Raw genomic sequence first — 108344 nt, 5'->3', positions numbered from 1 at the left:
ACATATACTTTAATTTTTGTGCCTTATTTAAAAGAGTAAACAAAGCGTGTTCCTTTTCAATTGCGCATGTGTGGAGAAAATATGTCGACCACTTTTTTTTGTCCCCAAAAGGGACAATTACTTGTGTTAACTATCATTGTGAAAGTTATTTTATGAGGGATGTTCTTGCAAAAAAGTGTCAGAAAAGGAGGAATTCAAAACCTGAAAATGATAGCACATAGAAACCAAGTAAGATACAACAAAGTAGTACTCACGATTTAAAATATAAGAATGTAAGCAAACCGAAAAAGAGTCCAAAAAATAATACTGTCAATAAATTATAGACTGTAAATATGGCAACCTGCATACCAAATATTGATTCTCCTATTCTTTCTGAAAGATCGAACATACCAGAATATACGACGCAACAAATGCCAACCCCAAACTTCACCTCGCAAACATGCTATTATCCTTATGACCCCAAATCTATTCCAAATATTCAACCAGTTATGCATTTTACAATGAATATGGGACACGACATAAACATTAAAATTGACAGTTTTGGACAAAAGGTGAAAAAAATGTTGACAAAACTTACAATTGTTGATTGTTTTAGTAAAAAAATTGAAAAAAAATAAAAAGATATATGCAAAAATTTTCAAACAGTGTAGAAAAAATTACAGATCAAGTAGAAGTAGAAAAAAAGTTTGATACATTCGCGTGACGCGCAGTTTATAATCGTTTGTGTATAATCATTTGTGTTGTACTGGTGTACTGTCGTAAATTCATGGGAGGTGTCCGTTGTTATTGTGTGGTTTACGTGTTGTAATGTACTATTATATTATTTATTTATGTATTTCTCTGTCCTGGGTGTTTTTGGGTTTATTTGTACTGTATTCCGGTCACGTGATGTTGTCATTTTAGTGGTAATTTTAACATTTCCATATAAGCGGGAGGTTTGGCTAGCCATAAACCAGGTTCAACCCACCATTTTTTCTTAAAATGTCCTGTACCAAGTCAGGAATATGGCAGTTGTTATCACATAGTTCGTTTCTATGTATGTTGTCTTTTGTTTTTGTTTCAGTTCAGTGTTTCTGTTGTTCCTTTGTTTTCCTCTTATAGTTGATTTGTTTCCCTCGGTTTAAGTTTGTAACCTGGATTTGTTTTTGCTTAATGGATTTATGACTACTGAACAGCGGTATACTACTGTTGCCTTTATTTTTGACTTTATAAACACAGTTTGAAGTGAATAGAAATGATTTATGTGACACGAAATCTGAAATTACTTCTATTAGATCCAAAAACACCGAAGTGACCGAAAACATGCAAAAAGTGCAGAAGAATCTCGATGAACTACACGAAAAACACCTAGATCTCCAGATTCGGTCTTTGCGAGAGAACCTAGTGTTCCCGGGAATTCCTATGACAAATACAAATAAATGAAGAAAGCGATACAACGGAAGGAATTTTGAAAATAATGTTGACAGAACAAATGAAAAGAAAATGACAACAGTGATAGATATCCACAGAGCTCACCGATTCAGACAGCTTGCGGAGAGAAAAATCGAGACGGAACAACATTTGAAACCAACCAATTGTATGCAGATTCAAACAGAACAATTTCCTAAAGAAATCAATAATAAAAGAAAGTCATTGTGGCCTTATTATAAGAAAGCTCGAAATCAAAACAAAAATTCTTTTTTCAAACGAGACAGACTTTTTATCCATGAAAACAGAAATTAAGCCTCTAACATTAGAAATAGCCGAAAATGCTACCCGACGGAAACTTCAATCCCAAGGAGCACGTCCAAACACAAGACGAAAACAAAACATTCGAGATTATCTAACTAACGATGAAACCTCAAACAACAGAAGATAGGTAACCCATGGAGGGTCAACAAGCTCAGTGAACAGTGAAAATATAAACTATTCGAATGACTTTCTCGGATCAACTTGTTACACAGTAAACAAGAACTTAGATATTAAAATATTATCTTTAAATGTATGTGGTGTCAAGCAACGATTATTCTATACTGAGTTTCAAAGATTTATGAATACATTTGGTATTGTTTGTTTAAAAGAAACAAAACTTGATGATATAGACATTATTGATTGTGAAAACTTTATTTTTAAGTATAATGATAGAAAGAAAATTTCAAACTACAAATCTGGTGGTATTGCTCTAGGTTACAAACACTATTTAGAACGTTACAATACTGTAATAAAAACAGAATGCCCATTTTTTTCTGGTTTTTTGTTAAAATTTTGTTTTTGATTTTCAACAAAATATTATATTTGATATAACTTATATACCCCCTTAAAATACAACTTATGCATCAGATGACGGCTTTTCGGAAATTGAATTTGAGTTTCAAAATGTTAGTAAGAATAATGACTTCATCTGTTTACTTGGCGATTTCAATAGTCGAACTGCAATACTCAAAGAGTTCCATGAATCGAAGATACCGATGATGACATGTCCGATATAATATAAATGTATTTTCAGATATATGTATTCTTGATGATATGAACATATCAAGGTTCAGAAAAAATATTGACACTATTGTAAATAAGTATGGAAGAAAACTTATTCATTTTGGAGAAATAATAATATGTTTATCTTAAATAGTAGATTTTGGAAAGATAGTATTGGTAGAAAATGACTTGTAAAAACAAAAGTGTAGTTGATTATATGATATGCACTTGTAATGTTATTAAGAATATACTCGATTTTGAAGTACACGATTTTTATAGACTTTTTGGAGATGTTCACTCATCTATTTCACTAACTTTGAGCTGTACAAGAAGCATTTATATCTAAAGACAAATAATTTTACACCATAAATTGGTGAATGGAAGTGTTAAAAAACATTAGAATTTAGAGATAATTTAGATGGAAAAATGATTGAAAAATTATTTTTTAAGATACAGTCTTTACATGATGCAAAAGTAAACGCACGGAAACCAGAAGTAGATGAGGTAGTTTTTGAATTTTGTAATATTTTTTTGAAATCGGCAGAAACTACTTTCGGTCTCACATGTAATAGAGCGCATAAAAGACATTAAAAGAAGCAAAAAGACTATGTAGATATATGGATAAAATATATTTAAAGAGAGACTAAGGGTGAGTGAACTTTCTGATAGGAAAACTATGGATAATGCTATTGTGCGGTTTAATACAGATTTTCGAAACAAACTGAAAAACATGAGAACAAAAAGTCAAAAAGAATTTTGGAAATTTTTCACGGTAATAGGCAAGGAGATATTTCAAAAATTCCTTTGCTAACTTTGGTTGACTTTTTAAAGATATAAATACAAACGAAGATCATTCAAATGATATTGTAATTACAGACGAAATAAATTCAGAAGAAGTAAATGAGATGATTAACAAGGAAACAACAGCAGATGAAATCAGAAAAGCGGTAGAAAAATCGAAAAATAATAAGTCTCTAGGTGATGATCTTATTATTAATGAATACATTTCATCTTCATTGGATTCTATAATTGACATTTATGTTTATTTATTCAGTTTTATTTGTGATGCAAACAAGCGTCGTGGCTTTTTTGGAAATGATTTAACTATTTGAAAAAAAGAGAGTAACATGGAACCAAAATATAATAGACCCATAACAAGAATCTGTCTTGTATTGGAAAGATATTCACATCTATTTTGAATGATAGATTAAGTACATTGTTCGATCAATATAAGATTCTACATGAGAATCAAGCTGGATTCAGATCCGGATATTCTGATAACGACCATGTATTTATTTTGATGTATGCTGACGATACAATTTTGATGTCAGAATCAAGTGAAGATTTACAATTGATGCTAAACGAATTTTTTTTTTATTATTGTTAACAATGGAAATTGAAAATAAATGTGCAGAACACAAAAGTTAAGAAATTTAAAAGGTCAACTGTCAAAGAATTTGAAATTTGATATTATTATCATGAAATCGAGATAGTAAATAAATATAGATATCTTGGAATTATATTCTGAAAAAGTGGCTCTTTTCTAAGGGGTCATTAGCTGTCAAATTCATCTTCACCGATTTGACTCAAATTATTATATTTGATTTATAACATACTGAAACGTATATAAAAAGTATGAAAAGTCTAAAATAATCAATTAACAATGCATGGACTCGCTAATATGTATCAACATTTTGTTTGTAATTTTGTTTAGGCGTCATCTAATCAACCATCGAGATGACCTCCGAAGACTGCCGACGGTCGTATAACCCAATATAAACATAAATATAAACATAAACTGATTGCGACCACGTGCAATTGCATTATTCTAGGTCTGTTTGATTTCATATCGTAGGTTAAAAAATATGTTTATCATCGTTTTTACCTGTGTTAGAGTGATTAGTTTGTGGATCGAATCAGTCAACCAAATGATTCGTCCTTGTTTCACTTTTAAAGTTGACATTCGTTTTCTTTTAATAGTTGAATACATGCGTAACCCATCTACAGTAAAGGGGTTAAATCAAAAGTCACATGAATACGGATTCGAAGTGGTCAAATTATTCACTTGCAAGTACTTGCAAGTGAATAATTTTATCGGCGATGTTATTTAACTTATTTTGTCGAAATTGAACTAAATTGGCTTCTAAAAGTCGATTAGTATTTCACTATATCACTTTCATTAATAATTGAACAACAAAAAAATCATGTTTTATTTTTTTGTGTATTTCGTAGCTAATGCCCCTTTAAAGACAAGAAAGTATTTACATGAAAAAGATACAAAAACAATGTATTAGTTGTTACAAAAATGTAGAAAAAAACAATTTATCTATTGAATGTCAATAAGATATGTTCGACAAAACTATTTTACGAATATCTTGTATGGGTGTGAAATGTGGGGTTTTGAAAACTTGGAGTAACTCGAAAGAGTTGATTTGCGATTTTGCAAACGTATACTACATTTGAAACAATCTACCCCAAATTGTTTGGGTATACGGAGCTGAGTAGATACCCCATTTCAATTCATGTAAGAGCTGGTGAAGTTTTGGTGTCGCGTTTTACATGGAAAAGAATGTAAACTCTCCTCTCTTTTATAAAAGTTATTATCTATGTATTCAAATAATTATGGTTTTGAGAGTAAATGGTTTATAAAAAAACATTAGACAATTGTGGAATGTCCAATATTTAAAATCAACAGTGTTCTTTTTCTGCTTTGTGGATTTTTAAATGTGTAGAACAAAAACTGAAAGACCAATTTATACAGGAATGGAATGAAAATATTAATTCTACCTCTAAAGGTATATGCTTTAGAATATTTAAAACAAATTTCAAATTTGAAGAATATATACCTATTTTACCATTGAATTGTATGTATATGTTTGTAAATTTAGATATGGTAGTCACCGTTTACCAGTTGAGACAAGGAGATATTATTATCTGTCAAGCGATGATAGATTGTGTCGTCTCTGTGGCTCGGCTGAAATCGGTGATGAGTATCATTATATTTTGTCTTGTAAATCTTTCGACAATGAAAGAAAAAAATATTTACCGGAATTTTGTTCGAAAAATGCAAACACCTTAAAACTATGTAAACTGTTTCCTCAAGTGATCTTACAGTTTTAGAAAAAATTATGTCGATACGTAAAAGTTTTAATGTGAAAGTTTCTCCTCCTGGTTAATGTATATCATTTTTTTCACACATGTATAGACTTATTGTCATTAGTTTATGAGAATAAAATCATTTATTTCTTTCTATTGTGACACATACATTTATGTCATGAAAATAGTTTTTAATGAAATTAGCTTCTAGATGGGTCCCCTTTATGTTTAGAACATGTTGTTCTTTGACCATTCATCTTCAAAACAGAGTCTTAGATTTCCAATACCATCAATCGAACAAATTTTATACCCAATTAGATTTAGTGATTTCTTATGAATTAATGTTGCAGACTTCATTGAAGATTTATGAGAGAATACAATACAATAGGAAAAATCCGAGATACAGTTTTGGAGGTCATACAGTGTTGCACGAGAATCTATCAAAAATCTTGGGATTTGATCATTCAAATATGTACATCACAATCTAGCAACTTATAACATGATAATCAATTATGTAATAACTAAATTATAACCATTTGAAAGATTATTCTTTCTTCTTTCCATTGATTCATTTATAAATTTTAGAGCTTTATTGAAGTAGTTTCATCAGTTTAAAGTTGTCTGATTGGGGGTGAAAATCTTTGTATTAAGCTACATAGAATGACGTTTTCGATCTCAAAAACATTAATAGATATGTGTAAAATTAAATGCGTATCCAGGACAAGAACATGCTTATGTAATATGAACACTTACCATACTTTGTACTAGACAGACACTCTGAGCCAGATGTTTTACGTGTTAGTTAACAAGTAACAGTCCGCAGAAAGACATGTCTCTCTACCCGGCAAATTATTCTAACTACGAGCCGACCAGTCTTTGCTCTTACTCCTTAATGTCACGTGCTTAGTGGAGAAGCAGCAAATAACAATTTTAAAGTCTTTGGTTTGACCCGGCCGGTTTTTGAACCCACGACCTCCCGCACTCGAAGCAAACACGCTACTACGTGACTACAGACACGGTTTGACATTACAAGCGCGAGACGTTTGCGCTTCAATTTTAAGACACTCACGCTTTTTCTACGCTTTGTATAATGTTTACAACTCATTAAGATTTATAAGGTGAAAGCGCAAATGTCATGTCAGTTTAATACAGATGTACCAAATTCAAAGCGCAAAATGTCCTTTCATGTTACAGGTAAAAAACGTTCTGTGCCCGACATAACAGGGGGAAAAGTAATTAAAGCGATATTTGAAGACTCCTTAAAGCAATGAAATATTTCCTGTCGGCTCAACTGTGAGACAAAAATATTCCAAATGCATGTATAAACGGTTGCATATTGTAGAACTGGGTATGACAAATTTTTATATTGAGCTTCACAATTCTTACCTATAAAATGACCCTACGAAGCAAACAAAAACTAAGTAAAATAAAAAACGTAAAGCAAACGCCTTTTTTGAGTTTTACTCTGGTTTACTGCTTCTGGTGTCTATAACGTTACTGTAACAGAGAAAACCATATTTTCTGTGGATTATTTGATCCAATAATTCGAAATTTATATTTTTTTTACTTATAGTAAATTTACTGGATAAAAATAAACCGCAAAATGCGCTTTATAAAATTATATTATCATACGGACCAATCTGTGTGGTTATAAGCCGATCGTCGATGTTAGACTCTTCGGATGAAGCATTACTGTCTTTTTTCTAGGTTGTTTTTCACTCTAAAAGGCTCAAATTGATGAGATTAAGAGTCTTAAGTTTTGGTGAAATCGTGAAAAACTGCTGTCCACATCGTCTATCATGTAAATGTGAAAACAAAATCATTTTCATCGTCTATAGGAAACCTGAATAACGTCATCAAGGTCACGTGATCATTATCTAATTTAAATCATTGATTATGACATTCGTTGGTGCCTACCGGAAAATGTCGATTGATCAGGTTTGACCGCCAAAATTCAGATTCACATTTATCATAATTTATTCCCAGAAAATAAATCAATAAAAATCGTGTCTTCTTTAAAGTGTGACCAATGCATGTAAAATCTTCTAATTTTTTTAATTTCAACGTCATAATGACGATTTTAAAAAGTATCAGAAAAACGTTTCATTGAGACCAACGCAGTTAAACGCGTAAAATAGTACGCTTCTTTATACGTCATGATAACGTTACGTCACACTTTCTGGTACACGAAGCAATGTTTTTTATCACTAATTTATCTATTTACAGGAAAAGAAAAGAAGACTCCAACTCAAGGCAAGATCTACTGCTGTTGCACTTGACAAAGGATGCATCGATACATTTTCTCCAATATACAGACTAGTCAGTATTATTTGTGATGTAGCTCTTTTCCGTCTTTTCAAACCAGTAAGATCGGAACCTTTACACGAGGAAAAGAGGAAATTCCTTCCTGTTCACTTTACCAATAGAGGGATTGATGCAATCAACATCTGCAACGTTCTACATCACAAGGAGGTAATATCTAAAATTCCTATTTACTTTCAAAATCAGTCTGTTCCTATTGTATCCTACAGTTACACCAAAACCATTGCACCTAAAGTATTTAACTATAAACAAGCATTGCAGGACCTTGACTTAGAACAATACCTCAAAAACCCACCGACATGTGACTGTTCCCACTCGCCTTATAATTACAGCCCCTCTGGTCATGTTATAACTGGGGATCTAAACATAATTCAACATGAAAATCTCCGAAAGGTGATTTCTCATGGTCCTAAGTTTAGAGAACCCCAACACATCAATTGGAACCATAACTTCAAAATAATTATGGATTCCATTGAGGACTACGCCAGAGCATGGGCTAAACGAGAAGAAGTTGAACTGGACACTTTGTCAGAATGGGTCAAAACTATCAGGTCTCTGATAAAACGTCGCATTCATAAGTTGAAAAACTGTGTGAATGATCGACCTAAGTCCGTTTTCAGAGACAAAGAGGCCGTGAAATGTCTATCATCTCTTCATGATAAGTATGTTGTTGTTCCTGCGGACAAAGCTTCAAATAATATTGTCTTTATATGTAAATCGTATTACTACGAATGTCTTGTAAAAGAATTAGGAATAAATGAGCACTCAGGTAATCCCACATACAAAGACATATCATTTGACAAGGATGAGATTTTAGCAAATCATAAGTCCTTCATGGCTTCAATGAACATTACATTGAACACCAAATCGGAGGACTTACCTTTTTTGTATTGGATACCTAAGCTCCACAAAATTCCTTACAAACAACGGTACATTGCCGGCTCATCTGCATGTTCCACTAAAGAATTGTCCATTAGATTGACTAAAATTCTGTCCGCAGTGAAAGAGGGTCTTCAGAAATACTGTGAAACTGTTTACTCGCGTAGTGGTATTAACCATATGTGGATTCTTAAAAATTCTAAAGAACTTCTAGATAATTTTAAATCTCGGTCTTTTTCTGAGATTAGTTCTATCAAAACTTTTGATTTTTCAACCCTGTATACCACCATTCCCCATGTGAAATTGAAAAATCGCTTGAAAGAAATAATCCACAATGCCTTTCATCATAAAAATGGTAGCATACGCTATAAATTTATTACTTTGGGATATCATAAGGCATATTTTGTTAATAGTGAACAAAAGGGTAAAACATGCTACACAGAAGAACAAGTGATCAGTATGCTGGAGTTTCTTATCGACAACATATTTGTTGAATTTGGAGGTAGACTTTTTCAACAAATTGTCGGCATTCCTATGGGAACGAACTGTGCGCCTCTCCTTGCCGACCTCTTCTTATTTTCATATGAATCGGAGTTCCTTCAGACACTTGTCAAAAACAAGAAGATCAAAGAAGCCAGATTATTTAATTTCACTTTTAGATATATTGATGATGTTCTTTCCATTAACAATCCGAACTTTTCTGATTGGGTTCCATTAATATATCCCCCAGAACTAGAAATTAAAGAAACAACAGACACGGCTTCCTCCGCCTCATTTTTAGACTTATATCTCGAATTTGACATACACAGTCATCTCAGTACCAGAATCTATGACAAACGAGACGATTTTAATTTTAAAATTATAAATTTCCCCCACCTTAGTAGCAATATACCAACTTCACCTGCATATGGGATATACATTTCCCAACTTATTCGATATTCAAGAGCTTGCAGCTCTTACTCAGACTTTGTAAAACGTCACCAGTGTCTGAGCAGAAAGTTGATGAACCAGGGGTATGTCAAAGAACGTCTCGTCCTTTTTCTAAAAAAGTTCATCGGAAGGTACCAAGACCTTGTTGATAAATATTCCGTATCAACTTCACAAACAATACATGATGGTCTTGAAGTATAGATTCTGCATACTGACGTTGTTTATCATCTTAACAACGTGTAATATTGTTCTTTCATTTGTCTTTGTTCTATTATTAATATTACTTTTACTGTTTGGTTTGTTTTCTGTGATATCCATTTGACGTGGCTAGGTACTTATACATCCCGTCAATGTGTTTGTATTATCTTTAATTTTTACTGGTGTGTTTTGTATATGCGACTTTTTGTGTTTCTGTGGTTCTTATAACGTGACTCTGTACTTTAAAAGATCCCGTCATTATGTTATTGTTCTATTATATGTCATTATGTTATTGTTCTATTATAAATTTGAAAATACTTTGAACGACAAACGACAAATTTATTTTACTCGCGTAGTGGTATTTACCATATGTGGATTCTTAAGGGTTCTGAAGAACTTCTGGACAATTATAAATCTCGGTCTATTTCTGAAATTAATTCTAACATAACTTTTGATTTTTTAACCCTGTATACCAACATTCCCCATGTGAAATTATAAAATTGTTTTGAATAGACATTGAATGACAAACTTTTTTCTTATGTGACGTTTACATTTTCTGACGTCAGACACGCGAAGCAATGAATGTGGGTCTTAATTTGATAGATGCTTTTGTGCTTTTTTTGTAAATAATTGTTTGTTTTGATATTGTAACACAGTGATGACTGCTGTACCCATATTTTGACTATTTTATTTATAATGTCTGTTTTGTTCACGCATCGTTGTAAATATAACGAAATTTGATAAGACTGTCGTACAAGTGAGAGGTTTAGCGCTATAAAACCAGGTTCAATCCACCATTTTCTACATTTGAAAATGCCTGTACCAAGTCAGGAATATGACAGTTGTTGTCCATTCGTTTGATGTGTTTTGTCATTTGATTTTGCCATGTGATTAGGGACTTTCCGATTGAATTTTCCTCGGAGTTCAGTATTTTTGTGATTTTACTTTTTTTTTGTATGTGGATATCAAAGAACTACAAGAGATTATCATCTTTTAAAGTCAGTTTTATTTGGTTTGCTTTATGTTGGATTTATTATATTAATTTGACTGTAAATGTTAAATAGTTCAAATTAAAACCAAATTGTGCAAGGATGTCAACTCACTTCAAATTTATTTTCATGGTCTAAATGAGGGTGCACAATTTTCAAACAGTCGTAGAAATTCACCAGTTTAAGGCATATTCGTTAATTTATGATTATATAAAAGTAAGGAGAATTGGTATGATTGCCAGTAAGACAACTATCAACCAAAGGTCAAATGAAGTGGATGTAAGTAGTTATAGACAACCGTACGGCCTTCAACAATGAGAAAAACCCATACCGTATAGTCATTTATAAAAGGCCTGATATACACTTTTACATTTAACAAGAGTTTGTGGGGGAAAATTCCCCCATATCGTGGACTGTATTACCTTAAGCTTTATCTGTAATTTTTGTTGTTTAATTTATCAGTGTGAATATTTTCCCAGGCAATGTTTCATTATTTATATCTGCTGGTGGATACGCTTGCCCACTCTTTTCTCTTCTTAATGTATCTGTAAGACGATCGTGATATTTCTTATTTTTGTGTGTCAATGGTATATGCAATCATTGTGTAGTGCATGGGGATTTTCCTCCTGCCTATGAACTAATTTTGGTTATCATTTCTGTGGGAATATTCCCCAGTCTACTGATTTCTTTTTGGTTATTATCTTTGTAGATATACTTCCCCAGTCTATTGATTTATTATTGGTTATCATCTTTGTGGGGAAATTTTCCCATTCAACTGATGCCTTTTTGGTTATAAACTGTGTAGGGAAATTTCCCCAGCATTCTGATTTATATTTGGTTATCGTTTTTGTAGGGAAATTTCTCCAGTCTATTAATTTTTGTTTGGTTATCAACTCTGTGGGAAAATTTCCCCAGTCTATTGATTTCTTTTTAATTCACTTTTTTGTGGCGAAATTTCCCCATTCTATATATTTGTTTTTTGGCTAAAATTATCGTGGGGAAAATTTATCTATTAAATTCTTTTTGGTTAACATTTTGTGGGAAATTTTCCCCAATCTATTAAATCTTTTTGGTTAACATTTTGTGGGGATATTTCCCCAGTCGATTAACTTCTTTTTGGTTATCAACTGTGTGAGGAAATTTTCCCAATATTTTTTAACAAATTTCATAATTCGTATGTTTGTTGTACAACAATGGTTAACACATATGTGGGGATTTAGTGTGGGGTGTTAGTTGATGCAATCATTTAATAAATTTGTTATAATATTGACATGAAAATGTGTGTTTCAATCTTTTGGTGAAACAAATGGAAAACGTTGAAAAAAGAAAATAAATTAGGAATTCTCTTTTTCTGATAGAATGTGTTTTGTACTTTCTAAATAATTTTATTCGTTTTTGTTTTTACTCACGAATTTATTTGTTTTATTATTGGTCATCTTTATTTTTGCAATAATACGTTTTTGAGAACTAAACGTATGAGTTGTACAATTATTAGTCGACTATTCTAGATGTATTCATTAATGTGTTTAGTTTGCAATTTATTAACCTACCCTTTTCTCTAACATAGAATGAAGTTCTAATAGTTTGTTACATCAGGTAACTGATTTAAGAAGCAGGTGCAATTTTAGATAAATGAAGAAGTCAATGTATTGATGTTCACAATATTTAAATTGGATATTTATAATTAATTTTTTTTATTCCAATTTTAAAATGAAAAATACAATACGTATATTGTCACAATTGATTTTTTTTTGTTCAAAATATAGTTTTATATATATTTATGAAGTACAATTTCCTGAACCTTTAACCGACAAAACATTTAAACCTGGGACATCCATTAAAACAATCGGTCGTCTGTGATTCATCGGACATATAGGATGACATATTCTATTTTAACATGGACTATCTTTTAAAATAGAGAAATTGTGTATATAACGAGTGGTAGTATTCTGTTCAGTTTTACTGCAATATTAAGGTAAGGCCATACGGACCAATTTGATGGCTTAGTTTTGACAGAAATCTAGTGTTATCATATTGGTTGCTTCATTTCTTGCCATATTTGGTTTTTATCGAGTCGAGGTTATTTTCAAATATTATAATGAAGAATAATATGACTGTAAATATATGCCTTGGAAAAGTTATAGACAGGCAATACGAATAGCCGTGATCATTAAAATAAAGAGATGTTGTATGATTGCCAGTATTCATTTTGGTTATTGTACTTACTTCCAACACTCTAAGTTTGGACGTTTGTTTAATATATCTGACTGCTTAATATTTTACATGGTTTTATTAATAGCATACATGGCATTCTAATGAATTTAGGAAAAGGGGAGAAGATGCAATCAAAATACATAAGTTGAAGAAAGATAGACAACAATATGCCTAAAAGAAATAAGGCGAAAAAGCTCCAGATAGGGGAGCAGTTCTTGTTTGCTGGTGGCACCTGTCATGTCGCTCTTTTCAGGTAAAACCCACTAATGAGTTTGGGGTATGGGTTATGTCATCAATGAAGAAAAGAAGAGGGGTTGTGCGATAAACGTGTCAATCAAAAACGTCGATGTTGAACAATACTTTAAGCAAATTCTGTAAATAAATTTATTCATTGCAATATGTGTATCGAAATATATTGCATTCAACATCCAGCAGTCTGTGATCTAGTTATATTAAAGTTAAAAAAAAATATAATTGTTTTGTTTTTTTATTTTTTCCGGGCTTAATTAGCGTTTAAAAAATAATATCTAATATCATCCCTAAATTTATAAGCTTTACACTTCCTTATAACACACTAAAATGTTTTAATTGTTTTCTTATATGTATTGTGATTTTGTACACACATTTTCTATGACAATTGTATAAGGACATGTTTTCTTCTGTATTTTATAGGGTTGTCATGTGAAATCTATTTTGAAATGTAAGAGGAAAATTTGAAAGACTTGATACCTGATTTTTTAATATAAAAGTAAAGTTCTTTAATGTGATAAGATTTGGGTCAACGACAGCATCATGCCGCTTAACCCCTCCCCCGCTTTTCCCTCGACAAAAAAAGATTAAAAAGAAACTGAATTCCTTTGTGAACAAAATAATAAGAAACAAATTCACTGTGAACGATCTCAAAGTACTTAATTTGCTGAAGTAAAACAACATTTTAGAGTTGTATAAGGAAGTGCACAGCTCACATCATAACATCTATTGCTGAGCTGCAAGGTATATTTCAACACGAACAGCTTCATAAACAATGCGCAAGGTCACATTGATTTTAATGTAAAAAAATAATAAAATTCTTTCTGTAGAGTTTCTAATTGAAATGAATTAAATTGATAATTTGCTCACAAATTTATTTGTAGAAAACGGGTACTTTTAAAATTATCTCGATAAATTGTAGATGGTACTAATCACCAATGTTACCACACATATCTAAGTTGAAAAAATCTTGAAAAATGGAATAAATTTAAGAAAGACGTGCATATCTTGACAATATGTCGTAAGAGTAAAATACATATTAAAAGCCTGCTTGATCCAGCTACCAAAAGGAAAATAAAAAACGACACATGATTTGGAAATCAAAATGTGTTCGATACTTTAAGTCCTTTTGCGGACCTCTAGATGTCTTTGAAGAAGACTGTGTTTCTGCAAAAGTAAAATATTAACAAAAATACCGAACTACAAGGAAACTTCAAAACGGAAAGTCCCTTATCAAATGGCGAAATCAAAAGCTCAAACACATCAAACGAATGAAAACAACTGTCATATTCCTAAAATGATACAGGCATTTCCTTATGTAGAAAAAGGTGGATTAAACCTGGTTTTATAGCTAGCTAAACCTCTCACTTGTATGACAGTCGCATAAAATTCCATTATATTGACAAACAACCCCTCATTTTAGACCCAAAATTTTAAAAGGTCATTGTTTTTATTTTCAAAATTTCTTTTTATCGTCGTTACAAGTCTTTTGCAACATTTTTAGCTCCCCGCATACAAATCAGTATGTGCTACTTCTGCCTTTTCTTCCAACACCGGTGACACATACTTTTGTACAGACATTTGTGATATACAATCTAAAGTTTAGTTAATCTTATAAGAAAGGTCGCACGGATATACATTTAATAATAATTTAATTAAATACTAATTAACCGATATAATCGAGGAACAAGGTTTTTGTTGGTTTATTCTTCGTTTGAACAGTTACACAAAAGTCTTCGACATTGAACTTAATTTCTAAAGACTTATGATAATTGATCGCTCATTAGGCTTTTGTTTTTAATTTCGTCTATAACTACACGTGTCTTTGAAGGAAACTGTATTATTCAATAAAGAGTACTAGGAAAATCGTCTTACAGATTTTACCATAGGTTAGAGATACGACTTTACATCCATTACAACTACCAAGTAATATAAGCACTATTAGAAAAAGAATGTTAAATGAGAACGAAAACAAAAACCACAAAAACTGTTCAATAAGAATTAATATTGATAACTCAAAGTACATATTACATAATTTGTTGAGTTGACATAGAAACATTTACAAAATATTACGTTCACCAGCATAGGAGTGTGCTTCAATGTAACATGCAAACTCGTGTTATCAAAATGCAATACGGAAAAAATTATGAATAAGAGTTTAATCGCGACACTTATACACTTCCTACGTAAATCAATACCTACGTGATCACCTCATTGACTCAAGTAATTGAAAGATGTTGTTAGTACGGTAGTATTATCATACTGTGCATATTGATTTGAAGTGGATGAGTTCCTGTTAGGAAGGTCATTAAAATCATGTTGTATACAATACTGGTACATCATTAAAAACAAGATAGTTGCTTTCAGTTTAATTTGACTACTGAAACAAGTATAGTTAAAACTTAAGTGAGTATCTTTATTCTAAGCTAATGCTACAAAACATGCACATGATTGTCGATGATATACAGACCCCGAAAAACATATATGATCAGTTAAGTATTCACTGCGTTGAAAAATACTGAAATGAATTGGAATATGTACGTTCAGAGAGTAGTTGTTCCCATTTATACAGTATTTAAAATCAATTTGCATGTGCATCAATATGCAGCGTGTCTTACAACAACCTTAATCTATAACATCTTGAGTTATTTTACATGACAAATTTCAAAACAAGGGTAGACCAAAATACGAATTTTGATTCAAGGTGATTAATGAATCAATTTTAAAGAACATTTTTCCTTCGTAAATATCAAGTCCAATCCGACAAAAGAAATATAATTATGGTGGTGGTTGCTATCATTGGTTGCGACGAACTTACGTTATTTGACTATATGTAATTAAAATGTACTTTATATTTTCATTGCGCCATTTCAACTCAAACATCTCTTCTATTATTTAAAAGAAGGCAATTGCTTCAAAAATAAATTTAGTCATTCCAAAAATTGTTAAATTGTTTTATATTGGGTAATTAGATAGTTCGTTAGCTGTTGTCACTATATCAAACATAACTATTAATATTCATGCTATTATATTAGATTTGCACACGAGTTGTTTAGGCTCGATTGATTCATAGTTAGCACAATGGTTTTTGTGCTTGCAAAATGTTTGATACGAATTTCTGGAAAATCAGTGTGTCGTTGGCTTGGTGTAATATTTTACATTGCTCAAAATCTAATTTCATTCATAATTCAGTACAAAGTATTTGACAGTTTCATACTTATACTGTCATACCGTTCGTTTTTGTAATATCTTCAATATACAAAACACAAACAGAAGCCCGTTATCCTTTTGGAGCCATATGCTATCTTGGTTCTATATATGCTCTTTATGGTTTTGCCGTTTTGTTCTCATTGAATAGTTAAATTCCATCTCAAAGAACTATACGTTAATACTTTCAATTGATAATCACTCGGCCTAAAGCGAACTGCAAGTGAACAGAACATGTGACTAAGATTTAAACCCCTTCAGACAAAGTTCTATTGGAATGTTTTACTGTTCCATTCCAGTAAGACTAAACTTGTTACACAACTTCCAATAAGGTGCTTGCCTTACTTTGGCCATCACAAAATGTTGGTTCTGAGCGCTCCTGTTTGGGGAAAATCATGAAATCCACATAAGACGAAGTAAGTTCCTTTTGGTTTAGTTTACCTCCTGTCTTATTTCATTCATCATTCAGTTTAGATATTTAATCTTTTGATTATTTGAAACATCGATTTGCAGTAACATTGACGGACACCCACATCTCGTTGTTATCTCTACTATTAATTACGATCATGAGAACGTTCTGATAATCTATAAGAGCTATAAAGGACGCCATTTTCAAAATAACCGATGTTTTAGTATTGACCCCGGTCAGTTACATACAATTTAAAACATTAAAAGCTTATAAAAATGTTAATTTTACAAAACCTGGTTGAAAGTTGAAATTCTTTGATTTTGTCTATTCTGTTAAGTCTCGTTTCGTAACACTGCTCCTAATATATTTATCCAATTTTGGCTGACCCCGACTTTTGTCTGGTACCTCTTGTACCATTTCTGATGAGTATTTATCTTAAAAAACTCATCGCGCAACAAACTTTCCATTTATTTAAATTTAGACCAAACTAATTGTAGCTTTTAGTAAACATGTGTAGCATATATTTATCTTTAATCAATTGACGGTTGATTGAATTCTATCTAATTTATTTCTTTTTCAGAACTATTCTGCACTTTTAAGTGCAAAACAAGCAAAAACAAAAACATGATGTCCATCCTAAGTACTTTCAGTCTATTGTGTAATGCGATGTTTTCGTTTTCATTTTCGATATCTATTGGACAAGGTTAGTATGTACTCTCTATTACCTGCAATAAACAATGCTATATTTTTTTAACTGCTTTTTATCAGCTTCACCTTTCAGTTGTAATTACAAATAATGCATGGCGTTTCACAGGTCCGTTTACAAGCATATAAAAACTAATGGTGCATCACTTTTATGTTTTGCGTTTAAAAGAGAGGCGGAAGATACCAAAGGGATATTCAAACTCTTAAGTCGAAGACAAACTGACAACGCCATGGCAAAACACAAAATTACACCTTGTTTATAAAAAATTTGCATCTAACTTTTACCACTGAGCCAGCTAATAAAAAAAAACAAGTGACAAGACTTACTATGATTGACATCTTGAAAAATATCTAGGACAGGTTAATAACTTATTCAGCTGTTTCAAAAATATGTTGAAGTAATTTCGAAATATTGGCTATCCGGGATAGTTCATATTGACCGGATTTTAGTTTCTAGTAATGTCTGTTGTTGACATGTGAGCATATTTAAGTGTTTTAACACCATGCTAGTTATTCTTAGAAAGCTGCGATGTTCATGTATATTGACGTTGATTCATTTATGCACCCAATTTCTAGGTATAATATAAGATTTGCTTTGCTTTCTTGCTGTAATGACTCGAAGTTCATGTCACTGTATATGTTCGAAAAACTATATTGATGAACTATTGTCATACTATAAGATTAATTTTTATTTAAGATTGAATTTGGCATTAAAGTCAGTTTGCAAATGTTATATTACTTTCATATTAGGTGGAGCAAAACAGTTTTGACAAAAATTGGAAAAGAAGGAAAAAAAAGTTTGTCCAATAAAAGGCCACACTATAAACACGAAGAAATATCAAACTCCGGTGATAATTGTTCAAACAAGCATTTCAATGCAGTCAATAAATACCCGAACTTTGAAATAAGTATTATGTAACAGTGTTATACTATAAAACAAGTAATTATTTCCTTTAAAAAAAACTGTGTTTATACCATTTTTAAGTTTATGAAGTTCGAATGTCGGGTTCATACATGTATTACCGCAAAACTGAAAATAGGTGTAAAAAATCCGATGTTTGTGCAACGTTTCTTTGTTATCTGTAATGTGGAAGAAATATAACCTCTGAAATATAGGAAAATAAACTGTCTTAGATATGGATTATTGAAGGAATTTATTATAATGCCGATTTCAAATAAGATTCTGGTAGATAGTTGTCTCATTGACAATCATACCTCATCTCCTTATTTTTATATTCAGATATACGATCACTTTACGATCAGAAGTTCCTTATATTAAATTTGAAAATCCTTATTTTCAGTTGAAACTCTGTGTGGTGATATTAGAGATTGTAAAGTATCATGTTCTGCGCAACATTTAAAGTACTGTTCTGATCCAACAAGATACCTACAAGGCGTATGTAAGAACACAACTGGTGGGTGCATATGTCAACCAGGTCGAGTAGGATCAGTGTGCCAAATAGGTAAGTATAATTAATACAATTAATACATACATAGGTGAAACAAGTAACAGAATAAAAGAAGTACAGACTTTCAAATGGAAGTGAAAGGGCAAAAATCAGGCAACCAAATTATTTGTTCAAAACTTACTAAACCGATAAGGTTACACTTAAAACTTTTTGAAATTGGGATAATCAATTACGAATTAGTCAAACAACATTTTCCGGTTAGTTATAGCAAAAAACTATCAATTAATAATAGTTTGACGTACGTCAATAAAAATCAAGATAGCGAATCGCATGAACTTCAAACGAAGAGAGACAGGTTATGTCGACAGGGTTAGAAAATTTTTTGGGAAAATATTCGCAATTTTCTAAACTTATTTCCCGGATAACAAATCCCTTTGTTCAAAACTATAAATCAGAGGTAACAGATTTCATAAATCTATTAACAATAAACAAATTCATGATAATATTATGTATTCAAAAACATGTGGGCATACTATGAACTAGAAACTGAACGAGATCGACTGCGTCTTTTTCTATAAATACATCATCTGTAATGCAAAACCACATCCAGTAAAAATGTATTATTGGGAATAGGACACATTGATGAAAAATTATGAAAATAAATAAACACACGTGAATGTACACATGGATATATAGATTCTTACATTGGTACTACTGGATTATCGGATTTATCCAATCGAGATAGTTAAATCATCGAATTTTAAAGGCTTGGACTTTAAAATAAATAATTTAACTATCAAGATTGGATAAATCCGATACTCCACGAGTAACTATGTAAGAATCTGTTTCTCTAATGATTATCAAATAAATTTTCATTTTTGATAAACGAAAATCCCCTTTGAGTGCCTTCCACATTCCACAAAGTTGTCAATTTCATTAACACCTGTTAGCATATTTTGATTTATTCGGTGAGCTGATAAAGGTTATGACCCATAAACTCATTCAATCATCTTTTGAGATTATCGGCAACCACACGTTGATTAAATGTTTTTAAACAATGGGTCCGGAAAGGGTTAAATTGCCAAAGAATTAGAGAAAAGGTAATATATGCACGTGTATTAGATAACAGGAATGATAAATATATGTAACTCATCAAAGATAGAATGATAATTATAAGTTAGTAGGCCATACATGCGTTTCCTCTACAGAGGACTCATCGATTCCGCTTGAATTAAACTTGTTTAAAAGCCAAATCAGTTACAAACTTGACGAGCAAAAACCAGAAGTGCTAAATCTGGTTAAGTTCATCTATGCTTTGAGGAAGAAAAAAACTTAGTATTCGAATGATTATACATTTTGTGAAATTAATGGTATATTCTCGTCAAAGACTCCAGGTTTGTTATTAAGCACGACAGACGCGCTATTAGTATAAATACAACTCGACAGTAGTGCTAGCATGTTCACGTGTCTGTCCCCCGGCAGGAACTTCTTAGTGATTGTTGTTAGATATCATATCAGTTTAAATGGTTTGGTCATTTAGTAAACTTGGCAGTTCTTGAATTGTCCCTGCTATTTTTATTCAGTACGTCTTTAGATTCGCATGACATGCTGTATATTGTTTAAACCGGATGAAGATATGTTGATGTCGTTTGCTTTGAATATTTTTGGCATGATGATTTAACTACGTATGCCTTTCATTTCCTTCGTAATATTCCATACACAGAAAACTTGTCAGCCAAAATCTTATGGGAATAAATCAAGCCAATGAATACATAGTTAGACACTGTTTGAACGAATAACGAATAAAATCTAACTCTTTTCACACATTTTAAAATAATACGTGGAATATGTGACTGGTTTGCTTTCGTGATATTAGGATCTTAAGCCACAAACAGTGCAAGATGGCACTATGCTATTACACATACCCGTTGATAAGATTTCAATAGCTGACAGGCTTGTCTTAATTTCTGAGTAAGAGAGGATAGGAAATATTGTCCTAAAAACATGTTTATAGTCAAAAGCATCAACGCGATTGTAAAACCAATGACATAGCAAGGTATATTTGTTTAATGATATATACTCATACTCTACGTAAGCTTTATATACTAATCGTATATATGTACAGTGACACTTAAAACAAAATAATTTTTATAGAGTGTGACCGTGGATATTATGGACATGCATGTGGGAAGATGTGTGACTGTGACAACACTCGCTGTAATAGAGCTACTGGATGCCCAACACCAGGTAAAAAGTAGTTGCCTTTTCAAAATTAAACTTGTAGTACTTATGATGTATTGTGACCTTTCAATCTATAAAACGTCTTAATAACGAACATTACATGATAAAAGTAAAAAAAAACTCATCACGAATAACCAAGAGTTCACAAGGCTAAGAATTCAGTACATGAGACGAGCGTTTCGTCTACACAAAACTCACCAGTGGCGCTTAAAACAGTTGGGAGCTACATCAATTAGGAAGTTGAAGAGTGTTTAAAACCAAAAAGTTCAAAATTTTGTTGCAAATAAATACGGATACTCTTGTTAATATTATAAGGTTTGTAATGTTGGATATACAACTTATATGTATATCTCCCAAAACAGGTTTGGACTTGTATGAAGGAGATGCAAGCCTAAATTCAAAATAATCAAAACAATAAAAAAAATACCAGAATCATCATGCTAGTATCGAAGTACTGGCTACTGGGCTTGGGATACTATCGAAGACTAACAGTTCACCAGCATAGGCATTGACCTAATGGTATTATCTCAAAGGAAATTCCTGAAGAAATCTAAGCCCCTCCTAGTTTTTTTAGCTGGGAGATATATAGTCCATATGTAGGTAGTGCTGAAATTGTAAATTATTATAACCTTAAACTTTTATTAATGTTGTTGTATTCTTGGACTATTGACTCATCCCTGCACTTTCCGATAACGTCTTTGAATTATCCTTCAACCTCGCCGACAAACGCTGATTTATGCATCAAATGTGTATCAAATATTTATAGAAAATTCATGATATGAACATGGATAAAAGAAAAGAAAAAAATATATGTTATTCGGGATCTTCACAAGGGATATAAGTTTATATTCCCTGTCAATATTTCTATTCCTTTGAACTTTAAATACCATTCTGTTCATCACTTTTGTTCACAGGAGATATTGACTCATATTCGATGTCCAGGTAACCAATAAATTTCATAATTAGCCGGTGTATTTCACTCCAATATAGTACATATCTAAAAGGAAACAACGGAATATCAAATATAAACACCTTCGGAAAAAAAGTCCCGAATGTCATAAATGAAGATTGAAATAGGAAATTCTGATATCAAGGTCTATCAGGGGTAATGATAGGTAGACAGGTTGGGTTACATTACATAAGTGCATGTTTAATCGATCTTTTCCAGTTACTTTCTGTTAAAAGTTTGAATTAATTTCGATTCTCACGGAATAAAGCTTCACATTTTTTTTGGCGTACTAGGACAATAATAACTGACTCATCGCCATTAAAAAAACAGAAATAAACCTCGTTTATTCTTTTCTCATGAAATAAATGAATACACAAGTAGTTTAAACTATCAAAGGGTTCTTACGATCAGAGATAAAAAGTCTTTTCCCCCAAAAAAAGGTTGAAAAGATATCAAAACTAAAGGTAGATAAAAAAATTTACTACTGTTGAATTTATATTCCTAATTTTAGGTTACCTTACAACAAAATTTATTCCACCACCACCAGTCTCGACAAACAAATGGACAACTTACAAACGGGAACCAACTACAAGTTTCACAAAAAATTCGACAACTTCAAATATTAATAAACAGCCACCTACTACAACCAACAGAGGATCAATGGTCGAAACGTCAACAAAGAACTTAACACTTAATGATGGAATCCATGAAACAGATAAATCCCAAGTTCAAATTTCCACGCAAATGATAATAATCATAATAGTATCTACTGTAGTTGGCATCATGGTAGCCATCAGCATATGTTTGATGGTTAAAAAGTACAAATCAAACAAATCGTAAGTAAAGTTACTGGCATAGGTACATTTTGTTTTATGTGCTCATGATTTTTTAAAACAAAATCATCATTCTAAATATGCATGGAATAATTGCCACTGGACATTAAGCGAGCAACAATCAATCAATCAATCAATGTATTAAAACATATTTACTACAGGAGAAAACCAGCAAACACACAGGACTTTGTTGATACTGATAAATAGAAATGTGAGGAATACGTCGATGAAACAGCAATCCTACAACAAAAGAAACCAAAAGATATGTAAAGGTTTAAACACGGTATGTACACAAAGAAAACATAGTTTCTACATAGCTAAACCTTCCACGACAGTTGTTCATAGTTCCTTTATAGTGAAAAAGTTGGTGAGAACTAAAACAGAAATATCTGGTTAATGGCACGATAATTGGGGTCCATCAGCCAAAAACTGTGTAAACATACACCACAGACATACAACACAACTGACAAAAAAATTCAAACAAACATACAAATAAATCTTACAAAAACTCCAACAAAAAAGTTATTGTAACAACAAATAAACAACAACAAAACAATAGTGAAATTGATGGTACATACTGTAAAAATCTCTTGCGTCCGAATCACATCTCTGGACACACCTGCACCTATTTGTGAAGTAGACACTGAATATTTACCTATTAGGTCTCGATGCTATTTGATGAACTTTTTGTGAAAAAGGACGAAACGTTCTTTGGTTAATTAATTTTTTGCTCAGACACCGATGACGTTTTAGAAGATTCCAGAAGTGAAACATTTACGTCCAGTTAAAAGGAAAGCCACTGATTTCTATTTTGTTTGATTATACTGATATAGCAAAGTAAAAAATATATAAAGAACGTGAATGAAACCATTCTGAACATTCATTGTTCATGAAACTACGTTATAAATATCACAAAACGTGTTGACTAGTTACTTTGTCCTTATAGACAGTTATTTAGCTTAATCCAGTATTTACATTTATTCAACTTCCTTGATATTTAAATTTGATTAAGTAATTTATGAATGACTTAACTATTGGTTTTATATTGCTAAACACTAACAAGTGATCGTTGGCAAAACATTTCTAAATTTTCCAAAATTAATAATTCTAGCAAAACATTATACATAAATAATATATTCTGAATACTGTAACGGGAGTTAATTGTACCAAACATGTTGTGTTATTCAATATTCCATGGCATGTTAATTTATTACTACATGTATATGTACTGTTAATCTAATGTTATGGTACATATTTGTTTTTTCGCAGTATAACAAAACACATAGAAAGGGCACAAGACAACAGTAAGTAAAAAGGCAATACTCTTAGTTAAGTTCTTAAAGGTTAGGATGTAATCATAAATTCATTGTTATAAACACACCAGCAGCTCTCTTCTTTGGTGTGGTATATCGATGATTTTGTTTTGCATTATACGTTTTGTAAGATATAGTTATTCATGCATTTTAATGCAAACGCTGATTCTTATTCTATTTGTATTTTTTTTTATTTAACTTTTGTTATTTGTTTGACTTTCTTTGAAATATTTTTTCTATTTCGTAACTATGCTGAAATATTTGTTTTAATTATTGAGTTGCTGCCTGATTGAAGTATATCACACATTTAATTTTATTCATGAGTAGAGGTTATTTTTTTTAGAAACCATATGCAGTAATACGTTACTTCATGCTCCGCTGAAAAGATGATGTTCTTTCTCCGAATAATTGAATTTGAAAGTTGATGACTATGATGATCACTCATATTCTATTGCAACTAAAATGCAGTTTTAGTTAGGTTTTATCTTCTCTTGGTCCTTCTTACTTTTCTCAAATGTTCCATTCGTTAATTTTCATTTATTTGTATATCAGTTATTTTTATGACAGAATGGAGTTACAAGAAACAAAAAATTCGTACGAATAAATTAATACAAAAGGTTGTAGTCATATATTTCCTGGATCATGCTCCAATGTGGTAATAGTCAGATAATTAGTGGTCAAGTCTAACACAAAGATTTTGAAAACAAAGCAACCAACACAAACACATCCGTAAAACTAGATTCGAATCAGGTATGCCATGACCGCGTGATAAGTCATGTATGTCCTATCGACGTTTGCAAAGGAAACACCACCTTATCATCAGTATTTATAATTTGTAAGACAGTAATGAAAAAACTTTTAAAATATTTTTGTAAGCAAATTTCCCAAAATATGAAACGGCTGAATTTTTGATAACTGTACTGTCATGAGTTTGTTGTTAACTGTTATTATGCAAATTATTCTGTCAGTGCAATGAAGAGCAAACATGGAGATTTCCACTTCCGACTAATGAAATGATCATATATGATAAAATTTAAAAAATCATTAGGATCAACTTGTTGAGACGTGAATTTCCGAAATAAATACGTATTAAAATGTATATTTCTACAGATTAACGTTTACATATTTACTTTGGAGTATAAGGTCTTTGTAGAATAAAACGACTTCACCTAAAAGAAAAATATGCAAAAATACATTTCAGGTACAGCTCAGTTGTTTTCAGACGGAACTAGAACTAGAAGTGGAAATGACTATGAAGGTATTGATACACGATTTGGTAAGTATTCGTACACAATTTTATCCAAACCATTACTAGATGGAAATGTGCTACATCTGTTATTCTCAAAAGAATATACCAAAGTTTGGTCACTCAAGAACTAATCATATAAATGTAGAAATTTGATTATTCATATGAATTAAATCTGTTCTTAAAACTTTTCCAAGCATGTGATGAGTTCTTTTTTAACAACTTGGTGTGACGAATTATTTTTTGTGAATGAAGGTTTATTCATCTGATAAGTTGCTTGTGATTGAATTTCTGCTCATGAAATAATTTCACAGGGATATAAATTTGTTAAAAAACTGCGATTTCAGAATATTAGAATTAACATAATAAAGGTCCTAATAAAAAATTATCTAGGCACTTGCTTCTTATTTGTGCAAAATCTTCATATCCATGGAGAAAATACAGATTCCTTCATTCATTCATCAATCTATTCATTCATTTATAAACCATTGGTTATTAAAAAAAATACTGGTACAAGTAATGTTACTTAACCTTTAGGTCCTTTTGGTTGATCAGCTCTTGTACAAATTTCTTTTTTTCAAATATTTTTGCCTCCAGCATCACTGAAGAGACATTTATTGTCGAAATGCGCATCTTATACCGTTAATTTTATGTTATTTTAAAACACTAAAACACTATTTTTATGCAAAATTCTTTGGAAATTACAGAATTAGTAACAGTAAGTACGAAGTACTCTAATACTGACAACTATAATTTATCGTCTAAATAAATTATAGGAAAACATGTTTGAGGTAAAATATACGACTAAATTTATCAACGACACATGTTCTGTGTAGAAAATAGACAGCTTTAGGAATTTAGGAATTATGTCCTCTATAAGCTATATATCAGCCTTTATAAATCAGGAACGAAAAAACCATGAATACCTATTATTCAGTAAAATAGTTTTTTTGTATACTCGACCTCACAATGTAATATTATTATGTGTGGATTTTAAATCATTGATGTTGAACAATGGTCAGTTCATTTCATTAAAACGTTCACAATATCGTTCCAAAGTGGACTTCAACAAGAAACGATAAAAAAAATTATTTTTCTCTATTCTAACAATACTCATTATAAGCATAGAACATACTCATCGTAAGCACCCTAAAATTAAATTTGTATGGATACTGTATATAAGTAAAACCAACAGTAGATGTTATGATTGTTTTTTTTTTTATATCAATCTGGATAACAGAATACATAAATTCTAATACTAATAAGATGATTTTGAATATAAACACTGTCAAATAAACAATAAGAAATACGGCAAAATCCATTTTTGATAACTTCCAATAATATACAACGTATCCTATATATAGTTCAAAATGTTTTGATTATATGAAATATAAAATCGATACAAAACAATCGAATTCGGGTATTCTTTTAGCATTTATGAAATGTCTTTATACATCAAAAGTCATCTGTTTTTTTTATATAAGTGAATGGATAAAGACGTCAGTGGTCATTTTGATATTGGCAAATTAAAATATCTACTCTATCAAAAAGTTAAGACTTGATTAAACTAGATGTGTTCGAAGAAATGCAATCACGATTAATATGAATATATACTGAGGGAATTTAAATTATTCTCGGATCATCTTTTATTCTAAGAAACTTACAAAAACAAAGACTGCCAACCTACGAAAGTCAATGAATCGCATTTTCATTGCTTTATCAGTATAATGAATACAAAAAAATCACATATTCTCTTAAAATGGTCCATATTTTTCTATTGCAATACTATAAATTCACTTGAATTTAATCTACTCAAGTCAGAATTGATCCGGTCTTTAATTCTAAATTTTGCTTGCTTCAATTTAGATTTGAAGCTGTCAACATTCTCCTGGATATTCTTTCGATATCCACATGTTTAGAATGGTCATTGTTATAATTTACTTGATTTGTATGATATATTCTAACCCATTTTTAAATTGAAGAAATTGTTATTGTACATTCAACTCTTACAGACAAATCTTTGGCTGTACTATTTAAACGATTAAGATAAATAGCAAGGAAAACCTCTTTATTGTTGATACCATCTTATGACGTGAATTAGCTTTTCTTGCATCAAAATATAATAGCTGTTATAAAAATAAGTATCATTTTCCTTTGGTAAATTTAAAAATCATTAAGAAACTAAGGTTCCAACTCTCTCAGACAAAGTTGACAAAGTTGAGGGTTGGCGCCTTCAAACATGTTTAACCCCGCCACATTCTATATGTGCCTGTCTCAAGTCAGGAACCTGTAACTGAGTGGTTGTCGTATTTTTTAGCTGTTCCTCATATTTGTTTTTATTGTTTTTCATAGTTTGTTCATCTGTTGTGCAGTTACACCACTTTCCCATGTTAGGAGAGTTTGCGCCTTTAAACATGTTTGACTCTGCCAATTTCTTTATGTGGCTGGTTTTTTTTTCATTGTTGAAAGCCGTACGGTTGCCTATAATTGCTTATATCCACTTCATTTGAACTTTAGTGGATAGTTGTCTCATTGGCAATCCTACCACATCTCCTTATATTTATATTAAGATGGATTTGGCTTTTTATTATCTAGGTCCCTTTGGTCATACAGTTCTTCACATGGTGATATAGTTATACTTTCTTCGCTTTTAAATGTTTTTGGTATGACCGTTCCTGATGGAGGTAAATCCAGAAATTTTAAAGTACTAAATTCATTTCATATTGTAGATAACACAGAAAACCTGCAAGTTAACAGCACCGATGAACAGGTTGTGGACGGTTATTTATACGTAGATATTAACCTGGAAAATAACAGACCAAATGCTGAACCTAACAATCAGCCTATTACTATCGATAACTACACGGAAATTAGGGACGCAGATCTTAATCAATCAATAGAAGGTAATATGAATAGAACATTTTACGAGCGTGTAGTATAAAAACGACAACGTGTACTTATAATGCCTTTCTTTACGATAAAAAGCAATCAGGAAGACCTACTCAGTAATCATTATCACATACCACATTATTTGTAGCCACAGAACGACAAATTATAGAAAGATTTCCATTACCTTACCTGCACATATAAATCATTGATATTAAAATTTAACTTGTGTTTTAACGTTTCTGCAGATCCACCGTATAAATAGCTTTGGCCTTATGAGGAATAATTATGACCTACTTTTATAATTTCTACTTTTTTAGCAAACCTTCTACAAAATTAAATATTTTTATATGATGCATTTGATAACAGTTGTTTTTTTTTTTTGCTTATGGTGTTTGATAAAGTTGCTCAATAACAAATGGGTTGGTGAGACAATTGTTAACTGTATTAGTAGCATAGCAAACACATGCGTAATAATGCATAACTACGAAACATAACCCTTTTTTGAAAAGGAGAAAGAATTATCAGGCCTCTTTTTTGCCCCTTAGTTTTGAAAATAATACAAAATAATAATATTTCCATTATTTAATTGGTTGAGAGCTTCAAACTCCTTGTTTGTTATACAAAACTGCAAGACCTGACAAAAGCCTTAAAACATTTAGATATGACTAAAAAGTTTTACGAACATTAAATTTGATGTAAGATGTCTTGTATAATTATGGTAATGTAGATAAAACATATTGACTCAACGATTCATGTTTTAGAACAAGTATATAAGCCTCAATATTACAATAGACAATTATAGATTATACAAGCATAACTAAAATCACCATTGTAACCTATTATATTATTTTATAAACCAAGTATACTCAGTTTATTCACAATTTCATAATTTAAAATTATCAAGTATAAATCATCATTCGATAATACATCGTCAATTCCACTCATAATTGAAATTAAGTAGTAACGGCGATATCATTTCTTATCATCCTCTTTTCTAACAACAATCCTAATAAGGAATAACATATTTGTCTTACACATGTTAAAATGAACTATCTATAGTGATGGTTATTTATAGTTCTCTAGTTATAAACTATTTTCCTCAGGCATAGTCTTCTAGTCTAAAACTATTTTCCTTAAGCCTAGTCTCCCTTTGAAATAAAAAGTTAACGGATTATTTTAACGTTGACGCTTTTAATGAACTTTATTAACCAATGGTTCAATCCATCTATAGTATACCTTAAACAATAATTATTGCTATCACCAATCAAAACAAAACGTATGCGTACACCGTTTGGTTTTTTATTATATATTACAATATAATTGTGTAACATGCTCTTCAACCAAATTGATAATATCGCCCCCTATTTTCTTTTGTTTCTTTTGTTTTGTGTGTGTGTAAAAAAAGGGGGGGGGGGGGTAGGGGGTTGTTGATCAGCTCTTTAACATTTGTATTAGTTTTAGTTTTAAAACGTTTTCGCCTCGAACATCACTGAAGAGACATTTGATGTCGACATTGGCATCTGTGGTGCAGTAAAGCTCCTATATGTGACTTCTATAGAATTGATATAAAAATCCAAAAACGTAAGAAAATATCAAATGATTTAGACTAAACTGTAAATCTGTTTCTACACATTGCAATTTTTTATACATTTAAATGTCATCCGTTATTGACACAATTTAACAGATTTTAGGTATGCTATTTTCATCACCAAGAAACGTGAAATGTATAAAAGATTTTGCTTAACTTTCTTAGTTTAAATGTCATAACTTGCAAACTGTAGAAAAATCCACCTGATGTATATTCAAATATATATATGACCTGCCACGTCCGTTCCGGGTTTTTGTAGGATATTTTTTTTCTACTTTTTATTGATCTGATGAGTTAAGCCTTTTTTAACAGATTTTTATAGTTTGTTCTTTTGTTGTGCGGTTACACCACTGTCCCAGGTTAAGGGGAGGGTTGAGCGTTCACAAACATGTTTAACCCCGCCACATTCTTCATGTACCTGTTTCAAATCAGGAGCCTGTAGTTCAGTAGTTGTCGTTGGTTCATGCCTGTCATATTTGCTTTTCGTAGATTGTTTTGTTATAAATTATGCCGTTAGTTTTTTTCAACTGAATTGTTTCATATTTTTAATGTCGGGGACTTTTATAGCCGACTATACGGTATGGGTTTTTCTCATTGTGGAAGGCTGTGCGGTTGCCTATAATTGCTTACAACTTCTTCATTTGAACTTTGATGGACAGTTGTCGCATTGGCAATCATACCACATCTCCTTATTTTTATATATGAATATTGAGCAACTATACAAAAGCACATTAAGTGCTTTGATTATGAGAGCATTTTTTGATACGATATTGTATAACATTACTTTTTACTTTCATCAATATTTCTGTAGTCCTTTATTGAGTAAACCAACTTTTCACTGTTTACTGTTAACTACGTAGTATTCGCTGAACTTCAAGCTGTCCACTAATTGACAAAAGTGAGAGATTTAAACGCCGTGTTCAAATAATTATTTATTCGAGGAACTAGTTAAGGTGGCTATCCAACGTAAGGAATGGTGTTTGTGATTGGGTTTGATTGCATTGAGGAGTTTATGAAGGAAACATGTGCTTCTAAGAAGTCTTGTGTGATTTAGTCAAAACTTGTCTATTAATGGCTATGAAAAGCTTGGTTTAATGGTAAAATTTAGGCGAAATGAGTTTAAAGACGTACAGACTTCGTAAATTAATTCAGAATAGACAAATCATGGTAACAGACTAAACACAGAGGGAATCACATTAATTCCAAAAGGAGAAAGACTTGGTGCGTCGACAGGATAAGAGTTTCCTAATATGCATGGATCACCTGCCATGCGAATCCATCCTCATTCAAAATGTCAAAATCGAGAATAGGACACCATCGGTAAAGTACTGGACAATACTGGTATCTAAGATCTAAAACCATGAAATCACGTTGTAAAGCATCGGACAACTAATTCGTGATTGTGACCTAATAACTGTTATTTCTGTTTTGTAGACACCCTGTTAACATGATTTACATGTCGATTGTTCCATGTTGCTAGTTTCCGTCCCATTGACGTCTAAGCCGACATTTTCTTTAATTTATATATTTTTTACATATGAAAAATGAATTAAAAATAGAATATCATGTATATTTATAACAAGTCCGATTGCTCTATTGTAGAAAACGAAGAAGTTGAAGGCTCCTTAGAACAGATCGTGAATAGTTATTCATACATCGATATTAACCTGGAAAAGGAACCACACAATGTCCAAATAAATGATCAGGTCTTGACTATTGATAATTATATGGAAATTAGAGATGAAGATCTAAATCAAGCAGAGGAAGTCAGCTTGACGCAATCTTATATGTCACCTAATGACATCACTGAAATACCAGCATTGTTCAAACCTGACAATGCATATACAGTCGTGTCTGATCTTCGACAGATTACGATTGATTTATCTGATGTTCCAACAATAATGAACAAAAAGGAAGAAGTATACAATATTCTTAACCGGACACCAAAACCGGCCAGGCATTTTGATACTAACTATGACCATGTAACCCCAAACGACGAATTATACAATGACTTGAATTTTACTTTAAAGTAAGATGATATTATAACATTATTGTAATTGCATGCTACCCTTGAAATATGAAGCAGTAGACACAATCAGATGTGTCATCATCTCAACCGTATTAAAAAATTGGAAAATGAAGACTTGTATTTTTACTGGATAGGACTAAAAACATTTACATACACCATGAAACAACTATTGATATTGTTTTTGATCATGGGCAGGCAGTTGAATATTTTTTCGTCTCCAGATAATATTAATCTCAATGAGCGGTATATCAAGGAAAATAAGTGCATTGAAATTTTTAAAAAAGATGAATATCTTTTCCGAAAGTTGACAATTCCCATGTAGTAGGCAATAAAACCATGTACACGTAAACTCCTTTCAAAGAGAGCTCAAAGTGCAAGAAAGCAAGAGCAAAATTCCTTTGACCTGCTAATATGCTAACGTCCTGCTGAATTAAAGTTTAATATTGGTGGCTATATGCAGAATAGATTTCGTATAGCAATAATATTAACAATGCAAAAAGACATCATTATATCTAATACCAGAAAATTTTGTTGCCATCGGAAATATATGTACAGCATTTCAATACACCAAACATTAACAACATATAAACGAAAAGTAAAATTAATGTACTTTAAAAGATTCCAGACCTTTTCAGTTAGCAAAATAGTAAACATTAATGAGTGTAAGGGAGTCTAGCTATAAGGCAAAACGAAAGATCTCTAACTTGTTCTCTCGATAATCAATATGGACTAATTTTCTGTGAACAATTCCGTATTTTAAATCTTACCAAAAGATCATGCTTCAACAGTATATGTCAATAACTGGGATATGACTTGGAAAATGGGTTCACTAGGTTATCCTCATCATTTTTGAAGATTTTTTAGTATTCAGCATACAATATTTATTGTGACGTCACTGCCTAACGGCGACAACAAATAAACTGAGAAAGATCAACCATACACGAGTTTATGAATAAAAGTACAAAGAAAAGAAAACAAATCACGAAAGGAAACTAGCTAATGACCCCATTTTACACCAGCCTACTCATACTGATGAGGGATATTCATTGAATTTTGTATTTATTCTTTCATATGATATTTTTAACCCTAGTGCTGGTGTTATTATACACTTTTAAGCCGCATATTTTATTGATACTGTGTGCAGTATTTTTTCTTACTAGTAGAGGACATATATATGAGACAATGCTGCATGGATATTAATTTCATTTTGTTCATGCTGATTTTAATCAATGGCTATCCATGAATTAAACGATATTTTTTCAAAACCTCTGTACTAGAATAGTTAATCGAGAGCACTCGCGACTTAACTGATCAATTGTAACACGTGATGATTTATAGGTTAGTATGTCAATACAAACCTGTAACAGTGTGGTAATAAGCTATGTGTTACTGTCGATCAGTTTAGTTGATCAATGAATGTCGATTGAGAACATAACTTTACGACAAAAGAGATGATTTCAGCTTCCTAATTTTTAAAACGAGAGCTCTAAGTGGTAAAGTTAATATCATTCCTTCGAAAATTTAACGAACACCATCACGAGTTGGTAGACCATTATGAATTATTTGTGACACAAATGACGACGAATATATTCCAATTGTCGTAACTACAATCCGTCCTCTTTTCCTCGAATGTGACATACCGAATTAGACTTATTCCTGGGTTTGTAAATACATGATCATCACGTGTCACGTGTGATGCAGGATCTGTTTACCCTGTCGACGCACCCCAGTTTTAAGTATTGTTCATGTTGCTCAGTATTTCGTTTTTGATGTTGTGTTTTATATACTTTTTCTGTCTTTTGGTCGTTTTGTGTTTTTCCAGGCATTGTCAATTCGTTTTTAAATTATGAGTTTGATTATCCCTTTGGTACCTTTCGCCTCTCTTTTAATGCTTACAAAGAAGCCCTTGAACCCAGCGTCCCTATAGGTGAATTCAAGGTCATCCATTCGAAAGTTTTACGGATCCCATCAGGATTTGGTCTAACGTTATAGAATATATTGCCAATTGTCGTAGCCACACTCAACCCTGTACTCTTTTTCTCTCTCATGGCATCCCCGTAAGCGACACATCACCGATTATTATTTGTCAAAAAACGATGTGTATCTAAAGCTGGATTTGCTTACCCACCAGGAGCATCCGAGATCCCCCAGTTTTTGATGGTGCTCATGTTGCTCAGTCTAGTATTCTATGTAGATTATTGTTGGTCTATTCGTCGTTTTAAGTTCGGCGTACGATTTTGTATTTTCCCTTTGGTTTCTTTTTTTTTAATTATAAATTATAGGCAATAAACAATAAACAATATCGTTTCGCACAAATACATTTTACATTAAATGGTTATTGCATGAAATACAAACAATAACACTGATAATTGTACGATATAAAAGAGTGACTTTGCTAGAATTCCAAATAACTTTTGCAAGTTCCTTATCTGGATTGTGGTCATCTAACGAAAGATTTTTAATTTTTCTCTCCTAAAACAGGTCTTCAAAGGTAAAACGAGATGCATTTCGGATAACTATGTATTCAATATCTACTGTCCACGGCAATGGCAAATAGTTCAAAATTTACTGTAAGAGTGTTAACCCCGGCATAAAGAATATGGGATGTTTTTGCAACATCTCGTTAAACATGTTAAAAGTATGTTGTTATATCAAATATGATGACTTAAACACATACAATTGATAGTTATCTGATTAACTTTCACTAAATCAATAATTTAGTCAAAACTCTTGAATTAAATAAAATCGAAGATGAAAAGATATGTCTGCTGTTAAAGGAGTCATTTAATTTTTCATATTATCAACAACTATAAAAAAAAAATATTCTCTGTACACTGTCAGTATCAAATCAAAACAAATATTCAGTTTGTGTAATGCCGCAAAGGTTGCAGTCCATAATCGTCGTTTCGAAATAATGATTTTACACATGTTTAGCAATTGCATATTGAAAGTACTCCTGTCCAGAAAATGTAAATAGAAAGGTAAATTTCAATTTCGTGATGATGAATTTCCACAGCCTAAATCTAAGTTACTTTTGAAATGAGCATTTACCTGCTCATTTCATCACACAAAATCCATTGTAAATTTTACATGCAATTCAAGTCAATGGTCCGACAAAAATTGGCGTTCTCTCATTTGTATTCTAGACAGATTTCATCAAATAGTTATATTATTTATTAGAACCTGTATATTGAAAATTTCAGGTAAAATTCAAATGATGTTGTATATTTGAATCTCGTATTTGTTTTAAACTCATGCAAACATATTCAGCGAATTGAAATATAATCATATGGTAAAACACAAAATTATTCCAAAATTTTGATGGGGCACCCTTGTACATCTTCTAGTGTAAAAAAGTCGTCTTCTTCACTTCTGTTGTCGTCAGATTCACTTTCTGGTAATGGATCAGCTTTAGCCGTAAAGTCAATATCAGCATATGGCGTGCGATTATTTGAACTATGAATGGAGAACAACTTAGGACCATTCTTTTTCTGTTTGTGTTCGAAGTCAACCTCGATGTTAACCAAACCTGCAGAATTCTGAAATAGTATTTTCGTTATATTATCATATACATGTATGATGCAAAAAAAATGATACTTGGAAGTCTTTACAAGGTTCTCCCGAGGCCAAAAGTTTGTGAAACTAAGTTCCCGAAACATGGAACAAAATGAAACACAAAAGTGCCAGACCAAACAGCAAAAAAGTTACTCTTAGGAAGTTTCAGCCTTAATTTTGATAAAATAATCCAATTATAAACCGACCATTTACAGTGAAATGTATCATTTATAATTCAAACGGTCTTATAGTCGGGTGGTTCACACAGGGACTTAAGATAATACACTGTATTTGTATGTGTTTAAGACCACTCATATAATGAAAAAAATGAAAATAACACTTAGGTTTGCTGTTGTTTTCAGTACCTGGGTAAACATGAAAAACATATTTTAATCAGGTAACACAATTTTGGTATATGTGCTATTTCGTTTTGCTCATTCTAATTTCCGAACGTTTGTAGTTTGTTTTCATAGTTAGATTGTGTTGTTGTTATGTTTACTTACTACAAACGCTGATTATTTTTATTTATCAAAGATAGCATGAGTATCAATGATGAGTTTTACATGTACTTGATAAAACGCTATGTTACAAAGTGTGATCCTTTTTAGCAAACGACATCAATTCAGTATGTTGATTTCAAGTACCATTTCATTAATTAAGTCTTACTCGAGTTAGATAAAAGTAACTCATTTCTAACTCATTTCGTGTTGGTTTTGAGACTATCAGATGTCAAACACAGTGTGGATTAATTACCAATCTCATAAAAAAAAGTGCGAGTACAAACCTAAAGAAGGTTTCATTTTGCAAGGTGGTTTGAAAGAAGAACAAGAACGTTCAAATAAAGCAAGGTTTGAAGCAACAGAAATAGCTCACATTTTGGTCATTTTAGACATTCATATTAAAATATCTCGAATTTTGTGATAAAAACCTGATACTGCTGAACATTTTTCTGGGCGCCTGGTTGAGTTTCTTGCACCATGTTTAGATCTTTAAGTTTGATGTTGTTTTCAGTACCTGGATAAACATGGTTTAATCAAGTAACAAAATTGTTGTATATTCGTTTTGCTCATTCTAATTTCCGACTTTTGTAGTTTGTTTTAATACTAAGATCGTGTTATTGTTAAGTTAACATACTGAAAACCCTGTTGATTTTATCAAAAGATAACAGGAATATCAATGATGAGTTTTACATGTACTTAATAAAACAATAATTAAGAGGAGATCATTATTATAATATATATATATAATACTTAAATTCAATAGGTTAATGCATTAACTTATTAAAAAAAAAGTGAAAATGTCGTCATCGAGAATGGCTGAAATAAAAGTGTTTTATTTTATTAAAATGTAATGTTTAAATGCTTATTTAGTTTTTTTTATAATTGTTTTTATAAATGTGATTTTGATAACTTTTCATATCTCAAAATCGTAATGTTAAACGTTTATTTTAAAAACATTATGATTCGCATTAAATCACTATTACCTGATTATTTGATAGATTAAGACAACTCTGATTAATCACGTATAAGTAATATCCGTACATCGCGTCTTAAGTACGTATAATATGTTGTTTTATGTCCATTCTATGGTTTACTGCAACATTTGTGGTTTTCTCTGATTAGAAATCAGTATCTTAATTATTACTATATAGTAATTGCAAATAAAACGTCCTTCAATTATGAAACATTTTCACTCCCGTCCAATTATATAAAATTGGCGGTGTGCTGATAAAACTTTATAACATTAATAAAAGATTTCCATTTTGTACACTATATTGTACTCTTAAGTTAAAGAGATCCGACAAACGATTAAATAAACAGAATAAGGTAATATAATACCAGACCTTTGTTTCGGCAGAAATACACACAGATTGATATCCCTGCGGTTACAATAATGATGGCAACAATCGTTACGATCACGTGGTTCTTCTCAGGGGACCCAGCTATTGTTTAAAAAAGAGAAAATATTATGGCTATAAGTAATAAGTAAATCGAATTCGAAATTAGGAACATGATATATGAAACAGCTAAAACCAAAAACCAGAAAGTTGAAATATATAACGTAACGAAAAGTGAATACACTAATGCAGTATCAGAACAACAATATCAAAATAGTACTGAAACTTCATCAACTAATTTTCATCAACTATATTATTTTTGGTCGTTTATAAATTCCTTCAAAATGTTTCCGAGGATGTGTCCCGGAAAAAGTTTTAAGGTTATTATTTTAACAACTTTGTGTATTTAGCAACTTAATTAACGTAAATTGGAACTTAATTGATAAATTGTAATTCATTTGTTCATTATGGAGAGCTAATGCACTAAGTAATTAAACTATATATTCACATGTTTCTGCAATATTATCATTGCATAAATCTGGTGATCTATAAGTCTTTGAAATAAGATTGAAATGTACATGTTCTGAATATACCTTTTCTTGTCATATTGATGAAACGTTTGACAGGGGATTGATATATATATATATATATATATACAGATTCTACATAACATCCCGTTGATTAAATTTACCATATTTATACACTCGAGATAATCAAATTTTCAAACTTTGAAATGCGGAGTTTACCGAGCGTTTTAAACATTTTAAAATTTAACTATCGAAAGTAGCAAAACGGGTTAAGCGGTCGAATTTTTTTAGTCTAATTATTAAATGGAAAATGCTGATTGTAATGTTCCGACAGGATATTGGAGGGAAATTACATGGACGTTAAATGTAATCAACGTGAAGTGTATAAACATTTTAAAAACTTTTCAGAATTAGTATAAAGACACACAGAATGAGACGTGTTTTCAGAATCAAACTAGTACAATATTTTTCATGTTTTATACCCATTTTGAGATCAAATAGAAAACAAAAACAATATGTAAAATTCTGACTACAATTCAATAATTAAGGGAACAGATATTGCCATCTCGAATACAAGTGAATCATGTATTGTGGTAGTTAGATCTTACCAATGGTAGGGTGTTTTACATATAAATGCTTTCCTTGTTTTGTGAAATACGGTATTGATTGTATATCTGGTCTTTGCTAACTTTAATTACATTTGTTTACGACGAGAGGCGATTTAACGCTTGACATAATGTCAAGAAAGATGTCAATTATTTAAGGCAGTATGTTGACCTCTATATGTTGTAATGTTCTGTGGCTGCTGTCACATTGTATAATGACTCCGATCTGCTTGTTTCCATATGTATAGAATGTTAGAAATATATAGATAATATGTACCTTGATCTGCTACCATGGTTTCTAATGTTGTAAAATATCTTATTTCTGTAAAGCAAATGCATCGGGGCTATCATATAAATTTGTTACTATTGATATAGGATTTGAGTATAATTTATTTAAAACTGAAAAAACAATAAATGTTGTGTTGTATGTAATTGGACTGTAACAAGTCATAATTCTCATGAAATAACCTCGAGAAAGTTAAAAAAAAAAAGTCATTCGTTATATTTTACATAACACATAAAGCAAAAACGGTGAGAAAGACAAAAAAAAATGTCTTATTTTTAATTTATGACACTAACCAACAAAATATAATTGTGTCTTTTAAACACAGATTAAAGGTTCAGCTGTTATGCAATAAAGTACAATCCAGTTGCTTGTTACATAAAAAATGATAAACAAATACAATTCATATACAAAAACACATGTACGTCTTGCTTACTTTACATCGAAACAAACACGTTTTATACAAATACTTGTTTATTACTATTTGAATAAATATATTGAAAAAGTAAATGAAAAAGAAAATACAGGGGTAAAATAATCATAATAAGCACATTAATCGAAAATACAAAAAGATAAGCAAACTAATAACACAGAACACAATTAAAAGAAACCAAAAGGAGAAAATGAACAAGCCGGAGGCTCATAGAGGCATGAATCCCCCGCTTTGCAAATGTATCCTAAAATTGTCTTAGAGATACTACAAGTAACTTTGTTTATCATAAATCTATAAAAGCGTCAATGTACTTGGATTACAGTTTCATAAGTGACTTTTTTTTTGAAATTCGTTAAAACACAATCAAAACATTCCTCTATATAGCTATCAACTATGATTTTCATTTGTTCGAAATGTTTTTGGAACTTTCTTATAATGAATTTAGAAACGATCAAAACTTGTATTCTTTGCCTTTAGTTTATTAACAGTTATATTTTGCTTGATATATTACAAGGAAATCTAAATTGGCCAAGCATTGTCAGAAAAAAATGATAATGGCATTATCCACATGGTTACACAGGCGCTACGGACACCAATACTACCATGTTGTCACTCAATCTTATATGGGAATTGATCATTTCGGATCTTCCGACGGTTCACAACACTTCGTTTCGTTGTTTAAAAGGTCAAACCAATAAAAATTGGCCAATCAGAAATGAAAAAATGACCTCTGGTTTCCATGTGCTACGTACGATTAGAATCTTATGATGGACCTTCCATTTATTATTCCTACAAATTTTGATTTTAATTGGCTTTGTGGTTACAGATCAGAAGAGAGAAAGGAAACCATTATGGCCTTCACAAATTTTACCTGAAGACTTTCCAACAAGATTCAACCGGACACTTTTCCGAATTTTCTTCCCGATATAAAATGCAGTACATGTGTATATGGCATTTTGATTTGTTTCCTTTGGAATGAATTCATAGGCAGATACATTTTCCTGGCTTTCACAAAGTACGTTGCCATTAGTTGACCACACAATGCTGTTGACAGTCCGATGTTTAGAAATGCATTTCAAAGTCAAAGAGATTCCAATAAAACCAAAAACAGTATTTGATTCAGTAACATTCAATATCTTTATTTCATCATTGGACGCTTTTATGATAGAAGAGAATAATTATTATATTGGAAAATGGATAACATGATTGCAAGAAAATGTAAAATCGTGCAACGTACTTTTGGTTATTACTATACTCCATACACAATACAATATATACCATCTCGTATTGTTGATTAAAGCATAGTGGCTACTTTGGGGGGACATCTGCATGGAAAAGGAAATTAGCGATTTATGTGTCATATTTTCGAAGGAAAGTGCTGGATTGGATAATTATCACGGAATACCAAAAAATTCATTGGTATGACAGTTATTTCCATTTCGTTCTATCAGGCCTTTTAAAATATTTATACCCCATATCGAGCATGATTTTTTTTTACTTCCAGAGCACCATTGATCATCCCGGTTTTTTGGTTTGGTTCGTCTTGCTAGTGGTTGTGTTGTGTAGACTGAGTTTTGTCTTTTCGTCTCTTTTTGTTTGTTTTTGCAATGGCGTTGTCGGTTCTCTTCAGCTTATGATTTTTTTGGTTTGGTTTGTCTTGCTAGTGGTTGTGTTTTGTAGACTGAGTTTTGTCTTTTCGTCTCTTTTCGTTTGTTTTTGCAATGACGTTCTCGGTTCTCTGCAGCTTATGAATTTTGAATGTCATTTGTTATCTTCCGCCTCCTTTTCAATTAGGTCGAAAGGTATCTATATACATCCCACAACCAGAAATGACGTCTTTTTCTGCAAGGGCAACAGTAATCAAGTTATATTCAGGAATATATCTCCTTCATGCAGAGCTCTGATTCCTTGCTCGATTTCGGCTATACTTTAAGACCTTTTGGTTGATCAGCTCTTCTGCGTTTGTATTAGATTTTGGCCTCGAGCATCACTGAAGACACATTAATTGTCGAAATGCGCATCTGGTACCGTGTATATTATAGTAAATGTATCCAACTTTTACAAATAAAAAATGTTCAGCAATAAAATTAAGATAATACTTACTTGATAGACGCATTGATATCTCAAAATCATGTAGATTTTCGGCATTATTTAAAATGCATTTATATATCTTTTCGTCAGCCTTTGTGACTCGTTGTAATTCAAGACTGTATTCTCCACTGGTATAATTACCAACAACTTTGATATTTTCATTACCTGGCCTTACAGTTTTGCCAACTGCAAGTATTTCTGACAAGTAATTTTTACTAATCGTCATCCAAGTGATACTTCCTGAAACACTTTTGAATGGACATTCAAGAACAGCTGTGGAGTTTTCTTTCATATAATAAATTATATCTGTTTTGTTAGAATTTCCATCTGAAACAGTACAATATAAACAAAAATAAATGTCAATTGCATAAATTATACAAGAACGGTTTGTTAACCCTTTTACTTATAACAAAACATTTCAGTTTAAACAATTAACGATAAAAAAACAAAACTGGAAAATATAGAATCTAGATTTAAAAACAGCTCACGGGTCATCTTTTAAGACTGTACAGAAACTTCATTTCTTAGATGTGTATTCTGACACTGATTTAAGAAACTTGTTTTACAAAATATGACAAGATATTATAATGTCTTACCTATTGGCATTAGTAGAAGTAAAAGTATTCCAAAGGTAAAACGACGACCTGCAGATAAAAAGAAATCTTTCATCTTTCGACAGTACACTTTATCCATACATATGAAGGGTTACACGTGTCTCATGTGGGGGAACAGCGATTCGTTCGTCAGCTACAGACGAAATATCTGTGTTAATTGAATGATGAATAATTGCATTACATTTTTCATATCGGATATCAGTGTAAAATTCCATTTCATTTTTCTCTCGTGATACTTATAACCTATAAATCCGATCTGCAGTACAGTTTAAGGATTACTATTGTAATGAATATCAAAAGACTTCATATTTATTCAAAATTCACACTGTCAACTGATAATTAAAGTTTTGAAAGGAGTAAGCGACATTTTTTCTTCCAGTTCAATTCGGTTAATCCGTATGTCATGAACTCAGTGTTTCTGGCCTCAAATCGATTTTATTTCCAATCAAGAACGTTTAAGGGCATTGTTGTTCGAAATTTTTGTTTTATTTTACACCCATTTATTATGATGAATTTTTCGTACCATTACTTACCATGTTCTTACATGACAAACATAAAGTACTAACATTATTATGTCTATTTGTGATGATTGGCTTTAACATAGACCCGAATGGACGACGAGAGGACCTTGGGGAATCATTTTCTTTTCCAAACCGTTCCTCAAATAATCTGATAATCAAACAAGTTGAGAATAACATGCTAACCTTTACATTCTAGCTTCAGGACATAGTTGGAGACGAGAAACATAAATAAAAAACAGTTTCCTGGTTCAGTAGTATGGAAACATACTTTTGGGATGCATTGAAAATATATGATAAAAACTTCATTTTAACAAGTCGTTCTCTATATTAGCTCTTGTATTAACTCGTACCGGTCGATTGATTGATAATTTACAATACAGGAATGTCTAAATAAGTGATATACAGTCTAGCTATGCAACAAATATATGCTAATGTAATATAGAAATAAGGACATGTGACATTATTGCCAATGAGATAACTATTCACCAGGGACCAAATGATGTGCATTTGAGCATATATAGGTCACTAATCAATGAGCAAAACTCATACCGTATAGTAAGATTTAACACAAGCATACTGAAATATGCTGCAATAAATAATTGAAAAATGATTAAAATTTGCTTATCTTATCGCAATGCTTTTAATCTATGGCTTACCTCTGTTCAGTAAAAACATACTCTGCTGTTTTGAATGCCGAATATTCCTATATGAAATTGTATATAATAAACAGGCAAAAAATAAAAATATATTTTTTTTAAGCTGAATATCTTCAATTAGGAACAGCCATCTATTTTATAACATTTATGTCAAATAGGGATTTAACGTATAGGATATTGTATTGCCGTACTTGAAATAAAAGGAAATTTGATTGAAGTACTATTGAAACATTAGAAAATTCTCATGAACATTGTCTCTAGACTTTAAACCTGTATGTTACAAATGTACTTATTGGTATTTAAGTCTGTGAGAACATGATATATGTATTAGTTGTAATTGAAATTGACAAAGCCTTCAATAGCTACTGGTATCCTAAGTTCGGTACTTTGTGTTTTTGTTTTTGCTTGGTTTTTGTGCCTCGTGCCAATCCGATGAGTCTAGTGATTTTCAAATGATGTTTACAGATTGTAATAATGTTATAATGTGTCGCTGTTACACCACTGTTTCAGGTTAGAGGAGGGTTGAGATCTCACAAGCATGTTTCATCCCGCCATATTCTTTAAGTGCTTCTCTCAAATTAGGGCGTGCTATTCTGTAGTTGTCGTTGATTGTTGTCTGAGTTCTCGTTTAAAATGTTGCACAATTTGTCATTTCATGGGCTTTCATAACTGGCTATACAATATGGGTTTATCCATTGTTAAAGGCTATACGATGGACTATAGATTTGTACACGTTTCCTGCGGAAATAATTGATAATGCTATTTTCATGTATTGCCTTTGTGTATTTTGAGGCTTAAGATAACCAGTAAAGTATTTGAATAATACTATTTTACTTTAAAAATTGGATAAATACAACAGGCATACAAATTTATTAAAGAACCTTTACATACATTTAAACATATAATACATTGGTCATATTCGAGGTAACAGCAGATTACTGATGTTAGAATCTATAAAAATCTATTCAGAATATAAAAATCAATACAAATAAAGAAGTAGGAGAACTCCATTAACTCCAAAAAGTGCGAGACTGAGCCAACGAATACTTTATTGATTTTATTCCAGTTATAGAGATTAATTGTGGACGCATAATAACGCATGCCAAATTTAAAATATAGTAGTTTGCATCTAGTTTTTTTTACGGTAATATTATTCATAAACCTAACGAGTTTACGAATTGTTCTTCAAATATGCTAACTAGCTTATAGATTTATTAATTATAAAATGTGAATTAACTGTTGTTGTTTTTTAATTGCTTCGTAATGTATTTTTTGTTAACCATCATTTGCTAATTCATAGATTAAAACAATACCATAATGTTCTTCTAGTTTTCTTGCATTTCAATTTTAAACATTTTGTTCGGGCATTTCGCAAGATCGTATCTTCCTGAATGGTTTATGAAGTATGAAATCTTCTTTGATGCACAGCAACCGATTTTAGGATGATTGAAGGTTGAAAATGTTGAGATTCTTCATTTTCATCGATCGTTCGTATCTACGGTATGATTTTGATTATCGTGTTTTTGTCTTGTGCTTATATTTAAAATACCTTTAATTAAAAGTTGTGCACTTTTTCTCTGTTGATTGTTTTTGCGCATGTTTGTGTGCCTCTTGTTCATCCACTGAGCTATCTTTGTATGATATCTAAAAATGCTTTTTTGGCCTCGTCCCAAGTTAAAGACCGTCAGCAGTTGTTTCATGGTTATATCTTAATGTTTTACAGAATTTGTGTAAATTGCAGATTTTTGATAGTTTCTGATTGATTCGTTCACATTTGTCATAACAAGAAGCTTGAAAAGAGGGACGAAAGATACCAGAGGGACAGTCAAACTCATAGATCGAAAACAAACTGACAACGCCATGGCCAAAAATAAAAAGACAAACAGACAAATAATAGTACAGATGAAGTGACGGGACGACATATTGCATAAACAACTGTTTATCATTGATGGCTGTATGTTGCCCTTTTGATGACCTTCGGTTATAGTTGTGGTCCTTAAGTGTTTCCAAATTAAAGAACATTAAAGTATGATGCTAATTTCCAACTTTTCTGATAATCTTTACATGGTTAAATCTATTTTAGGGGAAAATAGAAGTGATTAGAATGTACAAATTTACATATGCAGGGTAAATATCTTTCTATAAACCAAAAAGTATATGTACTGTTGTTTTGTGCTTTGGACTTTCAACTGTGATTGAAACTATTTCTGTAGTCGAACTATAGAATTATATATTTTTTTATAAAATGTAACAAGTTCCTCAATCAACATCAGAGGTCAATATTATGTAACCTTCCAACAAACAAGCTAATATAGCTCAGAATTGCGATTTTATTGCTTCGCGTATTTAAAATACACATAAAGACTTAAAGAATTTTAATACTTTTGTAAATATTAAGAATCGAAATACAAAAAGAGAATATTGTTATGCTGAACAAACTATATAAAACATATGTCAGTTTTTGTGGGAAAAGTTAAAAGGAAGATTCACACTACATTGTTTTTTTTTTTATTAATACGATATAATGGTATCTTTACAACTATGGCATAATTGATATTCAACATTTTTTAAATGTACTACTTTAAAAAAAAAAACTGTCATAAATGAGTCATTTATAAAAGTAGACGAAAACTAAGCAAGTGATTTGGATTAAAATTCTGTGTTTCGGAATGTTTGATTTTAGTATAATTTGTACCAAGTTTGGCACATGAAGTATTCCATTGATTGACGTGTATGCATTCAAAACATGAAATATTGAGATAATGGCGAATAGAATATAAAAGTTTTATCTATACATGGTTACACCGGGTAGCAATTTCTCTTCCAAAATAAAATTCAAATGGCTGATATTTTTGTTCAAGCATATTGTGTTTCTCAAATTGTTTAATATTTCACAGCGGTATAACATATTACTTTAATTATTCTTCCTTTAGTTTATTTATTTTGTATTTGCATTGTATCATAGATCAAATTTATCTATTTCAGATAAGGGTGAAGGTTTGGTACCATTAAAACGTTTAAACCCGCTACAATTGTTTGCACCTGTCCTAAGTCAGGAATCTGATGTCCAGTAGTTGTCGTTTGTTGATGTGGTTCATAAGTGTTTCTCGTTACTCGTTTTTTATATAGATTAGATCGTTGGTTTTCCCGTTTGAATGGTTTTACACTAGTAATTTTCGGGACCCTTTATAGCTTGCTGTTCGGTGTGAGCCAAGGCTCCGTGTTGAAGACCGTACTTTGACCTATATTGGTTTTCTTTTAAAAATTTTGACTTGGGTGGAGAGTTGTCTCATTGGCACTCATACCACATCTTCTCATATCTATTTGAACACTAATGTTCACGACAAACAGCTATACAGAATAACCTTATTCATGTAAGTTTGTTTCAGGGAAACTGAAATCCTAAAACAATTTATATATTTAACGCAAAAGCAGGAACAGGAAAACCCGTAAAAGACCATCTTTTACCCGAAAAAGTTGCTACTTCAATTTAAGAACAAAGATGCTTGGATGTATTGCACTGGTTTAAAACAATTTTATGTATCTTTTAGTTAAAGTTAGTTCCTGATCACTTACTTCCGAAAATATGTTACCACTCAATTTCTCAGAGAATAAAACTATCGCCAAATGACAGCAATCAATGAATAAAGGCAACAGTAGTATACCGCTGTTCGAAATTCATAAATCGATTGAGAAAAAAACAAATCCGGGTTACAAACTAAAACTGAGGGAATATCATCAAATATAAGAGGAGAACTACGACTCAACAGAAACACAACATTAAAATGTAACACACACAGAAATGAACTATAATATAACAATGGTCATTTTCCTGACTTGGTACAGGACATTTTAAGAAAAAAATGGTGGGTTGAACCTGGTTTTGTGGCTAGCCAAACCTCCCGCTTTTATGGCAATGTTAAATATAACATTAAAATGACAACATTACATGACAGGACTACAATACAAATAAATGGAGAACATATAGGACAGAGAAACATACGAATAATACAATGTAGCTAACAAAAGGTACCAGGTTTAAAATGTAATACGCAAGACGCGCGTTTCGTCCACAAAAGACTAACCAGTGACGCTCAGATCAAAAAAGTTCTAAAGCCAAAACGAGTCAGGTTAAGACCAAATGGTAACTGTCACTAATAAATTATCTTCAGTCACACTGGAGCGAAAAGCCAAATATTTGTTTAAAACCGCATGCATATGACAGTGTATATTATAAAAGTAGAGAATATCCCTTTACATCATATTTCAGAATTGCCACTTTGAAATAAAAAGGTTTCTGTATTTATGGAAGAAGTTAAAATCTAAATTCCTTTGGATGAAGTGCGCGATCAATGGCTTCTTTTTAAATTCTATATCTATCAGCGATGACTTAAACACATGCAATTGACGGATATATGATTAAATTCCACTAAATAAAACTCTATAAACAAATAAATTTTCATATCACCAACAGCCATAAAAAGATAAGCTATGTAAATTTTCAGTATTAAATCAAAACAAAGATTCAATTTGTGTAATGTTACAATAATAACATTCTACAAACACCGTTTTTTAAATGAGTGATTTTACACAGGTTTAACAATAGTAAAATTGACAGTACTGTAAATAGCAAGGTATATTTCACTTTCACGATAATGCAATGAAATTTTTCACAGCTTTAACCTGAATTACTTTCGAACTTAACGTATACATGAAATTTACAAGATTTTATTTCACACAATATCCAATGTAAATAGACTGTAAAATTTACATAAAATTTAAGTGAATTGTATGATTAAAAGGTGACTTTCTCTGATTTGTAATATAATTAGATTTTATCAAATAATTATATCATAAGTATTTTGAAAATTGCCGGTAAAATTCAAATGGCACTCATACCACATCTTCTCATATCTATTTGAACACTAATGTTCACGACAAACAGCTATACAGAATAACCTTATTCATGTAAGTTTGTTTCAGGGAAACTGAAATCCTAAAACAATTTATATATTTAACGCAAAAGCAGGAACAGGAAAACCCGTAAAAGACCATCTTTTACCCGAAAAAGTTGCTACTTCAATTTAAGAACAAAGATGCTTGGATGTATTGCACTGGTTTAAAACAATTTTATGTATCTTTTAGTTAAAGTTAGTTCCTGATCACTTACTTCCGAAAATATGTTACCACTCAATTTCTCAGAGAATAAAACTATCGCCAAATGACAGCAATCAATGAATAAAGGCAACAGTAGTATACCGCTGTTCGAAATTCATAAATCGATTGAGAAAAAAACAGTGTAGACTTGAAGCTGATTTTTGATTTGAACTCATGCGATCTAATTCAGCTAATCGAAAAAATAATGGTAAAATAAAAAATTATTCCGAAATTTCAATTTTCCATCGTTGTACATCTTCTAGTGTAACAAAGTCATCTTCTTCAATTTCATTGTCGTCGGATTCACTTTCTGGTAATGGATCAGCTTTAGCCAAAAAGTCTATATCAGCATACGGCGATCGCCTATTTGAACCATGAACGTAGAACAACTTAGGACCACTCTTTTCCTGTTTTGGTTCGAAGTCAACCTCGATGTAAACCAAACCCGAGGAGTTCTGAAATAATATGTGTATTTTAAAAAAAGATTTAATCATTTAAACGCATGATGCAGATTATATGATCTGGGACAACTGTCACTAGCTTTCCCGAGATAAAAAGTGCTATTATGGATTGACAGTCCACCTGCATATTCACACACGTTTTTTTTATTGGATTAAGATTTAAATATAAATTGATGAAAACAAATATTATACTTTATAAACAGGGACGCATTTTAAAGATGTAAGAAAAAAAATCAGAGTTTTGAGAATATCGAATGACATATTTAATTTGAAAGTTTCGTTATTTTCAATTTGTGCATTTGTCCATATATTGACAGTCCATTGGTCTTACACATCGTTGGATGAAAATCATACATAACACAGTGCTCATAACATAATTCATCCGTATGAAGTTAATGAATAGTTTAAATTGTATGGAAAATAATATGTTTGTTTTCTTCTGTAATAGTTATCCAATGAGGACGCGGAGTGTCAGTGTAAGATCACCCCGATGGCCGGAGGTCAGAGGGTGATCTTACACTGACACACTAAGTCCGAGTGGGATAACTATTTTACATCCCAGCTCTTCTAGACTATATGAAAAAACATTTACGCTTCATAACATCTAGTTCAGAATGCCATACAATAATTATAATATAATATATTACTATATAGTATATACCCTTTATGAGCCCCGGATACAATGTTTAAATATGTTAAATTAACAGCGAGTTTGTATCCAGCCGTCCTGGTGTAGGGGTATGAATCGTGAACATATAACTTAGTATGTTTAAATAAAGTAACATTTCATTATCCAAGTATCACTAAAGTAAAGTACGGTAAAACATTTCCAACTCGTCTTGTGTAGGTCTTGAGACTGACAGACGTCAAACACAATGGTGTATCTTACCAATCTAATAAACGACTACACACGCGAATGATGAAAATTGTCAAATTTTGTTCCATTTTGCAAGGTGGTTTGAAAGAAGAACAAAACCGTTCGAAAAAAGAACGTACGTCAAGTAACAGCAATAGCTCACAGTTTGGTCTTTCAGACATTTTACTTAAAGGTCTATAACTTCATGATAAAAACCTGATTATGCTGAACATTTCCCTGGGCGCCTGGTTGAACTTCTTGCATTATGTTTATGTCTTTTGTTTTGCTGCTGTTATCAGTACCTGAGTTCACATGAGAAAAATAGTTGTATTAGCAAAGGGAAGTGTGGTTGGTGTGCTATTTAGTTTTGCTCATTTTAATTTCAGACTGTTTGTACTGTTTTAAATAATTAGTTCGTGAAACTTGTTTTGTTAACTTACCAAAAATGCTGTATCTTTTATAAAAAAAGGTAACAGGAGTATCAATGATGAATTTTACATGTACTTAAAAGGAGTTCAACGTTACACGACGATTAAATGTTGTACTTAAATGGGTTGGGTTAACGCATTTACGTAAAAATGTCATCACCGTGCATGGCTTATATGAGGAGCCTTATTTTAATAAAAGTAATTTTAAATTCGTATTTACTGTTTCTAATATCTTTTTAAATCTGATTTTTATTACTCTTGATATCTCACAAAGGTTAAGTTAAACGTTATATAGAAAACATTATAATTATAGTTAAAGCACTTTTTTCGGATTTTTTAATTGATGGAAGAAAGACAACTCTGATTTGATTTCGTATTTGTTATATCCTTACGTCGGGTCTAAATTACGTATCATGGATGGTCTTAAATGTGAACCACAACAAGCCGACTTGTTTTTGTACTCGTATGAAGCAAAATGCATAACCTTCTCAAAAACAAAAAAGTAACCGTATATTGCAAAGTTCCTTAATTTCACTTTCAGTTATATCGATGATGTTCTGTCACTCAACAACCCACATTTCAATGAGTGTTTACATCTTATCTTGATCTTTTTCCTCGATATTAACACCAATGGCCTACTTCAAACATGAATTTATGACAAACATGATGATTTCAACTTTCCAATTGTCAACTTCCAATTTCTCAGCAGTAACATACCCTCTGCTACATCGTTTAGCGTGTACATGTCTCAGTCAGTATGTTCAGCTCATGCATGTTCACACCATACGGACTTTATGTTTTACACAAAAAATGCTCCAACAGAGTTATGAGCAAGAACGACTGAAATACGACATGTTTACGCGGTCTTACATTTTTAGATACCAGTAGAGGCCTCTGGTCTGTAATTTAACCGATTGCGTCCTATTCCCGATTGTTACATTTCACAGGTGACGATGGAAATGTCCCAGCTGTCGTGACTATTATTTTCCCGTTTTGTAATTTCATGAGCAACATGACGGGTGCCACATATGAAGCAGTATATGCTTACCCTTCCGGAGCACATGATATCACTCCAGTTTTTAAGTGGGGTTCGTGTTACTCAGTCTTTAGTTTTCTATGTTTTGTTTCTTATACTGTTTGTCTTTGATCGTTTCTTATTTATTGCCATGCCATTGTCAGGTTGTTTTCTACTTATAAGTTAGAATATCCCTTTGGTGTCTTTCGTCTCTCTTTGACTTAATACGTATGGAGGGTGATGCATGCATAGCAGGATACGTTTACCCTGTTAAGCCCCCCCCCCCCCCCCCCCCCCGGTCTCGTTCCGGTTAGAGTTCATGTGATTCCCTTAGTTTTGTTTGTTACCTTTAATTGGTCCTTTTTTTATCGATTTACGCATTCAACATCGGTTTACCTCTGCCAAGTTTAAATTATGTCCATTCTAAAGTATAATGTAACATGTGTTGATTAGTTTTCAGTATCCCTAATTATAAGTTCATATTAAAATGTCGTTCAATTACAAAACCTGATCACTCCCTTCCACCAATTAGGTAAAATAGATGGTGTGCTAATAGAACTTCTTGACATTTATAAAAGATTTTCCATTTTGTACACTATGCTGTATTGTCTTGAGTTTACCTCAGTTCACCACAAAACAAATTATAAAGATAAAACGAATAAAATAAACAGAACAACGTTATTTATAAATAACAGACCTTTGTTTCGAAAGTTATAAACAGAGATTAATATCCCTACAGTTACAAGAATGATGGCAACAGTGGTTACGATCATGTGGTTCTTCTCAGACGACCCAGTTATTGTTTCTAAAAGAGAGAAATTGTGATAACTATAAACGAAGGTCAAACTTATTCGAATTCGAAATTGTCACGTGAACATGCTATACGCATTAACGTAAACCAAAATCAGAATGTCGAAATATGCAACATAATGAAAAATGAACTTATGTACGTAGTATCAGTACAAGTACGTCAAAACTATACCGAAAGTTCATCAATCAATTTCACCAACAAAATCATTAACAAGTTGATCTTATACAAATAATCCTCACGGATTGTCTGCAGAATTTCTCTCGGAAAATTAGTCGAAATATTAGTTGAAACTGATGTATTTTTGAAGTTATAAAAAACAAGTAACATAAAAAAAACCAATAGACACAAAGCATCGACCATTTTGAAATAAAATATCAAATTTAAAACAATATGCTACAATTCTGACTTCAATTCAATGATAAAGGGAACGGATAATGAAATCTTGTAATAAAGGTAATACATGTAATGTAGTAGGGTTTTGTTTATCCTTTTCGGAAATATGGTGTTGATGGTAGATATTGTATGGTCTTTGCTAACTTCGTTCACATTTTTATTCAACGAGAGATCGTATAGAGCTTGCCATAATATTTAGATATCTGTCCATTATTAAAGGTCGTATATTTTATGTTCATTGACTGTTGTCTCATTGAATTATACCAACAACCTACTTGCATCCATTTGTATTGAAGTTTAACCATTTATAATGTGTTACCTTGTTCTCCTTTGATGGTTTCCAATGTTGTAGAAATATATCTTAATTCTATGAAAGAAATACATTGGAGTTTTCAAATTATCTTATTGCTATTGATATAGGATTTAGATACAATTTATCAAGTTTTGAAAAAAAAAGGGAGAAAAAAACTTGTGTTCACAATTCTCAAAAATTTAACAAAGAAACCATTCTTTATCTATAACTCAAAAACAAATAAACCAAAGAAACAACAAAAATGTAGAAATTGCGTTCTTATCTTTAATTTATGATATTCCTCACAAATATTATCAGGGGGATACCCAGTTGAAATTAAACAAAAGAAATGGAACTCAGATTCAATTCGAATTGGTTAATTTGAATTGTTTACATCTGTTTCTATGGGCTTTAAAAATTTAATAACGGTGCATAATTTAGGATATTTTGCATCTTGTATACATGTTTTTACTTAAATTATAGTATTGAGCTTCGAGATATTTTAAACTTTAAATTATAGACAAATTTTCATAAAACAGTCGATTGTGGTAGGTGCAAATACAAGTGGATTGTTTTTGTGCATAAGCATAAATTCCGCCGAAAAAAATTCTACAATAAGATAATAGATTTATCTTTTTTAAGCATTAATTTGCATCTCTGCCCCCGGCGACATTTTTTTGGGGAAAAATCCTGAAAATGGGCAATTATTTCACCGAAAAGAGAAAGTCGAGTGCACCTTTTTATGTTCGGGAGTATTCGAGTTTGACTTTTCTGTCTTGAAAACGTATAGAGCAAAAATATTTGAAACATCATCGCGCTTCAGATTCTATTAGTTTTATATATTTAGGATACAGGTTGATTTAATTACATTAAAAATTCACAGTACTAAAAACTGAAATATATGGGTCAAGTGAAATACATTTCTAATGAGTCATAACAACAGTGTAGGTGTGTTCGAATAACAATTTTTTACTAAAAGTACTTGACGACAGACTTGACAAGTGGATCTTAAAAATGCATAACTTCAAAATAACTTCACTTTTTGTGCGTGTTATCTGGGGTTATTAGTCTTCAACCTCTGAAAATTCTGAAAAATAGTCTGCCCTTCAACGAAATATTTAGTTAGATTTTTTTTAAATAATAATGAACTTTCGAAATTTCAACCTGACAACCGATCAGACAATAGTTTTAAGTTGACTAAATACAGAAAAGTACATTAAATAATGCTCAATTGCTAGTAGATACATTTGTCTTTTAAAATTCAACTGGCATATAAGGATCGTAACGGTGCTATGTGGATAAATTTATCGGTTTTCAAGAGCTAAATTGGCAGCGCGTCATCCCTACAATGGCTTCCATTTTTACAATTGTAAATTTAACTGGCGTAATGCTTTCAACATGAGCTACGGGCAACAAATTCTGCCATGTTTGTTTCTTAAAAGTAAAATGAGAATTGATTGTATATGATCTTCCAATCATTAATCCCTAAAAGTTTCAAAATATTGCGCCTTGTTGTTTAAAAGGAGAAGATAATTTAAAATTGGCCAATCAGAAATGAAAAATTTACCTCTGGTTTCCATGCGCTTCATACTATCAGAACCTTCCATTTGATATTCCTAAAAAGTTTGATTTAAATGGGCAACTTGGTTACAGAGGAGTTAATGAAAACGACTTCTGTCTAATGACAGGTGGATGATGAACGAAAAATGATGATAATAGCTCACATGGCCCTATTTACTTGATTATAAAGCTTTGATATAAAAGAGAAATAAAGATACATGCATACAAACATATTACCTGAAGACTTACGTACGAGATTCAATCGGACACTTTTCCGAATTGTCTTTCCTATATAAACTGCAGTACATGTGTATATAGAATTTTGATTTTCTTCACTTGGAATGAATTCATAGGCAGTCAAATTCCCCTGGCTTTGACTAATTATTTTGCCATTCGATGACCACGAAATGTTGCTAAGGTGCTGATGTACAGAAATACATTCCAAAGTTAAAGATATTCCACTTACACCAACAACAGTATTTGATTCAGTGACATTCACTATCTTTATTTCATCATTCGGCGCTTGTATTAGGAAAAAAGAATAATTAGTACACTGGAAATGAATAACATGACTACAAGAAAAATGTAAAATAGTGCAATATACTTTTGGTTATGCATATACTGTATAGACATTAATGGAAAGCTTAATACTAAAATATATGATAAAAGAGATGATTTTTCATTTCCCATCGTTAATTATCCATTTTTAGATGGTGACGTTCCCTTGTCACCATCTTACGGTGTTTATATATCTCAACTTGTACGATTCGCTCGTGTATGTAACAATGTTTTAGATTTTAACGAGAGAAATTTATGTATTACTGAAAAATTATTACACCAGGGTTTTCGATATCACAAACTAGTCAAAACATTTACTAAATTTTATCATCGGTATAAGGACATCATTCGTAAATATAGCTCAACATGCAGACTTCTTATACGTTCAGGTATTTCACATCCAATTTTTTATGGAAATATTCTTTATAAAGCACAAAAATGTCAGTATTCACCTCTGAAGATAACAAAACCTTTAAATAGACTTATTAAGAAGGGATATAGTTACGCTACTGTTGTCAGGTCATTAAAGATTGCATATTTTGGCGTTAATATTGATTCACTTATAGCGTCTTTGCATCGGCACTAAACACATTTATTTTAAAAAAAACAGTTGTTGGCATGACACGGGTTATGTTCTTCTCATATATGTTATGATGGTATGATACTAAACCCCTAACGGGAAGGATTGTGCCTGATATTCATATGATGAAGACATAATCTTTCAATCAGTTTAATTGAAGTCTGGAGCTGGCATGTCAGTTAACTGCTAGTAGTCTGTTGTTATTTATGTATTATTGTCATTTTGTTTATTTTCTTTGGTTACATCTTCTGACATCAGACTCGGACTTCTCTTGAACTGAATTTTAATGTGCGTATTGTTATGCGTTTACTTTTCTACATTGGCTAGAGTTATAGGGGGAGGGTTGAGATCTCATAAACATGTTTAACCCCGCCGCATTTTTGCGCCTGTCCCAAGTCAGGAGCCTCTAGCCTTTGTTAGTCTTGTATTATTTTTAATTTTAGTTTCTTGTGTACAATTTGGAGTTTAGTATGGCGTTCATTATCACTGAACTAGTATATATATTTGTTTAGGGGCCAGCTGAAGGACGCCTCCGGGTGCGGGAATTTCTTGCTGCATTGAAGACCTGTTGGTGACCTTCTGCTGTTGTCTGTTCTATGGTCGGGTTGTTGTCTCTTTGACACATTCCCCATTTCCATTCTCAATTTTAATACACTTCATCACCTCTAAATTGTTATTTAAAAACATAGTAGTTACTTTTAGGGAAAATTTCTTTAAAATACTGCATGCATGAGAAAATAAGCAATTATAGTGTCATATTTTTGAAGAAGAGTGGTGGATTGAACAATAATTTAAAACCGAACACCACAAATTTCAATGATTTGTTCTAATGAATTCATGCACCCTTGAAATATCGCCCTTTGAATCCCTTGAAAGAAGGAACTGCTCACAACTCCGGTGAACCTGAGATCATCCCCAGCTTTCAATTTGGGTTCGTTTTGCTGTCTTTAGTTTTCTGTATAGTGTAGGTATCCCTACTAAATTTTCAAAGTTTCCAAAAGGAATAGCAAAATGATGTAAAAAATAGCATTCTACAACAGACAACATAACGATTATTCAAACATTATCAAGGGCATCCAAATTGTCTTTATTTTTTTCCGATTAGGTACCTGTAAGAAAGAGAACATCACTCATAGAGGTAAAACACATACAATGCTTACAATGTACCGATAAACTCATCATAGATACCAGGACTAAAATTTGGTACACAAGACACGCATTTAGTCTACAAAAGACTCACAAGGACCCTTAAACTATATAAGTTAAAAAGGCAAAAAAGCATAAGGTAAAGAGCATTGATTGAGGAAATCAAATTCCGAAGGCTTTTGCCAAATCCAGGTGAGCTGATCTATTCCTATAATAAAGATCTGAGTTATTGCGCTTTGTCCGAGGAATATGACTTTGAACAACTAAATCTGACGAAAAATTAAAAGAAAATCATATAATTTCGTCGCCTGAACCCGCCTCAAAATATCTTTACAAAACTTAAAAAACTGCTAGAACGTTCTACAAAAATTATCCAGACGGATGCTTCTCTTTGCTTGGCAGCTTTGGAATACTTTCCAAAATTTTCACAAACGCAAGCACATCGTTAAAAAAAAGCTAAATACAATTTTCAATTGGAATGCATATACTTAAAGTCTTTTGTAAACTGGTTTCTATTTTCGTCGTTTTTTTATTTGCAATGACTTTGTCGGTTTCTTTTCAACACGTAAGTTATGATTGTCCCTTGGTATTGTCTACGTCAATATAAAAATAAGGAGATGTGGTATGATTGTCAGTGAGACAACTATCCAACAGAGTTCAAATGACGTGAATATAAGGAAGTATTTTAAATGAGATCGGACGTGAATGGTTATCCATGACACATTGCATATCTCATAAAGAGAAATAGTGTCTTTTACTGTTGAGACAGCATTGAATTTTAAAATGTATCCAATTATGCACACAAGGAAGCCATAAATTTAAATCATACTTACTTGACAGAAGGACTGATATCTCAATCTCATGTGGACTTTTGTTAATATTTGATACGCATTTATAGATCTTTTCGTCAGCCTTCGTTACACGTTGTAATTCAAGATTGTATTCGCCATTGGTATGATTACCAACAACTTTGAAATTTTCAAAGCCTTGGTTAATAATTTTGTCAATTGCAAGTGTTAATTTTTCTGACGAGTTATTTTTATCAATCACAATCCAAGTGATACTATTTGATACACTTTTGAATTGACATTCAATAACAGCTGTGGAATTTTCTTTCATATAATCAATAACATGTGTTTTGCTTAAACCCTCACCTAAAAATAGTACAATATAAATGCTCATTATGTAAATCAGAGAAATTTTTGTTTATACCTCTAAAGTATAAACATATTTTTTAAATTCCAAATAGCAAACAGTTTTCGGTGTTTGACAACAGAAAAATATGACAGAAAAGTAAGATGACAACAGAGCATAGTTGAATGTATAAATTTAATATTATAAACATAAAAATAACATAAAGATTCAGTTTTTGTGTAACAAAGATTTTGCTCTTAAATTTATATTCAGTTTTCTACACATTGCTATCGTAATATATCAGCCGCGAACCATAATGTGAACCTTTTTGGCGAATAAGACCAGAAAAGGAAGCTTCGCATTGTGTCAAACGGCTAATATGTTACGATATGTATACACAGAAAACACGACAATCTGTTTGACGTTTGTTGTTGCGTGTTATTTCTGGTCAGTTCTTCGTAGCTTCTTTAGACAATTTTACGATTAGCGAAAGAAAGCTTGATAACGCCTTCTGACACATTGTGACGTCGCTGATAACTTAAAACTTCAGACATTGCTACGTCACTTATAAGTTCTGCTCGCGTACCAAATTCGAAATACAATAATTATGGAGTGAGTGAGCATGGTGTTATGTGCATATGCGAAGGGAAGAATGATGAAATAATGTACAGATCAAATGATTTGATACATTCAAGACATGAGGAAGACTTCTCACCTTAATATTAGTTAAGACTGAAAAAAGATATCTGATGTGCAAATTGAATAACAAATGCATTATTCTGTTTGTAATGTATTAAAAAAAGAGAATATCTGTAAAAACATTAATGTGGGCATGTATAAGTAACCGTCCACGTCCACTCTGTGTTTTTGTTAAATGTATTTCTATTTGTATCCATCTGATGAGTTAAGCCTTTTTCAAATGATTTTTATAGTTTGTTCTTATGTTGTACTGTTACACCACTGTCCAAGGTAAGGGGAGGGTTGAGCGCTCACAAACATGTTTAACCCCGCCACAATCTGTATGTGCCTGTCCCAAGTCAGTAGCCTGTAATTCAGTGGTTGTCGTTGGTTAATGTCTGCCATACTTGTTTTTCGTAAATTGTTTTGTTAAATTGATAAATTAGGCCGTTAGTTTCCTCAATTGAATTGTTTCATATTTTTCATGTCGGGGCCTTTTATAGCCTACCATACGGTATGGGTTTTTCTCATTGTTGAAGGCCGTACGGTTGCCTATAATTGCTTACATCAACTTCATTTGAACTTTGGTGGATAGTTGTCTCATTGGAAATCATACCACATCTCCTTATTTTTATATTAAAATTACTTACCAATCTGAATTAGAACGAAAAGTAGCTTTCCAAAGAGAAGACTATGACCTGAAGTTAAAAGGAAATATGTTCACCGCATTATAGCTTTATGGTCAGTTAAACAGTTGCAGATTTACAACAGATGAGATCTTTTTTTTTAAATCAATTCTAATAAATCATACATTGGCATTTTCAACATTGGTCCCTGTGTTAATCTGAATCTCTCCACGCAGGCTAATGACACAACCACCTGTGACGGGATTGTTTCCCTTAGTATATGTAGTAGATACTTAGCCAGCCGTAAGCGTTTGAGCCAGGGAAGTATTTCTTTAGCTCAGTGGGTAAGAGCGCTGCTTTGTAACATAGGAGGTCTCGGGTTCGAGTCCCTGTGGAGACAAAGTGATTTGTAATATAAATCATGCTCTCCTCTCCCAGTCCGGTTACATTTGGCGCCCAACTAAAGAACCCACGGTTGTTAGAGAGGATTTCTAGCTAGAGTGTGTGTTGTTTGAGTCATAATGGTATGATAACTCTTGAGGTGGGGGAAGTGTGACGGGATTGCTTCCCTTAGTACATGTAGTAGATACTTATTATACCGTAAGCGGATGAGCTAGTGAAGTACTTCTTTAGCTCAGTTGGTTAGAGCGCTGCCTTGTAACACAGAGGTCCCACGTTCCAGTCCCGGTGCAGACAATGTGATTTTCTCACAAGAATCATGCTCTCCGGTTACACACAGAAAGGTTCAATCTAATGTTCGATTGGGCGAATACAAGAATCGAGTTGTTACATATATAAAACAAGATGTTTAAGTATACATGAGGGTATTTATATATTTGAGGTACAAATTAGTCAAATTTAGTTTAGTGATAGAAAAAGCTCTCATTACATCACCACAGTCTATATTAAAAATATATATATAATTTATTTAAATGTTTTAGATTCAAATTGCCCCTTAATGAATTTTATTAATGACTTACGTCTGTTCAGTAGAAACATACTCCGTTGCTCTGCTATGAAATTTCGTGTACTAATTTAAATGTTGGATGCGATTTTGAAATAAACGACGGAAACGGACACATTTTTGAAGCCGTAAAGCTTTAATATAGAACGGACATCCACTTTTTTTCAAAATATTTACCAAATAAGGATATAATTTACAGGATATTGTGTTGCCCTATATCCTAGTTGACTTTTTGAAATACAAGAAATTAGAGGAATCATCAATGATACAAATTCTAAAGGCCACCAGTCGCCCACATATTTCAACACGTGCTAACTCTCGGTCATAAAGTAACTACTTCTAGTATCAACAATAGACGCTAAATATTAGTCATATGATCATTTTTAAGAAATCTGCATGTGTCTCTTCCTTTAAAACTTGTATACCAATCTAATTAAAATATAGTTCTCTGATTTCGTTATACTCCTATGAGCCTATAAGAGCACGCGAGTTAATATGGATCAGAATTTTAATCAGATTGACCTGTATACATACCTACAATAAACTAAATGAACAAAAGAAAAGTATTATGGAAATATTACAATCACACCTAATCATAAAAATGATAGGAAAACTTGCAATTAAGTCAATTAAGATCGGAGTCGAACGCACCTTTTTACGAGGGTGATTAGAACTCACAACTTCGGGGTTGACAGGGTAGTTAGCACTGTAGATAAACTACGTTGACCACTAGGCCACCGAGGCCCTCAAGAAAAAGAAAAATCAAACAAAATATCATACCGTATACAATAATACGTAAAAGATAGATAAATATAACTTTTTTGGGGTTTTAGGTTTAAAAATATAGGAAGGGAAAGGTTTATCGAGCGGTATAATAGAGAAGCGAAAGATACCAAAGGGACATCCAAACTCATAAGTAGAAAAATAAACTGACAACGTAATGGCTAAAAAAAAGACAAACAGACAAACAACAGTACACAAAACACAACATAGAAAACTAAAGAATGAGCAACACGAACCCCACCAAAAACTGGGGGTGAAAAAAAAAGGCAGGATGACAATTTATGTAAAATAAGTCAGGATAAAAAAAAAAAGGCAGGACTGAATAGAGTGAAAAATAAAAAAGCTGGACCGAATAGAGGGAAAAATAAAAAGGCAGGACAACATTTTTCATCCTAGCCCCCCATAAAAATCAAATGGTAGCTCCCTTATTATCAACAGTCCCGCATCTATTTATATTTTTACAAAATAGTCAAAAAAGAAATTTATGTCAATTGCAAAAGGTAACACATATGTCGATCAAACGGGCCATGATAAAAGAGGTACACATGTTCATCATACAGTTGAGAACTCTGCATCTCTGTGATACTTGATTTTCAGTAATGGTTGTTAAAAACTATTTTTTTCGTTTGATTTCATAAAGATTTAATAAAATAGTCAATAATTTTTAAAGTACTGCTCCCAAACTGTTCCAGCATGGTCCAAAAATTGATTAAGTGATAAATAGCTGTTTTTTCAGAATTTTTAAAACGTAAAACCGTACTAATCTACTTGGTATAAAAAATACAAATTATGTATCGCGTTCGAATGTTTAGATAAAAAAATAATTATTGAAATTGCAATATTAAAATTATAACAACATATAATATATATATATATTTCTCTAATTCTTCGTCAATTTATCCCTTTCTGCACCCATTGTAAAAAAAGAAATTAATCAACGTGTGGTTCGTTTGATCTCAGTTCTTCATTGGTTCAAATCCGATTATGACGTCGAATTTTCTTGCTTTCCTCTGAATTTCCTATTGTGACGGCATGAAAAAAGGCGACCATGCCTGATGACGTCACATAGAAAGAACACATCTTTTTGTAGATCATTCAAAAAGAAGGAATATGTTTGCCTGCATATTGTTTGAAAATCATTAGAGAAACAGATTCCACCACCAAATCTCGTGTAATACGATATTTATCCACTCTCGACAGTTAAATTTTAAATATTTAAAACGCTCGGCGAGCCTCGCGTTTTAAATTTGAAAATTTAACTGTCTCGAGTGGATAAATATCGTATCACACTCGATGCAGTGGTAGAATCTATATATATCAATATTAATGAACGTAGCTTTTTTTAAGCTTCAAGCTAGGGAAGTAAAAACCTGGTGAAATTCGGATATTCGGACAAAATTCAATAACTTCTATGCCATGTTGGAGTATTCGTGTACTTTGAAATAATTTGCAATAAAAAGTTTGAGTAGGGCCAATTAATAAAAAAGACCGACACGCTTGATTGTTGTTTTTGTCCGGTCGTTTGAGATTTGAATTATCTTTCAGACTTGCGTTGTAAGTTTCTAAAAATCATTTATTTATATCTGTTTATCTTGATATAAATTAATTAATTTCATTCATATTTAGAACCTTTTCTGGAGTTCCTTGTTTTTCTTTTGGGCAAACGGGATCAGTTCAATTGAATAGATCTCCTATAGTTTTATCGTTTTCATATGTAATGGTTTAAGCCTAAAATTCAACAAATTATTCACTCTCCTAGATTATATAGTTTATAGGTCTTTGTTGTTAATTTTGATGCTGATGTCTTGAGTAATAAGTACTAGTTTTAATTGTACAATGCAAATTAGACAAGTAATTCTTTTTATTACATTAAATTTTGTTAAATGCGATCTATTTGGTCTACAGGAAATGCAGCTAGATATTCTGCAGCTGTATCTGTATATCAAAATCGATAATACATGTATTGTTATCATTTGTCACAACTTGGCCGATTCCGTACCTTCATCCAACGGATTGGATAGAAGGAGAGTAGCGGATTCACCCGAGGATTGCCGATCGGTATTATTATAAATCTAGCTGAATCCGGGTCCGTTTGCCCTAATTCACGTTCGCCCTAATACCTGTTCGTTCTGGGTCCGTTCGCCCTTATACCTGTTCCCCCTGGGTCCGTTCGCTCTGATTATTTTTATTTTGTTGTCTTTTTGTATAATGTTTATTATTTAAAGAGTATGTAAAAGTTTGTTCAAAATTTCGCCGGATATTTATGTTGTATTGCTGCTACCAAAAAAATGTTTTCCTTTAATCTGCAATGTAGAGTTACGGGAATATAAAACAACTGATGGCCATGTTATCTGCATGTATTTATCTTTATTGATACATTTTAACAATTTCAAAACAATCATTAACAGTTATAACAAGGTCCAATTCGAACTTCGCATCACACACCAGTTATGTCCCTTACCAACTATTATTTTAAAGAGCACATATATAGGAAATGTGTCAAAACAAACTTGATTTCAAAGAAGCCAAAGCTGCGTGCGAAAAAAAACCTTTCATGTCTTACAATTTGTACATCTTTGCTATTACTCATTCCAAGCGGACTAGTTTATTTAAAAAAAATGTCACTTTCATTTAATCAATCCACCTAGGACAATTAATACAAACATAAGTGAGATCAAAGACATCATAATTATACCTAATCAGCATTCTAAATTACAATCAGCAGTCATTAAAATTAATTCTAAATAAAACAAATGTAAGAATGAAGCCAATTAATGCTCCAAAACAAGCCATTCATTTTTAAATATTTCCACGTTTTTTTCATGAATTTCGAGAATATATATTTTATACAAATATATCATTCTTACAAGGGATATTTGCCAAAAATACCGGTTGAGAGGTAAACAAATTTCCAGAGCCGTTAGGCGAGGGAAATTTGTTTTATCTCGAAACCGGTATTTTTTGCAAATACCCCTTGTAAGCATGATATAATTGTTTAATTCCACCGAATGTTCTTTGTATCCATCTTGACCTCAGAATTTTTATTGTAATCAAGTATCCTATGAAGTTTCTGCTTAACTGTATACGTTTTGTATATACTGCAGGTGTGCTATTTGCGCAGTCAATTTGCATTGACTGTATAATCATTTCTGATGTACAGTCACTGACCGTATATCGCCTTATTTATGACGTTGACAATGCGTTTCCGTAGAGTTGTATTTATGACGTCATTAAAGGTACAGCGACTCTTTTCACAAAAAATCTTACGATTAAAATTGAGCGTAATTTATACTGAAATGTGTATGACTTACGAGTATTTTTACTCTTAAGATTTTTTGTGAAAAGAGCCGCAGGTTCGCAGAATTTTTACGTCGTTCGCTCCAAATTCAAAAATGATGGTTTTTACCCTAAATATTTCATTTGGAACAGTTGTAGGAGTTGCAGTATATAAAGAATAACCATCAATTTGTCCTCTTAGAATAGAAATAATTCATGGGGCTATTTTTAGACATGGTATTTCCCATCTTCCATGGTATTTGCTAGCAAATACCCCGGCACATGGAATTCTCTAATGACAAATACACCGGCAGAGAAAAGAAAATCTCAATATATAGAAAATTTGTAAAAAATACCATTTCTCTCATCCAATCAAAATACAGCATTATTAAAAAAGGTGGAATTATCTTTAATATTGATCATATAATTATCTGAATAAATTTATTAAACTTTAACACCACTATATAAATTTTTTTTTAAAGTAGGGCAAACGAACCCAAGGCGACCGGACTCTATGGGCGAACGGACTCAGGGCGAACGGACACAGGGCGAACATGTAATCAGGGCGAACGGACCCGATACCAATCTAGCTCAAGTAGCATCTAGGATCAGAAATGCACCCTGAATTTTTTTTTTTTTTTGAAACAGTTTACAATATATTAAACCTTTTAAAAAGTATCATATAAGGCATACGTATTATAGAAAACGTATACAAATAATTTGAAAATCAAAACAATAAAAAAGTCAACAATATTGTTTCATTCAGACTATATTTTAAAATTTGCTAATCCTTTAATCTTTTATTTATTCTCATTAGGTACCATATACACACAAGTACATAGTTATGTATAGTTCTATTTAATTTTACCAATGGCTCCCCATACAATGATTCATATATGAGGGAGGGGGTAATGGGGGGGGGGGGGGGGGGGATTCATCACGGTTCACGAAATGTTAAAATTGCTGATCACAGTTCACAGGAAATAAATTTTCCTGATCACAGTTCACAACTAATTTGATTATCATTGAGTACTTTGTTCACTCATTTCATGGAAAGTTTTAGTGCGTATTCTATATTTAAAATCAGTTTGGATATTACCAAACTTAAGTCAATTATTACTATAGCACGAGTCTTCGTTGAAAAGGCTGAGAAGCAGCCAGTTGGAAAGAGGATTCTCATGGAATGTTAAAATATTGGGGAAAATGTGGCATTCGGCAATTGTGCAGTCTGTCTTTTACTATGCAAATGTTGAGTGTACCTACACGGACTCGCCTACTGGAGATTATTTTTTTCTTTTAACAAATGATTTCGATTTGAATATGTTCAAGTCCAATTATTTGAGACCATGACTTTTAGTATTTACTATCAATGTGCGATATACTATCCACATCCATATACTAAAACAATCTGATTACCTCAAGTTTCCAAAATATTCTATAGAAACACCAAATAAAAAAAGAATGGTGCTTTGAAACACCCAATATATATGTTTATGACTCAGAAATTTTTAAGTGCAATGAAATGTAGGATTAATTTCCTATAACTGTCGAATTCATGGAATATTTTTTTTCGACCCTTTTTCGTATGCAACCGGATGTGACGTTCTATGATTTGGTAGTATTACACCTACAGGTCACCTAACTGCCTTTAACAGTGATCAACACCCATACCACATAGACAGCTATAAAAGGCCCCAAAATGACAAATGTAAAACAATTCAAACAAGAAAACTACAGCCTGATTTATGTAAAAAATAAATCCACTTACTGATTTTAGAGGTACAAGTAATGAAAAAGTATAGAAAAATGCAAACCAAGAATATATTCCCTGACTAGATATGTGTTAAAAATTACCCAACTTCAGATAGGTGTGAAACAGTTCACCAACTCGAGATAGGTGTAAAAAAAAGACCAGAAAATGAAATTTTCAAAGCAAAACGCTAGGTCAAATTTTGAGTTGGTACTGTTATATAGAGTTATATTGGGTAACTACACTCTTCCGGACCTAACTTATAAGTTCATAAATCGGAATACTTTATATATCAAACATTTCATTTCAACTTCACATTGTTGGTTTGAAATATTTGCATATTATATTTTTTCAAAGGGAAATAATTTTGCTGATTACTACACTTATCTATTTTAAGGTTAGGGCCTTTTTGAGGACCTACTACTAATCAATAATAACTTTTAAATAAAAGTGGGGAACAATTGGGGAATTAAACAATAGTGTAACCTGACAAAAATAAAATACAATAAGTTTATCAACTAAGATTAAAAGATTTTTTTTTCTTCACAAAAGCGGTCTTATTAAGGAGGCATAATAGAAAGTGTGAAATTTATTTCACCAACTTATCCTTGGTTATGCTCCTGTGTAAATGAATATTGATAAATGGAAAATCATTTACAAAAGTAAACTAGCTCCTTAGAAGTTAAAATTCCAATTATCTAAAAAAAAAAAAGAAGGAAAATTATGTACAGAATCTATATGCTAATATCCTATACTAATGATTTTAAAACTAAAGTAAAGATGAGACATATAAAGCAATTGAAACATTAACTTTGTATGTCAGGTCGGGAAGAGTTGGGTTATCAAATATCAAATAAACCACGCTATAATACCTCCACTCACCATTAGACCAGACTCTCATTTTATTTTTAAGTATGATATAGTGAATTAGCTTTAATTATAAAAATTTACCTAATGTCATTTGATTATTTGAAATGATTCTTGAATTAAAGAACAAATAAAAAAATCTTACTTAAAAGTATGATTGAAGCGTAGTCATGGAAGGGATACAAAAATTCTTTAGATTTAAATAACATTAAATGCTGAAAAATCGTCTATTGATAGACAAATGGTGTCTTTCTTTTACTGTAATAACTGCAATACAATATTGTATTCATAAAAATACAGTTATCACTTCTAATGGTCTATGATCAGATAAAAATATTCAAATCCTTATTCTTTTCTTATTCAAAGTTAAACTGTCTGTTTAAAAAAAACAAGATAAAACTGACACAGTAGCTCTCAACAGCCTGTTTTACACATCTACTGAAATCACTTGTAAAAAAAAAATACTTAAAAAATCCTTAGTTGAAAGAATATTATTAATGCATCATTATAAATACTCAAATGACTTTAGTTAATGACAACTGTTTGCAAGTTTTGAAGATAATAAAAAAATAAGAAGATATGGTTTAATTGCCAATGAGACAACTCTCCACAAGAGACCAAATGAAATAGGAGTTAACAACTACAGGTGTAATACCACCATTGTTTTCCCCCTATTAGTCTTTGTTAAATTTGCATTTTTCAAAATATTGTGCAGAATTTATCTTTGTTTTAAATAAAGAAATACTTGGCATGAGTTAAGTTTTATCCTGTCCAGTACTACAGACAAAATTTCACATAACATTTCATTGCATATACGATAATAACCATGGTAACTGGTTCAACATTTGGGTTGTTTGGTTATAGGAACCAAACTTCTTGGTTCTATCCGGGTTCTTTTCTAATATTCCCGTTGAAATTTGAGAATATATCCGCAAGTATCCGAATAAAGAGGTAAAGTAGGTAAAAGACGCTTATCTTGTTTTATATCATTTATACATTTCAGCATCGCCGGAAAATGAAGTTGTTAGGTAAATACCTTCTCATTTTAATTATTTAACATGGGAAACTGGACAAAAATATAACATCGTATATATTTATATCAACCCATATATACAGTATATCAAACATCCGTTTTTAGAATTATTTTCAGAGTCGTTCCGTTTTCATATATTTTTCACTACTCATTCCTCATTTCCGTCAATATTTTCCAGAAGTTTTAAAAACACTAATTAGGACATGTCGTTCATTTGGCCATTAATATGTGCATATAGCCACTTGCCGACTTGCATGTATATTTGATTGAACATTTTGTTTTTTCAACTTCGACTGAATTTTACTTGAATGGCTTTGCAATAATGTGTTAAATAGTTGATTTAATGTCAGAAAATTTTCTTCAAACAGCTAAACACATGTGCACTAGGTATCGGGTCCGTTGGCTCCCAAAACACGTTCGCGCCCTGAGTTCGTCCGCACCCTACACGTTCACACCCTATTTTTATTCAAATACAGGTTACCACATCTTCCTATATCTATGTATTGTCAAATGTATATATCAAAATATTTATATTTTCATGAATAAATATTTACATATTTTTTCAAAGATAATTGTTTCGTAACAGCTTGGCCCCTTTGATCTCGTGTGTGTTTGAACAAGTATGATATACAACAACACCAAACATGGTAGAGGCCAGAGTCATACTATGGAACGCCTCAGCTGTCTTATGTGGTACTCTGATATCACGTTATGTTGTATTATTATTACTTGATGATATTTTGTCTTTACATGATATGGTTTTGACATTACGTAAGGATGTTCTGATATTACTCAATATGGAATAGTCATTACTTAATGATATTTCGATATTACATGATATGATTTCGTATGGACTTGATATAGTTTCGTCATTACTTAATATGATTTTGTCATTACTCGATGTGGTTTTATCATTATTTAATGTGGTTGTGTTATTGGGCTATGTGGTTTTAACATTATTTGATGTGTATGTGGCTTAACGTAATGTAGTTGTTTCATTACATGATGTGGTTTTGTTATTTCGTAATGATGATTTGCCAATTCCTTATATGGCTTTAAAATTACATAATGATGTTTCAAAATTTGACGATGTTACACTACATGATGTGTTCGTTCTAGTAATTGATGTGGTCCTGTCATTCTTTGGTGTGGTTATCACATTACTTGATAAGGTAAAACCACGTGACTATTTGGGAAAAACTAGTTCTATTTTTAAAACCGATTTCCATGTTTTATTTGCCTCGGATGAGTGTGGAAATCCATCGAGTTAGAGTTCAAATTAAAGTTCGGGTTACTGTTCGAATTAAACTTCGAGTTAGTTTTCGATTTAAACTGCGAGTAATTTTCGATTTCGAGTTAAAATTCAAGTCATAATTAGAATTAAAGTTCGAGTTTGAGTTACCTTTTGAGGTAGAGTTCGAGTAAGACTTGAGTCTCATTTAGATTAAGATTTCGATTTGAAATTGGAGTTATCTAACATGAGTTCGTATTTAAATTTTCTATCGTGGATCAAGGGCTTTTGCTCGGGCTTCCGAAAAAAGGGTTAAGGGGTGTGCGTACAAAAGATAAACAATGTTACAGTATACAAAACACCACATAGAAATCGAAATAAAGTGAGATGTGGTGTGATTGCCAATGAGACAACTATCCACCAGAGTTTAAATGCAGTGGATGTAAGCAATTATAGGCACCCGTAACTAATAACTAAACAACTTACGAAAAACAAATATGACACACATGAAACAACGACCACCATTGAATTACAGGCTCCTGGCTTTGGACAGGCACATTAGCAATGTGCACGTGGCGGAGTTAAACATGTCTGTGAGCGCTAAACCCTAACCCTACCATGGGTGAATAGTGTAACAGCACAACACAAGAATAAACTGTAAAAATCAGATGCAATTGGCTTAACTCTATAGATCGGTATGACTGGGCAATATAAATCTATCAAAATCCTGGGGTGATCTCGGGTGCTCCGGAAGAGTAAGCAGATCCTGCTCAACATGTAGCACCCGTCGTGTTATTCGTGAAAGTACAAACCCAGTGATTTGGTCTAATTCGGTAGGTCACGTTCGATGAAAAGAGGACGGGATTGTGGTTACGACAACATATCCGTCGTCACATGTGAAACAGATATTCCAAAACGTTTAGATTTTTTTTTCAATTTAGTGCGAGGTATATCAGAGAATGGAATTTATCAAAATATATATTAAAAGATTGATATTCGTATATGTTCAAATGATAATACACGCTAAAAATCGGAGAATTCTTATTTTATAGAATTGATGCTTTGTCGCTTAGTACGATCCTCCCATTTCCCTGTAACTTTAGTGTGAGTTGATTTAAAGTGTCTCATTTGTTGACAATAAAGTACAAGTCATTTGATGTGTGTCCAGCATGCGATATTAATGTCGCGGAAGTGAGACACAACAAACCTCTATTCCGTCGTCGTCGTCTTCATCTTTTAGATCGTTAGGTTACTCGTTTGAATTGTTTTTACATTTATCATTTCTGGACCTGTTATAGCTTACTATGCGGTGTGGGTTTTGCTCATTGTTGAAGACCATACAGTGACATATAGTTGTTAGCTGCTACGTCATTTGGTATGTGGTGGAGAGTTGTCTTATTGGCAATCATACCACATCTTCTTATTTTGATGTAAGTTTTATTTGCATTTAATATTACCAAATTAAACTATTTTGTCATGATAAATTTGTAAACCTCCATAAATTGTTATAAAACTTGTATAGGAGTTAATCTTCTATATCGAGCTAAAGCATGTACAGAAAAACAATTCTTTTTAATTTTGTTTTTTAACCGATAAATGGACGTTTTACAGTCAACATAACACTTTTACAATGACAGCAGCAATCTCAGGCGAGACACAGGGTTCCGTAGAATTCTTCACGAATTTATTATAATACTGCTTCCATTTGAGAACTTAGGAAAAAAACGGCAGGACCAAGTGGTTTGGGGTTATCCCCCTTATGTCCGAAACATTTTTTTGTACTTTTTTTTCTTATTTTTGTCTGCCGTTCACCTTTTTCATACCAAATAACTCTGAACAACAACTCGAACTTTAATTTGAACTTTAACTCAATGGAAAGCGACACTCATCCGAAGCACATATGGAAATCGGTTTAAAAATAGAACTATTTTTTTACAAAATGGACACGTGGCTTTACCTCATCAAGTAGTGCGATAAACACATCAAAGAATGACAGGACCACGTCAAATACAGGAACACACACATCATGTTGTGTAAAATCGTCAAATTTTGAACCATCATTATGTAATGTTAAAGCCATATGAAGAATTGGCAAATCATCATTACGATATAACAAAACCACATCATGTAATGAAACAAAAACATAACGTTAAGCCACATACACATCAAGTAATGTTAAAATAACATTGCATAATGACACAACCACATTAGATAATGATGAAATCACATCGAGTTATGACAAAACCATATTAAGTATTGAAAAAAACATATCAAGTCAATACGAAACCATATCACGTAAAATCGAAATATCAAGTAATGACTATTCCATATTGAGTTATATCAAAACATCATTACGTAATTTCAAAACCATACTATGTAAAGACAAAATATCATCAAGTAATAATAAAACAGAGTACCACATAAGACAGCTGTGGCGTTCCTTATGTATCGACCAAGTTCCCTATATGGGTCATTATCAAAAAAACATGCAAAACTATGTTATTTGGTCTTTTCAAGTCAAAAGACATGAAACTATATCAAAATGTATCAAAATAACTATTGCATATGAAAGATATGAATGTTTTGTGATACACTATACACAGTTTACAGTATGAAATGTTTTAAAAACATTCTTAATTTTTTCTCAAACCCTTGGATATAGCCAGAATCAACTGTTATTTTTTACTATAAATCCCTTCAGACCTGAAATAGGGCTATTATTCATATCATTTGTTATTAGAAATTATCACTTTTTATTGCATTTGATACATACAAACATTTTTTTAATGATTTGGAAGGTGTATGTTGGTTTTATAATAAAAAATTTAACCAAAAGGAAAAGTCTCATTTTTAAGTCAATGGTGTAACCAAAAGACAAATTGGTAGGGTAAGAATTATCTTTCTCAATATTTCAGCATTTACAATAGTTTCTCCCTTAGCAATGTTACCTGTAAGCATGTTATGCAAAAGAAAACAAACATTTATGTTGAAAATTTAGTAAAAAAATATTAAAAGTAAGTACAAGCTATATCGTAATTGAAAATAGTGTCCATGGTGTACCTTTATAAAAAAAAAATTTTTTTTAAATTCCTGAACTTTGAATTATGAAATATATTGATTGTAGAAACATGCACCAGGAACACCATATAAAATAGGGGAATGGAGCCCTTATTTTGTAACTAAAACTTAAAATACACCTGAAAATCAATGGTGTTACTGTCAATGGTGAGACCATTTTAATAAAATAACACCATTGACCAGCTTAGTAACACCACTGAATATATTATGACAATCAGCATTTTTTGGTGTTTCTTTCATGTTTAACAAGCGAAACATCATATTATTTATAACAAACAATACTTATTTAACAATGTTTTAACAATATCATGTATTACATATACAAAGTTTTCAAAAAACTGGTGTATGCTGGTAACACCAATGACACTATTTAGTAACACTACTGACATTTTTAGTTATTGATATTATGTTATATAATTTGAGATTTTTCAGCCTAAGAATTATTTTTTCTTCTGTTTCTTTTGCTCAGTGTTCTCTGTTTTGTGTTCAGTACTTAATAAAAGTAAAATTTGAAATGTGTTGTCAATGGTGATACTTTTGTGTCATTGGAGTTACTGAAGAGTCAGTGGTGTTACTATATAAAAATGCGATACTTTTTAATTTTTATTCATAAATGAAAGTGTTTTAGGTTGTATACGAAGGATTAAGCATATTCTTATCATTTCATCTTATACATTATACATATATTCAATTTAAGTGTATTTTTTAGTATTTACAACAGCCATAATTAGGACAGCCAACTTTTTTACGACAATGTATTCTGAAATTTATGTTTAAAAAGAATGTATAGCTAGAGGAATAATGTCAATAAGTAGTAATTTAATCCTTAACAACAAATTGGAACAGTTGTTTGATGTTTAACAATAATATTTAGTACCTAAATGCATGTTTTAAATTGGTAACACCATTGACACGATTCTATCAAAGGATGACCTAAAATTGTTAAAATTGAAGGAACCCTTCATTTTTCCCATTGCATATTTCTGAAAATAGTTGCTACCATACTATAGAATAGAGGGACGCATTTAAATGTTTTAAACAATGACATCGTTTTTCCAAATATTACTTCATCGAAATTTGCATGTTTTTTTTATAATGACCCATATATCATGAAGTCAGGTGTGGATATTTTTTTAGATTAAGCAGTAGTTTACAAAATTTAAGATGAACAGGTTCTATAACAGAGGTGTTACCCATTCCCCAGACTTCACACCCGTACAGTAATATTTGCTTAACTACTTCGTCAAATAATTCTAGTTGACATTTAATGTTTAAATTATGTAGTCTCTCCTTATTTAGTATATCGTACATAACCCTTGTTGCTTTCTCAGCTTGTGCTTTTTTCGCTTTTGTGAAACTTCCTGTTCTTGAAAATAAAACACCAAGATATGTAAATTCTTCAACAATATCTAACTCAATATCATTATATTTAAAAATAACATTCTGTAGTGGTCTACCTTTAGAAAAAAAATACTATTTTGCTTTTTTGTATATTAACTTTTAACTTCCATTTATCACAGTATTCTTTTAAAGCGTCTAATTGTTTTTGTAGATCTGCTTGTGTTTCTGACATAAGTACAGTGTCATCTGACTACAATACAATAAACAGTTTTAAATACATATTTAACTCGCTATCTATTTGATCTGATAAAGATTTCAAACAATTTATATTTATGTTCTGAAAAAAGTTTTCAAAATCATTTTAATAAATAGAGAAAAGTATAGGAGATAAATTTTCTCCCTATCGTACACCGACATTACATGAAAGTAATCTGAATATTCACCATCACTGAAAATTCGTGATTTGACATGTTTATACATATTAAATAAAGTATTATATATCTCCCCATTCACTGTATGTTAAATGAGTTTTGACCAAAAACCAGATCTCCAAACTGCATCGAATGCTTTAGCAAAATCTATAAAAGTACAGAATTTTTTTTTGTTTTTTGTTTGTTTCAGTAGTTCAAATAAAATATGCAGAGTAAATATGCTGTCTACAGTGGAATAACCCTTTTCTGAAACCAAACTGGTTTTCATTAAACAACAAATATTCTTCTAAAAAAGTACTAAGCCTTAAATTAAAAATTGACGTGAAAAGTTTACCCATACAGCTTAAAATCGTTATTGGTCTGTAATTCTGAGGATCTAACTGATCACCTTTGTTTTTATAGAATGGTATAACATTACCAACAAGCGAAAGTTCAGGTACTTTTCCAGTATCAAATACAATATTGAACAGTTTCACATAGATTGACAAGAAAATCTGGGTAGTGCTCTTAATATATTCATTAATAACGAAGTCATCACCACAAGCTTTGCTATTTTTAAGGTTTTTAATGCATTTAGAAATTTCATTTTCAGTAATAGGACTGTTTAACAATGAATTCAAGTTCGTTATTCTCATCTGAAATAGTTACTTCACTATCGTCAGAATCTGACGAATTTAAATTTTTGAAAATTCAAAAAGTATATCAACAGGAATATAACTCCTTTTTTCTCTTTTAATATAAGATATCTTTCAAAAATCTTTAGTATTACTAGTTTTTAAAACATTCATCTGTTTCTCATGGCTTTTTTATGCTTATTTATAGAAATGTTCATTTGCCTCTTATATTCACGTTCTGTATTCTTCATCTCTTCTCTTTTTAATCATGTTTTATTGTATTTATATCTTCTTTTTGCTATTCGAAAGCACCGTCTTTTTTCCCAACATATTTGGTCAAACCAAGGTTTAATAACTTTTCTTCGACTTTTCTTTTCATGTCGTTTTTAACTAAATGATCCAAACACCTTTTCGGCTGAATCCAGCATTGAACCGAAGTAAATTCCCATAGTGGTTTTTTTGTCTTGTCTCAACTATTTCTAATATGTGACATATAAAACTTGTGTAGATTTAAAAAAAAATCAACATTGAAATTATCATGATTAGTATTTGTTATTTCACAAAAGACTTAATCAGCAGCAGTTCTGCTGTTAAAATCTCCTGTAAGCAAAATAGAATGATGGTGAACGGAAAATTTTAGAAATTCTTGTTCTAGTATATTTACTGAATCTAGTACTTTATAGGTAGAATTTTCCGGTGGTGTGTATACTGTACCAATGATGACATATTGATCTGTTTTTAAATAATTGGCTGATATTTTAACCCAAAATACTAAGTTACTTTCTGATTCTATTCTTTGAACAAAATTTTCTAATTCTGTTTTTTATCCAAATGCAATACCAACTGATTTGACTTTTGATTTTGTTTTTCTATTTTTCAATTTAAAAGTATAACCTGGTATTTCCATATTATCGAAATCATCAGTTTTTGTTTCTGTCAAGCTGATAAAGTCATAACATTTGATTAGTTCGATAAATTCAGGATATTGCATTCTGTTCATAATCCCGCAACAATTGAGTGACAAAGTATTTAAGTCTAATAACCTAATTTTACATGTATTGTTGTCATAAGTTGCGTTTTGATTACTTAAACACCTTTGTTTTTTTCATACAGTTAGCATCTCCAAGGGATCCCTTATGTTGTGGTGTAGAAGTTGAAGACGTACGTCGGCGTCGTTTGTGTTCTTGATGGTGGTCCGGTGTGCGCAAGTGATACGTTAGGCTGTCAGTGGTTTCACTGTCCGATATTTGGTCGTTATATATTTCACCATCCACATACAAAATGTCTCTCACTAGCTTAGCAATGTGTCCTTCTTCACGTTTCTGCTTTATTATTTGATATAGGCTTTTGCATGCTTGTTCGATTATGTCAGGAAACTGTTGATTGACGCCACACGGTTTTCCTTTAAGCCTATACGTATTTGATAGCGCTGGTGCTAGATCTTTGTCCGCGTCTATCCGGCTTGGAACCATAGCCGTACCTATGAACATTTCCAAATTCAATTCTTTGTGTTACATGTAGATTTGTTGTAAAACGCATCTGATCACTTCTTCAGTGTTTTCTCCTTCGGTTTCAACCAAACCAGTAAACACCAAGTTATTCTTCAACGGTGCTCTGTAGTATGTCATTTTCTTCTTTTGCATTATTGATGACTGTCTTAATTTCTTGTCTCAGCTCCAAGGTGTTATCTGCAAGATCATTTGCTACTTCACTGACGGACGATTTAACTGTTCTTACGTCTTTAACGTTGTTCTCGTGATTTAGCTTAAAATTGTCCATGAAGTCGTTAATTCCCTGGATTGGGTTGCTCAAAACGTTGGATAGTGTTAGCCAGTGGTTAAACTGCTTATCCACTGGTTAACTTTAAACCAATGGATTATTTCTATTGCTCAAAATTTATCCAGTGGATAAAACGTGCTATCCACCGGATAAATTTAACCGTTACTTTTTAGCTGGTTAAGATTTAGCCATGGGTTAAAAACGGCATTGAGATTGATTTACAATGGGTTTTTTTAAATTCATATTTTGAAATTTCAGATAATTTCATTGTTTATAACTCGTCCACCTTTAGAATCATGTGCATAACAGCGTAGACGAGACCATTGATTGGCGCGCTAAAATATCCCATTGACTGGGTCAGATTAGGTGAACGTTCGCAGGGGCGGGTCCAGGATTTTGGAAAGGGGGGCGGAGTATGTAAAGTTCGCCGAGCGGAGCGATGCGAAAATTTTTTTGGACCTATTTTTGGCTAAAAAACATAAAATAAGTGTAAAATGCACTTTTTTAACGGTTCCTGACGTGGGGCATGTATATTTTATAGTTAAAGTGTAAGGGTTGGACATTTTTGACGCCGTATTCTCCCCATTAATTGTCTATTATAAAATGATTGGATGGATCCAAAGCTATGTACTAATATATTTAATGTGGGATTTGTCAGTAAAAATGGACATGGAAAATTCTCGTTTGTTGTAAGGTAAGTTAGCATAACCTCACAGATTTCTTGTTGAAAACAAGATATACGGCCATTCAATGAAATTTACAATACGACAGACACGAACAAAGACAAACTAGTATTTTTTATCCAAATGTTTGGTTGAAATGTTTCACCCAACAAGGGAAGTGAGGGGTTTCAAATTAACCAAAGGCTACGAATGAGTCTGAAATGACAACGAAGTTGTGAATGACGGTCGACAAATGGAGACATAAAGGCCACACCGAGAAGGCAGGTTGAAGTCCGGCCTTGAAAAAAGTATTCAGCATATCAGTTCGGCGAACAGACATTCCGGTCAGATATGGGATTTACAACATGCAAACCCCCGGCCCCCAAAAAAATACGACCATTTTTCATTCATCATGTTCATTTAATGCTCAATAAATAATTCTGTTGAAAATCTTTGTTTCTAATAGCAAAAAAGTGGACAAGATTGCCGGTATTGTTTTCAATCCAGATACGGCCAGAATTTTTGTTTAAGGCAAAAATCAGGGTCAGAATTTTTCTCTTAAATATCTCAGACTGCCCCCTCAAATCAAATGGTCCGTACCTTAGATTTTAAATCTATCTAGAGCTTACTGACTGGGGATTATTTTTCAGCAATGTTATTAATGGGCTGGGGCGTGTGTGGTTAAACATGTTTTCGTAGGTAAATAATATTGCTGTGGAACGGCTTTTTTTTCATGAGAGTGTAATAGAGTATTACTTTCTGTTTGGTGTAATTGTGAAATAGAAGTCAATACGTTCTTGCTCGATCCTTACTCGCTTTGAAGGTGTCATGCTTGTCATCCTCGTCCTAAGCAATGTGTTACTGTAATTTGAATTTCAAAATGACTGACGTTTTTTCGACGCACTGGTCAACTCCACCGTAGCGAATCACATGACTTTGACACAATCAATAATATATTACAGTAAATACGAGAGAAAAATATCTTTATAAGTCGCATAAAAATTAAATACACGGGAAATGGCAAAGTTCACGAAGTCAAGTATGATTAATCATTTTACAAAAAAAAAAAAAGTGCAAGCAAGTACGCCCTCTACGCACCCCTCTGGATCCGCCACTGGTTCGTCTGTAACGCCCACTATTCACGACGTATTTATTATAGACATTAAAACTGTGGGGTCACCAAAGGGTCTCAACGCCTAAATAAGATAATTCGAAAAACCAATCAGGAATAACCTTTGTGTTTTGATTCATATTGAATACTTAAACTTCTTTACTTGTGTTTTTGTTATGTTTTAATAACCAATTTATAATATGATATCGCACGTTCTTTCAGCAAAAAAAATGATTTAACTGGCTTTAAAAGTTACAATGCATGTGTTGATTATTATCTTTTTTTTGGACGTCAAAGCGATTTAACAATTGCGGTTGTCCAATTATGTCATCTTTTAACTTTTATCTGATCAAAATTTTATTTTAAAACGAATGCATGAGCAACTTTAAAAAGTGTGCAAACACAAAACATATAGACAAAATATACTTCTGTCCTGTCATTTTCGTACTTGCAAGTTATTAGACAGTAGAAAAGCTATTTGGATCAAGTCTTGTGAAATTTGCATTTACGTTTTCGAATAGGTAAAATGTATAGTTTGGTGAACTTTTCTGCTTACTACTATATTTGTGAAAACCCTTGGCAACAGAAAGTCAGAAACATATTCAGCTTTTTTTTTAATCGACCCAATTTACATAGTAATGGACGACTTCGTACATTTTATGATCGTAAATAAAATATGTATATAATATACTGTACACTGTAGTTTGTATATTCATTTTTTCTTTTGTTAATGGATTTTCCCGTCTTTCTGGGAGTGATTATTTGTTATTGACTCCTTAAGCTTACTCGCAAATAATTTAAAACCAAGACTTGCATTATAAAAATGTCCAAACAAACCTTGGTTTTCCCTTTTTTAAACATACATCTCAGCCAAATATAAGGACTTAAATTCGCCAGGTCTTTAATTTTAAGTTAGTGAGTTGACCAAAGTAACATTGCGGACCATTTGCCAGTTTCCATGCTGTATTTGTGTTTTTTCTGTATCTGTTCTGCATCCACTCAACTTTCGTGTTTGTCATGACAAGGCCATTTGAAGCTTTTATGCTATACAATGTGTGTTTTGCTTATTGTTTAAGGTCGTACGGTGACCTATATTGCAAACGTCTGTTGACCACTGGAAGGGATTTGTCGGATTGTCTATCACACCACATATTCTTATTTTTATATGCAGTTATATCTATAATAAAATTGAGAATTGAAACGGGGAATGTATCAAAGAGACAACAACCCGACCAAAGAGCAGAAAATTTGTTTTTCGTTAATTGTTTTGTTGTAGATTAGGCCGTTGGTTTTCTCAATTGAATTGTTTCATATTTTTCATGTCGGGGACTGTTGTAGCCGACTATACGGTATGGGTTTTTCTCATTGTTGAAGGCCGTACGGTTGCCTATAATTGCTTACATCCACTTCATTTGAACTTTGGTGGATAGTTGTCTTATTAGCAATCATACCACATCTCCTTATTTTTATATAAAGTTACATTGGTGTATTGATTTTTGTTTGCGTAACGTCTAGTGTCAAATTTGTCATGCATGTTTAGGACGGTTAAATATATTGCAGATAGTTTCGTAATCAAACGGCTTTAGATCTGTTATACGACCATAATACTGTGGATTCATTTATTTTCGTGTGTATCAATTTTCGTGGATTGAGGAAAACTTGCATTTTCGTGAGTATTTGAATTGTGGTTTTGCCAATCTCTGCATACAAAGCCTATAGAAAATTTGTAATTCGTTGAACATTTGAATTCATGGTTCACCTGTAACCACGAAACCCACGAAAATTGGTATCCAACGAATAATAATGAATCCACAGTACATAAAAAGATAAAAGGTAGGAAAATTAAGAGACCACAACAACAAAGACCATCGAGCCTTGTCCATAAATAGTAAAATAGACGTTTAATCAACAATGAACAACACAAAACCCGGATACCGCGACGTTTGGCTCAAAATTTAGTGGGGCTAATCCAGTTTAACATGCAATCCCTCCCTGGCTAGACTTGGTGCAGGCACACAATCCAGTGGGTTAAATCAGTATAACATGCACCCTCCCCAGCCCGACTTTGGCACAATATGTAGCGGTGTATTGCTGTGTGTTTGTTTAATCTACATAGGCTAGAGGTATAGGGGAGGGTTGAGATCTCACTAAACATGTTTAACCCCGCCGCAGTCAGGAGCCTCTGGCCTTTGTTAGTCTTCATTTTGTATGTTTTTTTTTTATTTTAGTTCATTTATTTGTTTAGGAGTTCAGTGTGACGTCCCATTTTCACTGAACTAGTACACATTTTTGTTAAAGGGCCAGCTCAAGTGCGCCTTCGGGTGCGGGATTTTCTCGCCGCTGTGTTGAAGACCCATTGGTAGTAGCCTTCGGCTATTTTGTTTACTCTTTTGGTCGGGTTGTTGTCTCTTTGAAACATTCCTTATTTCCAAACTTTTTTTGTCTGTCTTGATTATATTTGGCAATAAACAATAAAAGAAAAATAAACTACACAGCGCAGCTTCCAACAGGATTACAACAAGAAAATTAATTTTAAAAATGCAGTCAACATCTAAAATTTGCTCGCAGCGGAAAAATGCAACAGCTTGATATTCATTTGAAATAAAATAATTGTAATGATTTACACAACGTTACTTTTTCCAAGATAAACATTCAAATTATTTTGTTTTTTGTTGCATGTTTTTGATTAATTTACAACATCTTTACAAAGACCACATTCTGACTTCGATAGCGCACTTCGATATTAAGTAGACAATAAAAGCGATGTTCATTATATTTCTTCTGTTGTAAGTTTAACTTAGTTATTTTGTATCATGAATTGGTATTGATGTCACTCGTATGTTTTTAAATATGAAGAAAGGGGTAGTCCGGTTTTCTTATACGTCAATGAGACACAAAAAAAAAACCGACAAAAAATAAAAAAGGGGCAACATTCATTCTTCAACAAAAGAATACATCACAAGAATATAAGTTTTGTAAGAAAAAGACCAAATTCGTGAGACGTTGTGTAGGACTTGAATAGCCAAGACAAACTGATAAATATCTGAATGAATGAATCGATTTATGTAAAAAAAAAATATCAAGCCTTAGGTATTAAACAAAAAAAAATAAAATGATCTTTTTAATTATCCGGAACTCTTTACAAACAAAACCTACATATATGCATTGAATAAATAGTAGGCCTCTCTTTGAAAATGATTACAACGTAGAAGTACTTATTCTCGTAATCAATAAGATATTTTGTGAATTAACCCCATCAACTTAAAGTTTTTTACAATGAATAAACGTATTTTTGTATTATTTAATGATACCAGCTCTGAACATTATTATTCTTTAAAATGAAACTGTTGTATGTGATGGTATAAAAAAAATCTTTTAAAGTTTTGTGAAAAGAAAGTTTCATTTTATGTATCGAAATGTGTAACAAGTGATCATTATTTAAATCCCCACTTGAAGGCCTCTGACAGACTGAGTGAGCGTAAAATCATTGTTATCGATAGCCAATAACAAACAAGTTAAAGGTAAATTATTACCAACAAAAGTTTTACGGTTGTCTACGCTGTTATGAAAACGATTCTATATCTGTCATGTATGATATTTTGAACCCCATGAAAATTTGATCTTGGTGTAAATTTTCACCCCCCCTCCCTTAAATAATTCTTCACTTTACTTCGATTGTATGTATGTCATACACAGTAAACACTCACTTGTGGCGTTTTATATGGTAATTGTGAAGTCAACAACTTATAATACATATATGCTATACATGTCAATTTACAAATCTGTGTCATCCTCATTGACATTGAAAGCATGGCCCGGCTTCCATGGACGCTGTTCTTTAATTTGCACATTGCGATTATCAGTCCAGAAATTAAGAAAACAATACTTTATCAATATATAGTGGTAGTGGTTCATTACATTTGCACGCATTTAATCAACAGGTACCAGTGGTAGATCTAGAGTTGTACATATTATGAATCCATAGTTTCAATGTAATTACACGTTGCCATGCGTTCTATCAGGTTCGCGTTACTGTGAGGTATAAAATAAATGCTTCAACTCTGTACCCAATACCTGTTTTGTTCTAATGTTTAGATTTTTAAAAAATCTATAATTCTAGGTTCTAAAAAACTATGATATTTCACTTTGTTGATTTTGTTTATACTTAATTTATAATACTTATTTTCAATTTAGTATGTGTTTTGATACCAAATATGTAATTATTACAAAAATGTTCAAATCCTATTAAATATTTTTTTGATTCAATTTTCAAATTTCCTTTAGGTGACTTTAATTTTGTATTTGACACTTTTTTTTAATTTTCAATCATTCCCAGATTATTTATCAAGGCAGCCCTTCATCCCCTCTATGTTATACTAGTAGTAGTAGCAGCTCAAACTAATATTAATTTCGCTATTGCTCTTGTATATTTTCCCCATTAAAAAAGATGTACTGACAACAGTTTTAAAAGTTATTGCTATAATTTACTTTTAGTTGGATGAAAGGGAGCCAATGTATATTTCCCATAATATACTAGTATAAGTTAATATAAAAAAAGATGTGGTATAAACTCTCCACAAGAGACCAAATGACACAGAAATTAACAGATATATGTCACCATACGGCCTTCAACAATGAGTAAAGCCCATACCGCATAGTCAGTTATAAAAGGCCCCGAAATATTAAATGTAAAACAATTCAAACTAGAAAACTAACGGCCTAATTAATGTACAAAAGGATGAACGAAAAACAAATATGTAACACAGCAACAAACGACAACCACTGAATTACAGGCTCCTGGCTTGGGACAGGCACATACATACAGAATGTGGCGGGGTTAAACATGTAAGCGGGAACCCAACCTTCCCCCTAACCTTGGACAGTGATGTTACAGTACAACATAAGAACGAACTATAAAAATCAGTTGAAAAAGGCTTAACTCATCAGATGGATACAAGTAGAAATACATATAACAAAAACACGTGGACATGACCGGGAACTTGTACATCCCAACAACAAGAAGACACTAACTTTGATACAGATCTTAGAGTACTCGCAGTTACTGACAGCTAGTTCAAAGCCAATAACAACTAATATAAAAAATCATGCATCTAAGACTAAATAAATGTTTTCTAACCGACATCATGCTGGTCCTAATTGCGATTATGCCGAAAATACAATGAAATTGTATTATATATCTCTTGTACATCTATGCATAAAAGAACGTTTTTAAAGAATGATTCCTGTTGAATATACATGTAATTGCAGTATTTCATGCATATTCAGGACAAAAACAAAATATGCCAATTCTTCAAAAATTGTTAGCACAAACATGAACTGCCTCTTTTGAAAGAAGCCGTGTCGAATAGGGCCGAAATCTTGCCTTGCAACAGGCTACGGATCACTCAGACCACAATGAGATATTTCAATGATTTTTTTAACGTGCAGATATAGTGACATTCGCCTGCATGAGGCATTAGATTTAACGTTTCCATTTCGATATGACTTGGCTGCGTATCTATACATACAGCACAGCATATAAAGTTATAGCAAGATTTAAATGAAACTTGAGGATGGTGAAGAGAAGTTCCCGTAAAATGTGATCTTGCAGAACTACAACTTTGGTAACTTTTGACCGAAAATAATCTTTCAAATATAAAATTGTTCAATGTTTGGTAAACACGCCATAAGACACAGGATTTATCACATAAAAGTGTTTTGTTTTTTCCGATTATTGACTTAATATATTATTCCGTATTTTTCATACGACCGACTTTTCTTGTAGCCGACCACACGGTATTGGTTTTTTCACGTTTTTGAAGGTCGTACGGTTGCCTATAATTGCTTACATCCACTTCATTTGAACTTAGGTGGATATTTGTCTCTTGGCAATCATACCACATCTCCTTATTTTTGTAGTTATAAGGGGCATAAAAAAACAATGATTTTCAAGTTTCCAGACAATGAATTGAGTGTAAGTCTAATGATCTCTATAAAATTGTACCACAGCGTTCCATATGATAAAAGTAAGGATGGGATTGATTTTGGGGATTATGGCCCTAACCGTAAGGAATAAGAGACCAAAAAAAACGGGACAATACTTACTAATACTTTGTATAAATTGCTTATTTCTTTACCAATTTCAACGGGATTTAATTCAAAGTCTTGAATTTATTTTTTTTCTTTAATATGTCGAATTTAACCGTGTATTCAAATTTTGGTTTTTGGCCTCGTTTTTCAATCGGTCCACATTTAGGACCAAAGGATCCCAAATTAAACTTAATTTGATTTCATCAAAAATTGAATTACCGGGGTTCTAACCGTGTATTTAAATTTTGAATTTTGGGCTCCGTTTTCTAATTGGTCCACATTGGGGTCCAAAGGATCCAAAAAGGATTCAAAATTAAACAATTATGATTTCATCAAAAAATTAATTCACTGGGGTTAGGTGAAATACCGAATCTAACCGTGTATTTGAATTTTGAATTTTAAACTGGTCCACATTAAGGTCGAAAGGTCTAAAATTAAACATTGTTCATTTCAACATATAATGAGTATATTGGATTCTTTGATATGCTGAATCACTATTTTTTTCATCGCATTTTTGCGCATGTCCCAAGTCAGGAGCCTATGTCCTTTGTTAGTCTTGTATGATTTTTAATTTTAGTTTCTTTTATATATTTCGGAGTTTAGTATGACGTCCATTATCACTGAACTAGTACATATTTGTGTTTAGGGGATATAGCATCTGTTCTGGATAAACTTCCATCTTCAATTAGATACATAAACTAAATTTAGTTAAACGTCTTCTTTTTTTAAGCAACATAATACATGGTCATTTTTTAAATCGTACAAAAACGTGACTTTTTTAACTCTAAATTATTAACAAATTTATTTATTTTTTTAATTCCTAAATAGGTCATTACAAAAAAAAACATGCAAAACTATGTTATTTGGTCTTTTCAAGTCAAAAGACATGAAACTATATCAAAATGTATCAAAATAACTTGCATATGAAAGATATGAATGTTTTGTGATACACTATACACAGTTTACAGTATGAAATGTTATAAAAACATTCTTAATTTTTTCTCAAACCCTTGGATATAGCCAGAATCAACTGTTATTTTTTACTATAAATCCCTTCAGACCTGAAATAGGGCTATTATTCATATCATTTGTTATTAGAAATTATCACTTTTTATTGCATTTGATACATACAAACATTTTTTTAATGATTTGGAAGGTGTATGTTGGTTTTATAATAAAAATATTAACCAAGAGGTAAAGTCTCATTTTTAAGTCAATGGTGTAACCAAAAGACAAATTGGTAGGGTAAGAGTTATCTTTCTCAATATTTCAGCAATTACAATAGTTTCTCCCTTAGCAATGTTACCTGTAAGCATGTTATGCAAAAGAAAACAAACATTTATGTTGAAAATTTAGTAAAAAAATATTAAAAGTAAGTACAAGCTATATCGTAATTGAAAATAGTGTCCATGGTGTACCCTTATAAAAATCTTTTTTTTTTAAATTCCTGAACTTTGAATTATGAAATATATTGATTGTAGAAACATGCACCAGGAACACCATATAAAATAGGGGAATGGAGCCCTTATTTTGTAACTAAAACTTAAAATACACCTGAAAATCAATGGTGTTACTGTCAATGGTGAGACCATTTTAATAAAATAACACCATTGACCAGCTTAGTAACACCACTGAATATATTATGACAATCAGCGTTTTTTGGTGTTTCTTTCATGTTTAACAAGCGAAACATCATATTATTTATAACAAACAATACTTATTTAACAATGTTTTAACAATATCATGTATTACATATACAAAGTTTTCAAAAACTGGTGTATGCTGGTAACACCAATGACACTATTTAGTAACACTACTGACATTTTTAGTTATTGATATTATGTTATATAATTTGAGATTTTTAAGCCTAAGAATTATTATTTCTTCTTTTTCTTTTGCTCAGTGTTCTCTGTTTTGTGTTCAGTACTTAATAAAAGTAAAATTTGAAATGTGTTGTCAATGGTGATACTTTTGTGTCATTGGAGTTACTGAAGAGTCAGTGGTGTTACTATATAAAAATGCGATACTTTTTAATTTTTATTCATAAATGAAAGCGCTTTTATGTTGTATACGAAGGATTAAGCATATTCTTATCATTTCATCTTATACATTATACATATATTCAATTTAAGTGTATTTTTTAATATTTACAACAGCCATAATTAGGACAGCCAACTTGTTTACGACAATGTATTCTGAAATTTATGTTTAAAAAGAATGTATAGCTAGAGGAATAATGTCAATAAGTAGTAATTTAAACCTTAACAACAAATTGGAACAGTTGTTTGATGTTTAACAATAATCTTTAGTACCTAAATGCATGACTGTTTTAAATTGGTAACACCATTGACACGATTCTATCAAAGGATGACCTAAAATTGTTAAAATTGAAGGAACCCTTCATTTTTCCCATTGCATATTTCTGAAAATAGTTGCTACCATACTATAGAATAGAGGGACACATTTAAATGTTTTTATACAATGACATCGTTTTTCCAAATATTACTTCATCTAAATTTGCATGTTTTTTTATAATGACCCAAATAGGAAACAATTTTTATAATTTGACGATAAATCAGAATATAAAAATAATTTTAAAAGTAAACATCGTTCAAGAAATAAAAAAAAAAGGGAACAGATTAACTTTCTATGTTGCTCAGAACTTTTTTTCTTTGATTTATATTCTTACACCAAAGGCTGATTTGAAATACATGTGTAGCGGTATTAACGTCTAACAAATCAAATGATTAAATGAATTTCAGATATGAGAAAGTTTTCTAACTCAATATTATTAAAGATAAGAAAAGGGTATTCATTTTGTAATGAAATTAAATATTTTGACTAAATCGTGAAAGACATTAAAATAACTTACCAATCTGAATTACCGGTAGAATAAGTAATATTTTTTCAAGCAGAAAACTACGACCTGAAGTCAAAAGGAAACATTTGTCATCACCACATTATAAACAGTTACATAGTTATGCTTTTACAAATGTAAAAAAGTGTTTCGCCCGCAACAGATAAGATTTTTGTACTATTTTCCTTAATCAAGTATTGCAATCGGATCGCGACAGATTTGGTATCAAATTGTGAATGCAATTAAATACCATTTAACTTCAAAATCTGTGAAAAAATATCCGTTGCAATCGCAAAAGGCGAAAAAGAAATATGTCTGTCAAAATTATTGATATTCCTTAATAATTCTTGGAACTAAGGTATACTAAGGAAAAAGTTTTACTTTTAAGAAAACACAAAAGGCATGTAAAACGTAACTCTATGCGAATCATAAAATTAGAAAACATGTTTTGAATATATGTAGGACTCGGAGGTGCGATGGGGACGCTGAAGTGCGATGGTCACGCTGAAGTGCGATAGTCTGCGCTGAGCAACGCTGGTCCTTTCGCTGAAGTGCGATGGTCTTTTCGCTGAAGTGCGATGGTTTTGCATGACGATTGAATATTGTGCGTTTAAAAATACAAAGTTACTATAAATACAACAGCAATTCGCAGGCTTTGGATAAGATTTTGTAAATAAATGTTTCATGCTAACAAAGGAAAGGAAAGAAAAAAGAAAGTAACGAACGATTCAAGTCCCGAACAGTAATTGAGCAGTGCAAGTGGAGGTTACAAAAATATGTACAACCAAGTAAGGCAGCAAATCGTGGAGAGCAAAGCGGTTGAAAATTTAATTTTGTCTGTAGATAGGATAACCAGTGTTTGGGAGTATGCCGCAAACTTTTTGTACGACAAACAAATTTATTGCTTCCTAATATTAATTTTGAATTCTCTTCAAGTATCCTTCACATGATTTTATGTGTACAATAAAATGATAAAATTAATTATTAGCAATATTTTTGACATATCAAGTTGATAAAATTTTGTTTTATTCCTGAGATAAATCCTGCTCTGTAAGAAAACCGACACTCTAGCCTAAATTTATTGTGGTAACAATGTTTACCTTCTACCACAAGTTAGGCCGAATTAAGCCCGACTGGTCCCTACGTACATTTCCCAATTTCTAATACTCAGCGTAGAAGCAGCTTATTTAAAACTTTTTGGTGGAACACGTGATATGGCTCGACATCAGACAAGCATAATTAAACTTGGCGGGTATTTTTTTTCTCTCTTGAAAACTGGTATACGACATCAGATAAACGAATGAATGATTGTTGTGAGTAATTTCTCAGCTATGACATGACGATAACAAGTTACATTTGATAAAATGAGATGGATTCTGCTTAGTACTATAGACCGACACGCTTAAGGTCTTTTTTTATCGCACTTGAACACTATACATAAAGACATGTCCTCCCAATTGAATCCATTATATTTAATCTGAGCCATCCAGTCTATTCTCTGGCTCCATACTGTGGCTTGGTAGGCGGATAATTAGAAAATTTAAGTTTTAAAGTCTTTGGTTTCACTCGACCAGAAATCAAAATCGACCTTCCAAATGCGAGCTAGCACAAAAACCACTACACCACCACATTAAATGTGGTTCTTACATTTTAGTTAGCATCCGTTTCATCGCAACAATCAACGTCAACGTCACAGTTAGACCATCGCACTTCAGCGTAACTACTAACGCACTTCAGTGTAGCTATCAACAAGTTAGCGTCGCAACATGGTGCATACAGTCAGGATTCTACTTCGTCAAAATTATCTCCCCATTATGCCAGCTAACTTTTACAATCACAAAAATGGAAGCCATTGTAGGGATAACGCGCTGCCAATTTAGCACTTGAAAACCGATATATTTATCCACATATCACCATTACAATCCTTATATGCCAGTTGTATTTTCAAACATAAATGCATCTTCTAGCTATTTAGCAACATTTAATGTATTTTCCTGTAATTAGTCAACTTAAAACTATTGTCTAATCGGTTGTCAGTGGGAATTTTCGAAAGTTAAAAAACATTTATAAAAAAATTCTAATTGAATATTTCGTGGAAGGGCAGAATAACAAATTTTAGAGGTTGAAGTCTAATAACCCTAGATAACACACACAAAAAATGATATTTTTTGACGTTATGTATTTTTAAGATCCACTTGTAAAGTCTGTCGTCAAGTGATTTTAGTAAAAATGTGTTATTCGAACACATCTACTCTGTTGTTAGAAAGGTATTCACTTGACCCATATATTTCATTTTTTAATACTGTGAATCTTTAATGTTATTAAATCAACGTGTACCATAAAAATATCAAAAAAATAGAATCTGAAGCGAGATGATGTATCAAATGTTTTTACTCTATACGTTTTCAAGATTGAATAGTCAACTCAAACACGCCCGAACATAAAAACGTGTACTTGACTTTCTCTTTTCGATGAAATTACCGCCCATTTTTAGGATTTTTTCCCAAAAAACTGTCACCGGGGGTAGAGATGCAACTTCATGCCTTAAAAAGATCAATCTATTATGTTTCTGTGGATTTTTTTAGGCGGAGTTTATGCTTATGCGCAAAAAAGATCCGCTTCTATTTGCACCTACCACAATCGACTGTTTTATGAAAATTTGTCTTTAATTTAAAATTTTACAAATATCTCGAAGTTCCAGGCTATAATTTAAGTAAAAACGCGTATATAAGATGCATTAATTCATAAATTATGCACCTTCATTAAACTTTAAAAGCCCATAGAAACATATGTAAACAATTCAAATATACCAATTTGGACATCATTACCTTTTCTAATAAAGAGTTCCATTTCTTTTGTTTAATTTCACCTGGGTCAGTCAGGATTCTACTTCGTCAAAATTATCTCCCCATTATGCCAGCTAATTTTTACAATCACAAAAATGGAAGCCATTGTAGGGATAACGCGCTGCCAATTTAGCACTTGAAAACCGATATATTTATCCACATATCACCATTACAATCCTTATATGCCAGTTGTATTTTCAAACATAAATGCATCTTCTAGCTATTTAGCAACATCTAATGTATTTTCCTGTAATTAGTCAACTTAAAACTATTGTCTAATCGGTTGTCAGTGGGAATTTTCGAAAGTTAAAAAACATTTATAAAAAAATTCTAATTGAATATTTCGTGGAAGGGCAGAATAACAAATTTCAGAGGTTGAAGTCTAATAACCCTAGATAACACACACAAAAAATGATATTTTTTGACGTTATGTATTTTTAAGATCCACTTGTAAAGTCTGTCGTCAAGTGATTTTAGTAAAAATGTGTTATTCGAACACATCTACTCTGTTGTTAGAAAGGTATTCACTTGACCCATATATTTCATTTTTTAATACTGTGAATCTTTAATGTTATTAAATCAACGTTACCCTAAAAATATCAAAAAAATAGAATCTGAAGCGAGATGATGTATCAAATGTTTTTACTCTATACGTTTTCAAGATTGAATAGTCAACTCAAACACGCCCGAACATAAAAACGTGTACTTGACTTTCTCTTTTCGATGAAATTACCGCCCATTTTTAGGATTTTTTCCCAAAAAACTGTCACCAGGGGTAGAGATGCAACTTCATGCCTTAAAAAGATCAATCTATTATGTTTCTGTGGATTTTTTTAGGCGGAGTTTATGCTTATGCACAAAAAAGATCCGCTTCAATTTGCACCTACCACAATCGACTGTTTTATGAAAATTTGTCTTTAATTTAAAATTTTACAAATATCTCGAAGTTCCAGGCTATAATTTAAGTAAAAACGCGTATATAAGATGCATTAATTCATAAATTATGCACCTTCATTAAACTTTAAAAGCCCATAGAAACATATGTAAACAATTCAAATATACCAATTTGGACATCATTACCTTTTCTAATAAAGAGTTCCATTTCTTTTGTTTAATTTCATCTGGGTCAGTCAGGATTCTACTTCGTCAAAATTATCTCCCCATAACGCAAGTTAATTTTTACAATCGAAAATAATGGAAGCCATTGTAGGGATGACGCGCTGCCAATTCAACTCTTGAAAACCGAATCATTACGATCCTTATATGCCAGTTGTATTTTAAAAGACAAATGTATCTACTAGCTATTGAGCATCATTTAATGTACTTTTCTGCATTCAGTCAACTTAAAACTATTGTCTGATCGGTTGTCAGGTGGAATTTTCGAAGTTCAAAAACATTAAAAAAATCCAATTAAATACTTCGTGGAAGGGCAGACTAAAAAATTTCAGAGGTGGAAGACTAATAACCCTAGATAACACACACAAAAAATGAAGTTTTTTTTAAGTTATGCATTTTTAGGATCCGGTTGGAATGTCTGTCGTCAAGTACTTTTAGTAAACATTTTGTTATTCGAACACACCTACTCTGTTGTTATGAATCATTAAAAAGGTATTTCACTTGAACCATATATTTCATTTTTTAGTACTGTGAATGTTTAATGTTATTAAATCAACCTGTAGCCTAAATTATAAAAATGATAGAATCTGAAGCAAGATGATGTATCAAATATTTTTGCTTTATACGTTTTCAAGACAGAATAGTCAGCTCAAACACACCCGAACATAAAAAGATGCACTCGACTTTCTCGATGCAATTATTGCCCATTTTTGGGATTTTTTCTCAAAAAAACTGTCGTCGGGGGCAGAGATTCAAGTTAATGCTTTAGAAAGATCAATCTATTATCTTTATGTGGAATTGTTTTTCGGCGGAAATTATGCTTATGCACACTTGGATTTGAACCTGCCACAATCGACTGTTTTATGAAAATTTGTCTAAAATTAAAAAGTTTACAAATACCCGAAGCTCCATACTATAATTCAAGTGAAAACACGTATATAAGATGCATAAAATCCTAAACTATGCACCTTTATTAACCTTTTAAAGCCCATAGAAACAGATGTAAACAATTCAAATATTCCCAATTTTGCTATTTTACCTTCTCTAACAAAGAGCTCCATTTCTTTTGTTTAATTTCAACTGGGTTTCCGCCTTGGGTTCGTGCATAAGCTAGTGCCAACCCATGTTTAAAGTCTTTTAGATTGACAACTATTTGTTTTTCTAATTTAATAGATAGGATTTAAAACTGACCTTGCATATGCCTTCTCGATAAATTCCTTTCATGATCCGATAGCAATAATTAACCACATGTTACTTATTCTTTCACGACCATTTTTCTCGTTATACCGAATGCCGCCAGCCTTCAACGGTCCGATCGGACTAATACAGGAATCATGGTGTTACATGTATAATACAATATGTATCTTATCATTTCAGTGTATTTGAGAAAGTTTTATCATTGATAAGGTCAATGTTTACAAAATTTGAATTTTTCGAAATACATCACTGATGAGTCTTTTGTGGACAAAACACGCCTCTGGCGTGCACCATTTTAATAACGAGTTTAGTTTGCCACATTGTTTCCCTTGTTTACATCTTTGTTTGTTTGTTTTTGTAGTGATTAAAATAATAACACAATGATGACTGCTGTACCCCTATTTTAGACATTTTTACCTATTATATCTGTTTGTTTTGTTCACACATTGCTGTCAATATAATTGGAATGTATGCGACTGTCATACAAGTGAGAAGTTTAGCTAGCTATAAAACCAGGTTTAATCCACCATTTTCTACATAAGGAAATGCCTGTACCAAGTGAGGAATATGACAGTTGATTTCCATTCGTTTGATGTGATAGAGTTTTTGATGTTGCCATTTGATAAGGAACTTTCCATTTTGAATTTTCCTTGGAGTTCGGTATTTTTTGTTATTATAATTTTTGCTATGGAAAAAGCTCGTATTCCTTTAAAACATGCTATACAATATATTTGATTTAAGGAAGTCTATTGTTAAACAACCCTTGATGAATTTAATTCATGACTTACGTTTGCTCAGTAGAAACATACTCCGTTGTTCTGATATAAAATGTCCTGAATGATGGGTGTGATTATCAAAATAAACGACGGAAACAGATATATTTTCTGCAGCTTTAATATAGAACGGACATCCACTTTTTTATAATTTGTTTCAAATAAGGATATAATTTACAGGATATTGTGTTGCCGTATATCCTCTACGACTTAAATTCTTGGAAATATGCGGAAACATGAATTTAAAAAATCTGAATGCCGCTTGTCAACCCAAATTTCCACAAATTCTATATCTCAATCATAAGTTATCTATAACCATTTAACGCAATATTTTAAAATGTCTGCGTTTGTCTCTTGCTTTAAAACATTTATACATAAAATTAATTAGAAATAAAAATAAAAGTATTTTGGACATATCACAAACATAATTAATCATACAAATTTGGTAAATACTTGTTCAATCGAGGTAGATATCTGCCATCTCAAAGTTTAGGCTATTCTGGAGCTCAAATAGTTTACTGAAAAGAGAAAGCTCCAGAAAAAAAAGAAGAAACCCTCTCCCCTCCCCCAAAAGTAAATAAACAATCAAAGGGATAAACGAACAAACAAAAAACCATTCATAAAATATTAAACCAAACAACAAAAGTGAAAAGAAAAGAAAGAAAAACTTGTATGACAAGATCTTCGATTCCATACAGGTGACCGAGAGTCGATACCAGGGTTAAGAAGTAAACTGCCATTTATTGGACTTTTATTGATTAATGTTTCTAAGTCATCAGGTAAACTAAGTAATTTACCGTTATGCATGTACAGGAATTGTTATATGAACTTATCTTTTCTCAGCCTCGATGCATTTTTGTCAATATAAACTAGATTTCTGATTGCCACATTCCTTACATACTTAGTTTAGTTTCATAATGCGTACCACAGTATAGAAGAACAGAAAAGAAAAGTTCAATTTAAAATATACCTTTCTCAATTCTTTGATTCTTTAATGACATGACTTGCAACGATAACGTTGATACTCCTATATATAAATATCTTCTGGTAAAACAAGTAAATACAAGTTTATCATAAAGATAAGAAGATGTGGTATGATTGCCAATGAGACAACTCTCCACAAGAGAACAAATGACACAGAAATTAACAACTATAGGTCACCTTACAGCCTTCAATAGTGAGTAAAACGCATTTTGCGTATAATAATCATAATGTGTGTCATATTTTTTTTATCTAAAAGAGTTGTCTGTCGAGTCCAAAAAGAATCAAAATGTTATACATCAATTTAAAAATCACTACGTTTTTAAGTGCAAAAAGATGTTTGGTAAATGAGGTAATTTGCTTAAACAAAGGACAATAAAATTGAGAATGGAAACGGGGAATGTGTCAAACAGACAACAACCCGACCAAAGAGCAGAAAACAGCCGAAAACCACCAATGGATCTTCAACATAGCGAGAAAATCCCGAACCCGGAGGCGGGCTTCATGTGGCCCCTTAAAAAAATGTATACTAGTTCAGCGAAAATGTACGTGACACTGAACTCCGAAACGTATAGATGGACCAAAATTTTAAAAAAAACATACAAGACTAACAAAGGCCAGTGGTTCCTGACTTGCAAAAATGCGGCTGGGCTAAACATATTTTGTGAGATCTCAACCCTCCCCTATATCTCTAGCCAATGTGGAATAAAATTAATAAGATGTCTTTATAGTATAAAATGTATCTTTATGATATAGCAATATCGCATAATAGTAGAGTAAAATGACAGAATAGTATGAAAAGGTAGCTCCATGTTATATCAAACGTCTTTATAGTATATACATTTATCTTATTGATATAGCAAATTGACAGAGTAGTATAGTCAAATGTCGTAATAGTATAGAAAATTTGCTTCACCCTTAACTCATTCGCCCCCAAGAGAATTCTGGAAAATCAGGCATTTTCGAAAATTTGCAATCACATGCAAATTATATGCAAATAAGCAGACTTTTGATGCTGTAACTGATGCTCATCTATTAAACTATGTATTGAGATTTGGGGGCGGATGGCATGGGTGGGGGGTGCGATGGGAGGTGGAATATTTTCTCGTGGGTTTGAACCCACCCCCACTGAAAAATGTTAATTTTCCGTCTATTTCCGATTTTAAAACGACCTTGAGAGGTGAACATTGACCAGACTGTTTTTCTTTGTCATTCAAGTATTACCCTATAGTTACAGCAGTCCATTCATGCTAACTGGGAGTATATTGGACTTAAGTGTCTTGCTGGGGAATTATTATTGTCAAGTCAGGTCTGCCTAAATGTCCGTTTTTACGGATTTTTGACAAAACGGTGACCTAGATTTTACAGACTAGATTCCTATTGGCCATATTATACCTCGTTGTGTTCCTGTGCCACCTATGCATGCATTTATGATAATAGTTTATACCTACAGTCACTACCAGTTACGTAGTGGCCATCAAAAGATGCCCACCCCCACCTGATTTTGGCTACTTTTCACGTTTTTCCGATTTTAAACTCTTAAACGGCTTTCAAAGTGCCATATTTTCATGAACAGACATCTGAGAAGAGTTTATGGACCATGAACTGCTTGGTTGAAGTCCCTGCTATCATGACAGTTCAGCTGGGGCAGTTAAAAAAAGGTATGGAGGGTCATACGGGCCATCAAAGAATGGTTGTCGCCATCACGCCTACAGGCGGGATTGGGGGCTAAAGGGTTAATGATATGATTATATCGTTATCTTAAGGCAGCTGTGGCGTTCCATACACATGTAACATATAGGATCAGTGATGCACCTGAAAATAAATTACTAAAAGTACATTGTACCAAGTAATCATCAAGCAATATACTTAACAAGTTGCTTTCTTTAAAAAAAGAAATGCAATCGTAAACCCAAATGCTTGTTTGGCATTAATATTAGATAATTGTTTTTTTAGATAAGAGTTAGTTTCTAGGCTTATGTTCAAATACAAATGTGAAGAAATTTAATCAATTAATGATTATGTGTGCTTTAAAAAAAGAAATGCAATACGTGAAACTTAATAGCTGTTTTTATTGGAATTTGAGATATGTTCATGGTTATTTGAACAATGGCTTGATATTGTTCATTATTAAGATCCGTACACATTCTCTGCAAGGTTTTTGTGATGCTTAGGGTAGTAAGCATTGGCAATTTTAAGTTGGGTGCTTTGTGCTCTTAAATGTTTTAGATGACAAACCTCTTTTGTTAAAAACAAAAACTTTTTAAAACCTTTAACTCGATTTGAAGATATTTTTTGAATGTCCCTTTTTATTTTGATGTTTTCTTATATTTTAAATTATGGGTCATGAAAAAAGGCCTGCAAGTTTAATTGTAAATATATATAATTTGAATTGCACTGTATTCTCTTCACCTTGATGACCAAATCCAATTCATTAAGAAAGCTATTTACAGCCTAGACAAAACAGCTTACACCTTGTACTTATAAATAAACAAACTAAATTGAAAACAACAAAACAACTAACATAATCAAACCTGAAATTATCACTGAATACCCATTTCTAAACATTAGTTTGTTTAAAGGCCACATTTATGAACTGTTGTAAGGTGTTCCTTTTTTTATTTGAACACGTTTTTTCATTAACTTTTAAAGGGTGTCTTTTACATGGTAAAATTAAACTACTGTCTTATGGTATGTATGTAAATTCTTTTAAAACAGGTGTATTCATAAGCACATGTCCCAAGTCAGAAGCATGTTAGTGGGTTTTTTTTTTGGTGCAGTTCATATTTGCTTTTTGTTTCTGGTTTGAAGTTAAATTAGATTTAATTTTTCCTGTTTGAATTGTTTTATAACAGTGTCTTGGGGCCCCTAGTAGGATGCAGTTCAATGTGAGCCAAGCCTTTGTGTTGAAGGCTGTATTATAACCTATAAGGTTATAATTGCTTACTTTGACAACACTGTGTCTTGATGGAGAGTTGTCTCATTGGTATTCCTACCACATTTAAAACAGATATTCCCTCTGACATTTGACAAATCCATTAGAATAATCTAAATACTGAAATTGAACTGAAGTTGCCTTGTAGGTTTCTTATATTGACCTATCCTTTTTCTCTCGTGCTGGATAGTTTTATACTAGTCATTTGGGGGCACTGTATAGCCTACTGATCACTGAGATGGCTTGTATTGAAAGAAAAAATGTAACCTGTAAAATTTTGCTTAATTGTACCACATTGTGTCTTGAAAGGGAGTTGTGTCATTGACATTCATACCACATCTTCTGATTTTTATTGTTACTCAAAATTAAATAATTTACAATATAAAAAAACGATAGACGGAAAATATAGTGTACTAAAGCAAAAAAAAAAATCACTATTGTAAAGTACACCCTATTAAAAGTTGCTAATCCGAAATTTTTGGTGTGTTTGCAATTCGTTGAATGCATCATTTTAAATCCGATTTTCATTAATCTAATTTTAAATACTTTTTACAGTTATAATAAAATGAATAATTCGAAAATTGCCCAATCAATTATTAAGGAAAAACCTCGAGGGAAACATAACATTTAATATCCCAACACAAATGCAAGTACATAAAATACAACCTAAGCTTGAAATCATAAAAAATAAAAATCCTTGTTACTGCTATAAGCGACTATTTGATAGATTAAAAGGTTTAAGAAAAATTATTTAAGGAAAACAAAAGGAAGAATTTTTTTTTGGCGAGCTACCTTTTGGTAAATTATTTATGGATTTAAAAATACAGTAAGTGGGAGACACCTTCAATGTCGTCCCTCTTCTGGGTACGGTGGGGAGAAAAAGATTTTTATTGTTGCGAGCAACCATTTGATGAAATATAACTGGGTATAAGAAATTTTTTAAGTAAGACAGGAGAAAGATTTTTACCGCGCGACCATTTGATGAATTAAAAATGGATTTCAGATTATTGTATTAAGAAAGGCAGGACAAATGTATTAAGAAAGGCAGGACAAATGTATTAAGAAAGGCAGGACAAATAGCAGATTTTATTTAATTAATAAGGGGTAAATCTCTTAGTTAATTTATCTTAAACCGGCGTTTTGCATTTGCGCCGATCTGCATTTCACTTGTGACGATTTTTTCTTTCAATTGCACCAGTTTTATACGAGAGCATGACATATGTAAGGTATCCTAAAGTATTTAACGACTAAACAAACCCATTTAAAAACGTAATTATAATGAGAAAAAAATCATTAACCTCGCAAAATCTTTCTATGATTTTTTTTTAGTATTTATATTGTCTTTCTATTTTTTCCAAATTAGATTACTAAATCAAAGCACTGTAAGCGCTGTAGGCAGTTAACCAAAAACCAAGGCAAACGTAATTATGAAAACTGTGGCAATGTTGATTCAATTTTTTTTAAGATTTGAAAGAACAAACATTAAACATTCGTATATTGTACATTTATGTTCATTAAATGAATTGATTATTAAGGCAAATTAATTAATATTTCATCAAGGTTTTCAAAAGCAACTCGTATATCAATGTAAATGACTCACATCTTCACCCCCAAGTGCATGATGTTACTCCAAGTTTGGAATAAAATGACAGGTGATTATAAAACAGTTGGTCAATTATTCTCGGGCTTTACACTGGTTGAAAGATTTATATGTTTTCTTTAAAATGAGCCATAAATGAAAATTATTATAGGCCCAGAAATAATTTAATAAACAATTAAAGTAAATTCAATAATCTAGACTCATTTTTTTGATAAAAAAAAATTTATAATTAACAAGAAATAATTGTAACAAGATGCCGTTACGGTCGAAGTCTCCCAAACAAAGCCCCCATAATTCGTCATTCCCATGGTCTCCTGACATTGGGCAAAGTCCAGTTCATATTGGTTTGGTCTAGTAAAGTGATATGCATATGTGACACCAAGGAGATTGACCCTGTATGTCATTCAAATCTTTTTGAAATGATGAACAGGAATAAATATGGTTTAGGTGTGGGTATCTCGACCGTTCACAAGTTCTCAAACAGGAGGGGGTGGGTGACCCCAGGGACTCACCCTATATTTCATTTGATTTGTTATATTGTCCCATACATGAATACATATGGTTTAGAGGTGGAGATCTCGACCATTTCCAAGTTCTCAAACAGGAGGGGGTGGGGTGACCCCCGGGACTCTCCCTATATTTCATTTGATTTGTTATATTGTCCCATACATGAATACATATGGTTTAGGGGTGGGGATCTCGACCATTTCAAAGTTCTCAAACAGGTGGGGGTGGGGTGACCCCAGGGACTCCCCAAATATTTCATTTGATTTGTTATATTGTCCCAAACATGAATATATATGGTTTAGGGGTGGGGATCTTGACTGTTTACAAGTTCTCAAACAAGAGGGGGTGGGGTGTCCCCATGGACTCCCCCTATATTTGATTTGATTTGTGTTATTGTCCCATACATGAATATATATGGTTTAGGGGTGGGGATGTCGACCATTTCCAAGTTCTCAAACAGGAGGGGTGTGGTGACCCGAGGAACTCCCCATATATTTCATTTGATTTGTGATATTGTCCCATACCTGAATATATATGGTTTAGGGGTGGGGATCTTGACTGTTTACAAGTTCTCAAACAGGAGGGGCGTGGTTGTCCCTAGGGACTCCCCCTATATTTCATTTGATTTGTTTTATTGTCCCATACATGAATATATATGGTTTAGGGGTGGGGATCTCAACCATTTCCAAGTTCTCAAACAGGAGGGGTTGGGGTGACCCCAGGGACTCCCAATATATTTCATTTGATTTGTTATATTGTCCTATACATGAATATATATGGTTTAGGGGTGGGGATCTCGACCGTTTACAAGTTCTCAAACAGGAGGGGGTGGGGTGACCCCAGGGACTCACTCTATATTTCATTTTTGATTGGTTTTATTGTCCCATACATGAATATATATATTTAGGGGTGGGGATCTTGACCATTTCCAAGTTCTCAAACAGGAGGGGTGGGACGACACTGGGGACTCCCCCAAATTATTTTCATTGATTTCTTTTATTGTCCCATTCAAGTATATATATTGTTTAGGGGTGGGGATCGCGACGGTTTACAAGATAAAAGTACATTTTCAAATTGAAGGGGGTAAGGATGACCCCCAGGGACTCACCTTATATTTTGGTTGATTTTTTGTATTGTCCTGTTCTCATTACTGAAGACTGCATGTGTCTATCACCTACTGTTTTCGAGAAAAAGTCATTTGAAAATTTAAAAAAATAAAATCCCATAGGGTTCTATAGTAAACCCCTCCCTTCTTCAGGCCCCTCCAAATACCCCTAAATAGACCCCAATGCACAAACAAAAGATAAATGGCTCCGCTAGACATGTTAGTCTAATATTTTATGAAACACTAAGTAAATCTGACAAACGGTCAAAGTTGTCTTCTTAGACGGTTTGAGTGGATTCGGTCCGACTTGTCTCGGGGACGAGTTGTCCACATTACTTAAAACATCCCATCAACGTCGATTTCTGCATCTGTTTTCCTGACCTCGTTTCATTCATCGTTTCATTCATAAATAACAACAACCTTATTTGGCAAGATAAGTTAGAAATTACCACCCATTTATATAACTTTATTTCCTCTATCATAGAGATTTGTTGTACATGATCAATATTCCTGCGCATTTTGCCATTTGGGAAATATAAACGACTTGTAATTACCGATTTTTGGCAATGAAATATTTCATACAATTGTTCTTTGACATCGTAGCCTAAAGCACAGGGGATAATAAACTACGTACGGATTTCTATTGAGCACTACTTCCTATGTGCAACTTCAAAAGTTTTGGGTAGTTCGACGATCATTTAAGGTTTTTCTGGTCATATTTTTTGTATTCCAGAAATAAAAGTATTAAAAAAATGTCCAATTAGTTATAAATAACATAATAGCCAGCTAGATAATAACATTGGCACGTATTTCAGCATTTATTGGGTAGAACACAAATCTAGGGTGCTCGCATAAGGCAGCTTAACTGCCTAAAAATCATTTGAATAGGCTATTGTCTCATTCGTAAAGTCTACATCTCACTCCACCTGCATGGACTTTCAATGTAGCCATTATGTCAACATATGGTAACAACAGGCGTCGCTCTATATAATTAAGATTCTCTCAGTATCAATTATAAATAATTTTATACTCACTTACTGCCTTGTAATCTGATTAATTAGTACAACAACCGATTTGTTTTTGCAACGCAACTTTAACATCACAAAGAAACACTTACAACCCATACACCGTAGCTGAAGACATCAGAGAAAGTTTAGTTTACACAGTTATGAGAACAGTTGACCAGGAGCTTTTAATTAATTAGATATAAACGCGTTTACATCGGTACATTATCACTGCTACTAACTTGTGGTCAAAATTATAAAAATATAACATAAATAAAACAAACTTCAAAATTTCCTAAAAGCTAGTTTACATGCATAAAACCTAAGTATCAATTATCCTGGCTTCTTTCAAAATCTCCTTGCACTATTTTACATTTTCGTATTTAATATATTGAAACCGAACATTCATCATCTGATCGTTTTCAAGAAATAATAATTATTTTTTTTATTTTGACGAACATTTTGAAGAGCCTTAATTGCTACAGGTTAGATAATCTGTTCCCTGGCCCAGATAACTATAAATAGAAATTATTTATTCTTATCTCTGCCTGCATCTGTCATCACTCGGTGTCTATAAATAGACATTTGATATCTTATCGCTGACCCTGTTAAGTCTGCTGAAATTGCATGCATGATTAATTTTAAGGTTATCGATCGTAATTAAAGCGGCACATTTAATTCGTTATTTCATTGCTTGAAGTATTATTTCTTTCATCTGCATGGTCAAATGTATTTTTTTTTAAATATATTTTAAATTTAGATTTCAGTTTTAGTTTTTTTTTTTTATATTCAATATCTATTTATTCACATTCTAATAACGAAAAAGGATCCAGATATACCTATAACAATCTGATTTGTTATTTTAATCAAGGAGGTTATATGACCTCCTTGTTTTTTTAAAAGAAAATAATGTTGCAATATTTAAACAAAGAAAATAACTGTATTTCAATTTGCAATGTACTTACATAATTAATTTAAACGTTATTTTTAATAAACGATATTTTTTTTCGAAAAATCCTCGTTTTCTACATCCATTCAAGGACGTATAATAGATTATATACGTCCTTGGTCTATTCTAGACGTAAAATTTTAATACAGTGCAAGAAAGACTTCTTTTTAATTTCAGTATAAAAAAATGAATTAGCCTGCTTTGTACATCAAGTACATCTTCCCTAGACTCAAAATCTTAAATGAAATGCTAGTAATACTTCTTTTATAGATTTTAGTTTTAACGAGAATCGTTCCAAATATAAATCGCATTGTTTACATGAAATCTTATCTCATATCTAAACACAGCTGGTTTCAACGTTCGACTCTAATTAAAACAAGTAATAGCTTTTCTAAAAAGCTTGCCGTATTTTAGCTGCTTATACATGTATTGAGATCGGTGGTTTGTGGGTATAGGTTTTTTTTATTGGAATCTTGCACTCCAAGCATTAGAATATATAGTGTCCTTTTTCTCCTGGTTTTTGATTTTAGTTGTAGTATTGGTGAAACAGGGTTATCATTGAAGGAGGCTTGATAGTCACATATGATAATATATATATATGGTTTGTAAAAGCTAGAGTAACGATACATACACTTTTTTGTTTGTTTTGTGGAATATGATTGTTTACTCTTTATGACAATGCAAGTAGTTTTAACATGCATACTGTGTCTTGACAGTTATGCAATAGTTAACAAGGTTATAATCAAGTTGATAAGAAAAACGTATTATTTACTTTTGAGGATTACTGCTAGACAAAATGGACTACCAGTGGTAGATCTAGAAATTTTCATAAGAGGGGGCCAGCTCCAGTCATGCTTCAGTGATTCACTACATGTATATGATCAACCAAAGTTTTCCCACGAAAGGGGGGGGGGTTCCCCTGAAAAACTCTCTAAATCCGCCTCTGACTACTATAGTTGGCCGTTCGAATATGAGAATATTACATCTTATATGTATAGTAGACAGTGGTCTCTTATCCCAAATTAGAAGGGCGCCCTGGGTGCCCTTAGCCACGCCCTGGGTGCCTTCAATTGCGCCCTCCCTGACGCCTTTTTCCAAGGGAGGGGGGGGGGGAGAATAGTAAGTTTATTTCGCTTCTTTTGGTTAATAGTAATCTGATGTATGAATGTGTATTGCCATGTTTTATGAACATGTAGTATGAATGACTTTTCTAATGCAAATTTTATAGAGTAAATAATCAAAACAACAACTTATGCATCTTTATTAACAACATATACAGTAAAAAAAAAGTGAACTCGTGATACACACAGAAACGTAGACAAAAGAAATGAGAAGTGCCTTTTCCTATCATAAAAAAGTGCCCTGCCCTTCACTGGCACCCTGCCCCTTTCTTTTTTTAGCTGGAGCACTTCAAGTGATGAATATCTCATCTGGCTTTTGTCTTAGAAGAAGCAATTAGTTTTGAAGGTACAGGTTAAGTGTTGTTATTACTAATTTCCAGATGTAGTATAACTGTAAGAAGATGTTTTGTGGTAATGGATTTGGAATGAAATATTAATTGCAAATAATTTTCTAGAACATGTTGTCAGCTGGCTTCTTATATTTTTTATTATTTTGTTGCGGTTTGTAATCTTGACATTTTTTTGTAAGTTCTATAGGTGAGAGCTTCATATTGGTATTATCATTTAGTACTTTATATTTGGTTGCATGTGTAAGCATATGCCTTTGTTAGTTGGAATATTTATATTTTCATTTCTGATGGCAACAAGTTCATGTAATACATATAGTTAGGATTATTAGTAAGCGATAGTTGTTTTGTTTGTTTATGTTTATTGTCATGATTGATATGGACTATATAACTTGCTGTTTGGTGTGAACCAAGGCTTCATGTTGAAGACCATACTTCAACCTATTATTATAATAATGGTTTACTTTTACAAATTGTGACTTGGATGGAGAGTTGTCTTTGGTACTGATATGACATTCTGTTATATCTATTGACAAGATTGAGAACACATTTTTTTGTAATAAAACATATTTAATTCTATGATATCATATTTAACAATTTATCGGTAATTTGTGTATTTTTCCTTTGATGTGTACGCTCTGATAATGTCAATATCAGTTGACTGGTCGTGATATATAAATTATTGGGTCAGTTCGCAATTGACATGCTCAGGTGCGCTATGTCAGGATCTTCTTTCCCCTTTCATTCACAAAATCATGCATGATTTGATTTTTGCAGAATCGCAAGAGTGTTTTGATGAATGAAACACTTCTCATATTGTTTGAAAGTTTCAGTAAAGTTAGTTTTGCCTTTTTGACAGATTGTGTGAAAATTCGAACAGAATATGAATAAAAACCCAATAAACGTTTTTAAAAAATGCACCATTATTAATAGTTTCCTTGCTTATTCACAATGATGTACAAAATGTATAAATATATCATCCATGCTATTCCGATCTGAGTTTTTATTCATACATAGTCTGGTGCTGTTCCAAGTAGTCTTCTTGTTCTGTTTCTTGAGAAGTATTTGTTTTACCTGTTCAGTCACTTTAAAGTGTTACAATTAATATTTAGACGCAACACAGAATAGTGAACAAAAAGGTACTGCTATCATATGAGAGGAGCTAGGAAAAAAAATTAAATGTACACATTATCAGATTCAAAATTTTTGTGGGACCATCAAGATGTGGTTTCATTGTCAATATATATACAGATATTCATAGACCAAATAACAAATAAGCAACAAATTCAAAAGTAGATGTAGGATGAATTATAGAAAGAAGGGGTACCCGGGAGCCCGAAACTTGACAAGGTTTGGTTTGGAACAAGTTACAAAATGTATATGTCTGCATTAACATTAAATGTAGGTTTTAAAAGAGGGACCCAGATCGCCTTTCCCTAAATCATTTTCTGAAATTAAAGGTAACCGCATATTTCTGGGTGCAATTGAAAAATAAATGAACATGACTTTGAAAAAGCAAGAATATTAAGCTAAAAGAAATAGACCAAATTTGGATGACATCTATTAAAATGTTTGAAATAATTATGAAGTTGACAAGAAATGAACTTGTTCAGATAATATACAGTCAGCCTACAGACTTGTTGCTTCCTGAAATGTCTGCTTACACAGTGCTTTCCTAAGATGATTTGTAATGTGATCGTTTTCATGATGAATGCTGAGCAAACATAGATTATGCCGTTGGTTTTCTCGTTTGAATTGTTTTACATTGTTATTTCGGGGCCTTTTATAGCTGACTATGCAGTATGGGCTTTGCTCATTGTTGAAGGCCATAAGGTGACCTATAGTTGTTTATTTCTGTGTCATTTTGGTCTTTTTGGAGAGTTGTCTCATTGGCAATCATACCACATCTTCTTTTTTTATATTATAATGACAAGATAAATGTTGTGTTACCCACCCAACTAAGTAAAATATATAACTTCTTGTTGAACTTCTAAAACAACGATAAATCTGCTGATTCATATCGTATTATTCAATGCTGTCAGATGCTATGTGAAAAATAAAGAAATTTACCGTAATGTATGCTTCCATTATATTCGGCATTGTTATTCAGTTATGTCCAAAGCAGAACTTATGAAAGGCATGCAATAATTTATTTTCACCACTTATTATGTCTAGTGACGTCTATGTTCAGGATGTCATGTGATCATCTATATATATAAGAATATTTCATTAGAGTTGATTTATTAAAGATTGCTTTAAATCCTACTCATTGCTATTTGTCTGCAATTACTGGCCATCACAAAGGTTCACGTAAAATTTTGACGTCATAATACAAAATATCTGACGCCACAATGGAAAAGTGATTGTAGTATGATGTCAATGGTTGAAGCGGGACAGATTCTCAGGTCAGCTGAGACAGAATTCCATAAATCGAAAAAGGTGTATGGTTATTATATATGGGTACTAGTATGTTCAGGAGGATGAATTCTAATATATATACGTAAAATACCTGTTCCAACGGTTTTGGATTAACATCCTGGATCTGGATTTCCTTATCAACCACCATCATTGTTAACGCATCCAAGTCATAAACTAGAGCCTTTACATAGTCAGCTTGATCTGCCAATATCACATATTACAAATACTTATACAAATACAGCCGATAGATTAAACTCAGCACCATTGTATATTGATGATTAAACATATAGTATCAGCTCATTCAGATTTAAAAAGGTAAGCAAAATAGCAGCACCATCTGAAAATGGGAAACCTTGATTATCTCAAGCATGTGAATCAAAGCAAATAGTAATTATCATCCTGACGAAATATACTTATTGTAAGACCTGATACATTGTACATTGTAATGTGAACAAATTAGAACTGGATTTATATATATCAAATGCAGTTCTCAGTGCTGTTCAGTGGCGGATCCAGAACTTTTCATAAGGGGGGGGGGGGGGGGGGGGGGGGGGGGGCCCGCTCCAGTCAAGCTTCAGTGATTCCCTATATAATCAACCAAATTTTTCCCACAAAAGGGGGGCCGCCCCCCCCCCCCCCCCCCCCTAGATCCGCCTATGTTGTTGATATATTAATTAACAATGACTGCTGAGCGCCACTGTATACAGTGGCAGATCCAGAACTTTTCATACAGGGGGGGGGGGGGGGTATACATGTATAACCAACCAAGGGGAGGGGCAGCCCCCCCCCCCTTTTTTTTGGATCCGCCTGGGGTGTACAACGAATCCAAAGAATAAATTATCATGTAAGAGTACAATAAACTTTCTACCCCACATGCGAACATCATTTGGGACCTCGCTGTGTTGCAAGAATCTTGGGTTTTCAGGCATATTAATACAAATATTTGCTCATTGACATTGCTGCCTTTTTCAATTTCATCTATCTATAGTCGTAGACGTCCAGCTAGAGGGGTCATTAAACAAACTATAGTGCACTGAAACCCTTGCCCATAACTAAACCGTGATGCTTGGTGTTTGCTTCCTTTCACACACGCAACCATATTGCTCACCTTGTTTGTTTTCTATTCTTCTAATCAGCTGTTTATCGGCAATCGTCTGTTTTGTTTACATCAGAAATCAATGAAGCGGTGAATGCGCGGGGAAACGAAAGGACATCTTCGTATCAATACGGTAAATTCCGTGATTTGAATATTTTTTAATCAATATGTTCAAGCAATGAAAAATATGAGGATAACATTTTTAATCATAGAGCACACGTTTTGTGTATTTACTATTTAAAATTATAGTTTATGAAGAAATATAGCAAAATATGTTTCAATACGCACTATAAAGTGAAGATTAGATGTATTATTGTTTTGTTTTTGAAATAACATCAATAATCCATAAATACACCTTTGTACCAAAATTGCAACAAAATTTCAAGATAACATAACTTTCATCATCACAGAATGATATTAGTTGCTCAAATTGACAGGGCTTCGTGAACTAAATTTGGCTTAAATTATGATAGCAATTGAACACTTCATTATAGTTTCTACCGATGACCTACTATCATGATTTTTATCCGACCCCACTTACGGACGCGTTGACATATAATGCATACAACTCAATAATAGCCAATCAGACGTTAAGATATCCTTCACTCCCCCCAGAAGCAGCCCGGAAGCAGCTGAGATGCAGCCATTTAATGTTATTTATAACCAATGAGATACCGTTAACAGATTTACCACATTCCAGACGTCCAGCCTCTGACTAATCAGACCGTATCACCATGGTGATGGTGAGACGGTAATAAGTACGCATATATGTAAGTTAATATCAGCAGCTTGTAATTCCGTCCAAGGAAGTATTCAAATGCTTATTAAAGTAGCTTATTCAACAGGTCAATTAATAAGCTATTGCGCATGTATACATATGAAAGGTGGTCATAGAAAGAACAGATGTATTCCGAATAACATCCGGTGTTCCGAAAGACTACGGACATCGTCCAATATATGCTGCGTAAACCCTCAGGGGTTTACGCAATAAGAAATATGCATTATACAAGTGAAAATAAATTATAACGCTATATGATGAAGAAAAACTGTTTTTTCAAGGCTCAATCCATCAACACAATTACACTGAGAGGTCTTACATTCTCGAGCTTATATCAAATTGCCAGAAGAACTGAGGGCAGGGGATTCTGTACTATTTACTGTATTTAAACGTATATATATATATATATAAAAGTCTAAATTGAAAACAACGTTCAAACCTATGATTGCGTTGGATAAAAACCGCAATTTTTATACGTGTGCATGCAAAACAAATTTCTTGGTAGAGGGGTCTAAATACAGCACAAACAACATTTTCCAAAAGACCAAAAAAGTGAAAAAGTATATTCTAACAAAACGCATTTGACTAGCAGGTCGAACAACTGATGTTCTTAAACCCTGCTGACTGCCATTGGCGATTGCCAAATAAACGGATCACCAGATGTAACAAAATGGATCTTATAATAATTTATTACCAAATAGAAAACAATAAACTTGCGGAAAAGATGGTATACCGCAA

At 32.2% G+C, this 108344-nt stretch overlaps 2 protein-coding genes across 3 annotated transcripts; one reads left to right on the top strand and one right to left on the bottom strand.

Annotated features, from left to right (window-relative positions):
- Positions 1-12705: 12705 nt before the first annotated feature.
- LOC127704603 (uncharacterized) lies at positions 12706-32246 on the top strand. Its single transcript, XM_052208719.1, has 9 exons — positions 12706-12843; positions 17528-17650; positions 18954-19115; positions 21216-21308; positions 22763-23087; positions 24354-24388; positions 25599-25673; positions 28373-28546; positions 31723-32246. Exons 2-9 carry the CDS (start codon positions 17572-17574, stop codon positions 32151-32153), a joined length of 1374 nt encoding a protein of 457 aa, XP_052064679.1. The 5' UTR covers positions 12706-12843; positions 17528-17571; the 3' UTR covers positions 32154-32246.
- A 13385-nt stretch (positions 32247-45631) lies between these two features.
- On the bottom strand, positions 45632-59995 carry LOC127704960 (uncharacterized). 2 transcript variants are annotated; one of them, XM_052209201.1, is made up of 8 exons: positions 59947-59995; positions 58991-59038; positions 57362-57682; positions 54482-54766; positions 52712-52759; positions 51886-51993; positions 49962-50047; positions 45632-48883 (listed from the first exon to the last, which is right to left on the bottom strand). In XM_052209201.1, exons 1-8 carry the CDS (start codon positions 59963-59965, stop codon positions 48650-48652), a joined length of 1149 nt encoding a protein of 382 aa, XP_052065161.1. In that variant the 5' UTR covers positions 59966-59995; the 3' UTR covers positions 45632-48649. The 2 variants fall into 2 exon arrangements, with proteins under 2 accessions (XP_052065161.1, XP_052065162.1); XM_052209202.1 differs by having other exon boundaries at positions 54494-54766.
- Between the last annotated feature and the right edge of the window lie 48349 nt (positions 59996-108344).

The sequence above is a fragment of the Mytilus californianus genome, unplaced genomic scaffold (genome assembly GCF_021869535.1).
Source record: "Mytilus californianus isolate M0D057914Y unplaced genomic scaffold, xbMytCali1.0.p SCAF_6, whole genome shotgun sequence".
In the NCBI taxonomy this organism is placed as follows: Eukaryota; Metazoa; Mollusca; class Bivalvia; order Mytilida; family Mytilidae; genus Mytilus; species Mytilus californianus.
The sequence above is the reverse complement of the archived record's forward strand: the minus strand, read 5'-3'. Positions and strand labels throughout refer to the sequence as shown.

What these genes read in the sequence shown, in the direction of transcription:
- LOC127704960 (XM_052209201.1), bottom strand. An exon ending in AACCATCAAAGGAGAACAAG is followed by an intron (nt 51,994 to 52,711) that starts GTAACACATTAT and finishes TCTCTCTTTTAG; the next exon opens with AAACAATAACTGGGTCGTCT. An exon ending in TTATAACTTTCGAAACAAAG is followed by an intron (nt 50,048 to 51,885) that starts GTCTGTTATTTA and finishes ATGTGAACTCAG; the next exon opens with GTACTGATAACAGCAGCAAA.
- LOC127704603 (XM_052208719.1), top strand. Translation starts at nt 17,572, where the DNA reads ATGATGTCCATCCTAAGTACTTTCAGTCTATTGTGTAATGCGATGTTT. An exon ending in AAGTACAAATCAAACAAATC is followed by an intron (nt 23,088 to 24,353) that starts GTAAGTAAAGTT and finishes GTTTTTTCGCAG; the next exon opens with TATAACAAAACACATAGAAA. An exon ending in TCTTAATCAATCAATAGAAG is followed by an intron (nt 28,547 to 31,722) that starts GTAATATGAATA and finishes GCTCTATTGTAG; the next exon opens with AAAACGAAGAAGTTGAAGGC.